This window comes from Rhipicephalus microplus, chromosome X, assembly GCF_043290135.1.
Source record: "Rhipicephalus microplus isolate Deutch F79 chromosome X, USDA_Rmic, whole genome shotgun sequence".
NCBI lineage: Eukaryota > Metazoa > Arthropoda > Arachnida > Ixodida > Ixodidae > Rhipicephalus > Rhipicephalus microplus.
In genome coordinates this window covers 403199427-403343605 of record NC_134710.1, presented here as the reverse complement: position 1 = coordinate 403343605, position 144179 = coordinate 403199427, and the positions used below count along the sequence as shown (strand labels likewise).

General features: G+C 45.6%; 27 non-coding genes across 27 annotated transcripts; all 27 read right to left on the bottom strand.

Annotated features, from left to right (window-relative positions):
* Nucleotides 1-35180: 35180 nt before the first annotated feature.
* Nucleotides 35181-35252, bottom strand: TRNAA-CGC (transfer RNA alanine (anticodon CGC)). The gene has a single exon. It is a non-coding gene; the product is annotated as a tRNA-Ala (tRNA).
* A 2062-nt stretch (nucleotides 35253-37314) lies between these two features.
* Nucleotides 37315-37386, bottom strand: TRNAA-CGC (transfer RNA alanine (anticodon CGC)). The gene has a single exon. It is a non-coding gene; the product is annotated as a tRNA-Ala (tRNA).
* A 2062-nt stretch (nucleotides 37387-39448) lies between these two features.
* TRNAA-CGC (transfer RNA alanine (anticodon CGC)) lies at nucleotides 39449-39520 on the bottom strand. The gene has a single exon. It is a non-coding gene; the product is annotated as a tRNA-Ala (tRNA).
* A 1485-nt stretch (nucleotides 39521-41005) lies between these two features.
* Nucleotides 41006-41077, bottom strand: TRNAA-CGC (transfer RNA alanine (anticodon CGC)). The gene has a single exon. It is a non-coding gene; the product is annotated as a tRNA-Ala (tRNA).
* A 2381-nt stretch (nucleotides 41078-43458) lies between these two features.
* TRNAA-CGC (transfer RNA alanine (anticodon CGC)) lies at nucleotides 43459-43530 on the bottom strand. Its single transcript has one exon. It is a non-coding gene; the product is annotated as a tRNA-Ala (tRNA).
* Nucleotides 43531-45914: 2384 nt separating this feature from the next.
* Nucleotides 45915-45986, bottom strand: TRNAA-CGC (transfer RNA alanine (anticodon CGC)). The gene has a single exon. It is a non-coding gene; the product is annotated as a tRNA-Ala (tRNA).
* Nucleotides 45987-47148: 1162 nt separating this feature from the next.
* Nucleotides 47149-47220, bottom strand: TRNAA-CGC (transfer RNA alanine (anticodon CGC)). Its single transcript has one exon. It is a non-coding gene; the product is annotated as a tRNA-Ala (tRNA).
* A 5848-nt stretch (nucleotides 47221-53068) lies between these two features.
* Nucleotides 53069-53140, bottom strand: TRNAA-CGC (transfer RNA alanine (anticodon CGC)). Its single transcript has one exon. It is a non-coding gene; the product is annotated as a tRNA-Ala (tRNA).
* A 7493-nt stretch (nucleotides 53141-60633) lies between these two features.
* On the bottom strand, nucleotides 60634-60705 carry TRNAA-CGC (transfer RNA alanine (anticodon CGC)). Its single transcript has one exon. It is a non-coding gene; the product is annotated as a tRNA-Ala (tRNA).
* A 1154-nt stretch (nucleotides 60706-61859) lies between these two features.
* Nucleotides 61860-61931, bottom strand: TRNAA-CGC (transfer RNA alanine (anticodon CGC)). Its single transcript has one exon. It is a non-coding gene; the product is annotated as a tRNA-Ala (tRNA).
* Nucleotides 61932-64312: 2381 nt separating this feature from the next.
* TRNAA-CGC (transfer RNA alanine (anticodon CGC)) lies at nucleotides 64313-64384 on the bottom strand. Its single transcript has one exon. It is a non-coding gene; the product is annotated as a tRNA-Ala (tRNA).
* Nucleotides 64385-65543: 1159 nt separating this feature from the next.
* TRNAA-CGC (transfer RNA alanine (anticodon CGC)) lies at nucleotides 65544-65615 on the bottom strand. The gene has a single exon. It is a non-coding gene; the product is annotated as a tRNA-Ala (tRNA).
* A 6433-nt stretch (nucleotides 65616-72048) lies between these two features.
* TRNAA-CGC (transfer RNA alanine (anticodon CGC)) lies at nucleotides 72049-72120 on the bottom strand. The gene has a single exon. It is a non-coding gene; the product is annotated as a tRNA-Ala (tRNA).
* Nucleotides 72121-74115: 1995 nt separating this feature from the next.
* TRNAA-CGC (transfer RNA alanine (anticodon CGC)) lies at nucleotides 74116-74187 on the bottom strand. The gene has a single exon. It is a non-coding gene; the product is annotated as a tRNA-Ala (tRNA).
* Nucleotides 74188-75924: 1737 nt separating this feature from the next.
* TRNAA-CGC (transfer RNA alanine (anticodon CGC)) lies at nucleotides 75925-75996 on the bottom strand. The gene has a single exon. It is a non-coding gene; the product is annotated as a tRNA-Ala (tRNA).
* A 1988-nt stretch (nucleotides 75997-77984) lies between these two features.
* TRNAA-CGC (transfer RNA alanine (anticodon CGC)) lies at nucleotides 77985-78056 on the bottom strand. Its single transcript has one exon. It is a non-coding gene; the product is annotated as a tRNA-Ala (tRNA).
* A 4624-nt stretch (nucleotides 78057-82680) lies between these two features.
* TRNAA-CGC (transfer RNA alanine (anticodon CGC)) lies at nucleotides 82681-82752 on the bottom strand. Its single transcript has one exon. It is a non-coding gene; the product is annotated as a tRNA-Ala (tRNA).
* An 828-nt stretch (nucleotides 82753-83580) lies between these two features.
* TRNAA-CGC (transfer RNA alanine (anticodon CGC)) lies at nucleotides 83581-83652 on the bottom strand. The gene has a single exon. It is a non-coding gene; the product is annotated as a tRNA-Ala (tRNA).
* A 6683-nt stretch (nucleotides 83653-90335) lies between these two features.
* TRNAA-CGC (transfer RNA alanine (anticodon CGC)) lies at nucleotides 90336-90407 on the bottom strand. The gene has a single exon. It is a non-coding gene; the product is annotated as a tRNA-Ala (tRNA).
* A 1412-nt stretch (nucleotides 90408-91819) lies between these two features.
* TRNAA-UGC (transfer RNA alanine (anticodon UGC)) lies at nucleotides 91820-91891 on the bottom strand. Its single transcript has one exon. It is a non-coding gene; the product is annotated as a tRNA-Ala (tRNA).
* A 12580-nt stretch (nucleotides 91892-104471) lies between these two features.
* On the bottom strand, nucleotides 104472-104543 carry TRNAA-CGC (transfer RNA alanine (anticodon CGC)). Its single transcript has one exon. It is a non-coding gene; the product is annotated as a tRNA-Ala (tRNA).
* A 3460-nt stretch (nucleotides 104544-108003) lies between these two features.
* TRNAA-CGC (transfer RNA alanine (anticodon CGC)) lies at nucleotides 108004-108075 on the bottom strand. The gene has a single exon. It is a non-coding gene; the product is annotated as a tRNA-Ala (tRNA).
* A 6934-nt stretch (nucleotides 108076-115009) lies between these two features.
* Nucleotides 115010-115081, bottom strand: TRNAA-CGC (transfer RNA alanine (anticodon CGC)). Its single transcript has one exon. It is a non-coding gene; the product is annotated as a tRNA-Ala (tRNA).
* Nucleotides 115082-115908: 827 nt separating this feature from the next.
* TRNAA-CGC (transfer RNA alanine (anticodon CGC)) lies at nucleotides 115909-115980 on the bottom strand. The gene has a single exon. It is a non-coding gene; the product is annotated as a tRNA-Ala (tRNA).
* An 832-nt stretch (nucleotides 115981-116812) lies between these two features.
* TRNAA-CGC (transfer RNA alanine (anticodon CGC)) lies at nucleotides 116813-116884 on the bottom strand. The gene has a single exon. It is a non-coding gene; the product is annotated as a tRNA-Ala (tRNA).
* A 10214-nt stretch (nucleotides 116885-127098) lies between these two features.
* Nucleotides 127099-127170, bottom strand: TRNAA-CGC (transfer RNA alanine (anticodon CGC)). Its single transcript has one exon. It is a non-coding gene; the product is annotated as a tRNA-Ala (tRNA).
* A 1412-nt stretch (nucleotides 127171-128582) lies between these two features.
* TRNAA-CGC (transfer RNA alanine (anticodon CGC)) lies at nucleotides 128583-128654 on the bottom strand. The gene has a single exon. It is a non-coding gene; the product is annotated as a tRNA-Ala (tRNA).
* Nucleotides 128655-144179: the final 15525 nt, after the last annotated feature.

Sequence of the window (144179 nt, the reverse complement as noted above, 5' to 3'; positions counted from 1 at the left end):
GGGCAGGTGACGTGGTTAACCCAGATGCTTCAACAGGTACAGCCACACCACATGGTGGTACTGGACCAACAGTACAAGCAGACATAGCATCTGGGGAGGTTACTCAAGAGCCAGCCGGCAAAACCGAGGAAGGATTCACAAGCAAACCATCGAAGGAGCCTGAGCCGGTGGAAAACCGAACTTCCAGTGTCGTGCGAGAGTATCAGTGGTGGAGCGCCAAGCAAAAGACCCCGCGAATAGTCTGCAGGACGGCGTGAGGTGTCCAGCGAAAAGCATGAAGAGGGGCCACCTGCAAAGGTGACTTCGTTCCGACGCAGCAGCACAAGGCTGCGTCCCAACCCGATATTGGACAAACACTGGCCACCTTTGTCCTCCAGTGGCACGGGTCCACCTGGAGGCTCCGAAGATGTCTAGCTCTATGCTAGACGCTGAAGGTAAGCATCATGCTCCGGGCTAACTTCTTCACTGTGTAGACATGGCTTTTGCCCCGAAACTTAGAGTCGCCACGTTAAATGTTCGAGGTCTTGCCGCCAAGCGGAGACAGAGCCAAGTCTACAGGCTGCTCGTGGATCATGATCTGGATGTACTAGCTGTACAAGAAACAAAAGTAGACGGTGAGGAAGAGACCCGGGGCATGGTGCTGAGGTTTACGGCGCGTTACTACGCAATTGTAAGTCTAACAATAGGCACGTCTGCAGGCTGTGTTTTGTTCAATCAGAAGTTACCGGGTCTGGTAGTGCAAGATACCTTCTCTTGCCCGTCTGGTATATTGGTTTCCTGTGATTTTGTATTCAATGAATGTGAGTGGCGTATTGTGTGTATTTATGCATCAACCAGTTGCGAGGAGCGATGACTTTTTCTCAAGCCTAAAGCAGCACTTAACTTTGGAAAAAAATCTGTAGTACTTGGTGATTTTGACTGCGTCCTCAACGGGCGAGATCGATCAAACAGACGCGCCATTTACGAGAAAAGTATTAGGATGCTAGCGCACATAGTTACTGAATTCAAGTTAGAAGACGTGGGCAGCTGTATGGAGGGAACGCGGGATGTGCGTTTCACTCATTTTCAGGGGAATAGACATGCACGCCTCTATCGCATTTACGTGTCGCTTGAATTAATAGCCCACTGCAAGATATATGCTGTCTTCTCAATACACTTCAGTAATCATTGTTTAGTTAGATGTGATGTGGGAGATGATATGGGAGAGAAAACAAAAGGTGGAACTTTTTCATGGGAGCTGTGGTAGATGAATTTCAGTTTGATCACTGACGAATATTTCTTAGAGCAGGTAATGAACTGCATCAATGAAAGAAAAATGGATGATGAAGCTAAACTTGCAGAGCAACGGAAAGAGTTCAGTCAGCAAATAAAAATAAAAGCTATTGATCGTTTTTGTGCGTTGAGTTACGAAAAGAAAAAGAAAGAAAAAGAACTTTGAAAGACTTTGGAAAGAGTGATTGACTTAGAGTGCAAACAACCGGGACAGTATAAAATTGATATACGCAATATTAAGCAGAAACTCTCCCTGCACAACGAGGAACGCTACCGCGGTGCACTTGTCCGTGCTAGGACTGAGGCTTTAGCGGTTGGAGAGACGCCAACCAAAAGAGCGTTAGGGGTGGAAAAAACGAACGCTTGACGGAATCATATCGAAAAAATAGAGAAGGATGGTCGTGAAGTAACCGACACCGACAGCATTTTCTCCGTATTTTAAAGTCATTTTGAAAACATTTTTGCGCGTAGACAGGTAAGCCTAGAAAGATTTAAAGAAGAATATTTAGGACGCATGCCGCAAGTGAATGAGGAAGTGAAAAATGCTTTAAAATTATCTATATCGGCCCCTGAAGTTGAACGGGCAATTGATAAGTTGAATCCCGGGAAATCTCCAGGCCCACATGGTGTTTGTGCCAAGTGGTACAAGTGTTTTAAAAGTGAATGGTCTCCAATATTTGCAGGTGTGTTTAACGAGGCATATGAGAAAAAGAAATTACCACCATCCTTTGGTGAATCACGTACCGTTCTGATTTCGAAAACAGACGAGGTTGAAAAGCTCAGGCAGGTCACAGCGTACAGGCCAATCGTGCTGACAAACGTAGACTACAAAATATTAATGAAAGTTTTGGTGGCTAGACTTCAGTCAGTAATAAAAGCTATCGTTGGTCCACACCAAACGTGTGGATTCAAAGGTCGCTCAATAGTAACAAATGTTCAGAAAATGCGATCCGTGTTCGAATGCGTTGACACCAGTCAAGCTCGCGTGGCCATACTCCAACTGGATCTGGAGAAAGCGTTTGATTGCGTTGCCCACGCTCTTTTGTTTGCAGTATTGGGGCACATTAATGTTAGTAAAATAATTATTGACGGTGTAGCCATGACATATCAAAATGGTAGTACGAGGCTAATTATCAACAAGGCGTTGCCCCCCCCCCCCAAAAGAATTGAGCGCTCAGTGCGTCAAGGTTGCCCTGTTTGTCCACTGTTGTTTTGCATCTATATTGAAACTTTATGTCGGTTGATATTGCAGAATGACATCTTTAAGGGTTTTAGAGTACACTCTTCAGAGGTCAAAATACTCGCATACGCTGATGATGTTGCGAGTTGTAGCACTTCCTATGAAGGTATTGAAGAATCAATGAGAGTTTCTAAATCTTTCGCCGAAGAGACAGGAAGCCACATAAACTGAGGTAAATGCCTCGGCTTTTGGCATGGATATTGTCATTCAACAGCAGGATTTTTTGCAGCCATTAAATGAACAAGAACGCCAGTTAAATATCTCATGTACCGCTCGAGTCGTACAAAAGTACTGATGAATATTGGACACAGCAAACGAAAGAAATTAAAGAGAAAGCGAATAGGTGGAATGAAACTTATATGTCCATGTTTGCTAGGGCTACTGCATGCAACTGTTTTTTTGTGTCTAAGCTGTGGTATGTGATGCAAGTGCTGTACTGTTCCCGGGTCAATGTGCAAAATTACATCGGGTGTTTGCAATATTTGTGTGGGGGTCTAACTTGTAAAGGTCCAGTCGCACGAATTTGTTTAGACGGGTGAAGTGTGGAGGCTTCGGGCTAGAACATGTGTTTATCAAGCAGTTAGTAAATAGGTTTTTCTTTTTTCGCGAGACAAGAGATCCCTTCCTACTCACAGTGTGTCAAACAAGACTATGTAGACTGTTGCTCGAGTTTGTAGTGAGCACTCATGCTACCACAGGGGCTGTGCAAGGATACATAAAGGAAGTTGTGGCCAGCGTGCGGTTTTTGTGTGTTCGTTTTTCAACTGACTACCTGTGGTCTGTGGGAAAGAAAAAAATGTAAAAAGATTACTGTGACACTATGCTTCCCATCCCACTGTACAGAGTGCTAAATACAGCATGCAAGGGTCAGAATGTACTTAAACGAGTTAAAAAAATGCCGGCAGCTTCAAGTCCAAAACCGTTCTCTTTTAAATTAGACACCGGAACACATCCTGCAAGAACCTTCCTAGAGGAGCATGGGTTTCATATGCCTTGGGGATCTCACTGTCTAATCTGTAAGAAACCGGAAACTATCTGCCATGTTTTCCGGCACTGTTGGGAAGGAGTTAATTTTTGGAACGTATTGCAAAGGACAATCAAAAAAGAGTGCCCGTTACACCCTCATCGGATCAGGTATTTGGCAATAGAGACTGAGGATGGATTACATTTCAATTTTATCATGATGACTGCCTTGCACAGTATATCACGCTCTAGAATGGCTGGATTTCATTGCGACCCAGATAGAAGACCAGCAAGAGAGTATTTTAAAGAAAGCATCTCAAGATTACTCAAGGTAGTAAGAATAGACGAATGTGTACCTTTATGGGTAGAAATGGTAGAACACCTATTGAGCATGAAGGAATTCTAGGACGTAATCTGTTATAGTAATGCTTGACGGCCTTAGTTATTTTTAAGTTTTTTCTGCATTGTTCGTTGTGAGTTTTAATTTATTTATCTAAGCAAACCGTTTGGGAAGTTTAACCGGAAATACAAAAAATTAAAAAAGGGGTATAGCTCAGAGGTAGAGCGCTTGCTTCGCATGTGAGAAGTCCCGAGTTCAAACCCCAGCACCTCCAAAGCACTTTCGACTTTAGCGGTATCTTTTTTATTGCGTGTTTTAATACTATACGGCACCGCGAGCTACCAGTGCGCATATCATAAAGTCCTTCTAATCGAACATCGCTGCCATTTTCTTTGACCATAGAATTATGCGGCTTCCCTCAATGATAAAAAAACTGTATCAGGCAGCAATGACGAGATGAATTTTGTTTATTTTCAACTAGTTAGTAATTTTGTTGTTAGAATAAGCTGATGAGCACTAAAAATGCGTTAATAAGCGCTCAAGACGTAACGGGGGTGTAGCTCAGTGGTAGATCACTCGCTTTGCATGTGAGAAGTCCCGCGTTCAAACACCGGCACCTTCAAAGAACCGTTATGCCTGCGAGTCTACACCTAGCGTCCATGCGTCTGAAAAAGACAATCTGTGTCAAGGCCATCACGCGAGCACACCGGACGCGAACAACTCAACGGCGTCATCACGCGGCGGTGCCTTTCTGTCGTGCGCGCACAGCGTGCCCATTGCAGCATCAGGCGCCTTCCTGTCTGGCGAGTCTTACGCAATGCGTGGCGAAGTTACTCGTCCTTGGCTGCAACCACGCGCAACAGCTCCGAATTCGATGAGATTGACGCGGCCCAGCGGCGACTCCATTGGAGGATTCTGACCTCACGGCCAGCGGCGCTTCTGGTTGGACACTTGGTTGCTCACAGATCCTCCCGGTGAATATAAAAAAAGCCCTGCGGCGCGTCGCGAGCAGTAGACCTATGTGTCAGAGAAGAGAGCTCGGCTCTTCGAGACAGACTCTTAAACTGTCGGCCGCAGTGCCGAATTTGTAACGTCTCTGTATATATGCTGTACATAAACCTTGTTAACTCACCGTTGTCTCGTCCGCTCGTCTATCAGCTCTGCGCAGATGCAATCGTGAGCTGAGAAACCTACGCTGCTAAACGGTTGGAGACCTTCCCTGCGGAGTTCAAAGCAGTGGCGCCTTCGGGACCGTGTTGGCGTCGGGGTCTTTCGTAACAGTGGTGGCAGTGGCGAGATTCGTGGCGCCCTTCGTAACGTCGTCGGAGGCACGCTTCGCTTCGTAACAGTGGTTGGCAGCTGCGGAATCGGCCGGCGTCAGCGACATCTATGCGGTGAATTCCTGATGTTTCTTCCTCAGTTCATCAGACTACACTAGCTCCGGTTATAGTAGTTTAGAGAAGGGCTGTGTGAAGCATTAGATTGAGCGTTGATCGTTTCAAGCAAGGTCAGAGCGCTTTGAAACCAAAGGTAATGCGGAGGGTGTAAACACGGCAGTGTTAAAATTGCTTGTGCGTCTTGCTAGTAGACTCAAAGTGGGTACGGCAAGTAGATTCTTAACAGGGACAGACAGCAAGAGGCTAGTGTGAACGATGGAGAACCTTGAAGTGAAGGAACTCATCGAAATTTGTGAGGAACCGGGCATTACTTTGGGCCGTGAGAAACGAAAGCAAGCGATCCTTGAGATCATGAATGATGAAGGAGAGTCGGCTGAGGAAGTCGATGAGGCCTGGGCGGATGTCAAAGCATGCCGCGAGGAGGCCGAAAGGCGAGAAGTTGAAGCTCGCGAACGTGAAGAAGCTGAAGGGCGAGAAGTTCGCGAACGTGAAGAAGCTGAAAGGCGCGAACGTCGCGAGCGTGAGGAAGCCGGGAGGCAGGAGCGCCTCGAGTTGAAACGAATAGAATTGGCAATCCTACAGCGTTAGCAGGCGCCTAGCGTAGCTTCTCCGACAGTTCATGTCAGTGGTTATAGAATTCGGGACCAACTGCCACCGTTAGTAGTAGGCGAGGACATGGTGAAGTATCTCGTCAAGTTTAAACACATCTGTGAGCGAAATGCTTTAGAGTGGTCTTTTTGTGCGCAGAACCTATTAGCTCTTCTTCCCGGCGAAGTGTCCGACGCGATAACTTGCTTCTCGAAGGAAGCGTTTGACAGCTATGACGAGGTTAAAGAAGTGCTCTTGACACGTTATAATTTGTCACCCGAGGCGTTCAGGCAAAAATTCCGGTATGCTGAAAAGGGGAATGAGTCACACGTTGACTTCGCGTTTCGGCCTAAAACCGATTTAATTGAATGGCTCAAGGGCGAAGGTGTTTATGACGATCGTGATAAAGTGGTAGAATGCATTGCATTGGAGCAATTCTACCGCTGCATCGAGGAGGATGTCAAGCTTTGGCTGCAGGATAGCAGGGCAGTGCGCGTTGAAAAGGATGAAAGGAAAGAGGGCTTTTCAAAGAAACCTGATCAACGGAAACCCGCTCCGCACCGTAATTTCAAGAAAGACCCATCTCTTACGAAGGACACTGTAGGGGAAGGGCAAACGGAAGCGGAGAAATCGAGTGAGGTTCCTAAACAACGCACTGATAACACACTGGCGTTTGGATCACGGAAGCCGCTAATCTGATTCAACTGCAAATAGGAAGGGCACATCGCGATAAACTGTAAGCAAAAGTTTGCTTTTGCAACAATCCGAGAATTGGAAAAGAACATGCGGTTGTTAGAGCCGTATCTCCAAGAAATTAGTGTGAATGGGAAAAAGTGTCAAGCACTTCGAAATTCAGCGGCAACCATGGACATTGTCCATCCTTCATTGGTGTCTCCGGATGACTTTACAGTAGAATGCGCGTGGATCAGGCTAGTCACCGAGGAGCAGAGTGCTTGCTTACCAATCGCAACAGTTGTCATTGAAGGCCCGTTTGGTAAGCTTCACACCGAAGCGGCTGTGTCTGCCGCGCTTTCCGGTCGTTTTCTTTATCTTTTCTGTAACAACTTAAAGCAGCTTCTCAAAGAGCAGGGTAAATCGTTCTTCCCCAACTCAGCGTACAAGGCCCTCACGCGATATCAAGCGCGGAAGCTTTCACAGGAGCTTGATCTTGTTCAAAGTGGTGAACCTTCAAGTGACCTTGGCGGCGAGTCGACGGAACCTCAGAGAAGAAATTCTCCGTGTGAGTCATGTGAGCAGTCACTCGAGTGACCCGTCGGCGAAGCGACTGGCGCGGTTTCCGTAGCAGGAAGAGACGACATGGCGCCATTGAGTCAAAGCGAGAGGGGTGCAACGCTCTCGCCTGTAGCGGAAAGTTGGAGTAAGCTGTCGAGGGTTGATCGAAAAACGCTCATTCGAGGGCAGCGTGAGGACCTCTCGATTAAAGCGCTAATGTAAAGCGTAAACTTAGAAAAAAAGTGAAAGAATATTTTTTTGAGAAAGCAGGGCTCCTGTATCGGAGCTACACAAATGCGCAAGGTCGCAAGTACGAGCAGCTCTTGGTGCCACAAAAGTATCGTCGCCTACTATTAGAACTGGCGCCTGAAAACGCATGGGCAGGGCATCTCGGCATAAAAAAGACCAAACTAGAGTTTCCCCTGGGTTTTAATGGCCGAAATGCTAGAAGAATATCGAAGACTTTGTACGCTCATGCGACACTTGTCAGAGAGCGGGGAAATCCACGGAAAAGTGGAAGGCACCCATGAAGCTTGTGCCATTTATCACAGAACCTTTTCGGCGCCTAGTAATTGATATCGTCGGGCCATTGCTAGAGTCAAGGCAAGGTTGTCGGTACATCCTGACGGCTCTCTCTGTAGCCACAAAATTTCCGGAAGCAATACCACTTAAGGATCTCAATTCCCCTCATGTCATGGATGCACTGCTATCCATATTTGCTCGCGTTGGATTTCCTTCTGAAATTCAATGTGACAATGGTAGTGTCTTCACGAGCTGCCTTACCTCTACCTTTATGGATAAATGTGGAATAAAAGTAGTGCACAGCTCGATCCATCACCCGCAATCTAATCCGGTAGAGCGTATGCATTCCGTTCTGAAACGGATACTGAGAGCTCTTTCTATGGGCACAAATTCGACTGGGAAGCGTATATTCCTCCCGCTATGTTCGCTTTGTGATCAGCTCCTCATGAGAGCACTGGTTTTAGCCCTGCAGAGCTTGTGTATGGCAAGAGTTTGAGAACACCATTGCAAATGCTACACGAGTGTTGGGAGGGATTCGATGAGGACCCTAATGTAGTTGCGTATGTTCTAGACCTCCTTCAGAGGCTTTGGAAAAGGAAAGACCTTGTGGAAAGCCACATGAAAGCTGCACAAGTGTTGTCGAAGGAGTACTACGACAAATCGGCGAAGAAGCGCGCTTTTGAAGTAGGAAGTCAGGTAATAATGCTGTGGCCGTCCTAAAAGAACAAGCTTGAGGTTCATTGGGAAGGGCCCGCCAAAGTAATATAAAAGCTTTCTGGTACCAATTATGATGTGAAATTATGAAGGCAGCCGAGCAAAATTTACCACAGTAACTTGATAAAACCATACGTTCAACGTCAAGCGGTCGTGAATCTGCTGTTGAATGCTTCAGAGGAAGGGAGAAGAAATTTTGAGTTCTAGTGATGTAATCGAAAGGGGATCGGAGGTAATCTTGGAGAATTTGAACCTAGAGCCTAGGTTAGCTGAAGTCTAGTAGGAGAACCTGAGAAGGATTGTTTCCGAGTTTGAAGACGTGTTTTCGGACCGTCCCGGAAACACGACGGTGATCGAACACGATATCGAGCTAACTTGTGAGGAGCCAATCCGTAGCGAGCCGTATCGTTGTTCCTCTGTGCAAAAGCAGATCATGAAAGAGGAGGTCGCTAAAATGCTGGTGTTGGGCGTCATAGTACCGGGCGAGAGTGACTATACATCCCATTGTTAAGGCATTTATTAGCCGGCAACCAGCGAGCATACAAAATGGCGACAGTCACGGCCAAGCACGGACTCTCAGCGCGAGCGGCGTTCTTGTTGGGTAGCCCCACTAGAAGGTACTCAAGAGTTCGACCCATTTCAGAGTTCGGAGGCTTCGCTACAATTACCCCGGGGTCGAAGAGGGAGCCACCTGGCGACCTAACCGCTTGTTACTATGAGCGGGTCAGAATAAGCCTTCAGGCGCTCCACGTTGACGATGTCGCGCCCACGGCGGCGCATGTCCGAAGATTGTTCAACGGGTTCGATCAGATAGTTGACGGGAGAGGTGCGCTCGATGACACGGTAGGGGCCTTCGTATTTGGGAAGTAGTTTGGAAGAGAAGCCAGCTTCAGAGGTCGGGATTGAGAGCCATACAAGCGCACCAGGAAGAAACGTGGGCTCAGAAGTGGCGGAGCCATCACGAATACTCTTCTGCCGCTCTTGCTCATGTGTCGTAAATGTCTTGACAAGCTCACGACACTCTTTGCAAGCCTGACTATCTCAGAAATGGGTGCACACTCAGATTTATTCGGCGTGTATGGAAGTATCGTGTCCATGGTGTGCGACGCGTGCCTTCCGTACAGCAAGTAGAAAGGTGAAAAACCGGTCGTGCTCTGAGGGGTGGTGTTGTAGACGTCGGTGACGAAGGGCAGTATATTGTCCCAATCAGAGTGGTTGGCAGCGACGTACATCGAGAGCACGTCGCCGAGGGTGCGGTTAAAGCGTTCGTTGAGGCCATTCGTCTGCGGGTGGTAAGCAGTAGTTTTGCGGTGGACAGAATGGCACTCCGTCAGAATAGCTTCGACGACTTCGGACAAGAAGACACGGCCTCGATCGCTGAGAAGCTCTTGGGGTGGTCCGTGGCACAGTATCAATCAATGCAGCAGGAAGGATGCAACATCGCGCGCAGTAGCCGCAGGGAGAGCGGCGGTTTCGGCGTATCGCGTTAAATGGTCTACGGCAACGATGGCCCAGTGGTTACCAGCCGACGTGAGAGGAAGTGGTCCATACAAATCGATACCTATGCACCCAAAGGGACGGTCAGAGCAAGGTAACGGTTCCAGACCGGCGTGCGACATGTGTGCCGATGGTTTGCAGTGTTGGCAAGTGAGGCAAGAGCGGACGAATTGCTGCACGTAGCGGTACATCCCGCGCCAGAAGTAGCGTTGTCGAATGCGGTGGTAAGTTTTGGATACCCCAGAGTGCACACATTGCGGATCAGAATGGAAAGATTCACATATCTCTGACCGCAGACTGCGGGGTATGAACCACTGCCGGCCATCGGAGTCGTAAGCGCGTCGGTGTAAGAGGCCATCACGGATGGCAAAATGGTGAGCTCGACGACAAAAGGCACACGTGGATGGTGTTGCGGACGAATAAGAGAGCAAGTCGATCAGCGGGGCGATCCAATTATCCTTTCGCTGTTCGGTAGCGAGGATGTCAACATCGATGGCAGATACAGCAATTGAGGTTACTGAGCAGGGCACGTCGTCTTGAGGTAGAGGGGAGCGTGAGAGGGCATCGGCGTCAGCATGCTGGCGTCCCTTGCGGTACAGCACACGGATGCCGTAGTCTTGTAAGCGAAGAGCCCAACGGGCAAGACGGCCTGAGGGATCCTTCAATGATGAAAGCCAGCATAGTGCATGATGGTCGGTGACGACATCGAATGGGCGACCATACAAATAAGGCCGAAACTTTGTAAGGGCCCAGACGATCGCCAGGCAATCTTTCTCCGTGATGGTGTAGTTTGCCTCGGCTCTCGTGAGCGTATGGCCTGCATATGCTATGACATATTCAGGGAATCCGGGTTAGCGCTGTGCCAGAACAGCACCAAGGCCTGCAGCGCTGGCGTCCGTGTACACCTCCGTTGGGGCTGTGGGGTCATAGTGGCATAGAATGGGAGGCGACGTCAACAAATGGCGGAGCTTCGCGAACGCGTCGTCGCACTCGGATGACCACGAATTGAGGGGCCCGTTACTTCCAAGGAGCTTCGTCAGCGGTGATAGTATCATGGCAAAGTTTTGTATGAAGCGTCGGAAGTATGAGCACAGGCCCACGAAACTACGCAGTTCTTTGACAGATGCAGGTTTGGGGAATTCGGCCACGGCCCGAAGCTTGGCAAAATCAGGAAGAATGCCGTCTTTGGACACGACGTACCTCAGGATGGTGAGTTGCCGTGTTGCAAAGCGGCACTTTTTCAGATTTAGTTGTAAGCCGGCATTGCTCACACGCGCGAAAACTTTCAGACGTTGGAGATGCGTGGAGAAATCCAGAGCGAAGACAATGACATCGTCGAGGTAACACAAGCACGTGTACCAGTTAAAGTTGCGCAGAAATGATGAACGCATGATGGTGTCCATCATGCGCTCAAAGGTCGCAGGTGCATTACATAGACCGAACGGCATGACGTTGAACTCGTACAAGCCGTCTGACGTAACGAAGGTGGTCTTTGGTCGAGCGTCGTCAGCCATGGGTACTTGCCAGTACCCCGAGCGCAGATCGAGAGAAGAAAAAAATCGGCTCCATGAAGGCTGTCAATCGCGTCATCGATGCGTGGCAGTGGATAAACATCCTTGCGAGTGATATTATTGAGCCGTCTGTAGTCCACACAGAACCGCACAGAACCGTCTTTCTTCGCAACAAGAACAACAGGAGACGCCCATGGACTGTCCGAGGGCTGAATAACGTCGCGTTGGAGTATATCGTCAACCTGATCATTAATTACCCGACGTTCCGCAGGCGACACGCGATATGGACGTTGCCGTAAAGGTGGATGGGCACCAGTGTCGATGCGATGCGTAACAACGGACGTGAGACCGAGAGAACTTCGCCCGACATCGAAAGAAGAACGATATTCTTGCAACAGGTCCAGAAGCTCGGAACGCTGTACTGCCGTAAGGTTGTCAGCGATGGAGGGGCCAAATACATCAGCAGATGACGGATCAAAAGTGGAAACAGCATTGATGGTACGCGACCTGGGACAGTGTGTGTCATCAGGTATGCCCAGGACTTGTGCGTCGTCAACTAGTTCCACTCTGCCGAGACATTCCCCTCGAATCAAGGTAACAGTTTGCGGGGACGGGTTGGTTACAAAAATAGCAGCGTTGCCCTGGTTGACCTGCACGGTCGCGAAAGGTACTAGCAACCCTTTTCTGCTACAAGCGCGGTCGGATGGCGAAACGAGTGCAATTGTATCGGAGAGACCAGGGCAGTAGACAGACACAGCCGTCGTCGAGTTCGGAGGCACTGTTGTATTGTCTTTCGTTAGAATCTTGCTGAGTGTCGAGGAACTGTCTTCTGGCGTCAAATGCGAGAAGGGTGAGAGTTCAATTTAGGCGGCGGCACAATGGATGACGGCGTCATGGCGGGAGAGAAAGTCCCATCCTAGGAGGACGTCATGAGAGCATGCCGGAATGATGATGAACTGGGCAACATACAGAACGTCTTGAATGACAACGCGAGCTGTGCACCCTGCTGTAGGATAAATACGATGCAAACTTGTGGTACGGAGGGACAACCCTGAAAGTGGCGTCGTCACTTTTCGAAGTAAGCGGCAGAGCGTTTCGTCCATAACTGATACAGCAGCTCCAGTGTCAATAACAGCCGATGCACAAACACCGTCCACAAGCACGTCAATGACATTTGTGGGGCTGCTCTGAGGGCATTCACATTGCGATAGCGTCGCAGTCCTTGCCTCGGGGACTGCGACGACTAGTTTTCCCGCTCATGAGCAGCCGAACTTGGCCGCATGGGGGACAGGGAACGACATCGTGGAGACGGCGATGTTCGAGATGGACCTGGGCGAGACCGAGGTGGCAAAGACGGCGGTTCTTCGTGATAAGGACGGCTGAGTTGGCCAGCAATAGGCGAAGAAATCTGAGCCGGCTGTGCGCGATGGCAATAACGGGCTACGTGACTGGCGTAACCACAGGCAAAGCAGATGGGCTGGTTGTCGGATGTGCGCCATCTGTTCACCGGGGTAGGTCTCACCCATGTCGTAAGGGCCGATGGACGGAACGATGGCTGCATGGTGGACTGAAGCTGAGGCTGAGGGGTTACGTCAACATACGTAACGGGCATACTCTCTGCAAAGGACGGAGGTCAAGCAGCAGCTTCAGCGTAGGTCAGAGGGGCGGGTGCTGGAACGACTTCGGGTGGCCTGGCGACCACTTGCGCGTAACTCAGGGACGCAGGAGCCGGAGGCTGTGGGGGGTGGTATGCAGGCATTACCTCCGCTATTTCCTGTTCAATCGCTCGGCGGATGGGAGGGAGAAGGGTAGTAGCCGATTGTTGAACAGTCGGTTGGTGGGCCAAGGGCAGGAGCGAGAACTGACGCACGATTTCCTCACGAATGAAGGACTTCAGGTCTGCCATCAACGTCACTTGGTCACAACTGGCCTCCAAACCGGCAAGCATTGCAGCTCGTGGTGGGGAGCGTCGGGTCATCAAACGCTGCCGGCGGAGCTCCTCGTAGCTCTGGCACAATGTGATGACCTCAGCCACTGTGCCGAGGTTTTTGGCGAGCATCATCGTGAAGGCATCAATGTCAATGCCTTTCATGATGTTTCGGATCTTGTCAGACTCGGACATGGTGTGATTGCATTTGTTGCATAGGTCCAGGACATCTTCAATATTGCTGGTGAATGACTCACGAGCCTCCTGAGCACGTTCACGCAAGCGCTGCTCGGCTTGCAGCTTGCGAACAGCAGGGTGGCCGAAGACGTTGATGATTGCGGTCTTGAAATCGGACCAGGGGGCAAAATCGGACACGTGGTTATTGTACCACAAGCTGGCAACACCCGCAAGGTAAAACACTAAGTTAGTCAGCTTGCCGTCCTCGTCCCATTTGTTGGGGACGCTCACCCGCTCGTAAATGGCGAGCAAGTCCTCCACGTCACTGCCATCGGCGCCAGTGAAAATGGATGGATCGCGGATCCCGGGGACACCGGGAGAAGGGGGTGGCATTGTAGGAGGCGTTTGCTGAGAGGCGTCGTGGGACATGGTAGATGGCAGGGTACGTGATCGTAGCCCCAAGGGCATCGAAGGAAATCGTAGCACTCTCCACCAATTTGTAAAGGCGTTTATTAGCCGGCAACCAGCGAGCACACAAAATGGCGACAAAATGGCAAATATTGGTTCAAGTGCCGGCAAATGATCCCAGGCCATGCATCGATTATCGGCGTCTTAACGCCGTAACTCGAGACAAAACTTACCCGATACCAAACCTAGAGCAGAGGGTAGAAACTGTGTCACAGTCCAGCTATATTTCCATGTTAGACCTCGTGCGAGGGTATTGGCAAGTCCTCCTTACGGAGCGTGCTAGCTGCTAAGCCGCATTCGTTTCTCCATTTCGAACGTATCGTCCACTTAGGCTGAACCTTGGATTGAAAATGCACCCATTTATTTTTCAGACTTAATGGACCACGTTCTTAAAGGCCTCTCTGAGTTCACTCTGCCATATCTTGACGATGTCGCCATCTTTTCAAACAACTGGGAAGAACATGTCGAGCATTTAAGCGTCATGCTGAACAGGTTGAAAGAGGCTGGCCTTACCGTGAAACCTACTAAATGCCACCTAGGGTGCGGCGAGGTGCCTTACCTGGGACACGTTGTGGGGCGTAGCCAGCGTAGTCCTTCAGAAATTAAGGCAGCCGCCATCGTGAACTATCCACGACCAATACAAAATCTGAGATAAGGGTATCCTTGGGCCTGGCTGGATACTATCAGCATTACGTGCAAAACTACTTTAGCATTGCCAGCCCTCTAAGTGACGCACTTCGAAAATCCGAGCCGGTTAAAGTGTTATGGGACTCAGAAAAAGAGAATGCGTTTTGCCAGCTAAAAGAGACCCTAAGCGAAAAGCCCGTTTTTGTGGCACCCAATTTCTCTAAAAGATATGTGATTCATTGCGACGCGAGTGATCGCGGCATGGGAGCTATATTGTGCCAGGAGGACAGGGCTGGTAACGAAAGGCCAGTTTTGTATTTAAGTAGAAAACTCAGCGGCAGGAAAGAGGCATACAGTACTTTTGAAAAAGAATGCGCTTGCCTCATGTGGGCCGTTCAAAAGCTAGCTTGTTATGTCTCCGGTTCGAGGTTTCTGGTTGAAACTGTCAGCGGCATTCTAGTTCGCACAGCTGAATTATCCGGCAGCGTCTCATTCTCTGGCAGCGCCTCCTTCTCCGGTAGCGTCTCCGTGCTTGCTCGGGAAACGCTGCACTTCGTTAACGTGGACTCCGAGCCCTGAGCGCGTCCACTCGACGCGGTTGCCCATTGGTTCAACGAACATTCAAAAAACAAAAGTGAGCCTTCGAGCCGGGACCACATAGCAACGCATCGCCAGAGAGAGGAGAACGAGCCGAGATTCGAGCCGGGACCGCAGAGCGACGCACCGCAGAGCGAGCCGAGACGCGAGTGGCGTCGGACGTATCCGATCGAGCTCCTGCACCGAGTCCAGTTTCCTTATACATGCAACCACTGCCGATTCACCGGTAACTTAGCACAATACAGTTTTTCTTAAAATTTGAACCTCGCCTTGACTACATTCATTCGGACATCGCTGACAAAACGGACCACTGTCCTCTAACCTGGTTAAATAACTTGTCGCTTAAAAGTGGCCGGTTACTGAGGTTGAGCATGATACTCCAACAGCACAACTTTGACGTTCGCTACAAAAAAGGAAAGCTAAACGCTAATGCAGACGCATTGAGCCGTGCGTTTAGTTGGTACCTTCTCCGCCCTTCGGGTTCTGGCTAGTGATTCGGGACAAAATTTTGTCCTCATCATGGCCTTAGCTGAGTGCTCTCGTCCAGAATGAGCTTAAGGAGCCATCTTTATGTTCTATTCTTTTTCGTTACGTTGTTGTACGTGTAAAAACTTGAGTTCTCATTTTAAGAGTCTTGTGTCCCATATGTGCCTCTTGATGTAGAGGGAACAAAATTCTGATAGACACGTAGCTAGGTATATGTTGTAATATACTTTGTCTGGTGTTCTGTCAGGTGACCGAGGGCACTTGCTTGTGTCGTGTGTTGTCTGTTGTCGAACCGTTCTTGACAAGTTCCAGAACCATTGACAAGTGCTGAGACCAAAGATTGTCAGAAAAGACGAGCGAAGCTGGCCGACAAGTTGTGGCGACAAGCCAGTGGAGCTGAGATCCATCCTCAAGAATAAAATGTGTTCCCGGAACAGAGCCTGGAGCTGCATTCTCCCCATGGCCCTGGAGGCGAACCTGGAACGACCTGGTGAACGAGCGCGCCTGACATCCGAGCCACGAGGAAGCAGCTAGTCTTTCCGGCACATTGTCTGGCGGCGGGGATGCTCTTATGCCTGCGAGTCCACACCGAACGCTCATGTCTGAAAAAGACAATCTGTGTCAAGGCCAGCATGCTATCCCGCCTTACGAGAACAACTACACGGCGTCATTACGCGGCAGTGCCTTTCTGGTGCGCACGCACAGTGAGCGCGTTGCAGCAACAGGCGCCTTCTTGTCTGGCGAGTCTTACGCAATGCGTGGCGACGTCACTCGTCCTTGGCTCCAACCACGCGCAGCGGCTCCGGATTCGATGAGAATGACATGGCCCAGCGGCGACCCCAATTGGAGGATTCTGACCCCACGGCCAGCGGCGCTTCTGGATGGACATTTGGTTACTCAAAGAATCCTCCCGGTGCATATAAAAAAGCCCTGCGGCGCGTCGCGAGCAGTAGACCTATGTGTCAGAGAAGAGAGCTCGGCTCTTCGAGACAGACTCTAAACTGTCGGCCGCAGTGCCGAATTTGTAACGTCTCTGTATATATGCTGTACATAAACCTTGTTAACTCACCGTTGTCTCGTCCACTCGTCTATCAGCACTGCGCAGATGCAATCGCGAGCTGAGAAACCTACGCTGCCAAACGGCTGGAGACCTTCCCGGCGGAGTTCGAAGCAGTGGCACCTTCGGAACCGTGTTGGCGTCACGGTCTTTCGTAACAGGGGTGGCAGTAGCGAGATTCGTGGCACCCATCGTAACGTCGTCGGAAGCGCGCTTCGTAACAGAACTTTCGACTTTGGCGGTACCTTTTTTTAATGCGTGTTGTAATACTATACGGCAATACGACTTACCGGTGCGCATATCATAAAGTCCATATAATCGAACATCGCTGCCATTTTCTTTGACAATAGAAATATGCGGCTTCCCTTAATGTATAAAAAAACTAACAGGCAGCAATGACGACATGTTTTTGTTTAATTTCAACGAATCAGTTATTTTAGTGTTAGAACAAGCTGATGAGCAATAAAAAAGCGTTAATTAGCGCTGAAAAAGTAACGGGGGTGTAGCTCAGTGGTAGAGCGCTCGCTTCGCATATGAGAAGTCCGTGGTTCAAACCCCTGGGACCTCCAAAAAGCACTTTCGAATTTTGCGGTGTCTTTTTTTATTGCGTGTTTTAATACTCTACGGCACCACTAGTTACCGGTGCGCATATCATAAAGTCCATCTAATCAAACATCGCTGCCATTTTCTTTGACCATAGAAATATGCGGCTTCCCCCAATGATCAAAAAACTGTATCAGGCAGCAATGACGAGATGTTTTTGTTTAATTTCAACTAATGAGTTATTTTATTGTTAGAACAAGCTTATGAGCAATGAAAACGCGTTAATGAGCGCTGAAGAAGTAACGGGGGTGTAGCTCAGTCGTTCCACTTCCGGCTTTCGAGGGATACGGTCGCGGAATGTTCGGCTCCGACGGAGCGGTTTCAGTGGCTTGAACGGGCCGCGATAACAGGGTTTATGCTCCTAGCATCCACGATTTTCAGGTGATTCTGCCCAATCTGTCTTCCCGACGTATCACTGCAAATACCGTTTTCATGCATGGTGATCCGAGAGCCCTGCCTTACCGCGTCGAAGATTACCGGGACACTTTGGCCAAGTTTGGTGCGCTCGACGACGTTTTGGCGTTGGGGGCGTATCATATGAACCACGTATGGGCTGTGGCACTGACGAGTGCTGAGGCTGCTGGAAAGTTGCTCTCCGCCGTCGATGTAAAGGTAAAGGATCGCCCATGTGTTCTCATTGACCCAAATAACCGTGAGGTTGCTTGAAACTTCACTGGTTGCTGCACGGCGTGACCAATGAAGACGTGCGTGTTGCCTTGACTCCCTATGGGAAAGTATTTGAAGTGAAGCGAGAGAAGTGGCGAGCACCGGGCATCACTGAAAAGGGCTCAACGACGCGGTCTGTAGGACTGAAGCTGCACTCCGACGTCAAGGTGGATGGCATTCCGCACCAGCTCAAGAATTCTGGAGAGTTGACTCTCGTTGTCGTTCCGGGCCGAGCACCATTGTGCCTACGGTGCAAGAGTACCGGTCACATACGTCGCGACTGCCGAGTACCCCGCTGCAGTCGTGGTCGCTGCTTCGGCCACGAAGACGACGACTGCGCGAAGACATATGCCAGTGTGACCAGACCAGCGCAGGAAAGTGACGCACTGGAGCACCTCATCATGGACGAAGCAGACTCGGAAGAAACAGCAGGAGTTAACCCAAACTCTGCTGTGGAAGATGGGTCCTCATGCTGTCAAGAAGAGGGCGTGGGTGAAGCACCAGGTAAGCCCGACGCCGGGCTTCCATACGAAGGCGTAGGAGAAAGCAGTGAAGAAGTGGATGCAAGCTGCACCGGCGACACGTTTCTTGGCTTAACAGACGAGACCCCCTCCGAGGCGGAACCGATGACTGGGATTGAAAGCGACAGTGGCACTGTGGCGGGGAAGCGTCACCGTGACGAAGGGAAAAAAGACAAGGGCACCACTGCTGCCTCGCCGGACGAACCACCCGCCAAAGCGACTCCCGCACGGCGGCCTCTCATTCGGCCACGGCCAAACATTTCGACGGAGCGCAAGACGGTGGAAACGCTGCCTTCGCCACCTTAAGGACTCTACTGGGACAAGGCGTTCAGGAGGGAATTGTAGTTGTAAGATAAGCGCCATGCCCCTGGGTTTTTCGTTGCCTTACAATGGTGCAAATAGAAAATTCAATCCGTGTGGCCACTTTAAACGTGCGTTCCCTGGCCTCACAGAGAAAACAATGTCAGCTTTATCGACTAGTACGTGATCTCGACCTTGACATACTGGCAGTCCAAGAGCGACGATGAAAGCGCAATTCTTGCCGCGGTATTCTGCTATAAGTTAGCCATGCCATAGGGACTTCTTCCAGCTGCGTGTTGTTCGTCAGACAAAGTCTGGGTGCTAAAATAGAAGCCTTAACGTCATGTCCGTCTGGTCGGCTCATTGTTTGTGATTTTTTGTTTTCGGGTTTGGAATGGCGCTTAATATGCTTGTACGCACCGACTGTCACTGACGAAAGACGCAGAACGTCGGTTCTGTTATTTGCGAGGGAGTGACCCTGGCGTACAGGGACTGCACGACGAGGTTGATTGTGAATAAGAATCTGGGGGCCCCCATTAACGTGCCGCGTTCGGTTCGTCAGGGTTGCCCCCTCAGCCCTTGTTATTTTGTATATATGTAGAAACGCTGTGGTTGAAAATAATCAACGCCAAAGAAATTCACGGGTTTGAGTTGCAGGCAGCTGAAGTCAAGCTGCTGGCGAATGCAGTTGATGTCGCTATTTTCTCAAAGGATCAAGACAGTATTAAACGAGCTGTTGTATACTGCGTGCTTTCAGCCAAGCTACTGGGAGCGGTGTTAACTTGTCAAAATGTTTGGGGATCTGGAATGGATCGTGGCCAACAAAGCCAGACCACTTCGCTAACGTGCCCTGGGCAACGATCCCAGGCAAGTACTTAGGCGTCCCGCTTGGCGCATATCGCGGCAGCGACCAGCGTTGGAAAGGCCAAATTAAGGGCACACAGAAAAAGGGAAGAAGTGGAAAGGTGGCGCGTTGTCGATTTTTGCCAGAGCCACCATTTGCAACCTATATTAATAAGCAAGCTGTGGTACGTCATGCAGGTACTACACTGTTCAAGGACGAATGTGCAAAAGTTCCACAGAATATTTGCCGTCTTTTTGTGGGCCTCAGGTTGGGAACGCTGGAGCCGTACTAACTTGTTCCGAAGATTGAAAGACGGAGGACTTGGGTTAGGTCACCTATTTCTTCGGCAGCTTGTTAATCGGTTTTTGTTTTTTCGAGACGTCACCGATCCCTTTCTGCGCACACTGTCAATTGCGACTAGGCAGACATCTGCCGGAATATCTTGTGACCACAGTAGAGAGTGTAGGAGGGATAGGGGGCTATTACAAAGAAATGGTGTCTAGTATGAGATTTTTAAGTGTACGGTTTTTAAGAGAATACCTTGCGATTGTTAAACGAAAAAAACTGTATTTCGCTCTATGCGACTTTGTATTTCCTGTGCTGTTTACAGGTCATTGTACGTCAAAGGCCCAGGCAAAAACGTTTTGAAGAGAGTGAAGGAAATGTATGTACAGCCTGGAGCAAAATGTGTTTCTTTAAGTTGCATACTGGTACATTGCCTGTGAAAAAACTGTTGGAAGGAAAAGGATGCTATTTGCCCTGGGGCACGCATTGCCTAATTTGTAAGCTCCCAGAAACGACAGACTATGTGTTTTTACATTGCAGGGAAGGAGATCATTTTTGGCATGTATTGCAAAGAGCTCCTATGAAAGAATTCCTGCTGAACCCCTGCGGGATTTGGTTCATAAGTGTACAGGATGAAGATGGGCTTCCATTTGACGCAATTATACTCGTGGACTTCCACTTGTTGTGGCGTTCAAGAATGGCAGGCTATAATTTTGATGAAGATGCACGGCCTATTCGAGCCTACTTCAGAGAAAGCGTCCATTGGTTTGTTGAGATTCACAAAACGGTACCGGAACCACCCGACTGGCTCTCAAGAGTAGAGCCACTGGTCACGTTAGCAGAATTTTAATCCGACGATACCAGCATCACGCTGGTTGACAGCAATGTCATCGATGCACGTGGTTCATGGTGTGGTTTTACCATCAGTGTTGTTTGTGTTGTATGTTATGTACCGAAGACAGGTAATAAAAAAAACGGGGGTGTAGCTCAGTGGTAGAGCACTTTTTTCGCATGTGAGAAGTCCCGGGTTCAAACACCGGCTTCACCAAAAAGCACTTTCGACTTTTGCGGCATCTTCTTTTTATTGCGTGTTGTAATACTATACGGCACCACGAGTTACCAGTGCGCATATCATAAAGTCTATCTAATCGAAAATCGCTGTCATTTTTTTGACCATAGAAATATGCGGCTTCTCTCATTGATTAAAAAACTATCAGGAAGCAATGACGAGATGTTTTTGTTTAATTTCAACTAATGAGTTTTTTATTGTTAGAACAATCTGTTGAGCACTAAAACGCGTTAACGAGTGCTGAAGAAGTAATGGGGGTGTAGGAGAAAGACGAAGATGACGTTCGGAACGGTCGCGTTTTTCATGTTCTCCGCTTCGAAGGATATATCGGCCATGGGCCGAGGTGCTGCTCAGGCTTCAGCCAGCGGCAATGACTACCGTCTTGTGCTTTCTCGCCTTCCCACCGGTAAGCTTGTTGTGGACTCTGTTTTTCTACATGCGGACTTAGCTGGTCGCCCTTACGGGGTTCAAGATTTTAAAGATGCTCTTCGGGACATAATTGACTTGAAAGAAATAAGCTGCATAGATCAATTTCAAGTGTCTCATGTTTGGATGGTCACATGCAAGTCAACGCTGACGAAAACAAAGTTGGCCACAAGAGGCGAAGTTTTTGTCAAAAGTCGTCGATGCCTCGTTATAGACCCGGAGCCCACGGAAGTGAAGTTGAAGCTTGTGTGGCTTCCTTAGCGCTTGGAGGACGCCTATGTTTGCGAGGCACTGCAAGCTTTTGGGAAGGACAAGACAATTTCACAAGAAAGCTGGAAAGTAGCGGACATGGAACAAATGCGGACGCTAAATAGGGATGTTGTTTGGTCCCTTGCTGATGGAGTTCGCATTGCGGATATTTCTCATATTCTTGTTGTCTGCGAGTGCAAAGCCGCGTCTTGATACCTGGCCACCCACCACTTTGCCTTCGGTGTAGTAAGATTGGACACATCCGTTGAAACTGCAGGACCCCTCGCTGTGACAACTGTCGACGCTTCGGTCATTCGGCCGAGGGTTGTGTTATGACATACGCCAACAAGCTGTGACAGCACACACAACAGCCAGATGATAACCTACAAGAGCATATTATGGATGCCACCGAGGTTTTGGACGCAACGGGAGACACTCTGTCAATTTAATATGCTGCAGGCTCTGCCACAAGGAATCCAGAAAAGGAGAGAAAGTCACTCGCTGTTGACACAGTTGAAATTTCTTCGTGCAAAGAGCCAAGTGAATCATGCAAGCAGCATACCCAAAATGACTCCGCACAACCCCCAGCACAAGTAGGAGTTCCTATGAAGAGTGCTGTTGCACTGACACATAAAGATGCCGAAGAACCACCAGTACAAGGCGGAGACTCTGGGCTGGATGCCACAGAAAGTTCTTCACCTGCTTGCGCTACAGCTCCGCAGCAGCCATTTCATCATGGTGCAGTGTCGGAAGATGATATGCAGATCTCTATGAATGCAGCAATACTGAAACGTCGCGCATCGTCCAGCTCGGATTCAAGCAAAGGGAGTGACCCAGCGTCAGTGACTAGGGAGTCACGCCGTCGCCGAAAGTCCATGCCAAAGGGGAAGTGTCGCCGATCCCGATCTAGGAGGCCTGCTGGGGGCTCACGGGAAGCCTCAGCGCCAACTCTTGGGACTGATCAAGTGGGACGATAAGCGAAGTAGAAGGTAGTCACCATGGCGCAGTCTGAGCGACTCATATTTGCCACCTTGAATGTACGCGCCCTTAGGTCTTCGCAGAAACAAGCACAGCTCCGTAGACTTTTCAATCGGAAGCGTCTCGACTTTGTCGCCATCCAAGAGACAAAGATCAAGAGCGAGGAAGAGGCCAAGAAGGCCCTGCTGCCTTTTCTGTCTCAGTTTAATGTGTGTGTCTCACATGCTAAAGGTTTATCTGCGGGCTGTTGGTTGTTTATGAGAAAAAGCCTAGCCTGTTCAGCATTCTGCACTAGTGTTGATGAAGAGGGCAGGTATATATGCTGTGATGTTTTGTTGCAAGGAGTGCCATGAAGAATTATCAATCTATATGCGTTTAATGAGGTTCTGAAACGACTAGAGTTATTTGAAAAAGTGCGTAATTGAATTGACGTCGACAGATGCACGGTACTTATGGGAGATTTCAACTGCGTATGTTAAGCCATTGATCGTTATAATTCGTCTGGAAAGAGAGACAGGAGTGGTGAGCTTTTATCCGGTATTGTAGATAATGCAGGACTAATTGACATCGGGGTCTCGAATCGGGCAACAGCATATACAAGAGTACAAGGCTGTTCTCATGCTCGCCTTTACCGGATTTACGTGTCCTCATCACTCCTATCTCGTCAAATGTCCTGCAGCACCGAAGCTGTATCATTCTCAGACCATTGTATTGTCATAGCGCAAATTGGTGAAAATCGTCCCAAACAATTTCGTCCCGAGTGGGCCCTTTGGAAAATGAATGCGAAGCTCCTCTGTGATCAGGAGCTCATGAATTGCGTCCAGAAGTATTGAGGCAATCTTTTTTTGATTGGTTTTCATATCTTCGCTGCTTGGGAGCTTTTTAAACAAGAAGTTCGTTCTATAGCTTTAGAAATTGGGGCTGTTAAGTCTTTCTATAGAAAGAATGATGTAAAGATACTTGTAAAAAGTCTTTGAAATATTTATGAGATGGAATGCGAAATGCCGGGAAAGTACATCAAAGACATTGAGAATATTAAGTGCCAACTACAGAGATATGATGCAGCTCGCTACCATGGGGCACGTATTAGATCTCGGAACCAGCGCATTTTATATTCTGAGCAACCGACGCGCCAAGCTTTACTTGATGAGCAACGCCATGTGATTTCTAAAGTTATTCAAGACTTGTACTTTAACGATGTGCTCATAAAAGATAACGGAGACATTACTTTGGCGCTCGAAACCTACTATAACAGTTTATTTAGCTCTTCCTCTGATGATCTTGATGCTCACCTCAAGGATAGTTTTGCTTCTCTTGTGAACCCTTTGAAGGACAATGATTGTGCAGTAATTATTGGGCCCATTACTATACAGGAAATTGAGCAAGCAATTGACAACGTGCCTTTATTGAAAACACCGGGCCCTAATGACATCTCAGGCGAATTTTATATTTTTCAGATGAGTTATGACATGGATACACTCCCACATACTTTTTGCAAAAGTCACATTGTGTTAATACCGAAAACAAACGACAAGGAAAAACTTCGCTTCGTCGAGGGCTACAGACCAATATCGCTGTCAAACGTGGACTACAAAAGTTTCGCAAAAGTATTAGCAAATAGTTTGCAATTTGCCATGTCGATCCTCATTGAGTCTCATCAGACATATGAGATCAGAGGTCGATCCATACAAACCAATATACATGTCGCGCGAACAGTGCTTCAATACTGTCATGGTTCTCAAAAACATCTTTCAATGCTACAGGTAGACCTTGAAAAAGCTTTTGATCGTTTTCGTCATCCCTTCCTGTTTTCTCTTTTCGAACAAGCTAATGTTGGCAAAGTTGTTTTTAAAGGAGTTAAACTCTGCTATAACGAATGCTCAACTCGTCTGATAGTTCATGGTCAACTCTCCAAGCCAGTTTCTATTCGCTCTTCTGTAAAACAGGGATTCCCGATGTCACCTCTCTTATTTGCACTTTATCTAGGACCACTGTGCTTAAGCATAACACAGTCAAGTTGTATTCGTGGCTTTAGTATATTAGGCAGTGAGGTTAAAGTATTGGCTTATGCAGACGATGTCGCATTCTTTTGCACAGATAAACCAAGTGTCGAAAATGTGGTATATACTATTGAAAAGTTTGGCGTAGTATCAGGAGCTTGTTTAAATGCCTCTAAAAGTTTAGGACTGTGGTTTGGCTTGTGGGGAAGCACACCGAACCACTTTGCAGGAATTAATTGGACAAGAACTCCTCCAACATACCTCGGTGTACCATTGCATGCATATAGATTCAGTGCGCATTACTGGAAGGAACGCGTCCCTAAGCTTGAACGACAGGCTGTTATGGTCGCAAGAAGAAGTTGCTGATGGCATCCCACCGCTGCCACCAGTTTTTAAGGGTCGAAAGGAGGATCGCTGGAGGATACGAAAACAAACAGGTTTATGGCACTATTTGCACATATTTACAGAAAATAAAGGTTAGGGGTTTCACAAACCACGAGCGTGGTGGTTGAACGTTACATAGTTCAGAGCGACGTCCAGCACTCTGCGGCGTCGTTTTAAGCCCTGTCGGGCTCCTCCTCTCCGAGAGAAACACCAATCACACACACACAACAGGTGAGGAGGACGAGCATGCACGGTCCACGTGAACGTCCAATATTGAGTTGTGAACACTGCACTGCAAGGTGGCGCCAGCAGGGCTCTTCCTCGTCGTGTGTGTGCCGCTAGTCGAGAGTTCCCACGATCATGACAGCATACATCAAATGGTCCGCCGATTTGTTCGCTTAATTAGCGGGGCGATTTTCGGCGGCCGCCATGGTCTCTTCCAAAGAAGATGCTGTCTTTGTGGTCCTCTCTGGAACTGTTTACGATGTCATGGCGACAAAATGTCTCATCCTCCGGTGAGCAGGGACAATGCCTGGCGGGCATAGGCAGTTGGCCGGTCGGCTTCTTGATTGAGGATTAAAAGAGCGCCGCTCCCCCGTCAGATCTCGCGCCGGTCACGCTAGCTTCCCAGTCGCTCGATGATTCACCGAGGGCATCAATCACCGCTTCTGCTAGAAGAGACGACAAAAGGGTCCGTAGTTGAAAGTCAGGATCGTGCCTTCGCTTGTCACATGGTCTGGGTAATTACTCAAATCTTCGACAGCGTCTGGCAGACTGGGTGCCGAACGGATTAAGAGCCTCTCCAGTGGGCCGGCTTACGCACCATGGCGTCTGCCCAGATGAATTTCCAGGCCAAATTTAACAAGGCCCAGACATTTGTTCCCTATCGACTTTCGATATTTGGGAGCGCTGAAGCTTGCAATACTTTCTTAGTGACAAAGCTTTACTATGTATTGCATCTCATTCATTGCGCAAGATTCTATATACAACGCTGTCATCGGATTTTCGCTACTTTCATATGGTCTTCGACTTTTGAGCCCATGCGTCGTGATAATATATTCAAGCCAGTTAGGGTGGGTTAGGACTAAAACACCTTCATCTATGGCAAATAGATTCCCGATTCTTCTTTTTTCGAGAATATTCCCATCCTGTAATCCGTTCCTTGTTGCAGGTTACACTTTATTTTTTTTGTTTTTTGGCGCAAGGGCCATTTGATGGCCAAAGAGCACCACTTGTTGATTCCTTACCAGATTTATATTGTTTCATCGAACTTCTCCAAACGCCCATGCTTGTGGAGATTCATGCAGGAAGTTTATCTCGCAGTTCAGTTCCTTAAAGCTCACTTTTCTGTAGAATACTTGTACACAGTATCGCGCAAAGTGCTGTATAAAGACCTACTGAGTACACTCTTCCCACCTTCATTGTACTACTCACTGTACTTCAATCTTCCAGGAGATGGTGTGTTGAAGCGAGTGCGCAAAATGTACTATCCACCAAATTAAAAAACAATCTTTTCTAAACTCCACTCTGAAACAATGGCGGTACACACGGTTAGAAAGAAAGGGTATTTTCAATCCGTCTGTTAACTGCCGTCTATGTGATGTGCCAGAAATGATTGAACATTGCTTTGTTAGCTGCAAAGATGCCATACTGTTTTGCGAAGCAAGCGCTCTACCTCTGAGCTGCACCCCCGTTATGTCAGGAGCACTTATTTATGCTATTGATGCTGCTAAACAGATTATTTTAACAAAAAAAATAATTATTACTTGAAATAAAGAAATAATCTCGTCATTGCAACGCGATACAAGTTTTTGTCAACAAAGAAACAAACACATTTCACTCATAAAAGAAAAGGGCAGCAATATTTTTGTAGAATCACTCGTCGCATTTCATGGTGCCGTAGTATTACAACACATAAAAAAGATAGCGCTAAAGTCGAGAGCGCTTTGGAGGTGCTGCCGTTCGAACGCGGGACTTCTCACATGCGAAGCAAGCGCTCTACCTCTGAGCTGCACCCCCGTTATGTGAGGAGAACTTATGTATGCTATTGATGGTGCTCAAGAAATTATTTTAACGAAAAAATTAATTATTAGTCGAAATAAACAAAATCATCTCGTCACTGCAACGCAATAAATTTTTTGTCAACAAAGAAAGAAACACATTTCTATCATAAAAGAAAAGGGCACCGATGTTTTAGTAGATTATCTCGTCGCATTTCATGGTGCTGTAGTAGTACAACACAAAAAAGATAGCGCGAAAGTTTAGGGAGCTCTGGAGGCGCCACGGTTCGAACCCGGGACTTCTCACATGCGAAGCAAGCACTGTACCTTTGAGCTGCACCCCCGTTATGTGAGGAGCAATTATTTATGCGTTTGATGGTGCTCAACAGATTATTTTAACAACAAAACAATTATTACTTGAAATAAACAAAATCATCTCGTCATTGCAACGCGATACAATTTTTTGTCAACAAAGAAACAAACACATTTCTCTCATAAAAGAAAAGGGCAGCAAAGTTTTAGTAGATTTACTCGTCGCATTTCATGGTGCCGTAGTAGTACAACACAAAAAAGATAGCGCAAAAGTTGAGAGAGCTCTGGAGGTGCCAGGGTTTGAACCCGGAACTTCTTACATGTGGAGCAAGCGCTCTACCTCTGAGCGATGCCCCTCTTATGTCAGGAGCACTTATTTATGCTATTGATGGTGCTCAACAGATTATTTTAACAAAAAAATTATTTATTACTCGAAGAAACAAAATCATCTCGTCGTTGCAACAGAATACAATTTTTTGTCAACAAAGAAAGAAACACATTTCTCCCATAAAAGAAAAGGGCAGCAAAGTTTTAGTAGATTTACTCGTCGCATTTCATGGTGCCGTAGTAGTACAACACAAAAAAGATAGCGCAAAAGTTCAAATTGATTGATTGATTTTTCGGGTTTCACGTCCCAAAACTACCATATGATTATGAGAGACGCCGTAGTGGAGGACTCCGGAAATTTCGACCACCTGGGGTTCTTTAACGTGCACCCGAATCTGAGCACACGGGCCTACAACATTTCCGCATCAATTGGAAATGCAGCCGCCGCAGCCGGGAATCGAACCCGCGACCTGCGGGTCAGCAGCCGAGTACCTTAGCCACTAGACCACCGCGGCGGGGCCGCAAAAGTTCAGAAAGCTCTGGAGGCGCCACGGTTCGAACCAGGGACTTCTCACAGGCGAAGCAAGCGCTCTACCTCTGAGCTGCACCCCGTTTTGTCACGAGCACTTATATATGCGTTTGATGGTGCTCAACACACTATTTTAACAACAAAATAAATTATTACTTGAAATAAACAATATCTTCTCGTCATTGCAACGTGATACAACTTTTTTGTCAACGAAGAAAGAAACATTATTCTATCATAAAAGAAAAGGGCAGCAATGTTTTAGTAGAATCCCTCGTCGCATTTCATGGTGCCATAGTAGTACAACACAAAAAAGATAGCGCAAAAGTTCAGAGAGCTCTGGAGGTGCCAGGGTTTGAACCCGGAACTTCTCACATGCGAAGCAAGCGCTCTACTTCTGAGCGATACCCCTATAATGTCAGGAGCACTTATTTATGCTATTTATGGTGCTCAACAGACTATTTTAACAAAAAAATTAATTATTACTTGAAGAAACAAAATCATCTCGTCATTGCAACGCGATACATTTTTTGTCAACAAAGAAAAAAACAGATTTCTATCATAAAAGAAAAGGGCAGCAATGTTTTAGTAGAATCACTAGTCGCATTTCATGGTGCCGTAGTATTACAACACATAAGAAAGATAGCGCAAAAGTCGAGAGCGCTTTGGAGGTGCCAGAGTTCGAACGCGGGACTTCTCACATGCGAAGCAAGCGCTCTACCTTTGAGCTACACACCCGTTAGGTCATGAGCACTTATTTATGCTATTGATGATGCTCAACAGATTATTTTAACAAAAAAATTAGTTAATACTTGAAGTAAACAAAATCATCTCGTCATATCAACGCGATACAATTTTTTGTCAACAAAGAAACAAACACTCTTCTCTCATAAAAGAAAAGGGCGGCAAAGTTTTAGTTGATTTTGTCGTCGCATTTCATGGTGCCGTAGTAGTACAACACAAAAAAGATAGCGCAAAAGTTCATAGATCTCTGGAGTTGCCAGGGTTTGAACCCGGAACATCTTACATGCGAAACAAGCGCACTACCACTGAGTGATACCCCTCTTATGTCAGGAGCACTTATTTATGCTATTAATGGTGCTCAACAGATTATTTTAACAACAAAATATATTATTACTCGAAATAAACAAAATCGTCTCGTCATTGCAACGTGATACAATTTTTTTCAACAAAGAAAGAAACACATTTCTATCATAAAAGAAAAGGGCACCGATGTTTTAGTAGATTATGTCGTCGCATTTCATGGTGCCGTAGTAGTACAACACAAAAAAGATAGCGCAAAAGTTCAAATTGATTGATTGATTTGTGGGGTTTCACGTCCCAAAACCACCATATGATTATGAGAGACGCCGTGGTGGAGGGCTCCGGAAATTTCGACCACTTGGGGTTCTTTAACGTGCATCCAAATCTGAGCACACGGGCCTACAATATTTCCGCCTCCATCGGAAATGCAGCCGCCGCAGCCGGTAATAGAACCCGCGACCTGCGGGTCAGCAGCCGAGTACCTCAGCCACTAGACCACCGCGGCGGGGCCGCAAAAGTTCAGAGAGCTCTGGAGGTGCCACGGTTCAAACCAGGGACTTCTCACATGCGAAGCAAGCGCTCTACCGCTGAGCTGCACCCCCGTTATGTCAGGAGCACTTATTTATGCGTTTGATGGTGCTCAACACATTATTTTAACAACAAAATAAGTTATTACTTGAAATAAACAATATCTTCTCGTCATTGCAACGTGATACAATTTTTTGTCAACGAAGAAAGAAACATACTTCTATCATAAAAGGAAAGGGCAGCAATGTTTTAGTAGAATCACTCGTCGCATTTCATGGTACCATAGTAATACAACACAAAAAAGAAAGCGCAAAAGTTCAGAGAGCTCTGGAGGTGCCAGGGTTTGAACCCGGAACTTCTCACATGCGAAGCAAGCGCTCTACTTTTGAGCGATACCCCTCTAATGTCAGGAGCAGTTATTTATGCTATTTATGGTGCTCAACAGATTATTTTAACAAAAAAATAATTTTTACTTGAAGAAACAAAATCATCTCGTCATTGCAATGCGATACAATTTTTTGTTAACAAAGAAAGAAACACATTTCTCTCACAAAAGAAAAGGGCAGCAAAGTTTTAGTAGATTTACTCTTCGCATTTCATGGTGCCGTAGTAGTACAACACAAAAAAGATAGCGCAAAAGTTCAGAGAGCTCTGGAGGTGCCAGGGTTTGAACCCGGAACTTCTTACATGTGGAGCAAGCGCTCTACCTCTGAGCGATGCCCCTCTTATGTCAGGAGCACTTATTTATGCTATTGATGGAGCTCAACAGATTATTTTAACAAAAAATATTAATTACTCGAAGAAACAAAATCATCTCATCATTGCAACGGATTACAATTTTTTGTCAACAAAGAAAGAAACACATTTCTCGCATAAAAGAAAAGGGCAGCAAAGTTTTAGTAGATTTACTCGTCGCATTTCATGGTGCCGTAGTAGTACAGCACAAAAAAGATAGCGCAAAAGTTCAAATTGATTGATTGATTTTTCGGGTTTCACGTCCCAAAACTACCATATGATTATGAGAGACGCCGTAGTGGAGGACTCCGGAAATTTCGACCACCTGGGGTTCTTTAACGTGCACCCGAACCTGAGCACACGGGCCTACAACATTTCCGCCTCAATTGGAAATGCAGCCGCCGCAGCCGGGAATCGAACCCGCGACCTGCGGGTCAGCAGCCGAGTACCTTAGCCACTAGACCACCGCGGCGGGGCCGCAAAAGTTCAGAGAGCTCTGGAGGCGCCACGGTTCGAACCAGGGACTTCTCACATGCGAAGCAAGCGCTCTACCTTTGAGCTACAACCCCGTTACGTCATGAGCACTTATTTATGCTATTGATGCTGCTCAACAGATTATTATAACAAAAAAATTAGTTATTACTTGAAGTAAACAAAATCATCTCGTCTTCGCAACGCGACACAATTTTTTGTCAACAAAGAAAGAAACACACTTCTCTCATAAAAGAAAAGGGCGGCAAAGTTTTAGTTGATTTTCTCGTCGCATTTCATGGTGCCGTAGTAGTACAACACAAAAAAGATAGCGCAAAAGTTCATAGATCTCTGGAGTTGCCAGGGTTTGAACCTGGAACTTCTTACATGCGAAGCAAGCGCTATACCTCTGAGCTGCACCCCCGTTATGTCAGGAGCAATTATTTATGCTTTTGATGGTGCTCAAGAGACTATTTTAACAAAAAAATAAATTATTACTCGAAATAAACAAAATCATCTCGTCATTGCAGCGCGATAAATTTTTTGTCAACAAAGAAAGAAACACATTTATATCATAAAAGAAAAGAGCACCGATGTTTTAGTAGATTATCTCGTCGCATTTCATAGTGCCGTAGTAGTACAACACAAAAAAGATAGCGCAAAAGTTTAGAGAGCTCCGGAGGCGCCACGGTTTGAACCCCGGACTTCTGACATGCGAAGCAAGACTCTACCTCTGAGCGATGCCCCTCTTATATTAGGAGCACTTATTTATGCTACTGATGGTGCTCAACAGATTATTTTAAGAAAAATAATTCTTACTCGAAATAAACAAAATCATCTCGTCATTGCAACGCGACACAATGTTTTGTCAACAAAGAAAGAAACACATTTCTCTCATAAAAGAAAAGGGCAGCAAAGTTTAGTAGATTTACTCGTCGCATTTGATGGTGTTGTAGTAGTACAACACAAAAAAGATAGCGCAAATGTTCAAATTGATTGATTGATTTGTGGGGTTTCACGTCCCAAAACTACCATATGATTATGAGAGACACCGTAGTGGAGGGCTCCAGAAATATCGACCACCTCGGGTTTATTTAACATGCACCCGAATCTGAGCACAGAGGCCTACAACATTTCCGCCTCAATTGGAAATGCAGCCGCTGCAGCCGGGAGTCGAACCCGCGACCTGCGGGTCAGCAGCCGAGTACCTCAGCCACTAGACCACCGCGGCGGGGCCGCAAAAGTTCAGAGAGCTCTGGAGGCGCCACGGTTCAAACCAGGGACTTCTCACATGCGAAGCAAGTGCTCTACCTCTGAGCTGCACCCCCGTTATGTCAGGAGCACTTATTTATGCGTTTGATGGTGCTCAACACATTATTTTAACAACAAAATAAGGTATTACTTGAAACAAACAATATCTTTTCGTCATTGTAACGTGATACAATTTTTTGTCAACGAAGAAAGAAACATATTTCTATCATAAAAGGAAAGGGCAGCAATGTTTTAGTAGAATAACTCGTCGCATTTCATGGTGCCATAGTAATACAACACAAAAAAGATAGCGCAAATGTTCAGAGAGCTCTAGAGGTGCCAGGGTTTGAACCCGGAACTTCTCACATGCGAAGCAAGCGCTCTACTTCTGAGCGATACCCCTCTAATGTCAGGAGCAGTTATTTATGCTATTTATGGTGCTCAACAGATTATTTTAACAAAAAAATAATTATTACTTGAAGAAACAAAATGATCTCGTCATTGCAATGCGATACAATTTTTTGTCAACAAAGAAAGAAACACATTTCTCTCACAAAAGAAAAGGGCAGCAAAGTTTTAGTAGATTTACTCGTCGCATTTCATGGTGCCGTAGTAGTACAACACAAAAAAGATAGCGCAAAAGTTGAGAGAGCTCTGGAGGTGCCAGGGTTTGAACCCGGAACTTCTTACATGTGGAGCAAGCGCTCTACCTCTGAGCGATGCCCCTCTTATGTCAGGAGCACTTATTTATGCTATTGATGGTGCTCAACAGAATATTTTAACAAAAAAATTATTTATTACTCGAAGAAACAAAATCATCTCGTCATTGCAACAGAATACAATTTTTTGTCAACAAAGAAAGAAACACATTTCTCGCAGAAAAGAAAAGGGCAGCAAAGTTTTAGTAGATTTACTCGTCGCATTTCATGGTGCCGTAGTAGTACAACACAAAAAAAGATAGCGCAAAACTTCAAATTGATTGATTGATTAGTGGGGTTTCACGTCCCAAAACCACCATATGATTATGAGAGACGCCGTAGTGGAGGGCTCCAGAAATTTTGACCACCTGGGGTTCTTTAACGTGCACCCGAATCTGAGCACACGGGCCTACAACATTTCCGCTTCCATCGAAAATGCAGCCGCCGCAGCCGGGAAACGAACCCGCGACCTGCGGGTCAGCAGCCGAGTACCTTAGCAACTAGACCACCGCGGAGGGGCCGCAAAAGTTCAGAGAGCTTTGGAGGTGCCGGGGTTGGAACCCGGGACTTCCCACATGCGAAGCAAGCACTCTACCTCTGAGCTACACCACACTTATGTCAGGAGCACTTATGTATGGTATTGATGGTTCTCAAGAAATTATTTAGAAAAAATTAAGTATTACTCGAAATAAACAAAATCAACTCGTCATTGCAACGCGATAAACTTTTTTGTCAACAAAGATAGAAACACATTTCTATAATAAAGAAAAGGGCACCGAAGTTTTAGTAGATTATCTCGTCGCATTTCATGGTGCCGTAGTAGTACAACACAAAAAAGATAGCGCAAAATTTCAAATTGATTGATTTGTGGGGTTTCACGTCCCAAAACCACCATATGATTATGAGAGACGCCTTTGTGGAGGGCTCCGGAAATTTCGACCACCTGGGGTTCTTTAACCTCACCCGAATCTGAGCACACGGGCCTACAACATTTCCGCCTCAATCGGAAATGCAGCCGCTGCAGCCGGGAATCGAACCCGCGACCTGCGGGCCAGCAGCCGAGTACCTTAGCCACTAGACCACCGCGGCGGGGTCGCAAAAGTTCAGAGAGCTCTGGAGGCGCCACGGTTCGAACCAGGGACTTCTCACATGCGAAGCAAGCGCTCTACCTCTGAGCTGCACCCCTGTTATGTCAGGAGCACTTATTTATGCGTTTGATGGTGCTCAACAGATTATTTTAACAACAAAATATATTATTACTCGAAATAAACAAAATCGTCTCGTCATTGCAACGTGATACAATTTTTTTGCAACAAAGAAAGAAACTTATTTCTATCATAAAAGAAAAGGGCAGCAATGTTTTAGTAGAATCATTCGTCGCATTTCATGGTGCCGTAGTAGTACAACACAAAAAGATAGCGCTAAAGTCGAGAGCACTTTGAAGGTGCCGGGGTTCGAACCCGGGACTTCTCACATGCGAAGCAAGCGCTCTACCTCTGACCTACACCCCCGTTACGTCAGGAGCACTGATGTATGCTATTGATGGTGCTCATGAAATTATTTTAACAAAAAAAACAATTATTACTCGAAATAAACAAAATCATGTCGTCCTTCCAACGCGATAAGTTTTTTGTCAACAAAGATGGAAACACATTTCTATCATAAGGGAAAGGGCACCGATGTATTAGTAGATTATCTTGTCGCATTTCATGGTGCCGTAGTAGTACAACAAAAAAAGAAGATAGCGCAAAATTTCAAATTGATTGATTTGTGGGGTTTCACGTCCCAAAACCACCATATGATTATGAGAGACGCCGTAGTAGAGGGCTCCGGAAATTCCGACCACCTGGGGTTCTTTAACATGCACCCAAATCTGAGCACACGGGCCTACAAAATTTCCGCCTCCAATGGAAATGTAGCCGCCGCAGCCGGCAAACGAACCCGCGACCTGCGGGTCAGCAGCCGAGTACCTTAGCCACTAGACCACCGCGAAGGGGCCGCCAAAGTTCAGAGAGCTCTGGAGGCGCCACGGTTCGAACAAGGGACTTCTCACATGCGAAGCAAGCGCTCTACCTCTGAGCTGCACCCCTGTTATGTCAGGAGCACTTATTTATGCGTTTGATGGTGCTCAACAGATTATTTTAACAACAAAATATATTATTACTCGAAATAAACAAAATCATCTCGTCATTGCAACGTGATACAATTTTTTCGTCAACAAAGAAAGAAACATATTTCTATCATAAAAGAAAAGGGCAGGAATGTTTTAGTAGAATCACTCGCCGCATTTCATAGTGCCGTAGTATTACAACACATAAAAAAGATAGCGCTAAAGTCGAGAGCACTTTGGAGGTGCCGGGGTTCGAACCCGGGACTTCTCACATGCGAAGCAAGTGCTCTACCTCTGAGCTACACCCCCGTTATGTCAGGAGCACTTATGTATGCAATTGATGGTGCTCAAAAATTGTTTTAACAAAAAAATTAATTATTACTCGAAATAAACAAAATCATCTCGTCATTGCATTGCGATAAATTTTTTGTCAACAAAGATAGTAACACATTTCTATCATAAAGGAAAGAGCACCGATGTTTTAGTAGATTATCTCGTCGCATTTCATGGTGCCTTAGTATTACAACACTAAAAAGATAGCGCTAAAGTGGAGAGCACTTTGGAGGTGGCGGGGTTCGAACCCGGGACTTCTCACATGCGAAGCAAGCACTCTACTGCTAAGCTACACCCCCGTTATGTCATGAGCACTTATGTATGCTATTGGTGGTGCTCAAGAAATTATTTTAACAAAAAAATAATTACTACTCGAAATAAACAAAATCATCTCGTCATTGCAATGCGATAAATTTTTTGTCAACAAAGATAGAAACACATTTCTATCATAAAGGAAAGGGCACCGATGTTTTAGTAGATTATCTCGTCGCATTTTATGGTGCCGTAGTAGTACAACACAAAAAAGATAGCGCAAAAGTTCAAATTGATTGACTTGTGGGGTTTCACGTCCCGAAACCACCATATGATTATGAGAGACGCCGTAGTGGAGGGTTCCGGAAATTTCGACCAACTGGGGTTCTTCAACGTGCACCCAAATCGGAGCACACGGGCCTACAACATTTCCGCCTCCATTGAAAATGCAGCCGCCGCAGCCGGGAAACGAACCCACGACCTGCGGGTCAGCAGCCGAGTACCTTAGCCACTAGACCACCGCAGAGGGGCCGCAAAAGTTCAGAGAGCTCTGGAGGTGCCACGGTTCAAACCAGGGACTTCTCACATGCGAAGCAAGCGCTCTACCCCTGAGCTGCACCCATGTTATGTCAGGAGCAGTTTTTTATGCGTTTGATGGTGCTCAACAGATTATTTTAACAAAAAAATAAATTATTACTCGAAATAAACAAATTCATCTCGTCCTTGCAACGTGATACAGTTTTTTTGTCAACAAAGAAAGAAACATATTTCTATCATAAAAGAAAAGGGCAGCAATGTTTTAGTAGAATCACTCGTCGCATTTCATGGTGCCGTAGTATTACAACACACAAAAAAGATAGCGCTAAAGTCGAGAGCACTTTGGAGGAGCCGGGGTTCGAACCCGGAAATTATCACATGCGGAGCAAGCGCTCTACCTCTGAAATACACCCCGTTATGTCAGGAGCACTTATGTATGCTATTGATGGTGCTCAAGAAATTATTTTAACAAAAAAATTAATTATTACTCGAAATAAACAAAATCATCTCGTCATTGCAACGTGATAATATTTTTTGTCAACAAAGATAGAGACACATTTCTATCATAAAGGAAAGGGCACCGATGTTTTAGTAGATTATCTCGTTGCATTTCAAGGTGCCGTAGTAGTACAACACAAAAAAGATAGCGCAAAAGTTCAAATTGATTGATTTGTGGGGTTTCACGTCCCAAAACCACCATATGATTATGAGAGACGCCGTAGTAGAGGGCTCCGGAAATTCCGACCACCTGGGGTTCTTTAACATGCACCAAAATCTGAGCACACGGGCCAACAAAATTTCCGCCTCCAATGGAAATGTAGCCGCCGCAGCCGGCAAACGAACCCGCGACCTGCGGGTTAGCAGCCGAGTACCTTAGCCACTAGACCACCGCGAAGGGGCCGCCAAAATTCAGAGAGCTCTGGAGGCGCCACGGTTCGAACCAGGGACTTCTCACATGCGAAGCAAGCGCTCTACCTCTGAGCTGCACCCCTGTTATGTCAGGAGCACTTATTTATGCGTTTGATGGTGCTCAACAGATTATTTTAACAACAAAATATATTATTACTCGAAATAAACAAAATCGTCTCGTCATTGCAACGTGATACAATTTTTTCGTCAACAAAGAAAGAAACATATTTCTATCATAAAAGAAAAGGGCAGGAATGTTTTAGTAGAATCACTCGCCGCATTTCATAGTGCCATAGTAGTACAACACATAAAAAAGATAGCGCTAAAGTCGAGAGCACTTTGGAGGTGCCGGGGTTCGAACCCGGGACTTCTCACATGCGAAGCAAGTGCTCTACCTCTGAGCTACACCCCCGTTATGTCAGGAGCACTTATGTATGCAATTGATGGTGCTCAAAAATTGTTTTAACAAAAAAATTAATTATTATTCGAAATAAACAAAATCATCTCGTCATTGCATTGCGATAAATTTTTTGTCAACAAAGATATAAACACATTTCTATCATAAAGGAAAGAGCACCGATGTTTTAGTAGATTATCTCGTCGCATTTCATGGTGCCTTAGTATTACAACACAAAAAAGATAGCGCTAAAGTGGAGAGCACTTTGGAGGTGGCGGGGTTCGAACCCGGGACTTCTCACATGCGAAGCAAGCACTCTACTGCTAAGCTACACCCCCGTTATGTCATGAGCACTTATGTATGCTATTGGTGGTGCTCAAGAAATTATTTTAACAAAAAAAATAATTAGTACTCGAAATAAACAAAATCATCTCGTCATTGCAATGCGATAAATTTTTTGTCAACAAAGATAGAAACACATTTCTATCCTAAAGGAAAGGGCACCGATGTTTTAGTAGATTATCTCGTCGCATTTTATGGTGCCGTAGTAGTACAACACAAAAAAGATAGCGCAAAAGTTCAAATTGATTGACTTGTGGGGTTTCACGTCCCGAAACCACCATATGATTATGAGAGACGCCGTAGTGGAGGGTTCCGGAAATTTCGACCAACTGGGGTTCTTCAACGTGCACCCAAATCGGAGCACACGGGCCTACAACATTTCCGCCTCCATTGAAAATGCAGCCGCCGCAGCCGGGAAACGAACCCACGACCTGCGGGTCAGCAGCCGAGTACCTTAGCCACTAGACCACCGCAGAGGGGCCGCAAAAGTTCAGAGCTCTGGAGGTGCCACGGTTCAAACCAGGGACTTTTGACATGCGAAGCAAGCGCTATACCTCTGAGCTGCACCCCTGTTATGTCAGGAGCACTTATTTATGCGTTTGATGGTGCTCAACAGATTATTTTAACAACAAAATAAATTATTACTCGAAATAAACAAATTCATCTCGTCCTTGCAACGTGATACAGTTTTTTTGTCAACAAAGAAAGAAACATATTTCTATCATAAAAGAAAAGGGCAGCATTGTTTTAGTAGAATCACTCGTCGCATTTCATGGTGCCGTAGTATTACAACACACAAAAAAGATAGCGCTAAAGTCGAGAGCACTTTGGAGGAGCCGGGGTTCGAACCCGGGAATTCTCACATGCGGAGCAAGCGCTCTACCTCTGAAATACACCCCCGTTATGTCAGGAGCACTTATGTATGCTATTGATGGTGCTCAAGAAATTATTTTAACAAAAAAATTAATTATTACTCGAAATAAACAAAATCATCTCGTCATTGCAACGTGATAATATTTTTTGTCAACAAAGATAGAAACACATTTCAATCATAAAGGAAAGGGCACCGATGTTTTAGTAGCATATCTCGTCGCGTTTCATGGTGCCGTAGTAGTACAACACAAAAAAGATAGCGCAAAAGTTCAAATTGATTGACTTGTGGGGTTTCACGTCCTGAAATTACCATATGATTATGAGAGACGCCGTAGTGGAGGGTTCCGGAAATTTCGACCAACTGGGGTTTTTCAACGTGCACCCAAATCGGAGCACACGGGCCTACAACATTTCCGCCTCCATTGAAAATGCAGCCGCCGCAGCCGGGAAACGAACCCACGACCTGCGGGTCAGCAGCCGAGTACCTTAGCCACTAGACCACCGCAGAGGGGCCGCAAAAGTTCAGAGAGCTCTGGAGGTGCCACGGTTCAAACCAGGGACTTTTGACATGCGAAGCAAGCGCTATACCTCTGAGCTGCACCCCTGTTATGTCAGGAGCACTTATTTATGCGTTTGATGGTGCTCAACAGATTATTTTAACAACAAAATAAATTATTACTCGAAATAAACAAAATCATCTCGTCCTTGCAACGTGATACAATTTTTTCGTCAACAAAGAAAGAAACATATTTCTATCATAAAAGAAAAGGGCAGGAATGTTTTAGTAGAATCACTCGCCGCATTTCATAGTGCCGTAGTATTACAACACATAAAAAAGATAGCGCTAAAGTCGAGAGCACTTTGGAGGTGCCGGGGTTCGAACCCGGGACTTCTCACATGCGAAGCAAGTGCTCTACCTCTGAGCTACACCCCCGTTATGTCAGGAGCACTTATGTATGCAATTGATGGTGCTCAAAAATTGTTTTAACAAAAAAATTAATTATTACTCGAAATAAACAAAATCATCTCGTCATTGCATTGCGATAAATTTTTTGTCAACAAAAATAGAAACACACTTCTATCATAAAGGAAAGAGCACCGATGTTTTAGTAGATTATCTCGTCGCATTTCATGGTGCCTTAGTATTACAACACAAAAAAGATAGCGCTAAAGTGGAGAGCACTTTGGAGGTGGCGGGGTTCGAACCCGGGACTTCTAACATGCGAAGCAAGCACTCTACTGCTAAGCTACACCCCCGTTATGTCATGAGCACTTATGTATGCTATTGGTGGTGCTCAAGAAATTATTTTAACAAAAAAAATATTTAATACTCGAAATAAACAAAATCATCTCGTCATTGCAATGCGATAAATTTTTTGTCAACAAAGATAGAGACACATTTCTATCATAAAGGAAAGGGCACCGATGTTTTAGTAGATTATCTCGTTGCATTTCAAGGTGCCGTAGTAGTACAACACAAAAAAGATAGCGCAAAAGTTCAAATTGATTGATTTGTGGGGTTTCACGTCCCAAAACCACCATATGATTATGAGAGACGCCGTTGTGAAGGGCTCCGGAAACTTCGACCACCTAGGGTTCTTTAACGTGCACCCAAATCTGAGCACACGGGCCTACGACATTTCCACCTCCATCGGAAATGCAGCCGCCGCAGCCGGGAAACGAACCCGCGACCTGCGGGTCAGCAGCCGAGTACCTTAGCCACTAGACCACCGCATGGGGGCAGCAAAAGTTCAGAGAGCTCTGAAGGCGCCACGGTTCGAACCAGGGACTTCTCACATGCGAAGCAAGCGCTCTACCTCTGAGCTGCACCCCTGTTATGTCAGGAGCACTTATTTATGCGTTTGATGGTGCTCAATAGATTATTTTAACAACAAAATAAATTAATACTCGAAATAATCAAAATCATCTCGTCATTGCAACGTGATACAATTTTTTTGTCAACAAAGAAAGAAACATATTTCTATCATAAAAGAAAAGGGCAGCAATGTTTTAGTAGAATCACTCGTCGCATTTCATGGTGCTATGTATTACAACACATAAAAAAGATAGCGCTAAAGTCGAGATCACTTTGGAGGTGCCGGGGTTCGAACCCGGGACTTCTCACATGCAAATTAAGCGCTCTACCTCTGAGCTGCACCCCTGTTATGTCAGGAGCACTTATTTATGCGTTTGATGGTGCTCAACAGATTATTTTAACAACAAAATATATTATTACTCGAAATAAACAAAATCGTCTCGTCATTGCAACGGGATACAATTTTTTTGCAACAAAGAAAGAAACTTATTTCTATCATAAAAGAAAAGGGCAGCAATGTTTTAGTAGAATCAATCGTCGCATTTCATGGTGCCGTAGTATTACAATACATAAAAAAAGATAGCGCTAAAGTCGAGAGCACTTTGGAGGTGCCGGGGTTCGAACCCGGGACTTCTCACATGCGAAGCAAGCGCTCTACCTCTGAGCTACACCCCCGTTATGTTAGGAGAACTTATGTATGCTATTGATGGTGCTCAAGAAGTTATTTTAACGAAAAAATTAATTATTACTCGAAATTAACAAAATCATCTCGTCAATGCAACGCGTTAAATTTTTTGTCAACAAAGATAGAAACACATTTTTATCATAAAGGAAAAGGCACCGATGTTTTAGTAGATTATCTCGTCGCATTTCATGGTGCCGTAGTATTACAACACATAAAAAAGATAGCGCTAAAGTCGAGAGCGCTTTGGAGGTGCTGCGTTCGAATCCGGGACTTCTCACATGCGAAGCAAGCGCTCTACCTCTGAGCTACACCCCTGTTACGCCAGGAGCACTTATTTATGCTATTGATGCTGCTCAACAGATTATTTTCACAAAAAATAATTATTACTGGAAATGAACAATCATCTCGTCATTGCAACGCGATACAGTTTTTTTGTCAACAAAGAAAGAAACATATTTCTATCATAAAAGAAAAGGGCAGCAATGTTTTAGTAGAATCACTCGTCGCATTTCATGGTGCCGTAGTATTACAACACACAAAAAAGATAGCGCTAAAGTCGAGAGCACTTTGGAGGAGACGGGGTTCGAACCCGGGAATTCTCACATGCGGAGCAAGCGCTCTACCTCTGAAATACACCCCCGTTATGTCAGGAGAACTTATGTATGCTATTGATGGTGCTCAAGAAGTTATTTTAACGAAAAAATTAATTATTACTCGAAAATAACAAAATCATCTCGTCAATGCAACGCGTTAAATTTTTTGTCAACAAAGATAGAAACACATTTTTATCATAAAGGAAAGGGCACCGATGTTTTAGTAGAATATCTCGTCGCATTTCATGGTGCCGTAGTATTACAACACATAAAAAAGATAGCGCTAAAGTCGAGAGCGCTTTGGAGGTGCTGGGTTCGAATCCGGGACTTCTCACATGCGAAGCAAGCGCCCTACCTCTGAGCTACACCCCTGTTACGCCAGGAGCACTTATTTATGCTATTGATGCTGCTCAACAGATTATTTTCACAAAAAATAATTATTACTGGAAATGAACAATCATCTCGTCATTGCAACACGATACAGTTTTTTTGTCAACAAAGAAAGAAACACATTTCTCTCATAAAAGAAAAGGGCAGCAAAGTTTTAGTAGAGTTACTCGTCGCATTTCATGGTGCCGTAGTAGTACAACACAAAAAAGATAGCGCAAAAGTTCAAATTGATTGATTGATTTGTGCTGTTTCACGTCTCAAAACCACCATATGATTATGAGAGACGCCGTAGTGGAAGGCTCCAGAAATTTTGACCACCTGGGGTTCTTTAACGTGCACCGGAATCTGAGCACACGGGCCTACAACATTCCCGCTTCCATCGGAAATGCAGCCGCCGCAGTTGGGAAACGAACCCGCGACCTGCGGGTCAGCAGCCGAGTACCTTAGCAACTAGACCACCGCGGAGGGGCCGCAAAAGTTCAAAGAGCTCTGAAGGCGCTACGGTTCGGACCAGGGACTTCTCACAAGCGAAGCAAGCGCTCTACCTTTTAGCTGCACCCCTGTTATGTCAGGAGCACTTATTTATGCGTTTGATGGTGCTCAAGAAATCATTTTAACAAAAAAATTGATTATACTCAAAATAAACAAAATCATCTGGTCATTGCAACCCAATAAATTTTTTGTCAACAAAGATAGAAACACATTTCAATCATAAAGGAAAGGGCACCGATGTTTTAGTAGCATATCTCGTCGCGTTTCATGGTGCCGTAGTAGTACAACACAAAGATAGCGTAAAAGTTCAATTTGATTGATTTGTGGGGTTTCACGTCCCAAAACCACCATATGATTATGAGAGACGCCGTAGTGGAGGGCTCCAAAATTTCGACCACCTGGGGTTCTTTAACGTGCAACCAAATCTGAGCACACGGGCCTACAACATTTCCGCCTCCATCGGAAATGCAGCCGCCGCAGCCGGGAAACGAACCCGCGTCCTGCGGGTCAGCAGCCGAGTACCTTAGCCACTAGACCACCACGGAGGGGCCGCAAATTTCAGAGAGCTCTGGAGAAGCCACGGTTCGAACCAGACTTCTCACATGCGAAGCAAGCGCTCTACCCCTGAGCTGCACCCATGTTATGTCAGGAGCAGTTATTTATGCGTTTGATGGTGCTCAACAGATTATTTTAACAACAAAATAAAATATTACTCGAAATAAACAATATCAACTCGTCATTGCAACGTGATACAATTTTTTCGTCAACAAAGAAAGAAACATATTTCTATCATAAAAGAAAAGGGCAGGAATGTTTTAGTAGAATCACTCGCCGCATTTCATAGTGCCGTAGTATTACAACACATAAAAAAGATAGCGCCAAAGTCGAGAGCACTTTGGAGGTGCCGGGGTTCAAACCCGGGACTCCTCACATGCGAAGCAAGTGCTCTACCTCTGAGCTACACCCCCGTTATGTCAGAAGCACTTATGTATGCAATTGATGGTGCTCAAAAATTGTTTTAACAAAAAAATTGATTATTACTCGAAATAAACAAAATCATCTCGTCATTGCATTGCGATAAATTTTTTGTCAACAAAGATAGAAACACACTTCTATCATAAAGGAAAGAGCACCGATGTTTTAGTAGATTATCTCGTCGCATTTCATGGTGCCTTTGTATTACAACACAAAAAAGATAGCGCTAAAGTGGAGAGCACTTTGGAGGTGGCGGGGTTCGAACCCGGGACTTCTCACATGCGAAGCAAGCACTCTACTGCTAAGCTACACCCCCGTTATGTCATGAGCACTTATGTATGCTATTGGTGGTGCTCAAGAAATTATTTTAACAAAAAAAATAATTAATACTCGAAATAAACAAAATCATCTCGTCATTGCAATGCGATAAATTTTTTGTCAACAAAGATAGAAACACATTTCTATCATAAAGGAAAGGGCACCGATGTTTTAGTAGATTATCTCGTGGCATTTTATGGTGCCGTAGTAGTACAACACAAAAAGATAGCGCAAAAGTTCAAATTGATTGACTTGTGGGGTTTCACGTCCCGAAACCACCATATGATTATGAGAGACGCCGTAGTGGAGGGTTCCGGAAATTTCGACCAACTGGGGTTCTTCAACGTGCACCCAAATCGGAGCACACGGGCCTACAACATTTCCGCCTCCATTGAAAATGCAGCCGCCGCTGCCAGGAAACGAACCCACGACCTGCGGGTCAGCAGCCGAGTACCTTAGCCACTAGACCACCGCAGAGGGGCCGCAAAAGTTCAGAGAGCTCTGGAGGTGCCACGGTTCGAACCAGGGACTTTTGACATGCGAAGCAAGCGCTATACCTCTGAGCTGCACCCCTGTTATGTCAGGAGCACTTATTTATGCGTTTGATGGTGCTCAACAAATTATTTTAACAACAAAATAAATTATTACTCGAAATAAACAAAATCATCTCGCCCTTGCAACGTGATACAGTTTTTTTTGTCAACAAAAAAAGAAACATATTTCTATCATAAAAGAAAAGGGCAGCAATGTTTTAGTAGAATCACTCGTCGCATTTCATGGTGCCGTAGTATTACAACACACAAAAAAGATAGCGCTAAAGTCGAGAGCACTTTGGAGGAGACGGGGTTCGAACCCGGGAATTCTCACACGTGGAGCAAGCGCTCTACCTCTGAAATACACCCCCGTTATGTCAGGAGCACTTATGTATGCTATTGATGGTGCTCAAGAAATTATTTTAACAAAAAAATTAATTATTACTCGAAATAAACAAAATCATCTCGTCATTGCAACATGATAATATTTTTTGTCAACAAAGATAGAGACACATTTCTATCATAAAGGAAAGGGCACCGATGTTTTAGTAGATTATCTCGTTGCATTTCAAGGTGCCGTAGTAGTACAACACAAGAAAGATAGCGCAAAAGTTCAAATTGATTGATTTGTGGGGTTTCACGTCCCAAAACCACCATATGATTATGAGAGACGCCGTTGTGAAGGGCTCCGGAAACTTCGACCACTTGGGGTTCTTTAACGTGCACCCAAATCTGAGCACACGGGCCTACAACATTTCCACCTCCATCGGAAATGCAGCCGCCGCAGCCGGGAAACGAACCCGCGACCTGCGGGTCAGCAGCAAAGTACCTTAGCCACTAGACCACCGCATGGGGGCAGCAAAAGTTCAGAGAGCTCTGAAGGCGCCACGGTTCGAACCAGGGACTTCTCACATGCGAAGCAAGCGCTCTACCTCTGAGCTGCACCCCTGTTATGTCAGGAGCACTTATTTATGCGTTTGATGGTGCTCAATAGATTATTTTAACAACAAAATAATTAATACTCGAAATAATCAAAATCATCTCGTCATTGCAACGTGATACAATTTTTTGTCAACAAAGAAAGAAACATATTTCTATCATAAAAAAAGGGCAGCAATGTTTTAGTAGAATCACTCGTCGCATTTCATGGTGCTATGTATTACAACACATAAAAAAGATAGCGCTAAAGTCGAGATCACTTTGGAGGTGCCGGGGTTCGAACCCGGGACTTCCCACATGCGAAGCAAGCACTCTATCTCTGAGCTGCACCCCTGTTATGTCAGGAGCACTTATTTATGCGTTTGATGGTGTTCAACAGATTATTTTAACAACAAAATATATTATTACTCGAAATAAACAAAATCGTCTCGTCATTGCAACGTGATACAATTTTTTTGCAACAAAGAAAGAAACTTATTTCTATCATAAAAGAAAAGGGCAGCAATGTTTTAGTAGAATCACTCGTCGCATTTCATGGTGCCGTAGTAGTACAACACAAAAAGATAGCGCTAAAGTCGAGAGCACTTTGGAGGTGCCGGGGTTCGAACCCGGGACTTCTCACATGCGAAGCAAGCGCTCTACCTCTGACCTACACCCCCGTTACGTCAGGAGCACTGATGTATGCTATTGATGGTGCTCATGAAATTATTTTAACAAAAAAAATAATTATTACTCGAAATAAACAAAATAATCTCGTCATTGCAACGCGATAAATTTTTTGTCAACAAAGATAGGAACACATTTTTATCATAAAGGAAAGGGCACCGATGTTTTAGTAGATTATCTCGGCGCATTTCATGGTGCCGTAGTGTTACAACACATAAAAAAGATAGCGCTAAAGTCGAGAGCGCTTTGGAGGTGCTGGGGTTCGAACCCGGGACTTCTCACATGCGAAGCAAGCACTCTACCTCTGAGCTAGACCCCTGTTACGCCAGGAGCACTTATTTATGCTATTGATGCTGCTCAACAGATTATTTTCACAAAAACTAATTATTACTGGAAATGAACAATCATCTTGTCTTTGCAACGCGATACAATTTTTTGTCAACAAAGAAAGAAACACATTTCTCTCATAAAAGAAAAGGGCAGCAAAGTTTTGGTAGAGTTACTCGTCGCATTTCATGGTGCCGTAGTAGTACAACACAAAAAAGATAGCGCAAAAGTTCAAATTGATTGATTGATTTGTGGGGTTTCACGTCTCAAAACCACCATATGATTATGAGAGACGCCGTAGTGGAAGGCTCCAGAAATTTTGACCACCTGGGGTTCTTTAACGTGCACCGGAATCTGAGCACACGGGCCTACAACATTCCCGCTTCCATCGGAAATGCAGCTGCCGCAGCCGGGAAACGAACCCGCGACCTGTGGGTCAGCAGCCGAGTACCTTAGCAACTAGACCACCGCGGAGGGGCCGCAAAAGTTCAAAGAGCTCTGGAGAAGCCACGGTTCGAACCAGAGACTTCTCATATGCGAAGCAAGTGCTCTACCCCTGAGCTGCACCCATGTTATGTCAGGAGCAGTTATTTATGCGTTTGATGGTGCTCAACAGATTATTTTAACAACAAAATAAAATATTACTTGAAATAAACAATATCATCTCGTCATTGCAACGTGATACAATTTTTTCGTCAACAAAGAAAGAAACATATTTCTATCATAAAAGAAAAGGGCAGGAATGTTTTAGTAGAATCACTCGCCGCATTTCATAGTGCCGTAGTATTACAACACATAAAAAAGATAGCGCTAAAGTCGAGAGCACTTTGGAGGTGCCGGGGTTCGAACCCGGGACTTCTCACATGCGAAGCAAGTGCTCTACCTCTGAGCTACACCCCCGTTATGTCAGGAGCACTTATGTATGCAATTGATGGTGCTCAAAAATTGTTTTAACAAAAAAATTAATTATTACTCGAAATAAACAAAATAATCTCGTCATTGCATTGCGATAAATTTTTTGTCAACAAAGATAGAAACACATTTCTATCATAAAGGAAAGAGCACCGATGTTTTAGTAGATTATCTCGTTGCATTTCAAGGTGCCGTAGTAGTACAACACAAAAAAGATAGCGCAAAAGTTCAAATTGATTGATTTGTGGGGTTTCACGTCTCAAAACCACCATATGATTATGAGAGACGCCGTTGTGGAGGGCTCCGGAAATTTCGACCCCCTGGGGTTCTTTAACGTGCACCCAAATCTGAGCACACGGGCCTACAACATTTCCACCTCCATCGGAAATGCAGCCGCCGCAGCCGGGAAACGAACCCGCGACCTTCGGGTCAGCAGCTGAGTACCTTTTCATTTCATTTCATTTCATTTATTTACTCTCAAGGCCGAAGCATTACAGAGAGGAGTGGGTATACATCGTACAGAAAATCAGGAAATACAGCAAATAAAAATTATATGCGCACAATGGCGATCTGAAAACCATAAAAGTAAAGAAAGACTGCGTGATGTGAAGAAGAGGCAGGGTGGCTGTAACAACAATGTTCAACATGGTTGCGTCTTTGAATGACACGCGCACACAAAAAACTAACAAGAGAAAACACAGCGTGACTTAAGTGGCGAATTTACGCGAAATGGTTAGAGAGGGCGTTTTTAAATGGAGTGAGGTCAGTGATAGCAGCGATAGGGGCGGGAAGGTGGTTCCACTCATTTGCAGTTTTGGGGATGAATGATTCAAAATATAAATACGTGCGAGCGCTAGGAATAACCACTTTAAACTGATGATCGTTGCGTGAGGAAACGTACGATGGGGGCTGGAAAAGAGTGTTGCTAAAAGACGGAATACAATGAAAGATCTTATGGAACAGGCAGAGGCGAGATATTGTACGCCGCAGTGAGAGAGTGGGTAAGTGAAGATTGGCTTTCATCGAGGTAACACTGGACGTGCGATGGTAGTTGGTCATGACAAAACGTGCCGAGCGATTTTGAACCGCCTCGATGCTGTGAGCGAGGTAATTGGTATGTGGATCCCAGACTGATGACGCGTACTCGAGTTTGGGTCGGACTAATGTTTGATAAAGCAGAAGTTTAAGGTTAGTTGGAGCCAAAGAAAAGTTTCTGCGCAGATAACCTAACGTGCGATTCGCATTGTTTGTAATATAATCGACATGCGTGTTCCAAGAAAGATTGTTAGAAATATATACTCCAAGGTACTTGTAGGACGAAACCAGATCGAGATTTCTGTGGTTAAGTGTGTAGTCGCACGGTACATTATGAGAAATACAACGGGAAATTCGCATAGCCTTGCATTTAGTAACGTTTAGCTTCATTAACCATGCGTCGCACCATGATGAAATGTGATCCAGGTCTGTTTGAAGGGCAAGATTATCTGCGATAGTCCGGATTTCACGGTAAATTACACAGTCATCGGCAAATAGTTTGATGGATGATGAGATGTCTTTAGGTAAGTCGTTGATGTAGATAAGAAATAGTAGGGGACCAAGAACTGAACCTTGCGGAACGCCGGACGTTACGGGGCTAGTCGGGGAACAATGGTCGTTAGCAGTTACAAACTGGGTGCGGTTAGATAAGAAACATTCAATCCACTTTAAGACGTAAGCATCAATATTTAGCGCGTTTAGTTTCAGAAGAAGTAACTTGTGGCAGACGGTATCAAAGGCTTTTGAAAAATCTATGAAGACACAATCAACAGTAGATGAACGATCAGCAGCAGAGAATAAATCGTTAGTGAAGGCCAGAAGCTGTGTCTCACATGATTAATATTTCCTAAACCCGTGTTGGTGAATGCTCAAGAAGGCGTTACTTTCAAGATAACTCACGACGTGGGTGTAAATTACATGTTTGAGAAGTTTGCATGGTACACTGGTTAGTGAAATGGGGCGATAGTTCCCGGGACTATGAGCGTTTCCTGATTTAAACAAGGGAACCACCTTCCCCACCTTCCAGTCCTCTGGGAGAACACCTTCTTCTAATGACTGATCAAAAAGTCTCGACAGAATAATTGAGGAATGAACGTCAGTGTTTTTCAAAAATTTAGAAGAAATGCCATCGACGCCTGGTGACGACGAAATTTTTAAATTTTGGATCAACTTGCGTATGCCGGCCCGGTCAACGTGTACAGAATTCATCACAATGAAATCGCGAGCTTGAACACCTGGAAGGACGGCAGGAGTAGTGTTCGTAAAGAATGAAGAAAATGCATGGTTAAGGGTGATACAAACGTTTTCACTGGAAATTACTTCGTCCGTGTGAGTGGTAAGTTCAATCTGTTTCCTATCGCCCCCATTAACGACCTGCCAAAATTTGTGGGGATTGTTTTGCAGAATTAATGGTAGTGTTTGCTGAAGAAAGGACTCCTTTGCCGCGGATAAAGCACGCCCGTATTCATCGGCTACCTTTTTGTAAACCTCCCATCTTTCAGATAAATTAGAACGCTTGGCTTGGCGGTAAACGCGCTTCTTTTTATTGGACAGGCGTTTCAATGTTGGCGTGAACCACGGTGATTGACTGTTACATGCGATTTCGCGTAGTGGTATGTGCTTGTTAACGAGTTCGGCAACTTTATTTTTAAACAGCATCCAGTTATCGTTGACAGATCTTTGGTTGAAGTCTTCTAGAAAAACGGAGGTGAAATGTTCAAGTTCGGTATTAATGGTTCCATAATCAGCTCTACTGTAGTCCCTGAATCGCTTTTTACTTTTTTGTTTACGGGGCGATGCGCAGGGGAGGTTGAAAACGATTGCTTCGTGATCACTGAGGCCTGGCAAAACAGAAAGCGATTGCACGAGATCGGGGTGAGAAGTCAGAACTAAGTCTAAAGTTGAAGCACTTGAATGTGTAATGCGAGTTGGGCACATAACCAGCTGAGTTAAATTGAATTGCGCGCATGTGTTAAAGAAGCAGGCGCTTTCAGAGGAGCCAGAGCCAGGCGATAAATGGGAGTTGTTCCACGAAATATCAGGAAAGTTAAAATCACCTAGGATTAAAAATGGTGTGGCAGGGAACCTCACGTGCAAGTCACTCAAGACGTCATGAAAATCATTGGAAAAACCAGATGGCGCATTCGGAGGGCGATAGCAGGCACAAACAATGACATCTTTGTGACTTATGCGGATTCGAACGCACACCGATTCAAGGGAACATACAATGGGAATTTTAAAAGACATGAATTCCTCTGAAACAGCGATCAAGACACCGCCACCAGAACGCGAGCCACGGTCACACCTAAAAAAGGAAAATTTTTTGTCGCACTGCAGGATCTCACGGTTTTCAACTTTTGACGACAGCCAGGTTTCGGTCAAAACTATCACATCGGAAAGGCACGTGTTTACTAACGAAGACAAGGCATCACGCTTGTTGATAACACTTCTGATATTACAAAGCAAAAAACAACAGTCAGGGTTAGAGGTATTACAACTTGTGTTAGCATCTAGCTACAGTGGAGAAGATGGGCCTCTGATGACAGGATCGTTGCGATTAGGAGGATTTGAGGGGACACGCGAGTCCGTTTCTATTTCGCACACACGATCTGAAGATGCGCAGTAGGTGTATATTTTATTGCCAATGACCACTTTATTGTATTTAGGAGAAAATTTGCGACCAGTTGACTTGGCGAAGTCGATTAATTTTTTCCGGGTGGCGCGTGTAGCCTTGCAGAAATCCTCACACATTGATGTATTTGTGTCACGAAACTTAGACTTCTGGGACAAAACACTATCTTTAGTTTTGGAAAAAGCGAAACGTGCTATCACGGGCCTAGTTTTATGCCGCGAAAACGTTCCTAGCCTGTGAGCACACACGATAGCATCGTCAGGTAGCTGCAAGTTTAACGTAGAGGTAAGAATCAAGCGGACCTTCTCTTCAGAATCGGCCCAAGTTTCTGACGCTGAATCTTCAATTCCGTAGAAAATCAGGTTCTCGCGACGAGACCTATCCTCGAACTCATCCAGACGCACTCGGAGCAAAGCCTGTTCACTTCGAAAGGCAGTGGCTATCATTTCCTGCACGTGAGAGCCGTCTGGAAATTCTTCAAAGTAATCGACTCGTTTTTCTAGATCAGTTAGCCGAGTGGTCAAATCTAACACTTTGGACTCAAGTAACTTTTGGTTTTCTTTCACTTCGTCTATGGATTTAATGAGGGTGTCATGCCGTTGGTCAAGGTGTTTTGTTAAATCTTGAATAGCCAGAAGAACGTCACTGCTCTGTTTGCTAGGGTCTTGTTTCGGGGGACCAGGGTTGAGCTCGACGTCTCCGCTGACCAACAACATTTTAGCAACAAAAACACACTCCACAACGGTGCAGGCAAGAACACTTGGGCATGGGAACAGCAGCAGAAAGAGGTTGTTTGAGCGTTTAGAAAAAAGGGGTGGGGCGGGACCAACCTGAACAAAAAGACAAAGGGGGTTGTCAGCCGCCGGCATCACTGCTGCGATCCAATGCCCACTGAAGGGCGAAGAGTTCCGCCAGCCGGTTATATGGTCCGTCTGCCTTGATGACGATGTCACACTGGCTTCTTCTGCGTAGTAGGGTTTCAATGTTGCGTAAGGCGGCCAACCATGGTCTACGCAAGGTGACGAGTCAAACAAGGGACATGCGTCGATCTCAGGAGGCCGTCGCAGTCGATCCGCGCAGGCAGCAGGGCACGTTCCAAGGATTGCAGCCAGCTGAACAAAAAGACAAAGGGGGTTGTCAGCCGCCGGCATCACTGCTGCGATCCAATGCCCACTGAAGGGCGAAGGGTTCCGCCAGCCGGTTATATGGTCCGTCTGCCTTGATGACGATGTCACACTGGCTTCTTCTGCGTAATAGGGTTTCAATGTTGCGTAAGGCGGCCAACCATGGTCGACGCAAGGTGACGAGTCAAACAAGGGACATGCGTCGATCTCAGGAGGCCGTCGCAGTCGATCCGCGCAGGCAGCAGGGCACGTTCCAAGGATTGCAGCCAGCTGAACAAAAAGACAAAGGGGGTTGTCAGCCGCCGGCATCACTGCTGCGATCCAATGCCCACACTTTTCGGCTCACCTTAGCCACTAGACCACCGCATGGGGGCCGCAAAAGTTCAGAGAGCTCTGAAGGCGCCACGGTTCGAACCAGGGACTTCTCACATGCGAAGCAAGCGCTCTACCTCTGAGCTGCACCCCTGTTATGTCAGGAGCACTTATTTATGCGTTTGATGGTGCTCAATAGATTATTTTAACAACAAAACAAATTAATACTCGAAATAATCAAAATCATCTCGTCATTGCAACGTGATACAATTTTTTGTCAACAAAGAAAGAAACATATTTCTATCATAAAAGAAAAGGGCAGCAAGGTTTTGGTAGAATCACTAGTCGCATTTCATGGTGTTATGTATTACAACACATAAAAAAGATAGCGCTAAAGTCGAGATCACTTTGGAGGTGCCGGGGTTCGAACCCGGGACTTCTCACATGCAAATTAAGCGCTCTACCTCTGAGCTGCACCCCTGTTATGTCAGGAGCACTTATTTATGCGTTTGATGGTGCTCAACAGATTATTTTACCAAAAAAATTATCACTCGAAATAATTAAAATCATCTCGTCATTGCAACGTGATACAATTTTTTGTCAACAAAGAAAGAAACATATTTCTATCATAAAAGAAAAGGGCAGCAATGTTTTAGTAGAATCACTCGTCGCATTTCATGGTGCCGATGTATTATAACACATAAAAAAGATAGCGTTAAAGTCCAGAACACTTTGGAGGTGCCGGGGTTCGAACCCGTGACTTCTCACATGCGAAGCAAGCGCTCTACCTCTGAGCTACACCCCCGTTATATCAGGAGCACTTATGTATGCTATTGATGGTGCTCAAGAAATTATTTTAACAAAAAATTAAACATTACTCGAAATAAAAAAAATCCTCATGTCATTGCAATGCGATAAATTTTTTGTCAACAAAGTTAGAAACACATTTCTATCATGAAGGAAAGGGCACCGATGTTTTAGTAGACTATCTTGTCGCATTTCATGGTGCCCTAGTAGTACAACGCAAAAAAGATAGCGCAAAAGTCGAGAGCACTTTGGAGGAGCCGGGGTTCGAACCCGGGACTTCTCATTTGCGAAGCAAGCGCTCTACCTCTGAGCTACACCCCTTTTTTTTCTTTATTGCCTGTCTTCGGCTCACGTAAACAATACACATATTAACAGATAACTACACAACACAATCCAAAACATTGTAAAAACCATGGCTCAAATGATGTGGCCACGCATCTGTTAAATTGTTTTTATCGTCGATAGTAATTCGACGCGCGGCTACCATTCTGGGGTGAATTCCTGCAACTTTTGTTCATCCACAGAATTTCTTATATACTCTTTGAAGTACTGGGTGGGCGCTCGTGCATCTACATCAAAGTGCATGGCTGCCATCCTGGATTTCCAAATGCTATGAAGAGCCATAAGCATTATCATAGCATATGGGGTACCATCGTCACTTTGTATTTGCAAGTAGCGGATGCCATATGCATAAAGGGGGAAGTCTTTTTTGATCGTGCGCTGGAGCACGTCCCAAAGAAAGATAGCATCCCAGCAGTCAATGAATACATGCTCAATTGTCTCCTCCTTTCTGCATATTATGCAATGCGTGCCCCAAAGAACGTAAAACCCCTTTGCAGCCATCCAGGTTTTGACGGTCAGCGTACCGGTATGTAATTTAAAAAAGAAATTCTTAGCACTTGGCGATATTTTTATCGCCTTGACGCGCTTTAGTACAGTGTGGCCATGGCATACATTGTAAAGGGATCGATACAAAGGCACTGGTAAAAACACATCACATAGGTCTTTGTACAACTTTCTACGTCGGACTTGACCCAAGTATTCAAGTGAAAACCGCACTGACAGAAACCTACAAGAAAGTACAACTTCGCGGAGAAAGCCATAAACACCACCAGGTACGCTGCAGGTTGATACAACCTTGTTAGGCAAGTGGTGCCCCAGGCGAAGTTGACAGACAGTGCGAAGGAATGGGTTGTCGACGTCTCTAAAGAAACAAAATCGATTTACTACCTGTCTTAAAAACAAATGCGACAAGCCCAGTCCTCCATTTCGCACTCGGAGAAATAAATTGGTCCGACTCGATCTTTCCCAAGACGATTCCCACACAAAGACAGCGAACACACGGTGAAATTTTTGGATGTTTACCCTTGAACAATGTAAGACTTGTAAGATATACCAAATTTTACTCACTAAGAATATGTTGCGAATTGTGGCTTTAGAAAACATAGACCAATTCCAGCCATCCCACTTGTTCACTCTTTCCCGCAGGTTATCCACTTGGCTCCTCCAGTACGAGTCGCCGTCTTTGTAGCATTCGAGGGGGCACCCAAGTATTTCACCGGTGTCGTAACAAACCTTATGCTGGCAAAACTGTCGGGGGTTTCTGCCCAGTCACCGTGCCAAAAGCCAAGGCATTTTCCCCAGTTTACAGCGCTGCCACTTGCAGCACAGAAGTTAGTAACGCATTTGACAGCATCTGCTATGCTGTCAGAGTCCGCGCAACAAATGGCAATATCGTCCGCATAAGCCAACAGTCGGACTTCAACCTGGTGCAGCTTAAACCCACGGACACAGTCGTTCTCTATGACACTCAAACAAAAAGACTCTATGTACAAACAAAACAATAGTGGTGAGAGAGGACAACCCTGACGGACTGAACGCTTGACTGGGATGCGCTTCCCCACCACCTTGTTAACGATTAGCCGCGTTGAGCGGTCTCGGTACGCTATGACAACCCCCTCTTTGATTATTTGCCCTAAATTCACATAATCTAGGATGCACAGCAGAATTTCATGAGGCACCCTGTCAAAAGCCTTCTCGAGGTCGATTTGCAGCATTGCGACTCGCGCACCAATAGCGTCGCAACATTCGAGGATGCTCCGGGCTGCGTGTATATTAGTGAGGATAGTTCGACCTTTAATGTCGCACGTCTGATGCGGCCCCACGAGCTCCGTAATAACTGTTTGCAACCTTTTAGCTAGGATTTGCATGAATATTTTGTAATCTCCATTAGTGAGGCAGATTGGGCGGTAAGAATTTACTTTGCGCAGTGCAACGGGGTCTTCCGATTTTGGTATAAGAACAGTGTGAGATGATGAAAAGGACGGGGGTAATATTTTCAGCTCGAATGCCTCATTATAAACGTCGGCTAAGACTGGTGTTATTTCAAACTTGAAACACTTATAAAAGGCGGAAGTCAGACCATCAGGGCCAGGCGATTTCCCGGGATGCATACTTTTAATAGCACTGTTAACTTCATCTGCCGAAATAGGTTCCTCCAATATTTCTTTTGTATTATTGTCAAGCTTTGGCATCAGCGGTAAAAAATCTTTTTTAAAGCGATCGACATCAACTGAGCTGGCGGCGAATAAACCATTGAAGTGCTCAAAGAAAGCACGCTCGATAACATCTGCGACATCGCTGACTTCACCCTCGTGTTCAATTTCTGTTATCTGATTACGACGCGCATGCCGCTTTTCTGAGCCCAACGCCCTTTTTGACGGTGCTTTTGCCGTTATCAGTCGCTCGGCTCTTGCCCGAACCATAGCACCGCGGTATCTTTCGACATCAAACCGCTCAATTTTACTTTTCAACGCGCGAATATGTTCAAGAAACATGCCGGGCATTCTACTTTCTTCGAGGAGCAATTTTTCCAGGTTTCTGCGCATGAGCTTTTCTTCTGCTCCTTTTTCTCTGCTTATAGCGCTCGAGCGTTCCAAAGCCTTTAATTTAACGACCTGCTTGAAGTTCTCCCATTTTTCTCTAAACTTGTTTTTACTGCGAACTTTCATTTTTTCAACTTCCGTCATTACTTCCTCCATAAATTTTTCATCACTCAGCAGATTCGAATTCGATTTCCATAGTTGCCACTCGAAGGCCCTTTTCGTTTCTTTTGTGCTAGCTACTACAAAGCTAACCAAGCAGTGGTCACTAAATGAAACGGCTTTAACACGGTATTCCTTGCAAAGCGGTACCAATTCAACACTCACGTACGCCCTATCTAGTCGGGCATGGCTGGCTGCCTGAAAGTGGGTGCACTGCATAGTCCGGCCACCACCGAGACATTCAGCCACATCCTCCAAACCATGTTCTCTTACTGTATTGCTTAAGACAGCCGTACTTGCATCCCTGTAATGTCGTTCGCTAGTTTTGTCTTTGGCCGAAAGGACGCAGTTGAAATCGCCAATAATCATTTGGAGCCTATTACATTTGGTATACTGCTTTAGTTGTTCGAAAAATATGCGTCTTTCGTCAGTGACAGTCGGTGCGTACAAGCATATTACGCGCCATTCTAATCCCGAAAACAAAAGATCACAAACAATGAGCCGACCAGACGGACATGACGTTGAGGCTTCTACTTTAGCACCCAGACTCTGTCTGACGAACAAAACGCAACCAGAAGAAGTCCCTATGGCATGGCTAACTATAACAGAATACCGCGGCAAGAATTGACGCACCATGCCCCCAGTTTCATCGTCGCCATGGACTTTAGTCTCTTAGACTGCCAGTATGTCAAGGTCGAGGTCACTTACTAGCCGATAAAGCTGACATTGTTTTCTCCGTGAGGCCAGGCCACGCACATTTAAAGTGGCCACACGGATTGAATTTTCTATTTGCATCATTGTAAGGCTACGAAAAACCCAGGGGCATGGCGCTTACCTTACAACTGCAATTCCTTCCTGAACGCCTTGTCCCAGTACAGTCCTTAAGTTGGTGAAGGCGGCGTTTCCTCCGTCTTGCGCTCCGACGAAATGTTTGGCCGTGGCCGGATGAGAGGCCGCCGAGCGGGAGTCGTTTTGGCGGGTGGTTCGTCCGACGAGGCAGCAGTGGTGCCCTCTGTTTTTTTTCCTTTCGTCACGGGGACGCTTCCCCGTCACAGTGCCACTGTCGCTTTCAATCCCAGTCATCGGTTCAGCCTCGGAGGGGGTCTCGTCTGCTAAGCCAAGACACGTGTCGCCGGTGCTGCTTGCATCCACCTTTTCACTGCTTTCTCCTACGCCTTCGTATGGAAGCCCGGCGTCGGGCTTACCTGGTGCTTCACACACGCCCTCGTCTTGACGGCATGACGACCCATCTTCCACAGCAAAGTTTGGGTTAACTCCTGCTGTTTCTTCCGAGTCTGCTTCGTCCATGAGGTGCTCCAGTGCATCACTCTCCTGCGCTGGTCCGGTCACACTGGCATATGTCTTCGCGCAGTCGTCGTCTTCGTGGCCGAAGCGGCGACAACGACTGCAGCGGGGTACTCGGCAGTCGCGACGTATGTGACCGGTACTCTTGCACAGTAGGCACAACGGTGCACGGCCCGGAACGACAACAAGAGTCAGCTCTCCGGCAATCTTCAGCTGGTGCGGAATGTCATCCACCTTGATGTCGGAGTGCAACTTTAGTCCCACAGACCACGTCGTTGAGCCCTTTGCTGTGATGCCCGGTGCACGCCACTTCTCCCGTTTCACTTCGAACACTGTCCCATAGGGAGTCAAGGCAATACGGACGTCTTCGTCGGTCACGCCGTGCAGCAACCAGTGAAGCTTCAAGCGAACCTCGCGGTTATTTGGGACAATGAGCAAACATGGGCGATCCTTTACCTTCACATCGATGGCGGAGAGCAACTTCCGAGCAGCCTCAGCACTCGTCAGTGTCACAGCCCATACGTGGTTCATTTGATACGCCTCCAACGCAAAAACGTCGTCGAGCGCACCAAGCTTGGCCAGTGTCCCGGTAATCTTCGACGCGGTAAGGCCGGGCTCTCGGATCACTATGCATGAAAACGGTATTCGCAGCGATGCGTCCGGAAGGCAGATTGGGCAAAATGATCTGATAATCGTCGGCGCTAGGCGCAAAAACCCTGTTACCGCGGCCCGGTCGGGCCGCTGATACCGCTCCGTGGGAGCCGAACATTCCGCGACCGTATCGCTCGAAAGCCGGAAGTGGAATCCTCTGAGCTACACCCCCGTTATGTCAGGAGCACTTATGTATGCTATTGATGGTGCTCAAGAAATTATTTTAACAAAAAATTAATTATTACCCGAAATAAACAAAATCATCTCGTCATTGCAACGCTATAAATTTTTTGTCAACAAAGATAGAAACACATTTCTATTATAAAGGAAAGGCACCGATGTTTTAGTAGATTATCTCGTCGCATTTCATGGTGCCGTAGTAGTACAACACAAAAAAGATAGCGCAAAAGTTCAAATTGATTGATTTGTGGGGTTTCACGTCCCAAAACCATCATATGATTATGAGAGACGCCGTAGTGGAGGGCTCCGGAAATTTCGACCACCTGGGGTTCTTTAACGTGCACCAAATACTGAGCACACGGGCCTACAACATTTCCGCCTCCTTCGGAAATGCAGCCGCCGCAGCCGAGAAACGAACCCGCGACGTGCGGGTCAGCAGCCGAGTACCTTAGCCACTAGACCACCGCGGAGGGGCCGCAAAAGTTCAGAGAGCTCTGGAGGCGCCATGGTTCGAACCAGGGACTTCTCACATGCGAAGCAAGCGCTCTACCTCTGAGCTGCACCCCTGTTATGTGGGGATCACTTATTTATGCGTTTGATGGTGCTCAACAGATTATTTTAACAACAAAATAAATTATTACTCGAAATGAACAAAATAATCTCGTCATTGCAACGTGATACAATTTTTTTGTCAACAAAGAAAGAAACATATTTCTACCATAAAAGAAAAGGGCAGCAATGTTTTAGTAGAATCACTCGTCGCATTTCATGGTGCCGTATTATTACAACACATAAAAAGATAGCACTAAAGTCGAGAGCACTTTGGAGGTGTCGGGGTTCGAACCCGGGAATTCTCACATGCGAAGCAAGCGCTCTACCTCTGAGCTACACCCACGTTATGTAAGGAGCACTTATGTGTGCCATTGATGGTGCTCAAGAAATTACTTTAACAAATAAATAATTATTACTCGAAATAAACAAAATCATCTCGTCATTGCAACGCGATAAATTTTTGTCAACAAAGATAGAAACACATTTCTATCATAAAGGAAAGGGCACCGATTGTTTTCGTAGATTATCTCGTCGCATTTCATGGTGCCGTAGTAGTAAAACACAAAAAAGATAGCGCAAATGTTCAAATTGATTGATTTGTGGAGTTTCACGTCCCAAAACCACCATATGATTATGAGAGACGCCGTAGTGAAGGGCTCCGGAAATTTCGACCACCTGGGGTTCTTCAACGTTCACCCAAATCGGAGCACACGGGCCTACAACTATTCCGCCTCCATCGGAAATGCAGCTGTCGCAGCCGGGCAACGAAGCCGCGACTTGCGGGTCAGCAGCCGAGTACCTTAGCCACTAGACCACCGTGGAGGGGCCGCAAAATTTCAGAGAGCTCTTGAGGCGCCACGGTTTGAACCAGGGACTTCTCACATGCGAAGCAAGCGCTCTACCTCTGAGCTGCACCCCTGTTATATAAGGAGCACTTATTTATGCGTTTGATGGTGCTCAACAGATTATTTATTTGAACAACAAAATAAATTATTACTCGAAATAAACAAAATCATCTCGTCATTGCAACGTGATACAATTTTTTTGTCAACAAAGAAAAAAACATATTTCTATCATAAAGGAAAGGGCACCGATGTTTTAGTAGATTATCTCGTCGCATTTCATGGTGCCGTAGTAGTACAACACAAAAAAGATAGCGCAAATGTTGAAATTGATTGATTTGTGGGGTTTCACGTCCCAAAATCACCATATGATTATGAGAGACGCCGTAGTGGAGGGCTCCGGGAATTTCGACCACCTGGGGTTCTTTAACGTGCACCAAATACTGAGCACATGGGCCTACAACATTTCCGCCTCCTTCGGAAATGCAGCCGCCGCAGCCGAGAAACGAACCCGCGACGTGCGGGTCAGCAGCCGAGTACCTTAGCCACTAGATCACCGCGGAGGGGCCGCAAAAGTTCAGAGAGCTCTGGAGGTGCCACGGTTCAAACCAGGGACTTTTGACATGCGAAGCAAGCGCTATACCTCTGAGCTGCACCCCTGTTATGTCAGGAGCACTTATTTATGCGTTTGATGGTGCTCAACAGATTATTTTAACAACAAAATCAATTATTACTCGAAATAAACAAAATCATCTCGTCCTTGCAACGTGATACAATTTTTTCGTCAACAAAGAAAGAAACATATTTCTATCATAAAAGAAAAGGGCAGGAATGTTTTAGTAGAATCACTCGCCGCATTTCATAGTGCCGTAGTATTACAACACATAAAAAAGATAGCGCTAAAGTCGAGAGCACTTTGGAGGTGCCGGGGTTCGAACCCGGGACTTCTCACATGCGAAGCAAGTGCTCTACCTCTGAGCTACACCCCCGTTATGTCAGGAGCACTTATGTATGCAATTGATGGTGCTCAAAAATTGTTTTAACAAAAAAATTAATTATTACTCGAAATAAACAAAATCATCTCGTCATTGCATTGCGATAAATTTTTTGTCAACAAAGATACAAACACACTTCTATCATAAAGGAAAGAGCACCGATGTTTTAGTAGATTATCTCGTCGCATTTCATGGTGCCTTAGTATTACAACACAAAAAAGATAGCGCTAAAGTGGAGAGCACTTTGGAGGTGGCGGGGTTCGAACCCGGGACTTCTCACATGCGAAGCAAGCACTCTACTGCTAAGCTACACCCCCGTTATGTCATGAGCACTTATGTATGCTATTGGTGGTGCTCAAGAAATTATTTTAACAAAAAAAAATATTTAATACTCGAAATAAACAAAATCATCTCGTCATTGCAATGCGATAAATTTTTTGTCAACAAAGATAGTGACACATTTCTATCATAAAGGAAAGGGCACCGATGTTTTAGTAGATTATCTCGTTGCATTTCAAGGTGCCGTAGTAGTACAACACAAAAAAGATAGCGCAAAAGTTCAAATTGATTGATTTGTGGGGTTTCACGTCCCAAAACCACCATATGATTATGAGAGACGCCGTAGTGGAGGGCTCCAAAATTTCGACCACCTGGGGTTCTTTAACGTGCAACCAAATCTGAGCACACGGGCCTACAACATTTCCGCCTCCATCGGAAATGCAGCCGCCGCAGCCGGGAAACGAACCCGCGACCTGCGGGTCAGCAGCCGAGTACCTTAGCCACTAGACCACCACGGAGGGGCCGCAAATTTCAGAGAGCTCTGGAGAAGCCACGGTTCGAACCAGACTTCTCACATGCGAAGCAAGCGCTCTACCCCTGAGCTGCACCCATGTTATGTCAGGAGCAGTTATTTATGCGTTTGATGGTGCTCAACAGATTATTTTAACAACAAAATAAAATATTACTCGAAATAAACAATATCAACTCGTCATTGCAACGTGATACAATTTTTTCGTCAACAAAGAAAGGAACATATTTCTATCATAAAAGAAAAGGGCAGGAATGTTTTAGTAGAATCACTCGCCGCATTTCATAGTGCCGTAGTATTACAACACATAAAAAAGATAGCGCTAAAGTCGAGAGCACTTTGGAGGTGCCGGGGTTCAAACCCGGGACTCCTCACATGCGAAGCAAGTGCTCTACCTCTGAGCTACACCCCCGTTATGTCAGAAGCACTTATGTATGCAATTGATGGTGCTCAAAAATTGTTTTAACAAAAAAATTAATTATTACTCGAAATAAACAAAATCATCTCGTCATTGCATTGCGATAAATTTTTTGTCAACAAAGATAGAAACACACTTCTATCATAAAGGAGAGAGCACCGATGTTTTAGTAGATTATCTCGTCGCATTTCATGGTGCCTTTGTATTACAACACAAAAAAGATAGCGCTAAAGTGGAGAGCACTTTGGAGGTGGCGGGGTTCGAACCCGGGACTTCTCACATGCGAAGCAAGCACTCTACTGCTAAGCTACACCCCCGTTATGTCATGAGCACTTATGTATGCTATTGGTGGTGCTCAAGAAATTATTTTAAGAAAAAAAATAATTAATACTCGAAATAAACAAAATCATCTCGTCATTGCAATGCGATAAATTTTTTGTCAACAAAGATAGAAACACATTTCTATCATAAAGGAAAGGGCACCGATGTTTTAGTAGATTATCTCGTGGCATTTTATGGTGCCGTAGTAGTACAACACAAAAAGATAGCGCAAAAGTTCAAATTGATTGACTTGTGGGGTTTCACGTCCCGAAACCACCATATGATTATGAGAGACGCCGTAGTGGAGGGTTCCGGAAATTTCGACCAACTGGGGTTCTTCAACGTGCACCCAAATCGGAGCACACGGGCCTACAACATTTCCGCCTCCATTGAAAATGCAGCCGCCGCAGCCAGGAAACGAACCCACGACCTGCGGGTCAGCAGCCGAGTACCTTAGCCACTAGACCACCGCAGAGGGGCCGCAAAAGTTCAGAGAGCTCTGGAGGTGCCACGGTTCAAACCAGGGACTTTTGACATGCGAAGCAAGCGCTATACCTCTGAGCTGCACCCCTGTTATGTCAGGAGCACTTATTTATGCGTTTGATGGTGCTCAACAAATTATTTTAACAACAAAATAAATTATTACTCGAAATAAACAAAATCATCTCGCCCTTGCAACGTGATACAGTTTTTTTGTCAACAAAGAAACATATTTCTATCATAAAAGAAAAGGGCAGCAATGTTTTAGTAGAATCACTCGTCGCATTTCATGGTGCCGTAGTATTACAACACACAAAAAAGATAGCGCTAAAGTCGAGAGCACTTTGGAGGAGACGGGGTTCGAACCCGGGAATTCTCACATGCGGAGCAAGCGCTCTACCTCTGAAATACACCCCCGTTATGTCAGGAGCACTTATGTATGCTATTGATGGTGCTCAAGAAACTATTTTAACAAAAAAATTAATTATTACTCGAAATAAACAAAATCATCTCGTCATTGCAACGTGATAATATTTTTTGTCAACAAAGATAGAGACACATTTCTATCATAAAGGAAAGGGCACCGATGTTTTAGTAGATTATCTCGTTGCATTTCAAGGTGCCGTAGTAGTACAACACAAGAAAGATAGCGCAAAAGTTCAAATTGATTGATTTGTGGGGTTTCACGTCCCAAAACCACCATATGATTATGAGAGACGCCGTTGTGAAGGGCTCCGGAAATTTCGACCACTTGGGGTTCTTTAACGTGCACCCAAATCTGAGCACACGGGCCTACAACATTTCCACCTCCATCGGAAATGCAGCCGCCGCAGCCGGGAAACGAACCCGCGACCTGCGGGTCAGCAGCAAAGTACCTTAGCCACTAGACCACCGCATCGGGGCAGCAAAAGTTCAGAGAGCTCTGAAGGCGCCACGGTTCGAACCAGGGACTTCTCACATGCGAAGCAAGCGCTCTACCTCTGAGCTGCACCCCTGTTATGTCAGGAGCACTTATTTATGCGTTTGATGGTGCTCAATAGATTATTTTAACAACAAAATAATTAATACTCGAAATAATCAAAATCATCTCGTCATTGCAACGTGATACAATTTTTTGTCAACAAAGAAAGAAACATATTTCTATCATAAAAAAAAAGGGCAGCAATGTTTTAGTAGAATCACTCGTCGCATTTCATGGTGCTATGTATTACAACACATAAAAAAGATAGCGCTAAAGTCGAGATCACTTTGGAGGTGCCGGGGTTCGAACCCGGGACTTCCCACATGCGAAGCAAGCACTCTACCTCTGAGCTGCACCCCTGTTATGTCAGGAGCACTTATTTATGCGTTTGATGGTGTTCAACAGATTATTTTAACAACAAAATATATTATTACTCGAAATAAACAAAATCGTCTCGTCATTGCAACGTGATACAATTTTTTTGCAACAAAGAAAGAAACTTATTTCTATCATAAAAGAAAAGGGCAGCAATGTTTTAGTAGAATCACTCGTCGCATTTCATGGTGCCGTAGTAGTACAACACAAAAAGATAGCGCTAAAGTCGAGAGCACTTTGGAGGTGCCGGGGTTCGAACCCGGGACTTCTCACATGCGAAGCAAGCGCTCTACCTCTGACCTACACCCCCGTTACGTCAGGAGCACTGATGTATGCTATTGATGGTGCTCATGAAATTATTTTAACAAAAAAAAATAATTATTACTCGAAATAAACAAAATAACCTCGTCATTGCAACGCGATAAATTTTTTGTCAACAAAGATAGGAACACATTTTTATCATAAAGGAAAGGGCACCGATGTTTTAGTAGATTATCTCGTCGCATTTCATGGTGCCGTAGTGTTACAACACATAAAAAAGATAGCGCTAAAGTCGAGAGCGCTTTGGAGGTGCTGGGGTTCCAACCCGGGACTTCTCACATGCGAAGCAAGCACTCTACCTCTGAGCTAGACCCCTGTTACGCCAGGAGCACTTATTTATGCTATTGATGCTGCTCAACAGATTATTTTCACAAAAAATAATTATTACTGGAAATGAACAATCATCTTGTCTTTGCAACGCGATACAATTTTTTGTCAACAAAGAAAGAAACACATTTCTCTCATAAAAGAAAAGGGCAGCAAAGTTTTGGTAGAGTTACTCGTCGCATTTCATGGTGCCGTAGTAGTACAACACAAAAAAGATAGCGCAAAAGTTCAAATTGATTGATTGATTTGTGGGGTTTCACGTCTCAAAACCACCATATGATTATGAGAGACGCCGTAGTGGAAGGCTCCAGAAATTTTGACCACCTGGGGTTCTTTAACGTGCACCGGAATCTGAGCACACGGGCCTACAACATTCCCGCTTCCATCGGAAATGCAGCCGCCGCAGCCGGGAAACGAACCCGCGACCTGCGGGTCAGCAGCCGAGTACCTTAGCAACTAGACCACCGCGGAGGGGCCGCAAAAGTTCAAAGAGCTCTGGAGAAGCCACGGTTCGAACCAGAGACTTCTCATATGCGAAGCAAGCGCTCTACCCCTGAGCTGCACCCATGTTATGTCAGGAGCAGTTATTTATGCGTTTGATGGTGCTCAACAGATTATTTTAACAACAAAATAAAATATTACTTGAAATAAACAATATCATCTCGTCATTGCAACGTGATACAATTTTTTTGCAACAAAGAAAGAAACTTATTTCTATCATAAAAGAAAAGGGCAGCAATGTTTTAGTAGAATCACTCGTCGCATTTCATGGTGCCGTAGTAGTACAACACAAAAAGATAGCGCTAAAGTCGAGAGCACTTTGGAGGTGCCGGGGTTCGAACCCGGGACTTCTCACATGCGAAGCAAGCGCTCTACCTCTGACCTACACCCCCGTTAGGTCAGGAGCACTTATGTATGCAATTGATGGTGCTCAAAAATTGTTTTAACAAAAAAATTAATTATTACTCGAAATAAACAAAATAATCTCGTCATTGCATTGCGATAAATTTTTTGTCAACAAAGATAGAAACACATTTCTATCATAAAGGAAAGAGCACCGATGTTTTAGTAGATTATCTCGTTGCATTTCAAGGTGCCGTAGTAGTACAACACAAAAAAAGATAGCGCAAAAGTTCAAATTGATTGATTTGTGGGGTTTCACGTCTCAAAACCACCATATGATTATGAGAGACGCCGTTGTGGAGGGCTCCGGAAATTTCGACCCCCTGGGGTTCTTTAACGTGCACCCAAATCTGAGCACACGGGCCTACAACATTTCCACCTCCATCGGAAGTGCAGCCGCCGCAGCCGGGAAACGAACCCGCGACCTTCGGGTCAGCAGCTGAGTACCTTTTCATTTCATTTCATTTCATTTATTTACTCTCAAGGCCGAAGCATTACAGAGAGGAGTGGGTATACATCGTACAGAAAATCAGGAAATACAGCAAATCAAAATTATATGCGCACAATGGCGATCTGAAAACCATAAAAGTAAAGAAAGACTGCGTGATGTGAAGAAGAGGCAGGGTGGCTGTAACAACAATGTTCAACATGGTTGCGTCTTTGAATGACACGCGCACACAAAAAACTAACAAGAGAAAACACAGCGTGACTTAAGTGGCGAATTTACGCGAAATGGTTAGAGAGGGCGTTTTTAAACAGAGTGAGGTCAGTGATAGCAGCGATAGGGGCGGGAAGGTGGTTCCACTCATTTGCAGTTTTGGGGATGAATGATTCAAAATATAAATTCGTGCGGGCGCTAGGAATAACCACTTTAAACTGATGATCGTTGCGTGAGGAAACGTACGATGGGGGCTGGAAAAGAGTGTTGCTAAAAGACGGAATACAATGAAAGATCTTATGGAACAGGCAGAGGCGAGATATTGTACGCCGCAGTGAGAGAGTGGGTAAGTGAAGATTGGCTTTCATCGAGGTAACACTGGACGTGCGATGGTAGTTGGACATGACAAAACGTGTCGAGCGATTTTGAACCGCCTCGATGCTGTGAGCGAGGTAATTGGTATGTGGATCCCAGACTGATGACGCGTACTCGAGTTTGGGTCGGACTAATGTTTGATAAAGCAGAAGTTTAAGGTTAGTTGGAGCCAAAGAAAAGTTTCTGCGCAGATAACCTAACGTGCGATTCGCATTGTTTGTAATATAATCGACATGCGTGTTCCAAGAAAGATTGTTAGAAATATATACTCCAAGGTACTTGTAGGACGAAACCAGATCGAGATTTCTGTGGTTAAGTGTGTAGTCGCACGGTACATTATGAGAAATACAACGGGAAATTCGCATAGCCTTGCATTTAGTAACGTTTAGCTTCATTAACCATGCGTCGCACCATGATGAAATGTGATCCAGGTCTGTTTGAAGGGCAAGATTATCTGCGATAGTCCGGATTTCACGGTAAACTACACAGTCATCGGCAAATAGTTTGATGGATGATGAGATGTCTTTAGGTAAGTCGTTGATGTAGATAAGAAATAGTAGGGGACCAAGAACTGAACCTTGCGGAACGCCGGACGTTACGGGGCTAGTCGGGGAACAATGGTCGTTAGCAGTTACAAACTGGGTGCATTTAGATAAGAAACATTCAATCCACTTTAAGACGTAAGCATCAATATTTAGCGCGTTTAGTTTCAGAAGAAGTAACTTGTGGCAGACGGTATCAAAGGCTTTTGAAAAATCTATGAAGACACAATCAACAGTAGATGAACGATCAGCAGCAGAGAATAAATCGTTAGTGAAGGCCAGAAGCTGTGTATCACATGAATAATATTTCTTAAACCCGTGTTGGTGAATGCTCAAGAAGGCGTTACTTTCAAGATAACTCACGACGTGGGTGTAAATTACATGTTCGAGAAGTTTGCATGGTACACTGGTTAGTGAAATGGGGCGATAGTTCCCGGGACTATGAGCGTTTCCTGATTTAAACAAGGGAACCACCTTCCCCACCTTCCAGTCCTCTGGGAGAACACCTTCTTCTAATGACTGATCAAAAAGTCTCGACAGAATAATTGAGGAATGAACGTCAGTGTTTTTCAAAAATTTAGAAGAAATGCCATCGACGCCTGGTGACGACGAAATTTTTAAATTTTGGATCAACTTGCGTATGCCGGCCCGGTCAACGTGTACAGAATTCATCACAATGAAATCGCGAGCTTGAACACCTGGAAGGACGGCAGGAGTAGTGTTCGTAAAGAATGAAGAAAATGCATGGTTAAGGGTGATACAAACGTTTTCACTGGAAATTACTTCGTCCGTGTGAGTGGTAAGTTCAATCTGTTTCCTATCGCCCCCATTAACGACCTGCCAAAATTTGTGGGGATTGTTTTGCAGAATTAATGGTAGTGTTTGCTGAAGAAAGGACTCCTTTGCCGTGGATAAAGCACGCCCGTATTCATCGGCTACCTTTTTGTAAACCTCCCATCTTTCAGATAAATTAGAACGCTTGGCTTGGCGGTAAACGCGCTTCTTTTTATTGGACAGGCGTTTCAATGTTGGCGTGAACCACGGTGATTGACTGTTACATGCGATTTCGCGTAGTGGTATGTGCTTGTTAACGAGTTCGGCAACTTTATTTTTAAACAGCATCCAGTTATCGTTGACAGATCTTTGGTTGAAGTCTTCTAGAAAAACGGAGGTGAAATGTTCAAGTTCGGTATTAATGGTTCCATAATCAGCTCTACTGTAGTCCCTGAATCGCTTTTTACTTTTTTGTTTACGGGGCGATGCGCAGGGGAGGTTGAAAACGATTGCTTCGTGATCACTGAGGCCTGGCAAAACAGAAAGCGATTGCACGAGATCGGGGTGAGAAGTCAGAACTAAGTCTAAAGTTGAAGCACTTGAGTGTGTAATGCGAGTTGGGCACATAACCAGCTGCGTTAAATTGAATTGCGCGCATGTGTTAAAGAAGCAGGCGCTTTCAGAGGAGCCAGAGCCAGGCGATAAATGGGAGTTGTTCCACGAAATATCAGGAAAGTTAAAATCACCTAGGATTAAAAATGGTGTGGCAGGGAACCTCACGTGCAAGTCACTCAAGACGTCATGAAAATCATTGGAAAAACCAGATGGCGCATTCGGAGGGCGATAGCAGGCACAAACAATGACATCTTTGTGACTTATGCGGATTCGAACGCACACCGATTCAAGGGAACATACAATGGGAATTTTAAAAGACATGAATTCCTCTGAAACAGCGATCAAGACACCGCCACCAGAACGCGAGCCACGGTCACACCTAAAAAAGGAAAATTTTTTGTCGCACTGCAGGATCTCACGGTTTTCAACTTTTGACGACAGCCAGGTTTCGGTCAAAACTATCACATCGGAAAGGCACGTGTTTACTAACGAAGACAAGGCATCACGCTTGTTGATAACACTTCTGATATTACAAAGCAAAAAACAACAGTCAGGGTTAGAGGTATTACAACTTGTGTTAGCATCTAGCTACAGTGGAGAAGATGGGCCTCTGATGACAGGATCGTTGCGATTAGGAGGATTTGAGGGGACACGCGAGTCCGTTTCTATTTCGCACACACGATCTGAAGATGCGCAGTAGGTGTATATTTTATTGCCAATGACCACTTTATTGTATTTAGGAGAAAATTTGCGACCAGTTGACTTGGCGAAGTCGATTAGTTTTTTCCGGGTGGCGCGTGTAGCCTTGCAGAAATCCTCACACATTGATGTATTTGTGTCACGAAACTTAGACTTCTGGGACAAAACACTATCTTTAGTTTTGGAAAAAGCGAAACGTGCTATCACGGGCCTAGTTTTATGCCGCGAAAACGTTCCTAGCCTGTGAGCACACACGATAGCATCGTCAGGTAGCTGCAAGTTTAACGTAGAGGTAAGAATCAAGCGGACCTTCTCTTCAGAATCGGCCCAAGTTTCTGACGCTGAATCTTCAATTCCGTAGAAAATCAGGTTCTCGCGACGAGACCTATCCTCGAACTCATCCAGACGCACTCGGAGCAAAGCCTGTTCACTTCGAAAGGCAGTGGCTATCATTTCCTGCACGTGAGAGCCGTCTGGAAATTCTTCAAAGTAATCGACTCGTTTTTCTAGATCAGTTAGCCGAGTGGTCAAATCTAACACTTTGGACTCAAGTAACTTTTGGTTTTCTTTCACTTCGTCTATGGATTTAATGAGGGTGTCATGCCGTTGGTCAAGGTGTTTTGTTAAATCTTGAATAGCCAGAAGAACGTCACTGCTCTGTTTGCTAGGGTCTTGTTTCGGGGGACCAGGGTTGAGCTCGACGTCTCCGCTGACCAACAACATTTTAGCAACAAAAACACACTCCACAACGGTGCAGGCAAGAACACTTGGGCATGGGAACAGCAGCAGAAAGAGGTTGTTTGAGCGTTTAGAAAAAAGGGGTGGGGCGGGACCAACCTGAACAAAAAGACAAAGGGGGTTGTCAGCCGCCGGCATCACTGCTGCGATCCAATGCCCACTGAAGGGCGAAGGGTTCCGCCAGCCGGTTATATGGTCCGTCTGCCTTGATGACGATGTCACACTGGCTTCTTCTGCGTAGTAGGGTTTCAATGTTGCGTAAGGCGGCCAACCATGGTCTACGCAAGGTGACGAGTCAAACAAGGGACATGCGTCGATCTCAGGAGGCCGTCGCAGTCGATCCGCGCAGGCAGCAGGGCACGTTCCAAGGATTGCAGCCAGCTGAACAAAAAGACGAAGGGGGTTGTCAGCCGCCGGCATCACTGCTGCGATCCAATGCCCACTGAAGGGCGAAGGGTTCCGCCAGCCGGTTATATGGTCCGTCTGCCTTGATGACGATGTCACACTGGCTTCTTCTGCGTAATAGGGTTTCAATGTTGCGTAAGGCGGCCAACCATGGTCGACGCAAGGTGACGAGTCAAACAAGGGACATGCGTCGATCTCAGGAGGCCGTCGCAGTCGATCCGCGCAGGCAGCAGGGCACGTTCCAAGGATTGCAGCCAGCTGAACAAAAAGACAAAGGGGGTTGTCAGCCGCCGGCATCACTGCTGCGATCCAATGCCCACACTTTTCGGCTCACCTTAGCCACTAGACCACCGCATGGGGGCCGCAAAAGTTCAGAGAGCTCTGAAGGCGCCACGGTTCGAACCAGGGACTTCTCACATGCGAAGCAAGCGCTCTACCTCTGAGCTGCACCCCTGTTATGTCAGGAGCACTTATTTATGCGTTTGATGGTGCTCAATAGATTATTTTAACAACAAAATAAATTAATACTCGAAATAATCAAAATCATCTCGTCATTGCAACGTGATACAATTTTTTGTCAACAAAGAAAGAAACATATTTCTATCATAAAAGAAAAGGGCAGCAATGTTTTAGTAGAATCACTCGTCGCATTTCATGGTGCCGTAGTATTACAACACACAAAAAAGATAGCGCTAAAGTCGAGAGCACTTTGGAGGAGCCGGGGTTCGAACCCGGGAATTCTCACATGCGGAGCAAGCGCTCTACCTCTGAAATACACCCCCGTTATGTCAGGAGCACTTATGTATGCTATTGATGGTGCTCAAGAAATTATTTTAACAAAAAAATTAATTATTACTCGAAATAAACAAAATCATCTCGTCATTGCAACGTGATAATATTTTTCGTCAACAAAGATAGAAACACATTTCAATCATAAAGGAAAGGGCAGCGATGTTTTAGTAGCATATCTCGTCGCGTTTCATGGTGCCGTAGTAGTACAACACAAAAAAGATAGCGCAAAAGTTCAAATTGATTGACTTGTGGGGTTTCACGTCCTGAAATTACCTTATGATTATGAGAGACGCCGTAGTGGAGGGTTCCGGAAATTTCGACCAACTGGGGTTTTTCAACGTGCACCCAAATCGGAGCACACGGGCCTACAACATTTCCCCCTCCATTGAAAATGCAGCCGCCGCAGCCGGGAAACGAACCCACGACCTGCGGGTCAGCAGCCGAGTACCTTAGCCACTAGACCACCGCAGAGGGGCCGCAAAAGTTCAGAGAGCTCTGGAGGTGCCACGGTTCAAACCAGGGACTTTTGACATGCGAAGCAAGCGCTATACCTCTGAGCTGCACCCCTGTTATGTCAGGAGCACTTATTTATGCGTTTGATGGTGCTCAACAGATTATTTTAACAACAAAATAAATTATTACTCGAAATAAACAAAATCATCTCGTCCTTGCAACGTGATACAATTTTTTCGTCAACAAACAAAGAAACATATTTCTATCATAAAAGAAAAGGGCAGGAATGTTTTAGTAGAATCACTCGCCGCATTTCATAGTGCCGTAGTATTACAACACATAAAAAAGATAGCGCCAAAGTCGAGAGCACTTTGGAGGTGCCGGGGTTCGAACCCGGGACTTCTCACATGCGAAGCAAGTGCTCTACCTCTGAGCTACACCCCCGTTATGTCAGGAGCACTTATGTATGCAATTGATGGTGCTCAAAAATTGTTTTAACAAAAAAATTAATTATTACTCGAAATAAACAAAATCATCTCGTCATTGCAACGTGATACAATTTTTTTGTCAACAAAGAAAGAAACATATTTCTATCATAAAGGAAAGGGCACCGATGTTTTAGTAGATTATCTCGTCGCATTTCATGGTGCCGTAGTAGTACAACACAAAAAAGATAGCGCAAATGTTGAAATTGATTGATTTGTGGGGTTTCACGTCCCAAAATCACCATATGATTATGAGAGACGCCGTAGTGGAGGGCTCCGGGAATTTCGACCACCTGGGTTTCTTTAACGTGCACCAAATACTGAGCACATGGGCCTGCAACATTTCCGCCTCCTTCGGAAATGCAGCCGCCGCAGCCGAGAAACGAACCCGCGACGTGCGGGTCAGCAGCCGAGTACCTTAGCCACTAGACCACCGTGGAGGGGCCGCAAAATTTCAGAGAGCTCTTGAGGCGCCACGGTTTGAACCAGGGACTTCTCACATGCGAAGCAAGCGCTCTACCTCTGAGCTGCACCCCTGTTATATAAGGAGCACTTATTTATGCGTTTGATGGTGCTCAACAGATTATTTATTTTAACAACAAAATAAATTATTACTCGAAATAAACAAAATCATCTCGTCATTGCAACGTGATACAATTTTTTTGTCAACAAAGAAAGAAACATATTTCTATCATAAAGGAAAGGGCACCGATGTTTTAGTAGATTATCTCGTCGCATTTCATGGTGCCGTAGTAGTACAACACAAAAAAGATAGCGCAAATGTTGAAATTGATTGATTTGTGGGGTTTCACGTCCCAAAATCACCATATGATTATGAGAGACGCCGTAGTGGAGGGCTCCGGGAATTTCGACCACCTGGGTTTCTTTAACGTGCACCAAATACTGAGCACATGGGCCTACAACATTTCCGCCTCCTTCGGAAATGCAGCCGCCGCAGCCGAGAAACGAACCCGCGACGTGCGGGTCAGCAGCCGAGTACCTTAGCCACTAGATCACCGCGGAGGGGCCGCAAAAGTTCAGAGAGCTCTGGAGGTGCCACGGTTCAAACCAGGGACTTTTGACATGCGAAGCAAGCGCTATACCTCTGAGCTGCACCCCTGTTATGTCAGGAGCACTTATTTATGCGTTTGATGGTGCTCAACAGATTATTTTAACAACAAAATAAATTATTACTCGAAATAAACAAAATCATCTCGTCATTGCAACGTGATACAATTTTTTTGTCAACAAAGAAAGAAACACATTTCTATCATAAAGGAAAGGGCACCGATGTTTTAGTAGATTATCTCGTCGCATTTCATGGTGCCGTAGTAGTACAACACAAAAAAGATAGCGCAAATGTTGAAATTGATTGATTTGTGGGGTTTCACGTCCCAAAATCACCATATGATTATGAGAGACGCCGTAGTGGAGGGCTCCGGGAATTTCGACCACCTGGGTTTCTTTAACGTGTACCAAATACTGAGCACATGGGCCTACAACATTTCCGCCTCCTTCGGAAATGCAGCCGCCACAGCCGAGAAACGAACCCGCGACGTGCGGGTCAGCAGCCGAGTACCTTAGCCACTAGATCACCGCGGAGGGGCCGCAAAAGTTCAGAGAGCTCTAGAGGTGCCACGGTTCGAACCAGGGACTTCTCACATGCGAAGCACGCGCTCTACCTCTGAGCTGCACCCCTGTTATGTCAGGAGCACTTATTTATGCGTTTGATGGTGCTCAACAGATTATTTTAACAACAAAATAAATTAATACTCGAAATAAACAAAATCATCTCGTCATTGCAACGTGATAAAATTTTTTTTCAACAAAGAAAGAAACATATTTCTATCATAAAAGAAAAGGGCAGCAATGTTTTAGTAGAATCACTCGTCGCATTGCATAGTGCCGTAGTATTACAACACATAAAAAGATAGCGCTAAAGCCGAGAGCTATTTGGAGGTGCCGGGATTCGAACCCGGGACTTCTCACATGCGAAGCAAGCGCTCTACCTCTGAGCTACACCCACGTTATGTCAGGAGCACTTATGTATACTATTGATGGTGCTCAAGAAATTACTTTAACAAAAAATAATTATTACTCGAAATAAACAAAATCATCTCGTCATTGCAACGCGACAAATTTTTGTCAACAAAGATAGAAACACATTTCTATCATAAAGAAAAAGGCACCGATTGTTTTAGTAGATTATCTCGTCGCATTGCATGGTGCCGTAGTAGTAAAACACAAAAAAGATAGCGCAAATGTTCAAATTGATTGATTTGTGGAGTTTCACGTCCCAAAACAACCACATGATTATGAGAGACGCCGTAGAGAAGGGCTCCGGAAATTTCGACCACCTGGGGTTCTTCAACGTGCACCCAAATCGGAGCACACGGGCCTACAACATTTCCGCCTCCATCGAAAAAGCAGCCGCCGCAGCCGGGAAACGAACCCGCGACCTGAGGGTCAGCAGCCGAGTACCTTAGCCACTAGACCACCGCGGAGGGGCCGCAAAAGTTCAGAAAGCTCTGGAGCGCCACGGTTCGAACAAGGGACTTCTCACATGCGAAGCACGCGCTCTACCTCTGAGCTGCACCCCTGTTATGTCAGGAGCACTTATTTATGCGTTTGATGGTGCTCAATATGCTCAATAGATTATTTTAACAACAAAATAAATTATTACTCGAATTAAACAAAATCATCTCGTCATTGCAACGTGATAAAATTTTTTTTCAACAAAGAAAGAAACATATTTCTATCAAAAAAGAAAAGGGCAGCAATGTTTTAGTAGAATCACTCGTCGCATTGCATAGCGCCGTAGTATTACAACACATAAAAAAGATAGCGCTAAAGCCGAGAGCACTTTGGAGGTGCCGGGGTTCGAATCCGGGACTTCTCACATGCGAAGCAAGCGCTCTACCTCAGAGCTACACCCCCATTATGTCAGGAGCACTTTTGTATGCTATTGATGGTGCTCAAGAAATTATTTTTACAAAAAAATTAATTATTAATCAAAATAAACAAAATCATCTCGTCATTGCAACGCGAAAAATTTTTTGTCAACAAAGATAGAAACACATTTCTATCATAAAGGAAAAGGCACCGATCTTTTAGTAGATTATCTCGTCGCATTTCATGGTGCCCTAGTAGCAAAAAAGATAGCGCAAAAGTTCAAATTGATTGATTTGTAGGCTTTCACGTCCTAAAACCACCATATGACTATGAGAGACGCTGTAGTGGAGGGCTCCGGAAATTTCGACAAGCTGGGGTTCTTTAACGTGCACCCAAATCTGAGCACATGGGCCTACAACATTTCCGCTTCATTCGGAAATGCAGCCGCTGCCGCCGGGAAAGGAACCCGCGACCTGCGGGTCAGCAGCCGAGTACCTTAGCCACTAGACCACCGCGGAGGGACCACAAAAGTTCAGAGAGCTCTGGAGGCGCCACGGTTCGAACCAGGGACTTCTCACATGCGAAGCAAGCACTCTACCTCTGAGCTGCACCCATGTTATGTCAGGAGCCCTTATTTATGCGTTTGATGGTGCTCAACAGATTATTTTACCAACAAAATAAATTATTACTCAAAATAAACAAAATCACCTCGTCATTGAAACGTGATACAATTTTTTGTCAACAAAGAAAGAAACATATTTCTATCATAAAAGAAAAGGGCAGCAATGTTTCAGTAGAATCACTCGTCGCATTTCATGGTGCCGTAGTATTACAACACATAAAAAAGATAGCGCTAAATTCGAGAGCACTTTGGAGGTGCCGGGGTTCGAACCCGGGACTTCTCACATGCGAAGCAAGCGCTCTACCTCTGAGCTACACCCCCGTTATGTCAGGAGCACTTATGTATGCTATTGATGGTGCTCAAGAAATCACTTTAACAAAAAATTAATTATTACTCGAAATAAACAAAATCATCTCGTCATTGCAACGCGATAAATTTTTGTCAACAAAGATAGAAACACATTTCTATCATAAAGGAAAGGGCACTGATTGTTTTAGTAGATTATCTCGTCGCATTTCATGGTGCCGTAGTAGTACAACACAAAAAAGATAGCGCAAATGTTCAAATTGATTGATTTGTGGATTTCACGTCCCAAAACCACCATATAATTATGAGAGACGCCGTAGTGGAGGGCTCCGGAAATTTCGACCACCTGGGGTTCTTCAACGTGCACGAAATACTGAGCACACGGGCCTACAACATTTCCGCCTCCATCGGAAATGCAGACGCCGCAGCCGGGAAACGAACCCGCGACGTGCGGGTCAGCAGCCGAGTACCTTAGCCACTAGACCACCGCGGAGGGGCCGCAAAAGTTCAGAGAGCTCTGGATGCGCCACGGTTCGAACCAGGGACTTCTCACATGCGAAGCAAGCGCTCTACCTCTGAGCTGCACCCCTGTTATGTAGGGAGCACTTATTTATGCGTTTGATGGTGCTCAACAAATTATTTTACCAAAAAAATAAATTATTACTCGAAATGAACAAAATAATCTCGTCATTGCAACGTGATACAATTTTTTTGTCAACAAAGAAAGAAAATATTTCTATCATAAAAGAAAGGGCACCGATGTTTTAGTGGATTATCTCGTCGCATTTCATGGTGTCGTAGTAGTACAACACAAAAAAGATAGCGCAAAAGTTCAGATTGATTGATTTGTGGGGTTTCACGTCCCAAAACCACCATATGATTATGAGAGACGCCGTAGTGGAGGGCTCCGGATATTTCGACCACCTGGGGTTCTTTAACGTGCACGAAATACTGAGCACACGGGCCTACAACATTTCCGCCTCCTTCGGAAATGCAGCCGCCACAGCCGGGAAACAAACCCGCGACGTGCGGGTCAGCAGCCGAGTACCTTAGCCACTAGACCACCGCGGAGGGGCCGCAAAAGTTCAGAGAGCTCTGGAGGCGCCACGGTTCGAACCAGGGACTTCTCACATGCGAAGCAAGCGCTCTACCTCTGAGCTGCACCCCTGTTATGTAGGGAGCACTTATTTATGCGTTTGATGGTGCTCAACAGATTATTTTAACAACAAAATAAATTATTACTCGAAATGAACAAAATACTCTCGTCATTGCAACGTGATACAATTTTTTTGTCAACAAAGAAAGAAACATATTTCTTTCATAAAAGAAAGGGCACCGATGTTTTAGTGGATTATCTCGTCGCATTTCATGGTGCCGTAGTAGTACAACACAAAAAAGATAGCGCAAAAGTTCAAATTGATTGATTTGTGGGGTTTCACGTCCCAAAACCACCATATGATTATGAGAGACGCCGTAGTGGAGGGCTCCGGAAATTTCGACCACCTGGGGTTCTTTAACGTGCACCCAAATCTGAGCACACGGGCCTACAACATTTCCGCCTCCATAGAAAATGCAGCCGCCGCAGCCGGGAAACGAACCCGCGACCTGCGGGTCAGCAGCCGAGTACCTTAGCCACTAGACCACCGCGGAGGGACCACAAAAGTTCAGAGAGCTCTGGAGGCGCCACGGTTCGAACCAGGGACTTCTCACATGCGAAGCAAGCACTCTACCTCTGAGCTGCACCCATGTTATGTCAGGAGCCCTTATTTATGCGTTTGATGGTGCTCAACAGATTATTTTACCAACAAAATAAATTATTACTCAAAATAAACAAAATCACCTCGTCATTGAAACGTGATACAATTTTTTGTCAACAAAGAAAGAATCATATTTCTATCATAAAAGAAAAGGGCAGCAATGTTTCAGTAGAATCACTCGTCGCATTTCATGGTGCCGTAGTATTACAACACATAAAAAAGATAGCGCTAAATTCGAGAGCACTTTGGAGGTGCCGGGGTTCGAACCCGGGACTTCTCACATGCGAAGCAAGCGCTCTACCTCTGAGCTACACCCCCGTTATTTCAGGAGCACTTATGTATGCTATTGATGGTGCTCAAGAAATTACTTTAACAAAAAATTAATTATTACTCGAAATAAACAAAATCATCTCGTCATTGCAACGCGATAAATTTTTGTCAACAAAGATAGAAACACATTTCTATCATAAAGGAAAGGGCACTGATTGTTTTAGTAGATTATCTCGTCGCATTTCATGGTGCCGTAGTAGTACAACACAAAAAAGATAGCGCAAATGTTCAAATTGATTGATTTGTGGGGTTTCACGTCCCAAAACCACCATATAATTATGAGAGACGCCGTAGTGGAGGGCTCCGGAAATTTCGACCACCTGGGGTTCTTCAACCTGCACGAAATACTGAGCACACGGGCCTACAACATTTCCGCCTCCATCGGAAATGCAGACGCCGCAGCCGGGAAACGAACCCGCGACGTGCGGGTCAGCAGCCGAGTACCTTAGCCACTAGACCACCCCGGAGGGGCCGCAAAAGTTCAGAGAGCTCTGGATGCGCCACGGTTCGAACCAGGGACTTCTCACATGCGAAGCAAGCGCTCTACCTCTGAGCTGCACCCCTGTTATGTAGGGAGCACTTATTTATGCGTTTGATGGTGCTCAACAAATTATTTTACCAAAAAAATAAATTATTACTCGAAATGAACAAAATAATCTCGTCATTGCAACGTGATACAATTTTTTTGTCAACAAAGAAAGAAAATATTTCTATCATAAAAGAAAGGGCACCGATGTTTTAGTGGATTATCTCGTCGCATTTCATGGTGTCGTAGTAGTACAACACAAAAAAGATAGCGCAAAAGTTCAGATTGATTGATTTGTGGGGTTTCACGTCCCAAAACCACCATATGATTATGAGAGACGCCGTAGTGGAGGGCTCCGGATATTTCGACCACCTGGGGTTCTTTAACGTGCACGAAATACTGAGCACACGGGCCTACAACATTTCCGCCTCCTTCGGAAATGCAGCCGCCACAGCCGGGAAACAAACCCGCGACGTGCGGGTCAGCAGCCGAGTACCTTAGCCACTACACCACCGCGGAGGGGCCGCAAAAGTTCAGAGAGCTCTGGAGGCGCCACGGTTCGAACCAGGGACTTCTCACATGCGAAGCAAGCGCTCTACCTCTGAGCTGCACCCCTGTTATGTAGGGAGCACTTATTTATGCGTTTGATGGTGCTCAACAGATTATTTTAACAACAAAATAAATTATTACTCGAAATGAACAAAATACTCTCGTCATTGCAACGTGATACAATTTTTTTGTCAACAAAGAAAGAAACATATTTCTTTCATAAAAGAAAGGGCACCGATGTTTTAGTGGATTATCTCGTCGCATTTCATGGTGCCGTAGTAGTACAACACAAAAAAGATAGCGCAAAAGTTCAAATTGATTGATTTGTGGGGTTTCACGTCCCAAAACCACCATATGATTATGAGAGACGCCGTAGTGGAGGGCTCCGGAAATTTCGACCACCTGGGGTTCTTTAACGTGCACCCAAATCTGAGCACACGGGCCTACAACATTTCCGCCTCCATAGGAAATGCAGCCGCCGCAGCCGGGAAACGAACCCGCGACCTGCGGGTCAGCAGCCGAGTACCTTAGCCACTAGACCACCGTGGAGGGGCCGCAAAATTTCAGAGAGCTCTGGAGGCGCCACGGTTTGAACCAAGAATTTCTCACATGCGAAGCAAGCGCTCTACCTCTGAGCTGCACTCCTGTCATGTAAGGAGCACTTATTTATGCGTTTGATGGTGCTCAACAGATAATTTTAACAAAAAAATTAATTATAACTCGAAATAAACAAAATCATCTCGTCATTGCAACGCGATAAATTTTTTGTCAACAAAGATAGAAACACATTTGTATCATAAAGGAAAGGGCACCGATGTTTTAGTAGATTATCTCGTCGCATTTCATGGTGCTGTAGTAGTACAACACAAAAAAGATGGCGCAAAAGTTCAAATTAATTGATTTGTGGGGTTTCACGTCCCAAAACCACCATATGATTATGAGAGACGCCGTAGTGGAGGGCTCCGGAAATTTCGACCACCTGGGGTTCTTTAACGTGCACCCAAATCTGAGCACACGGGCCTACAACATTTCCGCCTCCATAGGAAATGCAGCCGCAGCAGCCGGGAAACGAACCCGCGACCTGCGGGTCAGCAGCCGAGTACCTTAGCCACTAGACCACCGTGGAGGGGCCGCAAAATTTCAGAGAGCTCTGGAGGCGCCACGGTTTGAACCAAGAATTTCTCACATGCGAAGCAAGCGCTCTACCTCTGAGCTGCACTCCTGTCATGTAAGGAGCACTTATTTATGCGTTTGATGGTGCTCAACAGATAATTTTAACAAAAAAATTAATTATAACTCGAAATAAACAAAATCATCTCGTCATTGCAACGCGATAAATTTTTTGTCAACAAAGATAGAAACACATTTGTATCATAAAGGAAAGGGCACCGATGTTTTAGTAGATTATCTCGTCGCATTTCATGGTGCTGTAGTAGTACAACACAAAAAAGATGGCGCAAAAGTTCAAATTAATTGATTTGTGGGGTTTCACGTCCCAAAACCACCATATGATTATGAGAGACGCCGTAGTGGAGGGCTCCGGAAATTTCGACCACCTGGGGTTCTTTAACGTGCACGAAATACTGAGCACACGGGCCTACAACATTTCCGCCTCCTTCGGAAATGCAGACGCCGCAGCCGGGAAACGAACCCGCGACGTGCGGGTCAGCAGCCGAGTACCTTAGCCACTAGACCACCGCGGAGGGGCCGCAAAAGTTCAGAGAGCTCTGGATGCGCCACGGTTCGAACCAGGGACTTCTCACATGCGAAGCAAGCGCTCTACCTCTGAGCTGCACCCCTGTTATGTAGGGAGCACTTATTTATGCGTTTGATGGCGCTCAACAGATTATTTTACCAAAAAAATAAATTATTACTCGAAATGAACAAAATAATCTTGTCATTGCAACGTGATACAATTTTTTTGTCAACAAAGAAAGAAACATATTTCTATCATAAAGGAAAGGGCACCGATGTTTTAGTAGATTATCTTGTCGCATTTCATGGTGCCGTAGTAGTACAACACAAAAAAGATAGCGCAAATGTTGAAATTGATTGATTTGTGGGGTTTCACGTCCCAAAATCACCATATGATTATGAGAGACGCCGTAGTGGAGGGCTCCGGGAATTTCGACCACCTGGGGTTCTTTAACGTGCACCAAATACTGAGCACATGGGCCTACAACATTTCCGCCTCCTTCGGAAATGCAGCCGCCGCAGCCGGGAAACGAACCCGCGACGTGCGGGTCAGCAGCCGAGGCCCTTAGCCACTAGATCACCGCAGAGGGGCCGCAAAAGTTCAGAGAGCTCTTGAGGTGCCACGGTTCGAACCAGGGACTTCTCACATGCGAAGCACGCGCTCTACCTCTGAGCTGCACCCCTGTTATGTCAGGAGCACTTATTTATGCGTTTGATGGTGCTCAACAGATTATTTTAACAACAAAATAAATTAATACTCGAAATAAACAAAATCATCTCGTCATTGCAACGTGATAAATTTTTTTTTCAACAAAGAAAGAAACATATTTCTATCATAAAAGAAAAGGGCAGCAATGTTTTAGTAGAATCACTCGTCGCATTGCATAGTGCCGTAGTATTACAACACATAAAAAGATAGCGCTAAAGACGAGAGCAATTTGGAGGTGCCAGGGTTCGAACCCGGGACTTCTCACATGCGAAGCAAGCGCTCTACCTCTGAGCTACACCCACGTTATGTCAGGAGCACTTATGTATACTATTGATGGTGCTCAAGAAATTACTTTAACAAAAAATTAATTATTACTCGAAATAAACAAAATCATCTCGTCATTGCAACGCGACAAATTTTTGTCAACAAAGATAGAAACACATTTCTATCATAAAGGAAAAGGCACCGATTGTTTTAGTAGATTATCTCGTCGCATTGCATGGTGCCGTAGTAGTAAAACACAAAAAAGTTAGCGCAAATGTTCAAATTGATTGATTTGTGGAGTTTCACGTCCCAAAACAACCATATGATTATGAGAGACGCCGTGGTGAAGGGCTCCGGAAATTTCGACCACCTGGGGTTCTTCAACGTGCACCCAAATCGGAGCACACGGGCCTACAACATTTCCGCCTCCATCGGAAATGCAGCCGCCGCAGCCGGGAAACGAACCCGCGACATGCGGGTCAGCAGCCGAGTACCTTAGCCACTAGACCATCGCGGAGGGGCCGCAACAGTTCAGAAAGCTCTGGAGCGCCACGGTTCGAACAAGGGACTTCTCACATGCGAAGCACGCGCTCTACCTCTGAGCTGCACCCCTGTTATGTCAGGAGCACTTATTTATGCGTTTGATGGTGCTCACTAGATTATTTTAACAACAAAATAAATTATTACTCGAATTAAACAAAATCATCTCGTCATTGCAACGTGATAAAATTTTTTTTCAACAAAGAAAGAAACATATTTCTATCAAAAAAGAAAAGGGCAGCAATGTTTTAGTAGAATCACTCGTCGCATTGCATAGCGCCGTAGTATTACAACACATAAAAAAGATAGCGCTAAAGCCGAGAGCACTTTGGAGGTGCCGGGGTTCGAACCCGGGACTTCTCACATGCGAAGCAAGCGCTCTACCTCAGAGCTACACCCCCATTATGTCAGGAGCACTTATGTATGCTATTGATGGTGCTCAAGAAATTATTTTTACAAAAAAATTAATTAATAATCAAAATAAACAAAATCATCTCGTCATTGCAACGCGAAAAATTTTTTGTCAACAAAGATAGAAACACATTTCTATCATAAAGGAAAAGGCACCGATCTTTTAGTAGATTATCTCGTCGCATTTCATGGTGCCGTAGTAGCAAAAAAGATAGCGCAAAAGTTCAAATTGATTGACTTGTAGGCTTTCACGTCCTAAAACCACCATATGACTGTGAGAGACGCTGTAGTGGAGGGCTCCGGAAATTTCGACAAGCTGGGGTTCTTTAACGTGCACCCAAATCTGAGCACATGGGCCTACAACTTTTTCCGCTTCATTCGAAAATGCAGCCGCTGCCGCCGGGAAAGGAACCCGCGACCTGCGGGTCAGCAGCCGAGTACCTTAGCCACTAGACCACCGCGGAGGGACCGCAAAAGTTCAGAGAGCTCTGGAGGCGCCACGGTTCGAACCAGGGACTTCTCACATTGCGAAGCAAGCGCTATACCTCTGAGCTGCACCCCTGTTATGTCAGGAGCGCTTATTTATGCGTTTGATGGTGTTCAACAGATTATTTTAACAACAAAATAAATTATTACTCGAAATAAACAAAATCACCTCGTCATTGAAACGTGATACAATTTTTTGTCAACAAAGAAAGAAACATATTTCTATCATAATAGAAAAGGGCAGCAATGTTTTAGTAGAATCACTCGTCGCATTTCATGGTGCCGTAGTATTACGACACATAAAAAAGTTAGCGCTAAATTCGAGAGCACTTTGGAGGTGCCGGGGTTCGAACCCGGGACTTCTCACATGCGAAGCAAGCGCTCTACCTCTGAGCTACACCCCCGTTATGTCAGGAGCACTTATGTATGCTATTGATGGTGCTCAAGAAATTACTTTAACAAAAAATTAATTATTACTCGAAATAAACAAAATCATCTCGTCATTGCAACGCGATAAATTTTTGTCAACAAAGATAGAAACACATTTCTATCATAAAGGAAAGGGCACTGATTGTTTTAGTAGATTATCTCGTCGCATTTCATGGTGCCGTAGTAGTACAACACAAAAAAGATAGCGCAAATGTTCAAATTGATTGATTTGTGGGGTTTCACGTCCCAAAACCACCATATAATTATGAGAGACGCCGTAGTGGAGGGCTCCGGAAATTTCGACCACCTGGGGTTCTTCAACGTGCACCCAAATCTGAGCACACGGGCCTACAACATTTCCGCCTCCATCGGAAATGCAGCCGCCGCAGCCGGGCAACGAAGCCGCGGCCTGCGGGTCAGCAGCCGAGTACCTTAGCCACTAGACCACCGTGGAGGGGCCGCAAAATTTCAGAGAGCTCTGGAGGCGCCACGGTTTGAACCAGGGATTTCTCACATGCGAAGCAAGCGCTCTACCTCTGAGCTGCACTCCTGTTATGTAAGGAGCACTTATTTATTCGTTTGATGAAGCTCAAAAGATAATTTTAACAAAAAAATTAATTAGAACTCGAAATAAACAAAATCATCTCGTCATTGCAACGCGATAAATTTTTTGTCAACAAAGATAGAAACACATTTGTATCATAAAGGAAAGGGCACCGATGTTTTAGTAGATTATCTCGTCGCATTTCATGGTGCTGTAGTAGTACAACACAAAAAAGATGGCGCAAAAGTTCAAATTGATTGATTTGTGGGGTTTCACGTCCCAAAACCACCATATGATTATGAGAGACGCCGTAGTGGAGGGCTCCGGAAATTTCGACCACCTGGGGTTCTTTACCGTGCACGAAATACTGAGCACACGGGCCTACAACATTTCCGCCTCCTTCGGAAATGCAGACGCCGCAGCCGGGAAACGAACCCGCGACGTGCGGGTCAGCAGCCGAGTACCTTAGCCACTAGACCACCGCGGAGGGGCCGCAAAAGTTCAGAGAGCTCTGGATGCGCCACGGTTCGAACCAGGGACTTCTCACATGCGAAGCAAGCGCTCTACCTCTGAGCTGCACCCCTGTTATGTAGGGAGCACTTATTTATGCGTTTGATGGTGCTCAACAGATTATTTTACCAAAAAAATAAATTATTACTCGAAATGAACAAAATAATCTCGTCATTGCAACGTGATACAATTTTTTTGTCAACAAAGAAAGAAAATATTTCTATCATAAAAGAAAGGGCACCGATGTTTTAGTGGATTATCTCGTCGCATTTTATGGTGCTGTAGTAGTACAACACAAAAAAGATAGCGCAAAAGTTCAGATTGATTGATTTGTGGGGTTTCACGTCCCAAAACCACCATATGATTATGAGAGACGCCGTAGTGGAGGGCTCCGGATATTTCGACCACCTGGGGTTCTTTAACGTGCACGAAATACTGAGCACACGGGCCTACAACATTTCCGCCTCCTTCGGAAATGCAGCCGCCACAGCCGGGAAACAAACCCGCGACGTGCGGGTCAGCAGCCGAGTACCTTAGCCACTAGACCACCGCGGAGGGGCCGCAAAAGTTCAGAGAGCTCTGGAGGCGCCACGGTTCGAACCAGGGACTTCTCACATGCGAAGCAAGCGCTCTACCTCTGAGCTGCACCCCTGTTATGTAGGGAGCACTTATTTATGCGTTTGATGGTGCTCAACAGATTATTTTAACAACAAAATAAATTATTACTCGAAATGAACAAAATACTCTCGTCATTGCAACGTGATACAATTTTTTTGTCAACAAAGAAAGAAACATATTTCTTTCATAAAAGAAAGGGCACCGATGTTTTAGTGGATTATCTCGTCGCATTTCATGGTGCCGTAGTAGTACAACACAAAAAAGATAGCGCAAAAGTTCAAATTGATTGGTTTGTGGGGTTTCACGTCCCAAAACCACCATATGATTATGAGAGACGCCGTAGTGGAGGGCTCCGGAAATTTCGACCACCTGGGGTTCTTTAACGTGCACCCAAATCTGAGCACACGGGCCTACAACATTTCCGCCTCCATAGGAAATGCAGCCGCCGCAGCCGGGAAACGAACCCGCGACCTGCGGGTCAGCAGCCGAGTACCTTAGCCACTACACCACCGTGGAGGGGCCGCAAAATTTCAGAGAGCTCTGGAGGCGCCACGGTTTGAAAGAGGGATTTCTCACATGCGAAGCAAGCGCTCTACCTCTGAGCTGCACTCCTGTTATGTAAGGAGCACTTATTTATGCGTTTGATGGTGCACAACAGATAATTTTAACAAAAAAATTAATTATAACTCGAAATAAACAAAATCATCTCGTTATTGCAACGCGATAAATTTTTTGTCAACAAAGATAGAAACACATTTGTATCATAAAGGAAAGGGCACCGATGTTTTAGTAGATTATCTCGTCCCATTTCATGGTGCTGTAGTAGTACAACACAAAAAAGATGGCGCAAAAGTTCAAATTGATTGATTTGTGGGGTTTCACGTCCCAAAACCACCATATGATTATGAGAGACGCCGTAGTGGAGGGCTCCGGAAATTTCGACCACCTGGGGTTCTTTACCGTGCACGAAATACTGAGCACACGGGCCTACAACATTTCCGCCTCCTTCGGAAATGCAGACGCCGCAGCCGGGAAACGAACCCGCGACGTGCGGGTCAGCAGCCGAGTACCTTAGCCACTAGACCACCGCGGAGGGGCCGCAAAAGTTCAGAGAGCTCTGGATGCGCCACGGATCGAACCAGGGACTTCTCACATGCGAAGCAAGCGCTCTACCTCTGAGCTGCACCCCTGTTATGTAGGGAGCACTTATTTATGCGTTTGATGGTGCTCAACAGATTATTTTACCAAAAAAATAAATTATTACTCGAAATGAACAAAATAATCTCGTCATTGCAACGTGATATAATTTTTTTGTCAACAAAGAAAGAAAATATTTCTATCATAAAAGAAAGGGCACCGATGTTTTAGTGGATTATCTCGTCGCATTTCATGGTGCCGTAGTAGTACAACACAAAAAAGATAGCGCAAAAGTTCAAATTGATTGATTTGTGGGGTTTCACGTCCCAAAACCACCATATGATTATGAGAGACGCCGTAGTGGAGGGCTCCGGATATTTCGACCACCTGGGGTTCTTTAACGTGCACGAAATACTGAGCACACGGGCCTACAACATTTCCGCCTCCTTCGGAAATGCAGCCGCCACAGCCGGGAAACAAACCCGCGACGTGCGGGTCAGCAGCCGAGTACCTTAGCCACTAGACCACCGCGGAGGGGCCGCAAAAGTTCAGAGAGCTCTGGAGGCGCCACGGTTCGAACCAGGGACTTCTCACATGCGAAGCAAGCGCTCTACCTCTGAGCTACACCCACGTTATGTCAGGAGCACTTATGTATGCTATTGATGGTGCTCAAGAAATTACTTCAACAAAAAATTAATTATTACTCGAAATAAACAAAATCATCTCGTCATTGCAACGCAATAAATTTTTGTCAACAAAGATACAAACACATTTCTATCATAAAGGAAAGGGCGCCGATAGTTTTTGTGGATTATCTCGTCGCATTTCATGGTGCCGTAGTAGTACAACACAAAAAAGATAGCGCAAATGTTCAAATTGATTGATTTGTGGGGTTTCACGTCCCAAAACCACCATATATTTATGAGAGACGCCGTAGTGGGGGGCTCCGGAAATTTCGACCACCTGGGGTTCTTCAACGTGCACCCAAATCTAAGCACACGGGCCTACAACCTTTCCGCCTCCATCGGAAATGCAGCCGCCGCAGCCGGGCAACGAAGCCGCGACCTGCGGGTCAGCAGCCGAGTACCTTAGCCACTAGACCACCGTGGAGGGGCCGCAAAATTTCAGAGAGCTCTGGAGGCGCCACGGTGTGAACCAGGGACTTCTCACATGCGAAGCAAGCGCTCTACCTCTGAGCTGCCCCCCTGGTATGTGAGGAGCTCTTATTTATGCGTTTGATGGTGCTCAACAGATTATTTTAACAACAAAATAAATTATTACTCGAAATAAAAAAAATCATCTCGTCATTGCAACGTGATACAATTTTTTGTCAACAAAGAAAGAAATATATTTCTTTCATAAAGGAAAGGGCAACGTCGTTTTAGTAGATTATCTCGTCGCATTTCATGGTGCCGTAGTAGTACAACACAAAAAAGATGGCGCATAAGTTCAAATTGATTGATTTGTGGGGTCTCACGTCCCAAAACCACCATATGATTATGAGAGACGCCATAGTGGAGGGCTCCGGAAATTTAGACCACCTGGGGTTCTTTAACGTGCACCAAATACTGAGCACACGGCCCTACAACATTTCCGCCTCCTTCGGAAATGCAGTCGCCGCAGCCGGGAAACGAACCCGCGACGTGCGGGTCAGCAGCCGAGTACCTTAGCCACTAGACCACCGCGGAGGGGCCGCAAAAGTTCAGAGAGCTCTGGAGGCGCCACGGTTCGAACCAGGCACTTCTCAATTGCGAAGCAAACGCTCTACCGCTGAGCTGCACCCCTGCTAAGTCAGGAGCACTTATTTATGCGTTTAAAGATGCTCAACAGATTATTTTAACAACAAAAATAATTATTACTCGAAATAAACAAAATCATCTCGTAATTGCAACATGATACAATTTTTTTGTCAACAAAGAAAGAAACATATTTCTATCATAAAAGAAAAGGGCAGCAATGTTTTAGTAGAATCAGTCGTCGCATTTCATGGTGCCGCAGTATTACAACACATAAAAAAGATAGCGCTAAAGTCGAGAGCACTTTGGAGATGCCCGGGTTTGAACCCGGGACTTCTCATATGCGAAGCAAGCGCTTTACCTCTGAGCGACACCCCCGTTATGTCAGGAGCGCTAATGTATGCTATTGATGGTGCTCAAGGAATTATTTTAACAAAAAAAATTATAACTCGAAATAAACAAAATCATCTCGTCTTTGCAACGCGATAAATTTTTTGTCAACAAAGAAAGAAACATATTTCTATCATAAAGGAAAGGGCACCAATGTTTTAGTAGATTATCTCGTCGCATTTCATGGTGCTGTAGTAGTACAACACAAAAAAGATGGCGCAAAAGTTCAAATTGATTGATTTGTGGGGTTTCACGTCCTAAAACCACCATATGATTATGAGAGACGCCGTAGTGGAGGGCTCCGGAAATTTCGATTACCTGGGGTTCTTTAACGTGCACGAAATACTGAGCACACGGGCCTACAACATTTCCGCCTCCTTCGGAAAAGCAGCCGCCGCAGCCGGGAAACGAACCCGCGACGTGCGTGTCAGCAGCCGAGTACCTTAGCCACTAGACCACCGCGGAGGGGCCGCAAAAGTTCAGAGAGCTCTGGAGGCGCCACGGTTCGAACCAGAGACTTCTCACATGCGAAGCAAGCGCTCTACCTTTGAGGTGCACCCCTGTTATGTAGGGAGCACCTTTTTATGCGTTTGATGGTGCTCAACAGATTATTTTAACAACAAAATAAATTATTACTCGAAATAAACAAAATCTTCTCGTCGTTGCAACGTGATACAATTTTTTGTCAACAAAGAAAGAAACATATTTCTTTCATAAAAGAAAAGGGCAGCAATGTTTTAGTAGAATCACTCGTCGCATTTCATGGTGCCGTAGTATTACAACACATAACAAAGATAGCGCTCAAGTCGAGAGCACTTTGGAGGTGTCGGGGTTCGAACCCGGAACTTCTCACATGCGAAGCAAGCGCTCTACCTCTGAGCTACACCCACGTTATCTCAGGAGCACCTAAGTATGATATTGATGGTGCTCAAGAAATTACTTTAACAAAAAATTAATTAATACTCGAAATAAACAAAATCATCTCGTCATTGCAACGCGATAAATTTTTGTCAACAAAAATAGAAACACATTTCTATCGTAAAGGAAAGGGCACCGATTGTTTTAGTAGATTATCTCATAGCATTTCATGGTGCCGTAGTAGTAAAACACAAAAAAGATAGCACAAATGTTCAAATTGATTGATTTGTGGGGTTTCACGTCCCAAAACCACCATATGATTATGAGAGACGCCGTAGTGGAGGGCTCCGGAAATTTCGACCACCTGGGGTTCTTCAACGTGCACCCAAATCTGAGCACACGGGCCTTCAACATTTTCGCCTACATCGGAAATGCAGCCGCCGCAGCCGGGCAACGAAGCCGCGACCTGCGGGTCAGCAGCCGAGTACCTTAGCCACTAGACCACCGTGGAGGGGCCGCAAAATTTCAGAGAGCTCAGGAGGCGCCACGGTTCGAACCAGGGACTTCTCACATGCGAAGCAAGCGCTCTACCTCTGAGCGGCACCCCTGTTATGTCAGGAGAACTTATTTATGCGTTTGATGGTGCTCAACACATTCTTTTAACAACAAAATAAATTATTACTCGAAATAAACAAAATCATCTCGTCATTGCAACGTGATAAAATTTTTTTGTCAACAAAGAAAGAAACATATTTCGATCATAAAAGAAAAGGGCAGCAATGTTTTAGTAGAATCACTCGTCGCATTTCATGGTGCCGTAGTATTACAACACATAAAAGAGATAGCGCTAAAGTCGAGAGCACTTTGGAGGTGCCGGGGTTCGAACCCGGGACTTCTCACATGCGAAGCAAGTGCTCTACCTCTGAGTTACACCCCCGTTATTTCAGGAGCACTTATGTATGCTATTGATGGTGCTCAAGAAATTATTTTAACAAAAAAATAAATTATTACTCGAAATAAACAAAATCATCTCGTCATTGCAACACGACAAATTTTTTGTCAACAAAGATAGAAACACATTTCTATCATATAGGAAAGGGCACCGATGTTTTAGTAGATTATCTCGTCGCATTTGATGGTGCCGTAGTAGTACAACACAAAAAAGATAGCGCAAAAGTTTAAATTGATTGATTTGTGGGGTTTCACGTCCCAAAACCACCATATGATTATGAGAGACGCCGAAGTGGAGGGCTCTGGAAATTTCGACCACCTGGGGTTCTTCAACGTGCACCGAAATCTGAGCACACGGGCCTACAACATTTCCGCCTCCATCGGAAATGCAGCCGCCGAAGCCGGGCAACGAACCCGCAACCTGCGGGTCAGCAGCCGAGTACCTTAGCCACTAGACCACCGTGGAGGGGCCGCAAAATTTCAGAGAGCTCTGGAGGTGCCACGGTTCGAACCAAAACTTCTCACATGCGAAGCAAGAACTCTACCTCTATGCTGCACCCCTGTTATGTCAGGAGCACTTATTTATGCGTTTAGTGGTGCTCAACAGATTATTTTAACAACAAAATAAATTAGTATTCGAAATAAACAAAATCATCTCGTCATTGCAACGTGATACAATTTTTTTGTCGACAAAAAAAAGAAACCTATTTCTATCATAAAGGAAAGGGAACCGATGTTTTAGTAGATTATCTCGTCGCATTTCATGGTGCTGTAGTAGTACAACACAAAAAAGATGGCGCAAAAGTTTAAATTGATTGATTTGTGGGGTTTCACGTCCTAAAACCACCATATGATTGTGAGAGACACCGTAGTGGAGGGCTCCGGAAATTTCGACCACCTTGGGTTCTTTAACGTGCACGAAATACTGAGCACACGGGCCTACAACATTTCCGCCTCCTTCGGAAATGCAGCCGCCGCAGCCGGGAAACGAACCCGCGACGTGCGTGTCAGCAGCCGAGTACCTTAGCCACTAGACCACCGCGGAGGGGCCGCAAAAGTTCAGAGAGCTCTGGAGGCGCCACGTTTCGAACCAGGGACTTCTCACATGCGAAGCAAGCGCTCTACCTTTGAGTTGCACCCCTGTTATGTAGGGAGCACCTTTTAATGCGTTTGATGGTGCTCAACAGAATATTTTAACAACAAAATAAATTATTACTCGAAATAAACAAAATCATCTCGTCATTGCAACGTGATAAAACTTTTTTTCAACAAAGAAAGAAACATATTTCTATCATAAAAGAAAAGGGCAGCAAGGTTTTAGTAGAATCACTCGTCGCATTGCATAGTGCCGTAGTAGTACAACACATAAAAAAGATAGCGCTAAAGGCGAGAGCACTTTGGAGGTGCCGGGGTTCGAACCCGGGACTTCTCACATGCAAAGCAAGCGCTCTACCTCAGAGCTACACCCCCATTATGTCAGGAACATTTATGTATGCTATTGATGGTGCTCAAGAAATTATTTTTACAAAAAAATTAACTATTACTCGAAATAAACAAAATCATCTCGTCATTGCAACGCGATAAAATTTTTGTCAACAAAGAAAGAAACACATTTCTATCATAAAGGAAAAGGCACCGATCTTTTAGTAGATTATCTCGTCGCATTTCATGTGCCGTAGTAGCAAAAAAGATAGCGCAAAAGTTCAAATTGATTGATTTGTAGGCTTTCACGTCCTAAAACCACCATATGACAATGAGAGACGCTGTAGTGGAGGGCTCCGGAATTTTCGACCAGCTGGGGTTCTTTAACGTGCACCCAAATCTGAGCACATGGGCCTACAACATTTCCGCCTCATTCGGAAATGCAGCCGCTGCCGCCGGGAAAGGAACCCGCGACGTGCGGGTCAGCAGCCGAGTACCTTAGCCACTAGACCACCGCGGAGGGGCCGCAAAAGTTCAGAGAGCTCTGGAGGCGCCACGGTTCGAACCAGGGACTTCTCACATGCGAAGCAAGCGCTCTACCTCTGAGCTGCACCCCTGTTATACAGGGAGCACTTATTTATGTGTTTGATGGTGCTCAACAGATTATTTTAACAACAAAATAAATTATTACTCGAAATGAACAAAATAATCTCATCATTGCAACGTGATACAATTTTTTTGTCAACAAAGAAAGAAACATATTTCTATTATAAAAGAAAGGGCACCGATGTTTTAGTGGATTATCTCGTCGCATTTCATGGTGCTGTAGTAGTACAATACAAAAAAGATAGCGCAAAAGTTCAAATTGATTGATTTGTGGGGTTTCACGTCCCAAAACCACCATATGATTATGATAGACGCCGTAGTGGAGGGCTCCGGAAATTTCGACCACCTGGGGTTCTTTAACGTGCACCCAAATCTGAGCACACAGGCCTACAACATTTCCGCCTCCATCGGAAATGCAGCCGCCGCAGTCGCGAAACGAACCCGCGACCTGCGGGTCGGAAGTCGAGTACTTTCGCCACTAGACCACCGCGGAGGGGCCGAAAAGTTCAGAGAGCTCTGGGGGCACCACGGTTCGAACCAGGGACTTCTCACATGCGAAGCAAGCGCTTTACCTCTGAGCGACACCCCCGTTATGTCAGGAGCGCTAATGTATGCTATTGATGGTGCTCAAAGAATATTTTAACAAAAAAAATTATAACTCGAAATAAACAAAATCATCTCGTCTTTGCAACGCGATAAATTTTTTGTCAACAAAGAAAGAAACATATTTCTATCATAAAGGAAAGGGCACCGATGTTTTAGTAGATTATCTCGTCGCATTTCATGGTGCTGTAGTAGTACAACACAAAAAAGATGGCGCAAAAGTTCAAATTGATTGATTTGTGGGGTTTCACGTCCTAAAACCACCATATGATTATGAGAGACACCGTAGTGGAGGGCTCCGGAAATTTCGACCACCTGGGGTTCTTTAACGTGCACCCAAATCTGAGCACACGGGCCTACAACATTTCCGCCTCCACAGGAAATGCAGCCGCCGCAGCCGGGAAACGAACCCGCGACCTGCGGGTCAGCAGTCGAGTACCTTCACCACTAGACCACCGCGGAGGGGCCGAAAAGTTCAGAGAGCTCTGGAGGCGCCACGGTTCGAACCAGGGACTTCTCACATGCGAAGCATCGCTCTACCTCTGAGCTGCACACCTGTTATGTCAGGAGCACTTATTTATGCATTTGATGGTGCTCAACAGATTATTTTAACAACAAAATAAATTATTACTCGAAATAAACAAAATCATCTCGTCGTTGCAACGTGATACAATTTTTTGTCAACAAAGAAAGAAACATGTTTCCATCATAAAAGAAAAGGGCAGCAATGTTTTAGTAGAATCACTCGTCGCATTTCATGGTGCCGTAGTATTACAACACAAAAAAGATAGCGCAAATGTTCAAATTGATTGATTTGTGGGGTTTCACGTCCCAAAACCACCATATATTTATGAGAGACGCCGTAGTGGTGGGCTCCGGAAATTTCGACCACCTGGGGTTCTTCAACGTTCACCCAAATCTGAGCACACGGGCGTACAACCTTTCCGCCTCCATCGGAAATGCAGCCGCCGCAGCCGGGCAACAAAGCCGCGACCTGCGGGTCAGCAGCCGAGTACCTTAGCCACTAGACCACCGTGGAGGGGCCGCAAAATTTCAGAGAGCTCTGGAGGCGCCACGGTTTGAACCAGGGACTTCTCACATGCGAAGCAAGCGCTCTACCTCTGAGCTGCCCCCCTGTTATGTGAGGAGCACTTATTTATGCGTTTGATGGTGCTCAACAGATTATTTTAACAACAAAATAAATTATTACTCGAAATAAACAAAATCATCTCGTCATTGCAACGTGATACAATTTTTTTGTCAACAAAGAAAGAAACATATTTCTATCATAAAGGAAAGGGCAACGATGTTTTAGTAGATTATCTCGTCGCATTTCATGGTGCCGTAGTAGTACAACACAAAAAAGATGGCGCATAAGTTCAAATTGATTGATTTGTGGGGTCTCACGTCCCCAACCACCATATGATTATGAGAGACACCATAGTGGAGGGCTCCGGAAATTTAGACCACCTGGGGTTCTTTAACGTGCACCAAATACTGTGCACACGGGCCTACAACATTTCCGCCTCCTTCGGAAATGCAGCCGCCGCAGCCGGGAAACGAACCCGCGACGTGCGGGTCAGCAGCCGAGTACCTTAGCCACTAGACCACCGCGGAGGGGCCGCAAAAGTTCAGAGAGCTCTGGAGGCGCCACGGTTCGAACCAGGGACTTCTCACATGCTAAGCAAGCGCTATATCTCTGAGCTGCACCCCTGTTATGTCAGGAGCACTTATTTATGCGTTTGATGGTGCTCAACAGATTATTTTAACAACAAAAATAATTATTACTCGAAATAAACAAAATAATCTCGTCATTGCATTATGATACAATATTTTTGTCAACAAAGAAAGAAACATATTTCTATCATAAAAGAAAGGGCACCGATGTTTTAGTAGATTATCTCGTCGCATTTCATGGTGCCGTAGTATTACAACACATAAAAGAGATAGCGCTAAAGTCGAGAGCACTTTGGAGATGCCGGGGTTTGAACCCGGGACTTCTCATATGCGAAGCAAGCGCTTTACCTCTGAGCGACACAACCCGTTATGTCAGGAGCGCTAATGTATGCTATTGATGGTGCTCAAGGACTTATTTTAACAAAAAAAATTATAACTCGAAATCAACAAAATCATCTCGTCTTTGCAAAGCGATAAATTTTTTGTCAACAAAGAAAGAAACATATTTCTATCATAAAGGAAAGGGCACCGATGTTTTAGTAGATTATCTCGTCGCATTTCATGGTGCTGTAGTAGTACAACACAAAAAAGATGGCGCAAAAGTTCAAATTGATTGATTTGTGGGGTTTCACGTCCTAAAACCACCATATGATTATGAGAGACACCGTAGTGGAGGGCTCCGGAAATTTCGACCACCTGGGGTTCTTTAACGTGCACGAAATACTGAGCACACGGGCCTACAACATTTCCGCCTCCTTCGGAAATGCAGCCGCCGCAGCCGGGAAACGAACCCGCGACGTGCGTGTAAGCAGCCGAGTACCTTAGCCACTAGACCACCGCGGAGGGGCCGCAAAAGTTCAGAGAGCTCTGGAGGCGCCACGTTTCGAACCAGGGACTTCTCACATGCGAAGCAAGCGCTCTACCTTTGAGTTGCACCCCTGTTATGTAGGGAGCACCGTTTTATGCGTTTGACGGTGCTCAACAGATTATTTTAACAACAAAATAAATTATTACTCGAAATGAACAAATACTCTCGTCATTGCAACGTGACACAATTTTTTTGTCAACAAAGAAAGAAACATATTTCTATTATAAAAGAAAGGGCACTGATGTTTTAGTGGATTATCTCGTCGCATTTCATGGTGCCGTAGTAGTACAATACAAAAAAGATAGCGCAAAAGTTCAAATTGATTGATTTGTGGGGTTTCACGTCCCAAAACCACCATATGATTATGATAGACGCCGTAGTGGAGGGCTCCGGAAATTTCGACCACCTGGGGTTCTTTAACGTGCACCCAAATCTGAGCACACAGGCCTACAACATTTCCGCCTCCATCGGAAATGCAGCCGCCGCAGTCGCGAAACGAACCCGCGACCTGCGGGTCGGAAGTCGAGTACTTTCGCCACTAGACCACCGCGGAGGGGCCGAAAAGTTCAGAGAGCTCTGGGGGCACCACGGTTCGAACCAGGGACTTCTCACATGCGAAGCAAGCGCTTTACCTCTGAGCGACACCCCCGTTATGTCAGGAGCGCTAATGTATGCTATTGATGGTGCTCAAGGAATATTTTAACAAAAAAAATTATAACTCGAAATAAACAAAATCATCTCGTCTTTGCAACGCGATAAATTTTTTGTCAACAAAGAAAGAAACATATTTCTATCATAAAGGAAAGGGAACCGATGTTTTAGTAGATTATCTCGTCGCATTTCATGGTGCTGTAGTAGTACAACACAAAAAAGATGGCGCAAAAGTTTAAATTGATTGATTTGTGGTGTTTCACGTCCTAAAACCACCATATGATTGTGAGAGACACCGTAGTGGAGGGCTCCGGAAATTTCGACCACCTGGGGTTCTTTAACGTGCACGAAATACTGAGCACACGGGCCTACAACATTTCCGCCTCCTTCGGAAATGCAGCCGCCGCAGCCGGGAAACGAACCCGCGACGTGCGTGTCAGCAGCCGAGTACCTTAGCCACTAGACCACCGCGGAGGGGCCGAAAAAGTTCAGAGAGCTCTGGAGGCGCCACGTTTCGAACCAGGGACTTCTCACATGCGAAGCAAGCGCTCTACCTTTGAGTTGCACCCCTGTTATGTAGGGAGCACCTTTTTATGCGTTTGATGGTGCTCAACAGATTATTTTAACAACAAAATAAATTATTAATCGAAATAAACAAAATCATCTCGTCATTGCAACGTGATACAATTTTTTTGTCAACAAAGAAAGAAACATATTTCTATCATAAAGGAAAGGGCAACGATGTTTTAGTAGATTATCTCGTCGCATTTCATGGTGCCGTAGTAGTACAACACAAAAAAGAGGGCGCATAAGTTCAAATTGATTGATTTGTGGGGTCTCACGTCCCCAACCACCATATGATTATGAGAGACACCATAGTGGAGGGCTCCGGAAATTTAGACCACCTGGGGTTCTTTAACGTGCACCAAATACTGTGCACACGGGCCTACAACATTTCCGCCTCCTTCGGAAATGCAGCCGCCGCAGCCGGGAAACGAACCCGCGACGTGCGGGTCAGCAGCCGAGTACCTTAGCCACTAGACCACCGCGGAGGGGCCGCAAAAGTTCAGAGAGCTCTGGAGGCGCCACGGTTCGAACCAGGGACTTCTCACATGCTAAGCAAGCGCTATATCTCTGAGCTGCACCCCTGTTATGTCAGGAGCACTTATTTATGCGTTTGATGGTGCTCAACAGATTATTTTAACAACAAAAATAATTATTACTCGAAATAAACAAAATAATCTCGTCATTGCATTATGATACAATATTTTTGTCAACAAAGAAAGAAACATATTTTTATCATAAAAGAAAGGGCACCGATGTTTTAGTAGATTATCTCGTCGCATTTCATGGTGCCGTAGTATTACAACACATAAAAGAGATAGCGCTAAAGTCGAGAGCACTTTGGAGATGCCGGGGTTTGAACCCGGGACTTCTCATATGCGAAGCAAGCGCTTTACCTCTGAGCGACACAACCCGTTATGTCAGGAGCGCTAATGTATGCTATTGATGGTGCTCAAGGACTTATTTTAACAAAAAAAATTATAACTCGAAATCAACAAAATCATCTCGTCTTTGCAAAGCGATAAATTTTTTGTCAACAAAGAAAGAAACATATTTCTATCATAAAGGAAAGGGCACCGATGTTTTAGTAGATTATCTCGTCGCATTTCATGGTGCTGTAGTAGTACAACACAAAAAAGATGGCGCAAAAGTTCAAATTGATTGATTTGTGGGGTTTCACGTCCTAAAACCACCATATGATTATGAGAGACACCGTAGTGGAGGGCTCCGGAAATTTCGACCACCTGGGGTTCTTTAACGTGCACGAAATACTGAGCACACGGGCCTACAACATTTCCGCCTCCTTCGGAAATGCAGCCGCCGCAGCCGGGAAACGAACCCGCGACGTGCGTGTAAGCAGCCGAGTACCTTAGCCACTAGACCACCGCGGAGGGGCCGCAAAAGTTCAGAGAGCTCTGGAGGCGCCACGTTTCGAACCAGGGACTTCTCACATGCGAAGCAAGCGCTCTACCTTTGAGTTGCACCCCTGTTATGTAGGGAGCACCGTTTTATGCGTTTGACGGTGCTCAACAGATTATTTTAACAACAAAATAAATTCTTACTCGAAATGAACAAAATACTCTCGTCATTGCAACGTGACACAATTTTTTTGTCAACAAAGAAAGAAACATATTTCTATTATAAAAGAAAGGGCACTGATGTTTTAGTGGATTGTCTCGTCGCATTTCATGGTGCCGTAGTAGTACAATACAAAAAAGATAGCGCAAAAGTTCAAATTGATTGATTTGTGGGGTTTCACGTCCCAAAACCACCATATGATTATGATAGACGCCGTAGTGGAGGGCTCCGGAAATTTCGACCACCTGGGGTTCTTTAACGTGCACCCAAATCTGAGCACACAGGCCTACAACATTTCCGCCTCCATCGGAAATGCAGCCGCCGCAGTCGCGAAACGAACCCGCGACCTGCGGGTCGGAAGTCGAGTACTTTCGCCACTAGACCACCGCGGAGGGGCCGAAAAGTTCAGAGAGCTCTGGGGGCACCACGGTTCGAACCAGGGACTTCTCACATGCGAAGCAAGCGCTTTACCTCTGAGCGACACCCCCGTTATGTCAGGAGCGCTAATGTATGCTATTGATGGTGCTCAAGGAATATTTTAACAAAAAAAATTATAACTCGAAATAAACAAAATCATCTCGTCTTTGCAACGCGATAAATTTTTTGTCAACAAAGAAAGAAACATATTTCTATCATAAAGGAAAGGGAACCGATGTTTTAGTAGATTATCTCGTCGCATTTCATGGTGCTGTAGTAGTACAACACAAAAAAGATGGCGCAAAAGTTTAAATTGATTGATTTGTGGGGTTTCACGTCCTAAAACCACCATATGAATGTGAGAGACACCGTAGTGGAGGGCTCCGGAAATTTCGACCACCTGGGGTTCTTTAACGTGCACGAAATACTGAGCACACGGGCCTACAACATTTCCGCCTCCTTCGGAAATGCAGCCGCCGCAGCCGGAAAACGAACCCGCGACGTGCGTGTCAGCAGCCGAGTACCTTAGCCACTAGACCACCGCGGAGGGGCCGCAAAAGTTCAGAGAGCTCTGGAGGCGCCACGTTTCGAACCAGGGACTTCTCACATGCGAAGCAAGCGCTCTACCTTTGAGTTGCACCCCTGTTATGTAGGGAGCACCTTTTTATGCGTTTGATGGTGCTCAACAGATTATTTTAACAACAAAATAAATTATTACTCGAAATGAACAAAATACTCTCGTCATTGCAACGTGACACAATTTTTTTGTCAACAAAGAAAGAAACATATTTCTTTCATAAAAGAAAAGGGCAGCAATGTTTTAGTAGAATCACTCGTCTCATTTCATGGTGCAGTAGTATTACAACACATAACAAAGATAGCGCTCAAGTCGAGAGCACTTTGGAGGTGTCGGGGTTCAAACCCGGGACTTCTCACATGCGAAGCAAGCACTCTACCTCTGAGCTACAGCCACGTTATCTCAGGAGCACCTATGTATAATATTGATGGTGCTCAAGAAATTACTTTAACAAAAAATTAATTAATACTCGAAATAAACAAAATCATCTCGTCTTTGCAACGCGATAAATTTTTTGTCAACAAAGAAAGAAACATATTTCTATCATAAAGGAAAGGGAACCGATGTTTTAGTAGATTATCTCGTCGCATTTCATGGTGCCGTAGTAGTACAATACAAAAAAGATAGCGCAAAAGTTCAAATTGATTGATTTGTGGGGTTTCACGTCCCAAAACCACCATATGATTATGATAGACGCCGTAGTGGAGGGCTCCGGAAATTTCGACCACCTGGGGTTCTTTAACGTGCACCCAAATCTGAGCACACAGGCCTACAACATTTCCGCCTCCATCGGAAATGCAGCCGCCGCAGTCGCGAAACGAACCCGCGACCTGCGGGTCGTAAGTCGAGTACTTTCGCCACTAAACCACCGCGGAGGGGCCGAAAAGTTCAGAGAGCTCTGGGGTCCCCACGGTTCGAACCAGGGACTTCTCACATGCGAAGCATCACTCTACCTCTGAGCAGCACAGCTGGTATGTCAGGAGCACTTATTTATGCATTTGATGGTGCTCAACAGATTATTTTAACAACAAAATAAATTATTACTCGAAATAAACAAAATCTTCTCGTCGTTGCAACGTGATACAATTTTTTGTCAACAAAGAAAGAAACATATTTCTTTCATAAAAGAAAAGGGCAGCAATGTTTTAGTAGAATCACTCGTCGCATTTCATGGTGCCGTAGTATTACAACACATAACAAAGATAGCGCTCAAGTCGAGAGCACTTTGGAGGTGTCGGGGTTCAAACCCGGGACTTCTCACATGCGAAGCAAGTGCTCTACCTCTGAGCTACACCCACGTTATCTCAGGAGCACCTATGTATGATATTGATGGTGCTCAAGGAATTATTTTAACAAAAAAAATTATAACTCGAAATAAACAAAATCATCTCGTCTTTGCAACGCGATAAATTTTTTGTCAACAAAGAAAGAAACATATTTCTATCATAAAGGAAAGGGCACCGATGTTTTAGTAGATTATCTCGTCGCATTTCATGGTGCTGTAGTAGTACAAGACAAAAAAGATGGCGCAAAAGTTCAAATTGATTGATTTGTGGGGTTTCACGTCCTAAAACCACCATATGATTATGAGGGACACCGTAGTGGAAGGCTCCGGAAATTTCGACCACCTGGGGTTCTTTAACGTGCACGAAATACTGATCACACGGGCCTACAACATTTCCGCCTCCTTCATAAATGCAGCCGCCGCAGCCGGGAAACGAACCCGCGACGTGCGTGTCAGCAGCCGAGTACCTTAGCCACTAGACCACCGCGGAGGGGCCGCAAAAGTTCAGAGAGCTCTGGAGGCGCCACGTTTCGAACCAGGGACTTCTCACATGCGAAGCAAGCGCTCTACCTTTGAGTTGCACCCCTGTTATGTAGGGAGCACCTTTTTATGCATTTGATGGTGCTCAACAGATTATTTTAACAACAAAATAAATTATTACTCGAAATGAACAAAATACTTTCGTCATTGCAACGTGACACAATTTTTTTGTCAACAAAGAAAGAAACATATTTCTAATATAAAAGAAAGGGCACCGATGTTTTAGTGGATTATCTCGTCGCATTTCATGGTGCCGTAGTAGTACAATACAAAAAAGATAGCGCAAATGTTCAAATTGATTGATTTGTGGGGTTTCACGTCCCAAAATCACCATATATTTATGAGAGACGCCGTAGTGGGGGGCTCCGGAAATTTCGACCACCTGGGGTTCTTCAACGTGCACCCAAATCTGAGCACACGGGCCTTCAACATTTTTGCCTTCATCGGAAATGCAGCCGCCGCAGCCGGGCAAAGAAGCCGCGACCTGCGGGTCAGCAGCCGAGTACCTTAGCCACTAGACCACCGTGGAGGGGCCGCAAAATTTCAGAGAGCTCTGGAGGCGCCACGGTTCGAACTAGGGACTTCTCACATGCGAAGCAAGCGCTCTACCTCTGAGCTGCACCCCTGTTATGTCAGGAGCACTTATTTATGCGTTTGATGGTGCTCAACAGATTATTTTAACAACAAAATAAATATTACTCGAAATGAACAAAATAATCTCGTCATTGCAACGTGATACAATTTTTTGTCAACAAAGAAAGAAACATATTTCTTTCATAAAAGAAAAGGGCAGCAATGTTTTAGTAGAATCACTCGTCGCATTTCATGGTGCCATAGTATTACAACACATAACAAAGATAGCGCTCAAGTCGAGAGCACTTTGGAGGTGTCGGGGTTCAAACCCGGGACTTCTCACATGCGAAGCAAGCGCTCTACCTCTGAGCTACACCCACGTTATCTCAGGAGCACCTATGTATGATATTGATGGTGCTCAAGAAATTACTTTAACAAAAAATTAATTAATACTCGAAATAAACAAAATCATCTCGTCATTGCGACGCGATAAATTTTTGTCAACAAAACTAGAAACACATTTCTATCATAAAGGAAAGGACACCGATTGTTTTAGTAGATTATCTCATCGCATTTCATGGTGCCGTAGTAGTAAAACACAAAAAAGATAGCGCAAATGTTCAAATTGATTGATTTGTGGGGTTTCACGTCCCAAAACCACCATATGATTATGAGAGACGCCGTAGTGGAGGGCTCCGGAAATTTCGACCACCTGGGGTTCTTCAACGTGCACCCAAATCTGAGCACACGGGCCTTCAACATTTTCGCCTCCATCGGAAATGCAGCCGCCGCAGCCGGGCAAGGAAGCCGCGACCTGCGGGTCAGCAGCCGAGTACCTTAGCCACTAGACCACCGTGGAGGGGCCGCAAAATTTCAGAGAGCTCTGGAGGCGCCACGGTTCGAACCAGGGACTTCTCACATGCGAAGCATCGCTCTACCTCTGAGCTGCACCCCTGTTATGTCAGGAGCACTTATTTATGCATTTGATGGTGCTCACCAGATTATTTTTACAAAAAAAATTATAACTCGAAATATACAAAATCATCTCGTCTTTGCAATGCAATAAAATTTTTGTCAACAAAGAAAGAAACATATTTCTATCATAAAAGAAAAGGGCAGCTATGTTTTAATAGAATCACTCGTCGCATTTTATGGTGCCGTAGTATTAGAACACATAAAAAAGATAGCGCTAAAGTCGAGAGCACTTTGGAGATTCCGGGGTTTGAACCCGGGACTTCTCATATGCGAAGCAAGCGCTTTACCTCTGAGCGACACCCCCGTTATGTCAGGAGCGCTAATGTATGCTATTGATGGTGCTCAAGGAATTATTTTAACAAAAAAAATTATAACTCGAAATAAACAAAATCATCTCGTCTTTGCAACGCGATAAATTTTTTGTCAACAAAGAAAGAAACATATTTCTATCATAAAGGAAAGGGCACCGATGTTTTAGTAGATTATCTCGTCGCATTTCATGGTGCTGTAGTAGTACAACACAAAAAAGATGGCGCAAAAGTTCAAATTGATTGATTTGTGGGGTTTCACGTCCTAAAACCACCATATGATTATGAGGGACACCGTAGTGGAGGGCTCCGGAAATTTCGACCACCTGGGGTTCTTTAACGTGCACGAAATACTGAGCACACGGGCCTACAACATTTCCGCCTCCTTCGGAAATGCAGCCGCCGCAGCCGGGAAACGAACCCGCGACGTGCGTGTCAGCAGCCGAGTACCTTAGCCACTAGACCACCGCGGAGGGGCCGCAAAAGTTCAGAGAGCTCTGGAGGCGCCACGTTTCGAACCAGGGACTTCTCACATGCGAAGCAAGCGCTCTACCTTTGAGTTGCACCCCTGTTATGTAGGGAGCACCTTTTTATGCATTTGATGGTGCTCAACAGATTATTTTAACAACAAAATAAATTATTACTCGAAATGAACAAAATACTTTCGTCATTGCAACGTGACACAATTTTTTTGTCAACAAAGAAAGAAACATATTTCTATTATAAAAGAAAGGGCACCGATGTTTTAGTGGATTATCTCGTCGCATTTCATGGTGCCGTAGTAGTACAATACAAAAAAGATAGCGCAAATGTTCAAATTGATTGATTTGTGGGGTTTCACGTCCCAAAACCACCATATATTTATGAGAGACGCCGTAGTGGGGGGCTCCGGAAATTTCGACCACCTGGGGTTCTTCAACGTGCACCCAAATCTGAGCACACGGGCCTTCAACATTTTCGCCTCCATCGGAAATGCAGCCGCCTCAGCCGAGCAAAGAAGCCGCGACCTGCGGGTCAGCAGCCGAGTACCTTAGCCACTAGACCACCGTGGAGGGGCCGCAAAATTTCAGAGAGCTCTGGAGGCGCCACGGTTCGAACCAGGGACTTCTCACATGCGAAGCAAGCGCTCTACCTCTGAGCTGCACCCCTGTTATGTCAGGAGCACTTATTTATGCGTTTGATGGTGCTCAACACATTCTTTTAACAACAAAATAAATTATTACTCGAAATAAACAAAATCATCTCGTCATTGCAACGTGATAAAAATTTTTTGTCAACAAAGAAAGAAACATATTTCTATCATAAAAGAAAAGGGCAGCAATGTTTTAGTAGAATCACTCGTCGCATTTCATGGTGCCGTAGTATTACAACACATAAAAGAGATAGTGCTAAAGTCGAGAGCACTTTGGAGGTGCCGGGGATCGAACCCGGGACTTCTCACATGCGAAGCAAGTGCTCTACCTCTGAGTTACACCCCCGTTATTTCAGGAGCACTTATGTATGCTATTGATGGTGCTCAAGAAATTATTTTAACAAAAAAATAAATTATTACTCGAAATAAACAAAATCATCTCGTCATTGCAACGCGATAAATTTTTTGTCAACAAAGATAGAAACACATTTCTATCATATAGGAAAGGGCACCGATCTTTTAGTAGATTATCTCGTCGCATTTCATGGTGCCGTAGTTGTACAACACAAAAAAGATAGCGCAAAAGTTCAGATTGATTGATTTGTGGGGTTTGACGTCCCAAAACCACCATATGATTATGAGAGACGCCGTAGTGGAGGGCTCCAGAAATTTCGACCACCTGGGGTTCTTTACCGTGCTCCAAATACTGAGCACAAGGGCCTACAACATTTCCGCCTCCTTCGGAAATGCAGCCGCCACAGCCGGGAAACGAACCCGCGACCTGCGGGTCAGCAGTCGAGTACCTTCGCCACTAGACCACCGCGGAGGGGCCGAAAAATTCAGAGAGCTCTGGAGGCGCCACGGTTCGAACCAGGGACTTCCCACATGCGAAGCAAGCGCTCTACCTTTGAGCTGCACCCCTGTTATGTAGGGAGCATTTATTTATGCGTTTGATGGTGCTCAACAGATTATTTTAACAACAAAATAAATATTACTCGAAATGAACAAAATAATCTCGTCATTGCAACGTGATACAATTTTTTGTCAACAAAGAAAGAAACATATTTCTATCATAAAAGAAAGGGCACCGATGTTTTAGTGGATTATCTCGTCGCATTTCATGGTGCCGTAGTAGTACAACACAAAAAAGATAGCGCAAAAGTTCAAATTGATTGATTTGTGGGGTTTCACGTCCCAAAACCATCATATGATTATGAGAGACGCTGTAGTGGAGGGCTCCGGAAATTTCGACCACCTTGGGTTCTTTAACGTGCACGAAATACTGAGCACACGGGCCTACAACATTTCCGCCTCCTTCGGAAATGCAGCCGCCACAGCCGGGAAACGAACCCGCGACGTGCGGGTCAGCAGCCGAGTACCTTAGCCACTAGACCACCGCGGAGGGTCCGCAAATGTTCAGAAAGCTCTGGAGGCGCCACGGTTCGAACCAGGGACTTCTCACATGCGAAGCAAGCGCTCTACCTTTGAGCTGCACCCCTGTTATGTAGGGAGCATTTATTTATGCGTTTGATGGTGCTCAACAGATTATTTTAACAAAATAAATTATTACTCGAAATGAACAAAATAATCTCGTCATTGCAACGTGATACAATTTTTTTGTCAACAAAGAAAGAAACATATTTCTTTCATGAAAGAAAGGGCACCGATGTTTTAGTGGATTATCTCGTCGCATTTCATGGTGCGTAGTAGTACAACACAAAAAAGATAGCGCAAAAGTTAAAATTGATTGATTTGTGGGGTTTCACGTCCCAAAACCACCATATGATTATGAGAGACGCCGTAGTGGAGGGCTCCGGAAATTTCGACCACCTGGGGTTCTTTAACGGGCACCCAAATCTGAGCACACGGGCCTACAACGTTTCCGCCTCCATAGGAAATGCAGCCGCCGCAGCCGGGAAACGAACCCGCAACCTGCGGATCAGCAGTCGAGTACCTTCGCCACTAGACCACCGCGGAGGGGCCGAAAAATTCAGAGAGCTCTGGAGGCGCCACGGTTCGAACCAGGGACTTCTCACATGCGAAGCATCGCTCTACCTCTGAGCTGCACCCCTGTTATGTCAGGAGCACTTATTTATGCATTTGATGGTGCTCACCAGATTATTTTTACAAAAAAAATTATAACTCGAAATATACAAAATCATCTCGTCTTTGCAATGCAATAAAATTTTTGTCAACAAAGAAAGAAACATATTTCTATCATAAAAGAAAAGGGCAGCTATGTTTTAATAGAATCACTCGTCGCATTTTATGGTGCCGTAGTATTAGAACACATAAAAAAGATAGCGCTAAAGTCGAGAGCACTTTGGAGATTCCGGGGTTTGAACCCGGGACTTCTCATATGCGAAGCAAGCGCTTTACCTCTGAGCGACACCCCCGTTATGTCAGGAGCGCTAATGTATGCTATTGATGGTGCTCAAGGAATTATTTTAACAAAAAAAATTATAACTCGAAATAAACAAAATCATCTCGTCTTTGCAACGCGATAAATTTTTTGTCAACAAAGAAAGAAACATATTTCTATCATAAAGGAAAGGGCACCGATGTTTTAGTAGATTATCTCGTCGCATTTCATGGTGCTGTAGTAGTACAACACAAAAAAGATGGCGCAAAAGTTCAAATTGATTGATTTGTGGGGTTTCACGTCCTAAAACCACCATATGATTATGAGGGACACCGTAGTGGAGGGCTCCGGAAATTTCGACCACCTGGGGTTCTTTAACGTGCACGAAATACTGAGCACACGGGCCTACAACATTTCCGCCTCCTTCGGAAATGCAGCCGCCGCAGCCGGGAAACGAACCCGCGACGTGCGTGTCAGCAGCCGAGTACCTTAGCCACTAGACCACCGCGGAGGGGCCGCAAAAGTTCAGAGAGCTCTGGAGGCGCCACGTTTCGAACCAGGGACTTCTCACATGCGAAGCAAGCGCTCTACCTTTGAGTTGCACCCCTGTTATGTAGGGAGCACCTTTTTATGCATTTGATGGTGCTCAACAGATTATTTTAACAACAAAATAAATTATTACTCGAAATGAACAAAATACTTTCGTCATTGCAACGTGACACAATTTTTTTGTCAACAAAGAAAGAAACATATTTCTATTATAAAAGAAAGGGCACCGATGTTTTAGTGGATTATCTCGTCGCATTTCATGGTGCCGTAGTAGTACAATACAAAAAAGATAGCGCAAATGTTCAAATTGATTGATTTGTGGGGTTTCACGTCCCAAAACCACCATATATTTATGAGAGACGCCGTAGTGGGGGGCTCCGGAAATTTCGACCACCTGGGGTTCTTCAACGTGCACCCAAATCTGAGCACACGGGCCTTCAACATTTTCGCCTCCATCGGAAATGCAGCCGCCTCAGCCGAGCAAAGAAGCCGCGACCTGCGGGTCAGCAGCCGAGTACCTTAGCCACTAGACCACCGTGGAGGGGCCGCAAAATTTCAGAGAGCTCTGGAGGCGCCACGGTTCGAACCAGGGACTTCTCACATGCGAAGCAAGCGCTCTACCTCTGAGCTGCACCCCTGTTATGTCAGGAGCACTTATTTATGCGTTTGATGGTGCTCAACACATTCTTTTAACAACAAAATAAATTATTACTCGAAATAAACAAAATCATCTCGTCATTGCAACGTGATAAAAATTTTTTGTCAACAAAGAAAGAAACATATTTCTATCATAAAAGAAAAGGGCAGCAATGTTTTAGTAGAATCACTCGTCGCATTTCATGGTGCCGTAGTATTACAACACATAAAAGAGATAGTGCTAAAGTCGAGAGCACTTTGGAGGTGCCGGGGATCGAACCCGGGACTTCTCACATGCGAAGCAAGTGCTCTACCTCTGAGTTACACCCCCGTTATTTCAGGAGCACTTATGTATGCTATTGATGGTGCTCAAGAAATTATTTTAACAAAAAAATAAATTATTACTCGAAATAAACAAAATCATCTCGTCATTGCAACGCGATAAATTTTTTGTCAACAAAGATAGAAACACATTTCTATCATATAGGAAAGGGCACCGATCTTTTAGTAGATTATCTCGTCGCATTTCATGGTGCCGTAGTTGTACAACACAAAAAAGATAGCGCAAAAGTTCAGATTGATTGATTTGTGGGGTTTGACGTCCCAAAACCACCATATGATTATGAGAGACGCCGTAGTGGAGGGCTCCAGAAATTTCGACCACCTGGGGTTCTTTACCGTGCTCCAAATACTGAGCACAAGGGCCTACAACATTTCCGCCTCCTTCGGAAATGCAGCCGCCACAGCCGGGAAACGAACCCGCGACCTGCGGGTCAGCAGTCGAGTACCTTCGCCACTAGACCACCGCGGAGGGGCCGAAAAATTCAGAGAGCTCTGGAGGCGCCACGGTTCGAACCAGGGACTTCCCACATGCGAAGCAAGCGCTCTACCTTTGAGCTGCACCCCTGTTATGTAGGGAGCATTTATTTATGCGTTTGATGGTGCTCAACAGATTATTTTAACAACAAAATAAATATTACTCGAAATGAACAAAATAATCTCGTCATTGCAACGTGATACAATTTTTTGTCAACAAAGAAAGAAACATATTTCTATCATAAAAGAAAGGGCACCGATGTTTTAGTGGATTATCTCGTCGCATTTCATGGTGCCGTAGTAGTACAACACAAAAAAGATAGCGCAAAAGTTCAAATTGATTGATTTGTGGGGTTTCACGTCCCAAAACCATCATATGATTATGAGAGACGCTGTAGTGGAGGGCTCCGGAAATTTCGACCACCTTGGGTTCTTTAACGTGCACGAAATACTGAGCACACGGGCCTACAACATTTCCGCCTCCTTCGGAAATGCAGCCGCCACAGCCGGGAAACGAACCCGCGACGTGCGGGTCAGCAGCCGAGTACCTTAGCCACTAGACCACCGCGGAGGGTCCGCAAATGTTCAGAAAGCTCTGGAGGCGCCACGGTTCGAACCAGGGACTTCTCACATGCGAAGCAAGCGCTCTACCTTTGAGCTGCACCCCTGTTATGTAGGGAGCATTTATTTATGCGTTTGATGGTGCTCAACAGATTATTTTAACAAAATAAATTATTACTCGAAATGAACAAAATAATCTCGTCATTGCAACGTGATACAATTTTTTTGTCAACAAAGAAAGAAACATATTTCTTTCATGAAAGAAAGGGCACCGATGTTTTAGTGGATTATCTCGTCGCATTTCATGGTGCGTAGTAGTACAACACAAAAAAGATAGCGCAAAAGTTAAAATTGATTGATTTGTGGGGTTTCACGTCCCAAAACCACCATATGATTATGAGAGACGCCGTAGTGGAGGGCTCCGGAAATTTCGACCACCTGGGGTTCTTTAACGGGCACCCAAATCTGAGCACACGGGCCTACAACGTTTCCGCCTCCATAGGAAATGCAGCCGCCGCAGCCGGGAAACGAACCCGCAACCTGCGGATCAGCAGTCGAGTACCTTCGCCACTAGACCACCGCGGAGGGGCCGAAAAATTCAGAGAGCTCTGGAGGCGCCACGGTTCGAACCAGGGACTTCTCACATGCGAAGCAAGCGCTCTACCTTTGAGCTGCACCCCTGTTATGTAGGGAGCATTTATTTATGCGTTTGATGGTGCTCAACATATTATTTTAACAACAAAATAAATTAATACTCAAAAAAAACAAAATCATCTCGTCATTGCAACGTGATACAATTTTTTTGTCAACAAAGAAAGAAACATATTTCTATCATAAAGGAAAGGGCACCGATGTTTTAGTGGATTATCTCGTCGCATTTCATGGTGCCGTAGTAATACAACACAAAAAAGATAGCGCAAATGTTCAAATTGATTGATTTGTGGGGTTTCACGTCCCAAAACCACCATATATTTATGAGAGACGCCGTAGTGGGGGGCTCCGGAAATTTCGACCACCTGGGGTTCTTCAACGTTCACCCAAATCTGAGCACACGGGCGTACAACCTTTCCGCCTCCATCGGAAATGCAGCCGCCGCAGCCGGGCAACAAAGCCGCGACCTGCGGGTCAGCAGCCGAGTACCTTAGCCACTAGACCACCGTGGAGGGGCCGCAAAATTTCAGAGAGCTCTGGAGGCGCCACGGTTTGAACCAGGGACTTCTCACATGCGAAGCAAGCGCTCTACCTCTGAGCTGCCTCCCTGTTATGTGAGGAGCACTTATTTATGCGTTTGATGGTGCTCAACAGATTATTTCAACAACAAAATAAATTATTACTCGAAATGAACAAAATAATCTCGTCATTGCAACGTGATACAATTGTTTTGTCAACAAAGAAAGAAACATATTTCTATCATAAAGGAAAGGGCAAGGATGTTTTTGTAGATTATCTCGTCGCATTTCATGGTGCCGTAGTAGTACAACACAAAAAAGATGGCGCAAAAGTTCAAATTGATTGATTTGTGGGGTTTCACGTCCCAAAACCACCATATGATTATGAGAGACGCCATAGTGGAGGGCGCCGGAAATTTAGACCACGTGAGGTTCTTTAACGTGCACCAAATACTGAGCACATGGGCCTACAACATTTCCGCCTCCTTCGGAAATGCAGCCGCCGCAGCCGGGAAACGAACCCGCGACGTGCGGGTCAGCAGCCGAGTACCTTCGCCACTAGACCACCGCGGAGGGGCCGAAAAGTTCAGAGAGCTCTGGAGGTGCCACGGTTCGAACCAGGGACTTCTCACATGCGAAGCATCGCTCTACCTCTGAGCTGCATCCCTGTTATGTCAGGAGCACTTATTTACGCGTTTGATGGTGCTCAACACATTATTTTACCAACAAAATAAATTATTACTCGAAATAAACAAAATCATCTCGTCGTTGCAACGTGATACAATTTTTTTGTCAACAAAGAAAGAAACATATTTCTATCATAAAGGAAAGGGCAGCGATGTTTTAGTAGATTATCTCGTCGCATTTCATGGTGCCGTAGTAGTACAACACAACAAAGATAGCGCAAAAGTTCAAATTGATTGAATTGTCGGGTTTCACGTCCCAAAACCACCATATGTTTATGAGAGACGCCGTAGTGGAGGGCTCCGGAAATTTAGACCACCTGGGGTTCTTAACGTGCACCCAAATCTGAGCACACAGGCCTACAACATTTCCGCCTCCATCGGAAATGCAGCCGCCGCAGCCCGGAAACGAACCCGCGACCTGCGGGTCAGCAGTCGAGTACCTTCGCCACTAGACCACCGCGGAGGGGCCGAAAAATTCAGAGAGCTCTGGAGGCGCCACGGTTCGAACCAGGGACTTCTCACATGCGAGGCATCGCTCTACCTCTGAGCTGCACCCCTGTTATGTCAGGAGCACTTATTTATGTGTTTGATGGTGCTCAACAGATTATTTTAACAACAAAATAAATTATTACTCGAAATAAACAAAATCATCTCGTCGTTGTAACGTGACACAATTTTTTTGTCAACAAAGAAAGAAACATATTTCTATCATAAAGGAAAGGGCAGCGATGTTTTAGTAGATTATCTCGTCGCATTTCATGGTGCCGTAGTATTACAACTTATAAAAAAGATAGCGTTAAAGTAGAGAGCGCTTTGGAGGTGTCGGGGTTCGAACCCTGGACTTCTCACATGTGAAGCAAGCGCTCTACCTCTGAGCTACACCCACGTTATGTCAGGAGCACTTATGTACGCTATTGATGGTGCTCAAGAAATTACTTTAACAAAAAATATAATTATTACTCGAAATACACAAAATCATCTCGTTATTGCAACACGATAAATTTTTGTCAAGAAAGATAGAAACACATTTCTATCATAAAGGAAAGGGCACCGATTGTTTTAGTATATTATCTCGTCGCATTTCATGGTGCCGTAGTAATACAACACAAAAAAGATAGCGCAAATGTTCAAATTGATTGATTTGTGGGGTTTCACGTCCCAAAACCACCATATATTTATGAGAGACGCCGTCGTGGGGGGCTCCGGAAATTTCGACCACCTGGGGTTCTTCAACGTGCACCCAAATCTGAGCACACGGGCCTACAACCTTTGCGCCTCCATCGGAAATGCAGCCGCCGCAGCCGGGCAACGAAGCCGCGACCTGCGGGTTAGCAGCCGAGTACCTTAGCCACTAGACCACCGTGGAGGGGCCGCAAAATTTCAGAGAGCTCTGGAGGCGCCACGGATTGAACCAGGGACTTCTCACATGCGAAGCAAGCGCTCTACCTCTGAGCTGCACCCCTGTTATGTAAGGAGCACTTATTCATGCGTTTGATGGTGCTCAACAGATTATTTCAACAACAAAATAAATTATTACTCGAAATAAACAAAATCATCTCGCCATTGCAACGTGATACAATTGTTTTGTCAACAAAGAAAGAAACACATTTCATCATAAAGGAAAGGGCACCGATGTTTTAGTAGATTATCTCGTCGCATTTCATGGTGCCGTAGTAGTACAACACAACAAAGTTAGTGCAAAAGTTCAAATTGATTGAATTGTCGGGTTTCACGTCCCAAAACCACCATATGATTATGAGAGACGCCGTAGTGGAGGGCTCCGGAAATTTCGACCACCTGGGGTTCTTTAACGTGCACCCAAATCTGAGCACACAGGCCTACAACATTTCCGCCTCCATCGGAAATGCAGCCGCCGCAGCCGCGAAACGAACCCGCGACCTGCGGGTCAGCAGCCGAGTACCTTAGCCACTATACCACCGCGGAGGGGCCGCAGAAGTTCAGAGAGCTCTGGAGGCGCCACGGTTCGAACCAGGGACTTCTCACATGCGAAGCAAACGCTCTACCTCTGAGCTGCACTCCTGTTATGTCAGGAGCACTTATTTATGCGTTTGATGGTGCTCAACACATTCTTTTAACAACAAAATAAATTATTACTCAAAATAAACAAAATCATCTCGTCATTGCAACGTGATACAATTGTTTTGTCAACAAAGAAAGAAACATATTTCTATCATAAAGGAAAGGGCAACGATGTTTTTGTAGATTATCTCGTCGCATTTCATGGTGCCGTAGTAGTACAACACAAAAAAGATGGCGCAAAAGTTCAAATTGATTGATTTGTAGGGTTTCACGTCCCAAAACCACCATATGATTATGAGAGACGCCATAGTGGAGGGCTCCGGAAATTTCAACCACCTGGGGTTCTTTAACGTGCACCAAATACTGAGCACACGGGCCTACAACATTTCCGCCTCCTTCGGAAATGCAGCCGCCGCAGCCGGGAAACGAACCCGCGACGTGCGGGTCAGCAGCCGAGTACCTTAGCCACTAGACCACCGCGGAGGGGCTGCAAAAGTTCAGAGAGCTCTGGAGGCGCCACGGTTCGAACCAGGGACTTCTCACATGCTAAGCAAGCGCTATACCTCTGAACTGCACCCCTGTTATGTCAGGAGCACTTATTTATGCGTTTGATGGTGCTCAACAGTATATTTTAACAACAAAAATAATTATTACTCAAAATAAACAAAATAATCTCGTCATTGCAACGTGATACAATATTTTTGTCAACAAAGAAAGAAACATATTTCTATCATAAAAAAAAGGGCACCGATGTTTTAGTGGATTATCTCGTCGCATTTCATGGTGCTGTAGTAGTACAACACAAAAAAGATAGCGCGAAAGTTCAAATTGATTGATTTGTGAGGTTTCACGTCCCAAAACCACCATATGATTATGAGAGACGCCGTAGTGGAGGGCTCCGGAAATTTCGACCACCTGGAGTTCTTTAACGTGCACCCAAATCTGAGCACACGGGCCTACAACATTTCCGCCTCCATCGGAAATGCAGCCGCCGCAGCCGGGAAACGAACCCGCGACCTGCGGGTCAGCAGTCGAGTACCTTCACCACTAGACCACCGCGGAGGGGCCGAAAAGTTCAGAGAGCTCTGGAGGCGGCACGGTTCGGACCAGGGACTTCTCACATGCGAAGCATCGCTCTACCTCTGAGCTGCACCCCTGTTATGTCAGGAGCACTTATTTATGCGTTTGATGGTGCTCAACACATTATTTTACCAACAAAATAAATTATTACTCGAAATAAACAAAATCATCTCGTCATTGCAACGTGATACAATTTTTTTGTCAAAAAAGAAAGAAACATATTTCTATCATAAAGGAAAGGGCAGCGATGTTTTAGAAGATTATCTCGTCACATTTCATGGTGCCGTAGTAGTACAACACAACAAACATAGCGCAAAAGTTCAAATTGATTGAATTGTCGAGTTTCACGTCCCAAAACCACCATATGATTATGAGAGACGCCGTAGTGGAGGGCTCCGGAAATTTCGACCACCTGGGGTTCTTTAACGTGCACCCAAATCTGAGCACACAGGCCTACAACATTTCCGCCTCCATCGGAAATGCAGCTGCCGCAGCCGCGAAACGAACCCGCGACCTGCGGGTCAGCAGCCGAGTACCTTAGCCACTAGACCACCGTGGAGGGGCCGCAAAATTTCAGAGAGCTCTTGAGGCGCCACGGTTTGAACCAGGGACTTCTCACATGCGAAGCAAGCGCTCTACCTCTGAGCTGCACTCCTGTTATGTCAGGAGCACTTATTTATGCGTTTGATGGTGCTCAACACATTCTTTTAACAACAAAATAAATTATTACTCGAAATAAACAAAATCACCTCGTCATTGCAACGTGATGAAATTTTTTTGTCAACAAAGAAAGAAACATATTTCTATCATAAAAGAAAAGGGCAGCAATGTTTTAGTAGAATCACTCGTCGCATTGCATAGTGCCGTAGTATTACAACACATAAAAAAGATAGCGCTAAAGCCGAGAGCATTTTGGAGGTGCCGGGGTTCGAACCCGGGACTTCTCACATGCGAAGCAAGCGCTCTACCTCAGAGCTACACCCCCATTATGTCAGGAGCACTTATGTATGCTATTGATGGTGCTCAAGAAATTATTTTTACAAAAAAATTAACTATTACTCGAAATAAACAAAATCATCTCGTCATTGCAACGCGATAAATTTTTTGTCAACAAAGATAGAAACACATTTCTATCATAAAGGAAAAGGCACCGATCTTTTAGTAGATTATCTCGTCGCATTTCATGGTGCCGTAGTAGCAAAAAAGATAGCGCAAAAGTTCAAATTGATTGATTTGTAGGCTTTCACGTCCTAAAACCACCATATGACTATGAGAGACGCTGTAGTGGAGGGCTCCGGAAATTTCGACCAGCTGGGGTTCTTTAACGTGCACCCAAATCTGAGCACATGGGCCTACAACATTTCCGCCTCATTCGGAAATGCAGCCGCTGCCGCCGGGAAAGGAACCCGCAACTTGCGGGTCAGCAGCCGAGTACCTTAGCCACTAGACCACCGCGGAGGGACCGCAAAAGTTCAGAGAGCTCTGGAGGCGCCACGGTTCGAACCAGGGACTTCTCACATTGCGAAGCAAGCGCTATACCTCTGAGCTGCACCTCTGTTATGTCAGGAGCGCTTATTTATGCGTTTGATGGTGTTCAACAGATTATTTTAACAACAAAATAAATTATTACTCGAAATAAACAAAATCACCTCGTCATTGAAACGTGATACAATTTTTTGTCAACAAAGAAAGAAACATATTTCTATCATAAAAGAAAAGGGCAGCAATGTTTTAGTAGAATCACTCGTCGCATTTCATGGTGCCGTAGTATTACGACACATAAAAAAGTTAGCGCTAAATTCGAGAGCACTTTGGAGGTGCCGGGGTTCGAACCCGGGACTTCTCACATGCGAAGCAAGCGCTCTACCTCTGAGCTACACCCCCGTTATGTCAGGAGCACTTATGTATGCTGTTGATTGTGCTCAAGAAATTACTTTAACAAAAAATTAATTATTACACGAAATAAACAAAATCATCTCGTCATTGCAACGCGATAAAGTTTTGTCAACAAAGATAGAAACACATTTCTATCATAAAGGAAAGGGCAACGATGTTTTAGTAGATTATCTCGTCGCATTTCATGGTGCCGTAGTAGTAGCACACAAAAAAGATAGCGCAAAAGTTCAAATTGATTGATTTTTTGGGTGTCACGTCCCAAAACCACCATATGATTATGAGAGACGCCGTAGTGGAGGGCTCCGGAAATTTCGACCACCTGGGGTTCTTTAACGTGCTCCAAATACTGAGCACACGGGCCTACAACATTTCCGCCTCCTTCGGAAATGCAGCCGCCGCAGCCGGTAAACGAACCCGCGACGTGCGGGTCAGAAGCCGAGTACCTTAGCCACTAGACCACCGCGGAGAGCCGCAAAAGTTCAGAGAGCTCTGGAGGCACCACGGTTCGAACCAGGGACTTCTCACATGCTAAGCAAGCGCTATACCTCTGAGCTGCACCCCTGTTATGGCAGGAGCGCTTATTTATGCGTTTGATGGTGTTCAACAGATTATTTTAACAACAAAATAAATTATTACTCGAAATAAACAAAATCATCTCGTCATTGCAACGTGATACAATTTTTTTTGTCAACAAAGAAAGAAACATATTTCTATCGTAAAAGAAAATTGCACCGATTTTTTAGTGGATTAACTCGTCGCATTTGATGGTGCCGCAGTATTACAACACACAAAAAAGATAGCGCTAAAGTCGAGAGCACTTTGGAGGTGCCTGGGTTTGAACCCGGGACTTCTCACATGCGAAGCAAGCGCTCTACCTCTGAGCTACACCCCCGTTATGTCAGGAGCACTAATGTATGCTATTGATGGTGCTCAAGAAATTATTTTAACAAAAAAATTAATTATAACTCGAAATAAACAAAATCATCTCGTCATTGCAACGCGATAAATTTTTTGTCAACAAAGATAGAAACACATTTGTATTATAAAAGAAAGGGCACGGATGTTTTAGTAGATTATCTCGTCGCATTTCATGGTGCCGTAGTTGTACAACCCAACAAAGATAGCGCAAAAGTTCAAATTGATTGAATTGTCGGGTTTCACATCCCAAAACCACCATATGATTATGAGAGACGCCGTAGTGGAGGGCTCCGGAAATTTCGACCACATGGGGTTCTTTAACGTTCACGAAATACTGAGCACACGGGCCTACAACATTTCCGCCTCCTTCGGAAATGCAGACGCGGCAGCCGGGAAACGAACCCGCGACGTGCGGGTCAGCAGCCGAGTACCCTAGCCACTAGACCACCGCGGAGGGGCCGCAAAAGTTCAGAGAGCTCTGGAGGCGCCACGGTTCGAACCAGGGACTTCTCACATGCGAAGCAAGTGCTCTACCTCTGAGCTGCACCCCTGTTATTAAGGAAGCACTTATTTATGCGTTTGATGGTGCTCAACAGATAATTTTAACAACAAAATAAATTATTACTCGAAATGAACAAAATAATCTCGTCATTGCAACGTGATACAATTTTTTTGTCAACAAAGAAAGAAACATAATTCTATCATAAAAGAAAGGGCACCGATGTTTTAGTGGATTATCTCGTCGCATTTCATGGTGCCGTAGTAGTACAACACATAAAAAAGATAGCGCTAAAGTCGAGAGCACTTTCGAGGTGTCGGGGTTCGAACCCTGGACTTCTCACATGCGAAGCAAGCGCTCTTCCTCTGAGCTACACCCACGTTATGTCAGGAGCACTTATGTATGCTATTTATGGTGCTCAAGAAATTACTTTAACAAAAAAAAATTATTACTCGAAATAAACAAAATCACCTCGTCATTGCAACGTGATACAATTGTTTTGTCAACAAAGAAAGAAACATATTTCTATCATAAAGGAAAGGGCAACGATGTTTTTGTAGATTATCTCGTCGCATTTCACGGTGCCGTAGTAGTACAACACAAAAAAGATGGCGCAAAAGTTCAAATTGATTGATTTGTGGGGTTTCACGTCCCAAAACCACCATATGATTATGAGAGACGCCAGAGTGGAGGGCTCCGGAAATTTAGACCACGTGGGGTTCTTTAACGTGCACCAAATACTGAGCACACGGGCCTACAACATTTCCGCCTCCTTCGGAAAAGCAGCCGCCGCAGCCGGGAAACGAACCCGCGACGTGCGGGTCAGCAGCCGAGTACCTTAGCCACTAGACCACCGCGGAGGGGCCGCAAAAGTTCAGAGAGCTCTGGAGGCGCCACGGTTCGAACCAGAGGGACTTCTCACATGCTAAGCAAGCGCTATACCTCTGAGCTGCACCCCTGTTATGTCAGGAGCACTTATTTATGCGTTTGATGGTGCTCAACACATTATTTTACCAACAAAATAAATTATTACTCGAAATAAACAAAATCATCTCGTCATTGCATCGTGATACAATTTTTTTGTCAACAAAGAAAGAAACACATTTCTAACCTAAAGGAAAGGGCACCGATGTTTTAGTAGATTATCTCGTCGCATTTCATGGTGCCGTAGTAGTACAACACAACAAAGATAGCGCAAAAGTTCAAATTGATTGAATTGTCGGGTTTCACGTCCCAAAACCACCATATGATTATGAGAGACGCCGTAGTGGAGGGCTCCGGAAATATTGACCACCTGGGGTTCTTTAACGTGCACCCAAATCTGAGCACACAGGCCTACAACATTTCCGCCTGCATCGGAAATGCAGCCGCCGAAGCCGGGCAACGAACCCGCAACCTGCGGGTCAGCAGCCGAGTACCTTAGCCACTAGACCACCGTGGAGGGGCCGCAAAATTTTAGCGAGCTCTGGAGGTGCCACGGTTCGAACCAGGGACTTCTCACATGCGAAGCAAGTGCTCTACCTCTGAGCTGCACCCCTGTTATGTAGGGAGCACTTATTTATGCGTTTGATGGTGCTCAACAGATAATTTTAACAACAAAATAAATTATTACTCGAAATGAACAAAATAATCTCGTCATTGCAACGTGATACAATTTTTTTGTCAACAAAGAAAGAAACATAATTCTATCATAAAAGAAAGGGCACCGATGTTTTAGTGGATTATCTCGTCGCATTTCATGGTGCCGTAGTAGTACAACACAAAAAAGATAGCGCTAAAGTCGAGAGCACTTTCGAGGTGTCGGGGTTCGAACCCTGGACTTCTCACATGCGAAGCAAGCGCTCAACCTCTGAGCTACACCCACGTTATGTCAGGAGCACTTATGTATGCTATTTATGGTGCTCAAGAAATTACTTTAACAAAAAATAATTATTACTCGAAATACACAAAATCATCTCGTCATTGCAACGCGATAAATTTTTGTCAACAAAGATAGAAACACATTTCTATCATAAAGGAAAGGGCACCGATTGTTTTAGTGGATTATCTTGTCGCATTTCATGGTGCCGTAGTAGTACAACACAAAAAAAATAGCGCAAATGTTCAAATTGATTGATTTGTGGAGTTTCACGTCCCAAAACCACCATATATTTTTGAGAGACGCCGTAGTGGGGGGCTCCGGACATTTCGACCACCTGGGGTTCTTCAACCTGCACCCAAATCTGAGCACACGGGCCTACAACCTTTCCGCCTCCATCGGAAATGCAGCCGCCGCAGCCGGGCAACGAAGCCGCGACCTGCGGGTCAGCAGCCGAGTACCTTAGCCACTAGACCACCGTGGAGGGGCCGCGAAATTTCAGAGAGCTCTGGAGGCGCCACGGTTTGAACCAGGGACTTCTCACATGCGAAGCAAGCGCTCTACCTCTGAGCTTCACCCCTGTTATGTAAGGAGCACTTATTCATACGTTTGATGGTGCTCAACAGATTATTTCAACAACAAAATAAATTATTACTCGAAATAAACAAAATCACCTCGTCATTGCAACGTGATACAATTGTTTTGTCAACAAAGAAAGAAACATATTTCTATCATAAAGGAAAGGGCAACGATGTTTTTGTAGATTATCTCGTCGCATTTCACGGTGCCGTAGTAGTACAACACAAAAAAGATGGCGCAAAAGTTCAAATTGATTGATTTGTGGGGTTTCACGTCCCAAAACCACCATATGATTATGAGAGACGCCAGAGTGGAGGGCTCCGGAAATTTAGGCCACGTGGGGTTCTTTAACGTGCACCAAATACTGAGCACACGGGCCTACAACATTTCCGCCTTCTTCGGAAATGCAGCCGCCGCAGCCGGGAAACGAACCCGTGACGTGCGGGTCAGCAGCCGAGTACCTTAGCCACTAGACCACCGCGGAGGGGCCGCAAAAGTTCAGAGAGCTCTGGAGGCGCCACGGTTCGAACCAGAGGGACTTCTCACATGCTAAGCAAGCGCTATACCTCTGAGCTGCACCCCTGTTATGTCAGGAGCACTTATTTATGCGTTTGATGGAGCTCAACAGATTATTTTAACAACAAAAATAATTATTACTCAAAATAAACAAAATAATCTCGTCATTGAAACGTGATACAATATTTTTGTCAACAAAGAAAGAAACATATTTCTATCATAAAAGAAAGGGCACCGATGTTTTAGTGGATTATCTCGTCGCACTTCATGATGCCGTAGTAGTACAACACAAAAAAGATAGCGCGAAAGTTCAAATTGATTGATTTTTAGGGTTTCATGTCCCAAAACCACCATATGATTATGAGAGACGCCGTAGTGGAGGGCTCCGGAAATTTCGACCACCTGGGGTTCTTTAACGTGCACCCAAATCTGAGCACACGGGCCTACAACATTTCCGCCTCCATCGGAAATGCAGCCGCCGCAGCCGGGAAACGAACCCGCGACCAGCGGGTCAGCAGTCGAGTACCTTCGCCACTAGACCACCGCGGAGGGGCCGAAAAGTTCAGAGAGCTCTGGAGGCGCCACGGTTCGAACCAGGGACTTCTCACATGCGAAGCATCGCTCTACCTCTGAGCTGCACCCCTGTTATGTCAGGAGCACTTATTTATGCGTTTGATGGTGCTCAACACATTATTTTACCAACAAAATAAATTATTACTCGAAATAAACAAAATCATCTCGTCATTGCATCGTGATACAATTTTTTTGTCAACAAAGAAAGAAACACATTTCTAACCTAAAGGAAAGGGCACCGATGTTTTAGTAGATTATCTCGTCGCATTTCATGGTGCCGTAGTAGTACAACACAACAAAGATAGCGCAAAAGTTCAAATTGATTGAATTGTCGGGTTTCACGTCCCAAAACCACCATATGATTATGAGAGACGCCGTAGTGGAGGGCTCCGGAAATATTGACCACCTGGGGTTCTTTAACGTGCACCCAAATCTGAGCACACAGGCCTACAACATTTCCGCCTCCATCGGAAATGCAGCCGCCGAAGCCGGGCAACGAACCCGCAACCTGCGGGTCAGCAGCCGAGTACCTTAGCCACTAGACCACCGTGGAGGGGCCGCAAAATTTTAGCGAGCTCTGGAGGTGCCACGGTTCGAACCAGGGACTTCTCACATGCGAAGCAAGAACTCTACCTCTTAGCTGCACCCCTGTTATGTCAGGAGCACCTATTTATGCGTTTGGTGGTGCTCAACAGATTATTTTAACAACAAAATAAATTAGTATTCGAAATAAACAAAATCATCTCGTCATTGCAACGTGATACAATTTTTTTGTCGACAAAAAAGAAACATATTTCTATCATAACGGAAACGGCACCGATGTTTTAGTAGATTGTCTCGTCGCATTTCATGGTGCCCTAGTAGTACAACACAAAAAAGATAGCGCAAAAGTTCACAGTGATTGATTTGTGGGATTTCACGTCCCAAAACAACCATATGAATATGAGAGACGCCATAGTAGAGGGCTCCGGAAATTTCGACCACCTGGGGTTCTTTAAAGTGCACCCAAATCTGAGCACACGGGCCTACAACATTTCCACCTCCATCGGAAATGCAGCCGCCGCAGCCGGGAAAAGAACCCGCGAACTGCGGGTCAGCAGCCGAGTACCTTAGCCACTAGACCACCGCGTAGGGGCCGCAAAAGTTCAGAGAGCTCTGGAGCGCCACGGTTCGAACCAGGGACTTCTCACATGCGAAGCACGCGCTCTACCTCTGAGCTGCACCCCTGGTATGTCAGGAGCACTTATTTATGCGTTTGATGGTGCTCAACAGATTATTTTAACAACAAAATAACTTAGTACTCGAAATAAACAAAATCATCTCTTCATTGCAACGTGATAAAATTTTTTTTCAACAAAGAAACATATTTCTTTCATAAAAGAAAGCGCACCGATGTTTTAGTGGATTATCTCGTCGTATTTCATGGTGCCGTAGTAGTACAACACAAAAAAGATGGCGCAAAAGTTCAAATTGATTGATTTGTGGGGTTTCACGTCCCAAAACCACCATATGATTATGAGAGACGCCATAGTGGAGGGCTCCGGAAATTCAGACCACCTGGGGTTCTTTAACGTGCACCAAATACTGAGCACACGGGCCTACAACATTTCCGCCTCCTTCGGAAATGCAGCCGCCGCAGCCGGGAAACGAACCCGCGAAGTGCGGGTCAGCCGCCGAGTACTTTAGCCACTAGACCACCGCGGAGGGGCCGCAAAAGTTCAGAGAGCCCTGTAGGCGCCACGGTTCGAACCAGGAACTTCTCACATGCTAAGCAAGCGCTATACCTCTGAGCTGCACCCCTGTTATGTCAGGAGCAGTTATTTATGCGTTTGATGGTGCTCAACAGATTATTTTAACCACAAAAATAATTATTACTCGAAATAAACAAAATAATCTCGTCATTGCAACGTGATACAATATTTTTGTCAACAAAGAAAGAAACTTATTTCTATCATAAAAGAAAGGGCACCGATGTTTTAGTGGATTATCTCGTAGCATTTCATGGTGCCGTAGTAGTACAACACAAAAAAGATAGCGCAAAAGTTCCTATTGATTGATTTGTGGGGTTTCACGTCCCAAAACCACCATATGATTATGAGAGACGCCGTAGTGGAGGGCTCCGGAAATATCGACCACCTGGGGTTCTTTAACGTGCACGAATTACTGAGCACACGGGCCTACAACATTTCCGCCTCCTTCGGAAATGCAGACGCCGCAGCCGGCAAATGAACCCGCGACGTGCGGGTCAGCAGCCGAGTACCTAAGCCACTTAACCACCGCGGAGGGGCCGCAAAATTTCAGAGAGCTCTGGAGGTGCCACGGTTCGAACCCGGGACTTCTCCCATGCGAAGCAAGCGCTCTACCTCAGAGCTACACCCCCCTTGTGTCAGGAGCACTTATGTATGCTATTGATGGTGCTCAAGAACTTATTTTTACAAAAAAATTAATTATTACTCGAAATAAACAAAATCATCTCGTCATTGCAACGTGATACAATTTTTTTGTCAACAAAGAAAGAAACATATTTCTATCATAAAGGAAAGGGCAACGACGTTTTAGTAGATTATCTCGTCGCATTTCATGGTGCCGTAGTAGTACAACACAAAAAAGATAGCGCAAAAGTTCAAATTGATTGATTTGTTGGGTTTCACGTCCCAAAACCACCATATGATTATGAGAGACGCAGGAGTGGAGGGCTCCAAAAATTTCGACCACCTAGGGTTCTTCAACGTGCACCCAAATCTGAGCACACGGGCCTACAACATTTCATCGGAAATGCAGCCGCCACAGCAGGGAAACGAACCCGCGACCTGCGGGTCAGCAGCCGAGTACCTTAGCCACTAGACAACCGAGGAGGGGCCGCAAAATTTCAGAGAGCTCTGGAGGCGCCACGGTTCGAACCAGGGACTTCTCACATGCGAAGCAAGCACTCTACCTCTGAGCTGCACCCCTGGTATGTAGGGAGCACTTATTTATGCGTTTGATGGTGCTCAACAGAATTTAACAACAAAATAAATTATTACTCGAAATGAACAAAATAATCTCGTCATTGCAACGTGATACAATTTTTTTGTCAACAAAGAAAGAAACATATTTCTATCATAAAAGAATGGGCACCGATGTTTTAGTGGATTATCTCGTCGCATTTCATGGTGCCGTAGTAGTACAACACAAAAAAGATAGCGCAAAAGTTCAAATTGATTGATTTGTGGGGTTTCACGTCTCAAAACCACCATATGATTATGAGAGATGCCGTAGTGGAGGGCTCCGGAAATTTCGACCACCTGGGGTTCTTTAACGTGCACCCAAATCTGAGCACACGGGCCTACAACATTTCCGCCTCCATCGGAAATGCAGCCGCCGAAGCCGGGAAACGAACCCGCGACTTGCGGGTCAGCAGTCGAGTACCTTCGCCACTAGACCACCGCAGAGGGGCCGAAAAGTTCAGAGAGCTCTGGAGGCGCCACGGTTCGAACCAGCGACTTCTCACATGCGAAGCATCGCTCTACCTCTGAGCTGCACACCTGTTATGTCAGGAGCACTTATTTATGCATTTGATGGTGCTCAACAGGTTATTTTAACAACAAAATTAATTATTACTCGAAATAAACAAAATCCTCTCGTCGTTGCAACGTGATACAATTTTTTGTCAACAAAGAAAGAAACATATTTCTATCATAAAAGAAAAGGGCAGCAATGTTTTAGTGGAATCACTCGTCGCATTTCATGGTGCCGTAGTATTACAACACATAAAAAAGATAGCGCTAAAGTCGAGAGCACTTTGGAGGTGTCGGGGTTCGAACCCAGAACTTCTCACATGCAAAGCAAGCGCTCTACCTCTGAGCTACACCCACGTTATGTCAGGAGCACTTATGTATGCTATTGATGGTGCTCAACAGATTATTTTAACAACAAAATAAATTATTACTCGAAATGAACAAAATATTTTTGTCATTGCAACGTGATACAATTTTTTTGTCAACAAAGAAAGAAACATATTTCTATCTTAAAAGAAAGGGCACCGATGTTTTAGTGGATTATCTCGTCGCATTTCATGGTGCCGTAGTAGTACAACACAAAAAAGATAGTGCAAAAGTTCAAATTGATTGATTTGTGGGGTTTCACGTCCCAAAACCACCATATGATTATGACAGACGCCGTCGTGGAGGGCTCTGGAAATTTAGACCACCTGGGGTTCTTTAACGTGCTCCAAATACTGAGCACACGGGCCAACAACATTTCCACCTCCTTCGGAAATGCAGCCGCCGCAGCCGGTAAACGATCCCGCGACGTGCGGGTCAGCAGCCGAGTACCTTAGCCACTAGACAACCGAGGAGGGGCCGCAAAATTTCAGAGAGCTCTGGAGGCGCCACGGTTCGAACCAGGGACTTCTCACATGCGAAGCAAGCGCTATACCTCTGAGCTACACCCCCGTTATGTAAGGAGCACTTATTTATGCGTTTGATGGTGCTCAACAGATTATTTTAACAACAAAGTAAATTATTACTCGAAATAAACAAAATCATCTCGTCATTGCAACGTGATACAATTTTTTTGTCAACAAAGAAAGAAACATATTTCTATCATAAAGGAAAGGGCAACGATGTTTTAGTAGATTATCTCGTCGCATTTCATGGTGCCGTAGTTGTACAACACAAAAAAGATAGCGCAAAAGTTCAAATTGATTGATTTGTTGGGTTTCACGTCCCAAAACCACCATATGATTATGAGAGACGCCGTAGTGGAGGGTTCCAGAAATTTCGACCACCTGGGGTTCTTTAACGTGCTCCAAATACTGAGCACACGGGCCTACAACAATTCCACCTCCTTCGGAAATGCAGCCGCCGCAGCCGGTAAACGATCCCGCGACGTGCGGGTCAGCAGCCGAGTACCTTATCCACTAGACCACCGCGGAGAGCCGCAAAAGTTCAGAGAGCTCTGGAGGCGCCACGGTTCGAACCAGGGACTTCTCACATGCTAAGCAAGCGCTATACCTCTGAGCTGCACCCCTGTTATGTCAGGAGCACTTATTTATGCGTTTGATGGTGCTCAACAGATTATTTTAACAACAAAAATAATTATTACTCGAAATAAACAAAATAATCTCGTCATTGCAACGTGATACAATATTTTTGTCAACAAAGAAAGAAACTTATTTCTATAATAAAAGAAAATTGCACCGATGTTTTAGTGGATTAACTCGTCGCATTTCATGGTGCCGCAGTATTACAACACATAAAAAAGATAGCGCTAAAGTCGAGAGCACTTTGGAGGTGTCGGGGTTTGAACCCGGAACTTCTCACATGCAAAGCAAGCGCTCTACCTCTGAGCTACACCCACGTTATGTCAGGAGCACTTATGTATGCTATTGATGGTGCTAAACAGATTATTTTAACAACAAAATAAATTATTACTCGAAATAAACAAAATCATCTCTTCATTGCAACGTGATAAAATTTTTTTTCAACAAAGAAACATATTTCTATCATGAAAGAAAAGAGCAGCAATGTTTTAGTAGAATCACTCGTCGCATTGCATAGTGCCGTAGTATTACAACACATAAAAAAGATAGCGCTAAAGCCGAGAGCACTTTGGAGGTGCCGGGGTTCGAACCCGGGACTTCTCACATGCGAAGCAAGCGCTCTACCTAAGAGCTTCACCCCCATTATGTCAGGAGCACTTATGTATGCTATTGATGGTGCTCAAGAACTTATTTTTACAAAAAATTAATTATTACTCGAAATAAACAAAATCATCTGGTCATTGCAACGCGATAAATTTTTTGTCAACGAAGATTGAAACACATTTCTATCATAAAGGAAAAGGCACCGATCTTTTAGTAGATTATCTCGTTGCACTTCATGGTGCCGTAGTAGCAAAAAAGATAGCGCAAAAGTTCAAATTGATTGATTTTTAGGCTTTCACGTCCTGAAACCACCATATGACTATGAGAGACGCTGTAGTGGAGGGCTCCGGAAATATCGACCAGCTGGGGTTCTTTAACGTGCACCCAAATCTGAGCACATGGGCCTACAACATTTCCGCCTCATTCGGAAATGCAGCCGCTGCCGCCGGGAAAAGAACCCGCGACCTGCGGGTCAGCAGCCGAGTACCTTAGCCACTAGACCACCGCGGAGGGACCGCAAAAGTTCAGAGAGCACTTTGGAGGTGCCGGGGTTCGAACCCGGGACTTCTCACATGCGAAGCAAGCGCTCTACCTCTGAGCTACACCCCCGTTATGTCAGGAGCACTTATGTATGCTATTGATGGTGCTCAAGAAATTACTTTAACAAAAAATTAATTATTACTCAAAATAAACAAAATCATCTCGTCATTGCAACGCGATAAATTTTTGTCAACAAAGATAGAAACACATTTCTATCATAAAGGAAAGGGCACCGATTGTTTTAGTAGATTATCTCGTCGCATTTCGTGGTGCCGTAGTAGTACAACACAAAAAAGATAGCGCAAATGTTCAAATTGATTGATTTGTGGGGTTTCACGTCCCAAAACCACCATATATTATGAGAGACGCCGTAGTGGAGGGCTCCGGAAATTTCGACCACCTGGGGTTCTTCAACGTGCACCCAAATCTGAGCACACGGGCCTACAACATTTCCGCCTCCATCGGAAATGCAGCCGCCGCAGCCGGGCAACGAAGCCGCGACCTGCGGGTCAGCAGCCGAGTACCTTAGCCACTAGACCACCGTGGAGGGGCCGAAAAATTTCAGAGAGCTCTGGAGGCGCCACGGATTGAACCAGGGATTTCTCACATGCGAAGCAAGCGCTCTACCTCTGAGCTGCACTCCTGTTATGTAAGGAGAACTTATTTATGCGTTTGATGGTGCTCAACAGATTATTTTAACAACAAAATAAGTTATTACTCGAAATAAACAAAATCATCTCGTCATTGCAACGTGATACAATTTTTTTGTCAACAAAGAAAGAAACATATTTCTATCATAAAGGAAAGGGCAACGATGTTTTAGTAGATTATCTCGTCGCATTTCATGGTGCCGTAGTTGTACAACACAAAAAAGATAGCGCAAAAGTTCAAATTGATTGATTTGTTGGGTTTCACGTCCCAAAACCACCATATGATTATGAGAGACGCTGTAGCGGAGGGTTCCAGAAATTTCGACTACCTGGGGTTCTTTAACGTGCTCCAAATACTGAGCACACGGGCCTACAACATTTCCGCCTCCTTCGGAAATGCACCCGCCGCAGCCGGTAAACGAACCCGCGACGTGCGGGTCAGCAGCCGAGTACCTTAGCCACTAGACCACCGCGGAGAGCCGCAAAAGTTCAGAGAGCTCTGGAGGCACCACGGTTCGAACCAGGGACTTCTCACATGCTAAGCAAGCGCTATACCTCTGAGCTGCACCCCTGTTAAGTCAGGAGCGCTTATTTATGCGTTTGATGGTGCTCAACAGATTATTTTAACAACAAAATAAATTATTACTCGAAATAAACAAAATCATCTCGTCATTGCAAAGTGATACAATTTTTTTTTGTCAACAAAGAAAGAAACATATTTCTATCATAAAAGAAAATTGCACCGATGTTTTAGTGGATTAACTCGTCGCATTTCATGGTGCCGCAGTATTACAACACATAAAAAAGATAGCGCTAAAGTCGAGAGCACTTTGGAGGTGCCGGGGTTTGAACCCGAGAATTCTCACATGCGAAGCAAGCGCTCTACCTCTGAGCTACACCCCCGTTATGTCAGGAGCACTAATGTATGCTATTGATGGTGCTCAAGAAATTATTTTAACAAAAAAATAATTATAACTTGAAATAAACAAAATCATATCGTCATTGCAAAGCGATATATTATTTGTCAACAAAGATAGAAACACATTTGTATCATAAAGGAAAGGGCACCGATGTTTTAGTAGATTACCTCGTCGCATTTCATGGTGCTGTAGTAGTAACACACAAAAAAGATGGCGCAAAAGTTCAAATTGATTGATTTGTGGGGTTTCACGTCCCAAAACCACCATATGATTATGAGAGACGCCGTAGTGGAGGGCTCCGGAAATATCGACCACCTGGGGTTCTTTAACGTGCACGAATTACTGAGCACACGGGCCTACAACATTTCCGCCTCCTTCGGAAATGCAGACGCCGCAGCCGGGAAACGAACCCACGACGTGCGGGTCAGCAGCCGAGTACCTTAGCCACTAGACCACCGCGGAGGGGCCGCAAAAGTTCAGAGAGCTCTGGAGGCGCCACAGTTCGAACCAGGGACTTCACACATGCGAAGCAAGCGCTCTACCTCTAAGCTGCATCCCTGTTATGTAGGGAGCACTTATTTATGCGTTTGATGGTGCTCAACAGATTATTTTAACAACAAAATAAATTATTACTCGAAATGAACAAAATAATCTCGTCATTGCAACATGATACAATTTTTTTGTCAACAAAGAATGAAACATATTTCTATCATAAAAGAAAGGGCACCGATGTTTTAGTGGATTATCTCGTCGCATTTCATGGTGCCGTAGTAGTGGAACACAAAAAAGATAGCGCAAAAGTTCAAATTGATTGATTTGTGGGGTTTCACGTCCCAAAACCACCATATGATTATGAGAGACGCCGTAGTGGAGGGCTCCGGAAATTTCGACCACCTGGGGTTCTTTAACGTGCACGAAATACTGAGCACACGGGCCTACAACATTTCCGCCTCCTTCGGAAATGCAGCCGCCACAGCCGGGAAACGAACCCGCGACGTGCGGGTCAGCAGCCGAGTACCTTAGCCACTAGACCACCGCGGAGGGGCCGCAAAAGTTCAGAAAGCTCTGGAGGCGCCACGGTTCGAACCAGGGACTTCTCACATGCGAAGCAAGCGCTCTACCTCTGAGCTGCACCCCTGTTATGTAGGGAGCACTTATTTATGCGTTTGATGGTGCTCAACAGATTATTTTAACAACAAAATAAATTATTACTCGAAATGAACAAAATAATCTCGTCATTGCAACGTGATACAATTTTTTTTCAACAAAGAAAGAAACATATTTCTTTCATAAAAGAAAGCGCACCGATGTTTTAGTGGATTATCTCGTCGTATTTCATGGTGCCGTAGTAGTACAACACAAAAAAGATGGCGCAAAAGTTCAAATTGATTGATTTGTGGGGTTTCACGTCCCAAAACCACCATATGATTATGAGAGACGCCATAGTGGAGGGCTCCGGAAATTCAGACCACCTGGGGTTCTTTAACGTGCACCAAATACTGAGCACACGGGCCTACAACATTTCCGCCTCCTTCGGAAATGCAGCCGCCGCAGCCGGGAAACGAACCCGCGAAGTGCGGGTCAGCCGCCGAGTACTTTAGCCACTAGACCACCGCGGAGGGGCCGCAAAAGTTCAGAGAGCCCTGTAGGCGCCACTGTTCGAACCAGGAACTTCTCACATGCTAAGCAAGCGCTATACCTCTGAGCTGCACCCCTGTTATGTCAGGAGCAGTTATTTATGCGTTTGATGGTGCTCAACAGATTATTTTAACCACAAAAATAATTATTACTCGAAATAAACAAAATAATCTTGTCATTGCAACGTGATACAATATTTTTGTCAACAAAGAAAGAAACTTATTTCTATCATAAAAGAAAGGGCACCGATGTTTTAGTGGATTATCTCGTAGCATTTCATGGTGCCGTAGTAGTACAACACAAAAAAGATAGCGCAAAAGTTCCTATTGATTGATTTGTGGGGTTTCACGTCCCAAAACCACCATATGATTATGAGAGACGCCGTAGTGGAGGGCTCCGGAAATATCGACCACCTGGGGTTCTTTAACGTGCACGAATTACTGAGCACACGGGCCTACAACATTTCCGCCTCCTTCGGAAATGCAGACGCCGCAGCCGGCAAATGAACCCGCGACGTGCGGGTCAGCAGCCGAGTACCTAAGCCACTAAACCACCGCGGAGGGGCCGCAAAATTTCAGAGAGCTCTGGAGGTGCCACGGTTCGAACCCGGGACTTCTCCCATGCGAAGCAAGCGCTCTACCTCAGAGCTACACCCCCCTTGTGTCAGGAGCACTTATGTATGCTATTGATGGTGCTCAAGAACTTATTTTTACAAAAAAATTAATTATTACTCGAAATAAACAAAATCATCTCGTCATTGCAACGTGATACAATTTTTTTGTCAACAAAGAAAGAAACATATTTCTATCATAAAGGAAAGGGCAACGACGTTTTAGTAGATTATCTCGTCGCATTTCATGGTGCCGTAGTAGTACAACACAAAAAAGATAGCGCAAAAGTTCAAATTGATTGATTTGTTGGGTTTCACGTCCCAAAACCACCATATGATTATGAGAGACGCCGGAGTGGAGGGCTCCAAAAATTTCGACCACCTAGGGTTCTTCAACGTGCACCCAAATCTGAGCACACGGGCCTACAACATTTCATCGGAAATGCAGCCGCCACAGCCGGGAAACGAACCCGCGACCTGCGGGTCAGCAGCCGAGTACCTTAGCCACTAGACAACCGAGGAGGGGCCGCAAAATTTCAGAGAGCTCTGGAGGCGCCACGGTTCGAACCAGGGACTTCTCACATGCGAAGCAAGCACTCTACCTCTGAGCTGCACCCCTGGTATGTAGGGAGCACTTATTTATGCGTTTGATGGTGCTCAACAGAATTTAACAACAAAATAAATTATTACTCGAAATGAACAAAATAATCTCGTCATTGCAACGTGATACAATTTTTTTGTCAACAAAGAAAGAAACATATTTCTATCATAAAAGAATGGGCACCGATGTTTTAGTGGATTATCTCGTCGCATTTCATGGTGCCGTAGTAGTACAACACAAAAAAGATAGCGCAAAAGTTCAAATTGATTGATTTGTGGGGTTTCACGTCTCAAAACCACCATATGATTATGAGAGACGCCGTAGTGGAGGGCTCCGGAAATTTCGACCACCTGGGGTTCTTTAACGTGCACCCAAATCTGAGCACACGGGCCTACAACATTTCCGCCTCCATCGGAAATGCAGCCGCCGAAGCCGGGAAACAAACCCGCGACTTGCGGGTCAGCAGTCGAGTACCTTCGCCACTAGACCACGGCAGAGGGGCCGAAAAGTTCAGAGAGCTCTGGAGGCGCCACGGTTCGAACCAGCGACTTCTCACATGCGAAGCATCGCTCTACCTCTGAGCTGCACACCTGTTATGTCAGGAGCACCTATTTATGCATTTGATGGTGCTCAACAGGTTATTTTAACAACAAAATTAATTATTACTCGAAATAAACAAAATCCTCTCGTCGTTGCAACGTGATACAATTTTTTGTCAACAAAGAAAGAAACATATTTCTATCATAAAAGAAAAGGGCAGCAATGTTTTAGTGGAATCACTCGTCGCATTTCATGGTGCCGTAGTATTACAACACATAAAAAAGATAGCGCTAAAGTCGAGAGCACTTTGGAGGTGTCGGGGTTCGAACCCAGAACTTCTCACATGCAAAGCAAGCGCTCTACCTCTGAGCTACACCCACGTTATGTCAGGAGCACTTATGTATGCTATTGATGGTGCTCAACAGATTATTTTAACAACAAAATAAATTATTACTCGAAATGAACAAAATATTTTTGTCATTGCAACGTGATACAATTTTTTTGTCAACAAAGAAAGAAACATATTTCTATCTTAAAAGAAAGGGCACCGATGTTTTAGTGGATTATCTCGTCGCATTTCATGGTGCCGTAGTAGTACAACACAAAAAAGATAGTGCAAAAGTTCAAATTGATTGATTTGTGGGGTTTCACGTCCCAAAACCACCATATTGCCACGTTCCATTTCCCAAGCTTTTGTTATCGTCCCAAAACACCACACGATTCACAGCGCAAACCGCGCCTGCAGTTTTCGAGAGGGTTCCGGACTGTAGTAGATCATTTCGATAAGATCACGCCCACTGTGCGAATGGTACAGATTGTTCCGGAACGTACGCCGCCGCCAGCGGTAGCGCTAGAACATTCGACGGCGGGAGTATAAATGCCAACGCGCTTCGCCGCTTGTCAGTAGTTGATCGAAGGCCGACGCTCCGTTCGCCGCTATCAGTCTGAGACTGCTATCTGTGCGAGACTGCTGCAGTAATTGGACTTTCTGTTTACCGGCACAGGTTCGCCCAAATAAACAGTTAAAATCCCAACACGAAGTCTCCTGTCTTCGGCCACGTCACGACCCCGTGACATCTGGTGGAGGTGCTGCTTCGTTCATGTACCGCACGCCCCCGTCAAGCCGTGAACCCAGCCCACGTCGCGGAGAAGACACCGACGCCAACCAGGAGCAGCGAACAAGCCGCCGACAGCAAGGGCTACCACCGGAGTACGGGATTCTAGAAGACAAGGCGCGGAAGACCAAGGCCATGACCGCGACTGCAGCGACAATGACAACCGCCGCATCCCTGCCCACGATGGTCATGCATCAACCCAGGGAACCACCAATTTTTCATGGGTCATCGTTCGAAGACCCGGAGTCCTGGTTAGAAACATACGACCGTGTGGCCGCCCTCAACCACTGGGACAACGAAGAAAAGCTCCGGCGCGTGTACTTTTACCTGGAAGACACCGCAAGGACCTGGCTAGAGAATCGTGAGTCCACGCTCCGAACGTGGGATGTCTTCTGCGGCGCATTTCTGCAAACGTTCGCGAGCGTCGCTCGCAAAGAAAGGGCCGCTGCTCAACTAGAGACCCGGGTTCAGCTACCGAATGAGAAGGTTGGAATTTTCACAGAGGAGATGACCCGCCTATTTCGTCACGCTGACCCAGACATGCCTGAGGAGAAGAAAGTTCGTTTCCTCATGCGAGGGGTCAAACAGGAGCTCTTCGCGGGACTAATGAGGAATCCACCGAACACCGTCCAAGAATTTGTATCCGAGGCGACCACCATCGAAAAAACCCTTGACATGCGCACCAGACAGTATAATCGTCGCCTGACTCCAGAATGCGCTGCTGCTCAAACCAGTGACTCCGAAAACCTGCGTGAAACGATCCGAGCGATCGTGCGGGAAGAGCTGCGCAAACTGTTGCCTTCGGCGCAACCTCAAGTGGATTCGATCGCCGACATTGTGCGAGAAGAAGTTCGGCAATCACTTCGAATTCCCCATACACCGCTGCCCGAGCCAGAAACTATGAGCTACGCCGCTGCAGTGCGCCACAACGCTCCTCCCCGTCCACGCCAAAACGCCGCCCCGTCGCACTTCCGTCGCCAGACACCACCGCCGCCACCACCCCCACCGATGACCTACCGTTCACCAGCGGGCCAGCGCAGTGCGCCGAGGAAAACCGACGTTTGGCGCACCCCTGACCACCGCCCACTGTGCTACCACTGCGGCGAGGCCGGGCACACTTACCGCCGTTGCCAGTACCGACAGATGGGACTGCGTGGCTTCGCCGTCGATGCACCACGTCCGCAGCCAGGAGAACGACCACGTGACATCGCCGACTACCTGACAGGAACTCGGTGGACACCACGAAGCCCTTCACGTTCGCCGTCGCCCAGCCGCCGCACGTCACCGCACCACCGACAGTACTCTGGCCCAACGCGGGGCCGGTCTCCTAGCCCGTATCCGGGAAACTAAGGGCAGCAACCGGTGGAGGTGCGGTTGCTGTGCGACGAACTACCGAAGATCCTCCGACGACGCCGCGACGGAGCTTTCCGAACACAACGCCAACCAGGCAAAGCCCTGACGGCGAAAGCTCACTTACTGAAGGTGGCCTGACGACGCAACGTGGAAGCAGCGGAACAAGCCGACGCAGCCGTGACCCGACGCCACGCCCTAACTGTAATGCGAGACGGCGAACTAGCGACCTCGACGTTCTTATCGACGGCCACAGTGTGACCGCTCTCGTCGATACTGGAGCCGACTATTCTGTCATCAGTGGGTCGTTCGCCACGAAGTTAAAGAAAGTTAGGACAGCTTGGAAAGGCCCTGAAATCCGCACAGCCGGAGGTCATCTCGTAACGCCTGCAGGAATCTGCACAGCAAGAGTCACCATTAGCGGCCGTATTTATCCTACAGACTTCATAGTCCTACAGCGTTGCTCGAGAGATGTCATCCTTGGCATGGACTTCTTATGCCTCCATGGTGCTGTCATCAACCTAAAAACAAAGTCGATAACGTTATCCAGAGAAAAGGCACTACCGCCGCGCACGCCGTCTGGACACTATGCCTTGAATGTGCTGGAAGAACAAGTCACCATTCCGCCTCGCTCAAGCGTCATTATTTCAGTCGGCGCTCCTGAATCACCTGACTTCAAAGGCGTCGTTGAAGGCAGTCAGCATCTGTTGGTCACCCGAAATATTTGCGTCGCAAGAGGAATTGCAGAGCTGCGGGGAGGCAAAGCAACGGTTATGCTAACGAATTTCAGCAATGAGTACAAACATGTGAACAAAGGAACAACGGTCGCATACATCGAAGAAATTGTCGAAGCCAGCAGTGCTTTCGCCCTCGCCGATTTTGCGGAACCTGCTCAGAGGCACCAAGCCCCTCCCATAGCTTTCGACGTCAATCCCAGACTTCCGAACGATAAGCAAGAACAGCTCAAGGCCCTGCTCCTGCAATACGAAGATTGCTTTTCGTCGTCATCGAAAATTCGGAAGACCCCAATCACGAAACATCGCATCATAACCGAAGAAAATGCCAGACCACTCCGTCAGAGTCCATACAGGGTTTCGACGCGAGAACGTGAGGCCATGAAGAGACAAGTTGATGAAATGCTGCGGGATGACATTATCCAGCCGTCCAAGAGCCCATGGGCATCCCCCGTGGTGTTAGTGAAGAAAAAGGATGGGACCCTACGTTTCTGCGTCGATTATCGCCGCCTGAACAAAATCACAAGAAAGGACGTGTATCCTCTCCCACGAATAGACGACGCACTTGATCGGCTCCATAACGCCAAGTACTTTTCGTCAATGGACCTCAAGACTGGCTATTGGCAAATCGAAGTCGACGAAAGAGACCGAGAGAAGACGGCGTTTATAACACCGGACGGTCTCTTCGAGTTTAAAGTGATGCCCTTCGGCCTTTGCTCAGCGCCTGCAACTTTTCAACGCGTTATGGACACAGTACTGGCAGGATTGAAGTGGCAGACTTGCCTTGTGTACTTGGACGACGTCGTCGTGTTTTCCTCGAGTTTAGACGAGCATCTTCGACGCCTTGAAGCTGTACTTCAAGCCATCAAGACTTCCGGACTCACACTGAAGCCAGAAAAGTGCAGATTTGCGTATGAAGAGCTCTTGTTTCTGGGGCACGTTATCAGCAAGTCTGGAGTTCGTCCTGATCCACGGAAAACAGCCGCCATCGCCGACTTCCCGCCGCCCACTGACAAGAAAGCCGTGCGCCGATTTCTGGGCCTGTGCGCCTATTATAGGCGGTTCGTGAAAAACTTCGCCCGCATCGCCGATCCTCTCACTAACCTTACCAAGGCCGACGTGGAGTTCAAGTGGGAAACGCCACAGGAACACGCTTTCCAGGAGCTCAAACATCGCCTCCAGACGCCTCCGTTACTTGCCCATTTCGACGAATTCGCCGAGACAGAAATACATACTGACGCAAGCAACGTAGGTCTTGGCGCCGTTCTTGTGCAGAGGGCTGACGGACTTGAAAGGGTTATTAGTTACGCCAGCCGATCGCTATCCAAAGCAGAAGCAAATTATTCCACAACAGAAAAGGAGTGCCTCGCCATCATCTGGGCTACGTCGAAATTTCGCCCATACCTCTACGGCAGGCCCTTCAAAGTTGTGAGTGACCACCACGCCTTGTGTTGGCTAGCCACTTTGAAGGACCCTTCAGGTCGCCTCGCACGATGGAGCCTGAGACTTCAAGAATATGACATTACTGTCATTTACAAGTCCGGCAAAAAACACTCCGACGCCGACTGTCTCTCTCGTGCGCCTGTCGACCAACCGCTACACGAGGACCCGGATGACGACTACTTCTTGGGAACGATAACTACCGACGACTTCGCTGAACGACAGCGGGCCGACCCGGAACTTAAGGCCCTAATAGAATACCTCGAAGGCAGGACCGCCGAAGTCCCAAAGGTATTCAAGCGCGCACTTGCGTCGTTTTTTCTACGAAACGGTCTTCTACAAAAGAAAAACTTTTCACCGCTTCGGGCTAAGTACCTCCTTGTGGTGCCTTCAGCTCTGCGACCAGAACTCCTGCAGGCCCTCCACGACGATCCGACAGCAGGGCACCTCGGTGTTTCTCGCACGCTCGCGAGGATACAAGAAAGGTACTACTGGCCGCGTCTTACCGCCGACGTCACTCGTTATGTGAGGACATGCCGGGACTGTCAGCGACGCAAGACACCACCGACAAGGCCAGCGGGACTTCTGCAGCCAATAGATCCACCATGCCGACCTTTCCAGCAGATTGGTATGGACCTACTGGGGCCGTTCCCGACGTCGGCTTTCGGAAACAAGTGGATCGTGGTAGCTACCGACTACCTCACCCGCTACGCCGAGACAAAAGCCCTGCCAAAAGGCAGTGCATCCGAGGTAGCTAAGTTCTTCGTCGAAAATATCGTCCTACGTCACGGCGCCCCGGAGGTCCTTATCACCGACAGAGGAACGGCATTCACTGCCGACTTAACTCAAGCGATCTTGGCATACAGCCAAACAAACCACCGCCGGACGACAGCGTACCACCCACAGACCAACGGCCTCACCGAGCGGCTTAACAAGACGATCGCCGACATGCTGTCAATGTACGTCGATGTCGAACACAAGACGTGGGACGCCATTCTTCCGTATGTGACCTTCGCATACAACACGGCGGTGCAGGAGACGACGCAGATATCTCCATACAAATTGGTCTACGGAAGGAGCCCGACAACGACGCTCGATGCCATGTTACCCAACGTCACCGACGAAGAAAACATCGATGTGAGCGAGTACCTTCATCGCGCCGAAGAAGCCCGACAACTTGCGCGGCTCCGTATCAAGAATCAACAGACGACCGACAGCCACCGTTACAACCTTCGACGACGCTTCGTGGAATACCAGCCCGGTGAACGTGTTTGGGTGTGGACGCCGATACGCCGACGTGGACTAAGTGAAAAGCTTCTGCGACGGTACTTCGGACCGTACAGGGTGGTTCGACGTCTCGGCCCACTTGATTACGAGGTTGTCCCCGACGGCATCACGAACTCTCAACGACGCCGATCGCGACCTGAAGCCGTCCATGTCGCACGCCTAAAGCCGTTTCATGCGCGTTAACAAACTGAAACAGTGTTTTTTGTATTATTGTTGTATTGTAATTTATTCATTGTACTTTCTTGCATTATTATTGTACCTTCATCTTTAGTTAAAGCATCGAGACGATGCCTTTTTCAGAGGGGGGCAATGCCACGTTCCATTTCCCAAGCTTTTGTTATCGTCCCAAAACACCACACGATTCACAGCGCAAACCGCGCCTGCAGTTTTCGAGAGGGTTCCGGACTGTAGTAGATCATTTCGATAAGATCACGCCCACTGTGCGAATGGTACAGATTGTTCCGGAACGTACGCCGCCGCCAGCGGTAGCGCTAGAACATTCGACGGCGGGAGTATAAATGCCAACGCGCTTCGCCGCTTGTCAGTAGTTGATCGAAGGCCGACGCTCCGTTCGCCGCTATCAGTCTGAGACTGCTATCTGTGCGAGACTGCTGCAGTAATTGGACTTTCTGTTTACCGGCACAGGTTCGCCCAAATAAACAGTTAAAATCCCAACACGAAGTCTCCTGTCTTCGGCCACGTCACGACCCCGTGACAATATGATTATGACAGACGCCGTCGTGGAGGGCTCCGGAAATTTAGACCACCTGGGGTTCTTTAACGTACACCAAATACTGAGCACACGGGCCTACAACATTTCCGCATCCTTCGGAAATGCAGCCGCCACAGCCGGGAAGCGAACCCGCGACCTGCGGGTCAGCAGCCGAGTACCTTAGCCACTAGACAACCGAGGAGGGGCCGCAAAATTTCAGAGAGCTCTGGAGGCGCCACTGTTCGAACCAGGGACTTCTCACATGCGAAGCAAAACTCTACCTCTGAGCTGCACCCCTGGTATGTAGGGAGCACTTATTTATTCGTTTGATGGTGCTCAACAGATTATTTTAACAACAAAATAAATTATTACTCGAAATGAACAAAATATTCTTGTCATTGCAACGTGATACATTTTTTTTGTCAACAAAGAAAGAAACATATTTCTATCATAAAGGAAAGGGCAACGATGTTTTAGTAGATTATCCCGTCGCATTTCATGGTGCCGTAGTTGTACAACACAAAAAAGATAGCGCAAAAGTTCAAATTGATTGATTTGTTGGGTTTCACGTCCCAAAACCACCATATGATTATGAGAGACGCCGTAGTGGAGGGTTCCAGAAATTTCGACCACCTGGGGTTTTTAACGTGCTCCAAATACTGAGCACACGGGCCAACAACATTTCCACCTCCTTCAGAAATGCAGCCGCCGCAGCCGGTAAACGATCCCGCGACGTGCGGGTCAGCAGCCGAGTACCTTAGCCACTAGACAACCGAGGAGGGGCCGCAAAATTTCAGAGAGCTCTGGAGGCGCCACGGTTCGAACCAGGGACTTCTCACATGCGAAGCAAGCGCTATACCTCTGAGCTACACCCCCGTTATGTAAGGAGCACTTATTTATGCGTTTGATGGTGCTCAACAGATTATTTTAACAACAAAGTAAATTATTACTCGAAATAAACAAAATCATCTCGTCATTGCAACGTGATACAATTTTTTTGTCAACAAAGAAAGAAACATATTTCTATCATAAAGGAAAGGGCAACGATGTTTTAGTAGATTATCTCGTCGCATTTCATGGTGCCGTAGTTGTACAACACAAAAAAGATAGCGCAAAAGTTCAAATTGATTGATTTGTTGGGTTTCACGTCCCAAAACCACCATATGATTATGAGAGACGCCGTAGTGGAGGGTTCCAGAAATTTCGACCACCTGGGGTTCTTTAACGTGCTCCAAATACTGAGCACACGGGCCTACAACATTTCCACCTCCTTCGGAAATGCAGCCGCCGCAGCCGGTAAACGATCCCGCGACGTGCGGGTCAGCAGCCGAGTACCTTATCCACTAGACCACCGCGGAGAGCCGCAAAAGTTCAGAGAGCTCTGGAGGCGCCACGGTTCGAACCAGGGACTTCTCACATGCTAAGCAAGCGCTATACCTCTGAGCTGCACCCCTGTTATGTCAGGAGCACTTATTTATGCGTTTGATGGTGCTCAACAGATTATTTTAACAACAAAAATAATTATTACTCGAAATAAACAAAATAATCTCGTCATTGCAACGTGATACAATATTTTTGTCAACAAAGAAAGAAACTTATTTCTATATTAAAAGAAAATTGCACCGATGTTTTAGTGGATTAACTCGTCGCATTTCATGGTGCCGCAGTATTACAACACATAAAAAAGATAGCGCTAAAGTCGAGAGCACTTTGGAGGTGTCGGGGTTTGAACCCGGAACTTCTCACATGCAAAGCAAGCGCTCTACCTCTGAGCTACACCCACGTTATGTCAGGAGCACTTATGTATGCTATTGATGGTGCTAAACAGATTATTTTAACAACAAAATAAATTATTACTCGAAATAAACAAAATCATCTCGTCATTGCAACGTGATACAATTTTTTTGTCAACAAAGAAAGAAACATATTTCTATCATAAAGGAAAGGGCAACGACGTTTTAGTAGATTATCTCGTCGCATTTCATGGTGCCGTAGCAGTACAACACAAAAAAAATAGCGCAAAAGTTCAAATTGATTGATTTGTTGGGTTTCACGTCCCAAAACCACCATATGATTATGAGAGACGCCGTAGTGGAGGGCTCCAAAAATTTCGACCACCTGGGGTTCTTCAACGTGCACCCAAATCTGAGCACACGGGCCTACAACATTTCCGCTTCCATCGGAAATGCAGCCGCCACAGCCGGGAAACGAACCCGCGACCTGCGGGTCAGCAGCCGAGTACCTTAGCCACTAGACAACCGTGGAGGGGCCGCGAAATTTCAGAGAGCTCTTGAGGCGCCACGGTTTGAACCAGGGACTTCTCACATGCGAAGCAAGCGCTCTACCTCTGAGCTGCACCCCTGTTATGTAAGGAGCACTTATTTATGCGTTTGATGGTGCTCAACAGACTATTTTAACAACAAAATAAATTATTACTCGAAATAAACAAAATCATCTCGTCATTGCAACGTGATACAATTTTTTTGTCAACAAAGAAAGAAACATATTTCTATCATAAAGGAAAGGGCACCAATGTTTTAGTAGATTATCTCGTCGCATTTCATGGTGTCGTAGTAGTACAACACAAAAAAGATAGCGCAAAAGTTCAAATTGATTGAATTGTCGGGTTTCACGTCCCAAAACCACCATATGTATATGAGAGACGCCGTAGTGGAGGGCTCCGGAAATTTCGACCACCTGGGGTTCTTCAACGTGCACCCAAATCTGAGCACACGGGCCTACAACATTTCCGCTTCCATCGGAAATGCAGCCGCCACAGCCGGGAAGCGAACCCGCGATCTGCGGGTCAGCAGCCGAAGACCTTAGCCACTAGACAACCGAGGAGGGGCCGCAAAATTTCAGAGAGCCCTGGAGGCGCCACTGTTCGAACCAGGGACTTCTCACATGCGAAGCAAGCACTCTACCTCTGAGCTGCACCCCTGGTATGTAGGGAGCACTTATTTATGCGTTTGATGGTGCTCAACAGATTATTTTAACAACAAAATAAATTATTACTCGAAATGAACAAAATATTCTTGTCATTTCAACGTGATACAATTTTTTTTGTCAACAAAGAAAGAAACATATTTCTATCTTAAAGAAAGGGCAGCGATGTTTTAGTGGATTATCTCGTCGCATTTCATGGTGCCGTAGTAGTACAACACAAAAAAGATAGCGCAAAAGTTCAAATTGATTGATTTGTGGGGTTTCACGTCCCAAAACCACCATATGATTATGAGAGACGCCGTCGTGGACGGCTCCGGAAATTTAGACCACCTGGGGTTCTTTAACGTGCACCAAATACTGAGCACACGGGCCTACAACATTTCCGCCTCCTTCGGAAATGCAGCCGCCGCAGCCGGGAAACGAACCCGCGATGTGCGGATCAGCAGCCGTGTACCTTAGCCACTAGACCACCGCGGAGGGGCCGCAAAAGTTCAGAGAGCTCTGGAGGCGCCACGGTTCGAACCAGGGACTTTTCACATGCAAAGCAAGCGCTCTACCTCTGAGCTACACCCACGTTATGTCAGGAGCACTTATGTATGCTATTGATGGAGCTCAACAGATTATTTTAACAACAAAATAATTTATTACTTGAAATAAACAAAATCATCTCGTCATTGCAACGTGATACAATTTTTTTGTCAACAAAGAAAGAAACATATTTCTATCATAAAGCAAAGGGCAACAACCTTTTAGTAGATTATCTCGTCGCATTTCATGGTGCCGTAGTAGTACAACACAAAAAAGATAGCGCAAAAGTTCAAATTGATTGATTTGTTGGGTTTCACGTCCCAAAACCACCATATGATTATGAGAGACGCCGTAGTGGAGGGCTCCAAAAATTTCGACCACCTGGGGTTCTTCAACGTGCACCCAAATCTGAGCACACGGGCCTACAACATTTCATCGGAAATGCAGCCGCCACAGCCGGGAAACGAACCCGCGACCTGCGGGTCAGCAGCCAAGTACCTTAGCCACTAGACAACCGAGGAGGGGCCGCAAAATTTCAGAGAGCTCTGGAGGCGCCACGGTTCGAACCAGAGACTTCTCACATGCGAAGCAAGCACTCTACCTCTGAGCTGCACCCCTGGTATGTAGGGAGCACTTATTTATGCGTTTGATGGTGCTCAACAGAATTTAACAACAAAATAAATTATTACTCGAAATGAACAAAATAATCTCGTCATTGCAACGTGATACAATTTTTTTGTCAACAAAGAAAGAAACATATTTCTATCATAAAAGAAAGGGCACCGATGTTTTAGTGGATTATCTCGTCGCATTTCATGGTGCCGTAGTAGTACAACACAAAAAAGATAGCGCAAAAGTTCAAATTGATTGATTTGTGGGGTTTCACGTCTCAAAACCACCATATGATTATGAGAGACGCCGTAGTGGAGGGCTCCGGAAATTTCGACCACCTGGGGTTCTTTAACGTGCACCCAAATCTGAGCACACGGGCCTACAACATTTCCGCCTCCATCGGAAATGCAGCCGCCGAAGCCGGGAAACGAACCCGCGACTTGCGGGTCAGCAGTCGAGTACCTTCGCCACTAGACCACCGCAGAGGGGCCGAAAAGTTCAGAGAGCTCTGGAGGCGCCACGGTTCGAACCAGCGACTTCTCACATGCGAAGCATCGCTCTACCTCTGAGCTGCACACCTGTTATGTCAGGAGCACCTATTTATGCATTTGATGGTGCTCAACAGGTTATTTTAACAACAAAATTAATTATTACTCGAAATAAACAAAATCCTCTCGTCGTTGCAACGTGATACAATTTTTTGTCAACAAAGAAAGAAACATATTTCTATCATAAAAGAAAAGGGCAGCAATGTTTTAGTGGAATCACTCGTCGCATTTCATGGTGCCGTAGTATTACAACACATAAAAAAGATAGCGCTAAAGTCGAGAGCACTTTGGAGGTGTCGGGGTTCGAACCCAGAACTTCTCACATGCAAAGCAAGCGCTCTACCTCTGAGCTACACCCACGTTATGTCAGGAGCACTTATGTATGCTATTGATGGTGCTCAACAGATTATTTTAACAACAAAATAAATTATTACTCGAAATGAACAAAATATTTTTGTCATTGCAACGTGATACAATTTTTTTGTCAACAAAGAAAGAAACATATTTCTATCTTAAAAGAAAGGGCACCGATGTTTTAGTGGATTATCTCGTCGCATTTCATGGTGCCGTAGTAGTACAACACAAAAAAGATAGTGCAAAAGTTCAAATTGATTGATTTGTGGGGTTTCACGTCCCAAAACCACCATATGATTATGACAGACGCCGTCGTGGAGGGCTCCGGAAATTTAGACCACCTGGGGTTCTTTAACGTTCACCAAATACTGAGCACACGGGCCTACAACATTTCCGCATCCTTCGGAAATGCAGCCGCCACAGCCGGGAAGCGAACCCGCGACCTGCGGGTCAGCAGCCGAGTACCTTAGCCACTAGACAACCGAGGAGGGGC